General features: G+C 40.4%; 1 protein-coding gene, 1 long non-coding RNA gene, 2 other non-coding genes and 1 pseudogene across 4 annotated transcripts; 3 read left to right on the top strand and 2 right to left on the bottom strand.

The window, feature by feature from the left end:
* Positions 1 to 28625: 28625 nt before the first annotated feature.
* Positions 28626 to 29009, bottom strand: LOC147944473 (uncharacterized). Its single transcript, XM_087452787.1, has one exon. It carries the CDS (start codon positions 29007 to 29009, stop codon positions 28626 to 28628), a length of 384 nt encoding a protein of 127 aa, XP_087308913.1.
* Positions 29010 to 32710: 3701 nt separating this feature from the next.
* LOC147944471 (GPCR-type G protein 1-like) lies at positions 32711 to 75703 on the top strand (annotated as a pseudogene).
* On the bottom strand, positions 36083 to 36189 carry LOC147944472 (small nucleolar RNA R71). Its single transcript, XR_015558688.1, has one exon. It is a non-coding gene; the product is annotated as a small nucleolar RNA R71 (small nucleolar RNA).
* A 23662-nt stretch (positions 75704 to 99365) lies between the features above and the next one.
* Positions 99366 to 99472, top strand: LOC147944470 (small nucleolar RNA R71). The gene has a single exon (XR_015558606.1). It is a non-coding gene; the product is annotated as a small nucleolar RNA R71 (small nucleolar RNA).
* Positions 99473 to 102568: 3096 nt separating this feature from the next.
* Positions 102569 to 103489, top strand: LOC147944469 (uncharacterized). Its single transcript, XR_015598077.1, has 3 exons — positions 102569 to 102715; positions 102980 to 103042; positions 103128 to 103489. It is a non-coding gene; the product is annotated as an uncharacterized LOC147944469 (long non-coding RNA).
* Positions 103490 to 120944: the final 17455 nt, after the last annotated feature.

The following is a 120944-nucleotide window of genomic DNA, read 5'->3' as shown; positions in this document are numbered from 1 at the left end:
TCAAACCAAGTCTTACTAACTGGTTTTCAAGATGTTGTGGTTGAAAGGTTTATAGGCGCTATGGGAGCACTATCGGAGTTGATCCGCAAAATTGATAGTCGATTCCTGGACAATTCGAGAATCGTGGAGGGCCGGATAACGGAGATGACGTACAACACACCCTGCGACAAGAATCATGGCGATACGCGACTGGCGAGTTTGTTCTCCAAGTCAAGCAACTGGGTTAAGACACGCTTAAGGCCTGAGTGGTTCCAACCGAGGAAAGGAGGCCTAGTCATTCGGCGCGAAGACGATCCACTTCAAGTCGTCAAGGAGTTCAGCGATCATGCTTATCAATCTGAACCCCTAGGTGAAGTCGGCAACATTTTGAGGACAAAACCTTTTCAAGGGGGAAGGAATGATGTGATCGTGGGAACGGAGCCTAGCCAAGACCACCGAGACGCGCGAAGCAGCCCTGAGACGCCGAACAAGGACACACCAGCCACGGACAAAATGCCTAATACAAACGCGGCCAAAGTTTCAAAGGAACTCAGCGGAGTCACAGCGAGCCCAAAGAGCACCGGCCACAACGCCAAAGACGACTTAGAACCGCCAACCCTGAACAAAGCTTGGAGCCAACACGCGTTAGAGGAAGCCACGGCGCAAGTCTACGAAGCGGCCAAAACATCATCAACCCCGGAACAGCTCCTCGCACGATTAGTTGCTCCTCGAACAACGTCCCAAGAAGAACTGGAAGACTCGGTCCGATCGGTCTTCACTCTTACCCAAGAGTGAAGACACCAAAGTCGCAAAAGCAAGGAAGTGTACTCTTTTCCCTACTCCGGGTTTTTCCCAATGGGTTTACCGGAGAGATTTTAACGAGGCATGGAGCTTGGTGCACAACGCCTAAAGGCTAAGTTGCTTCACGCGCAAGGCCAAGGCGGTTATCTCTTTTCCCTCTTATCTTTTTGGTTTAAATTTGAACATTGGGGAATATACCTCTCGTGATGCTTTTACTTATGAGCGTTGAGAGAGTTTGTGGCTAGCGTGTTAGTCAAAAGGTGGCGACGTGTTCTCATTGAAAATGGAATACGTCAAAGGACGATGTGCGGATCAAGATGAATCCGCGTGTCCTTAAGCCCCTACCTAAACCTAACTGTTTAAACTCCTCTTAGCCCTTGTTCCTCCTTTAGACTTGAATGAAAATAAAAACTTTTCTCAAGAGAGATTCTTGACTTGTCTCTGATAGGATCTCCCTAGGAAAGAAACTCTGATGAAGGCTGATGGTAGGTGACAGGCGATGTGGATTCGGTGGTGATGATGATCGAGTGAGATTGGTGAATGAATATAAGTAATGATCGAACAAAGTAACAATGAATCAATGGTGAGAAGTGTTTGAATGATGAGATGGATTCGAACAGGTAGAAGAGTTTCTTAATTCACAACGTGTATAGAAACTCAGAAATCAAGAACGCATTCAAGATATCGGATTGAGAGAAGAAAGTTCACAAACGTGTTTACAACATACTTCTTCGCTAAAGAACAAGGAGGCGTGGCTATGGGGCTTTATAATCAACCCTAGGCTCGACACTCCAAACAACAGGAAGTTCAAAATAAAACAACAAGACGTTTTAAGGAAAACAAGAAAAACAGCAAAACATCAGGTACTGAAGTCTGGCGACTTAATACTGAAGTCTGGTGACTTAATTCTGAAGTCTGGTGACTAAAGTCTGAAGTCTGGTGACTAAAGTCTGAAGTCTAAAGTCTGAAGTCTGGTGACTAAAGTCTGAAGTCTGGTGACACAATACTGAAGTCTGGGGACTTGTACTTTATTTCCCATTGGCAATGACTTCTAGATAACTCGACGTAGTGATCCATTTGCCTCATTAAAAACCATGCCAAGAAAACCCAGTGGGACAAAACTCAGCTATGGGAAAAAGAGTACAAACTTCACACCTAAGTTATCTAGTTATCATTACCGGGTGAAGTCTTCAAGGTGGAGATGTTAAAGATCTGGATCCTCGGTAGGTTGAATGACCCGTCAGCTATGAGTGAATGAGCTTCCTTAGCCATCTCCTTAGCTCTTGAGCGAGTGATCCTTCCCACAATCTCCGGTCCCTCTGCAGCTTCTGACTCCTTGCTAGCCATGATCATATCATCCTCCCCCTCTTCAAAAGGATTTGTCCTCAAATCGGAATCTGCATAATAAGGAAGCAAGTCAGAAACATTGAATGTGGAAGATATCTTATACTTACCTTGAAGATCAATCTCGTAGGCATTGTTGTTGATCTTCTTGATGACTTCAAATGGTCCATCAGCTCGCGGTAGAAGCTTGCTTTTCCTCTCTTCTGGGAACCTATCCTTGCGTAAATGAATCCACACCAAGTCTCCTTCTTCGAAAATGAGCTCCTTTCTGCCCTTGTTCGCATGTTTCTCATACTGCTTGGTTCTTTTCTCTATGTTCTCCTTAGCTTTAGCATGTATCCTCCTCACCTGTTCAGCCTTTTCTTTGCCATCAAAGCTACACTTCACACTTAAAGGTAAAGGAATCAAGTCTAGAGGTGATTGTGGATTAAACCCATAAACAATTTCAAAAGGAGAAAATAGGGTAGCAGAATGCTTAGCGTGATTGTATGCGAACTCAACATGTGGTAGACACTCTTCCCATGATTTGAGATTGCTTCTCACTAAGGTCCTAAGCAGTGTAGATAGCGTCCTGTTCACCACTTCGGTTTGTCCATCTGTTTGCGGGTGACATGTGGTTGAGAATGAAAGCTTGGTTCCTAGTTTAGCCCATAACGTCCTCCAGAAGTGCCCTAGAAACTTGGTATCTCGGTCTGAAACAATTACTTGAGGCATTCCATGTAGGCGTACTACTTCCCTGAAAAACAAGTTAGCTACAATAACATCATCATCCGTCTGGTGACTTGCAATGAAGTGAGTCATCTTGCTAAACCTGTCAACCACAACAAAAATAGAATCTCTACCATTTCTGGTTCGAGGTAAGCCAAGAACAAAATCCATAGAAATATGAGTCCAAGGTTGAGAAGGAATCGGTAGAGGAGTGTACAAGCCGTGAGGCTGTACCTTACCCTTCGCCATTTTGCATATATGGCACCTAGAACAAACCTTCTCAACGTCTTTCTTCATTTGAGGCCAATAGAAGTGTTCTTGCAGTCCAAGTAGAGTCTTTGACACTCCGAAATGTCCAGCTAGTCCACCTCCGTGAGCTTCTCTGATCAGCAGCTCCCTCATGGATCCTCTTGGTATGCACAATCGGTCTTTAAAGAACAGATATCCATCCTGCCTATAATAGTTCTCAAAAGCAAACTTATGGCATTTGCCATAGCTCTCAGCAAAATCGATGTCAGTCTCATACATTTCTACTATTTCATCAAAACCTTCAAGCTTAGAAGACAAAGTAGAAATGAGAGTGTACCTCCTGGATAATGCATCTGCAACTACATTATCTTTACCTTTCTTGTACTTAACCGTGTAGGGAAAAGTCTCTATGAACTCCATCCATCTGGCATGTCTCTTGTTGAGCTTCTGTTGTCCCTTGAGATGCTTCAGGGACTCATGATCAGTGTGAATAACGAATTCTTTAGGCCACAGGTAATGCTGCCACGTTTGAAGAGCTCTAACCAAAGCATACAGCTCCTTGTCATATGTAGGATAGTTCAATATCGATCCTCCTAGCTTCTCACTGAAGTAAGCTATTGGCTTCCTATCCTGCATCAAAACAGCACCTATACCCACTCCGGAAGCATCACATTCAATCTCAAAAGTTTTCATAAAATCAGGAAGTAAGAGAATAGGGGCAGAGATAAGCTTCTCTTTTAAGGTGGAAAACGCCTTCTCTTGTGCTTCCTCCCATCTGAATCCTACATCCTTCTTGACAACTTCTGTAAGTGGCGCGGCAATAGTACTGAAGTCTTGCACAAATCGCCTGTAGAAGCCTGCTAGTCCATGAAAGCTCCTGACTTCTGCCACGTTTTTGGGTGTTGGCCACTCCTTGATAGCCTTGACCTTCTCATCGTCCACTCTAACTCCTTCTGCACTGACAACAAAACCTAGAAAAACAACCTCAGTAGTACAAAATGAACATTTAGAAAAATTAGCAAAGAGGGATTGAGAACGAAGAACATTTAGAACTTGGCGGATGTGTTCTAAGTGTTCTTCTAGACCTTTACTGTAGATGAGTATGTCGTCGAAATACACAACCACAAAGATGCCTATGAACGGTCTGAGAGCATGATTCATTAGTCGCATGAAGGTGCTAGGAGCATTGGTGAGACCAAACGGCATGACTAGCCATTCGTAGAGCCCTTGCTTGGTCTTGAAAGCTGTTTTCCATTCATCTCCTTCCTTCATTCTGATCTGATGATACCCACTCTTCAAATCTATCTTTGAGAATACTGTTGATCCACATAACTCATCCAACATGTCATCTAATCTCGGAATTGGGTGTCTGTACTTCACTGTAATGTTGTTAATAGCTCGGCAGTCAACACACATCCTCCATGAACCATCTTTCTTAGGTACAAGCAAAACTGGTACTGCACATGGACTAAGACTCTCTCTGATGTGTCCCTTGCTCATCAGCTCCTCTACTTGCTTCTGAAGCTCTTTAGTTTCTACTGGATTAGTTATGTAAGCTGGTCTGTTCGGTAGAGCTGAACCTGGTACCAAATCAATCTGATGCTCTATCCCACGGATTGGAGGTAAGCCTGGAGGTATTTCTTCTGGAAACACATCCTTGTACTCCTCTATAATCTCTGTCATCTCGCGTGGAAGCTCTTCTACTGACTTAGTACTGGTGAGTGTCTCCTTATACACAAACATGAATGTGGTCATCTCTGGATCAAATAGCTTGTTGAACTCGCTATGATTGATGTACAAGCTGTGAGACACTTTCTCTGTATCTTTGCGGTTCATGTGAAGCTGATCCTTGTAAATCTCGCTGGGTGTAAGTGGTAGAAGAGTGACCTTGCGTCCTTTGAACTCAAATAACTGCTTGTTGGTGTAACCATCATGAAACACTTTTCTGTCGAACTGCCATGGTCTTCCCAAAAGAATATGACTTGATTTCATTGGAATCACATCACATAGCAGCTCATCCTCATACTTCCCAATTGTTAGTTTCACCATCACTTGCTGCGAAACTGTCAAAGCTCCCTTGTTGTTCAACCACTGCAGCTGGTAAGGTCTCAGATGTGAAGTGGTCTTGAGATTAAGCTTATGTACCATCTCTTCACTAGCTGCATTAGTACAGCTCCCACCATCAACGATCAAGGTGCAGACCTTGTCTTGAACCATACACCGTGTGTGAAATAGGTTCTCACGCTGTCCTCTATCATCTGGATGAATCTGAACACTTAAAGCTCTGCGCGCTACCAACATCTCTCCCATTACTGCTGGTTCACCTTCTTCACCGAAATCTGACTCTGGTTCACTCTCTGAACTGTCTACTGGCACAATCTCTCCTCTTTCTTGAAGAAGAAACATCTTCTTGTTAGGACAGTCTCTAGAATAATGTCCCATTCCTTGGCATTTGAAACACCTGATATGACTTGTAGAAGTGCTACTCTTGGGCTTGAAATCAATCTTAACCTCCTCTTTGACTGTAGCTGTCGCAGGTTTGCTGTCCTTGGTGAAGGCGGGTTTACTGAACTCTCTTGGCTTGGAGATGTTAGGCGTAAAAGTAGACCTTACTCCCTTTCTCTTGATCTGCGATTCAATCAGCTCTGCCTTATGTACCATTTCTTGCACATCCTCATAGTCCTGCAACTCTACCTTGTCTTGAATCTCTCTGTTTAAACCCCCAAGAAACCTTGACATAACCATGTCTTCACTTTCTCTTAGATCAGCTCTGATCATAAGTGTTTCCAGCTCTTGATAGTAGTCTCTAACAGACTTGGTACCTTGAATGAGACGCCTAAGCTTGTTAAGGATCTCCCGCTGGTAGTGTGTAGGAACAAACTTCTTTCTCATCTGCGTGACTAACTGTTCCCATGTCGTGATAGCAAGCTCTCTCTGTCGATGTCTAGTAAGTCCCAACTGCTCCCACCACAACAAAGCATAGCCATTGAATTCGGATATGGCTATCTTCACCTTGTTCAACTCAAAAGTACCTTGAACCTGAAAGTTGGACTCCATCTTCCTTTCCCAGTCTAGATAAGTTTCTGGATCATTGGTTCCATGGAAAGAAGGATACTGAATTTTAGGGTGCTTCAGCTGCTGCCTCAATGGATCATAATCCCTGCCATGATCTCTGTTTCGGTTTCTCCTCATTGTCTCTTGACTATGATCTGAAACTTCTTCTTCTTCAGAATACTCTCTATCTGACTCAATGTAGATTCGATGCCCAGCTACTTGTTCAGCTCGTCGTGGGCGTATATGTTCCCTGCCGGTTCTGCGTTGCTCTCTCTCTGTACCCTGAGTGCTTCTCCTCTGATTGAAACAAGTCTCTCTTCCCCCAGTAGGTGACTTAGCTGTTCTAATCCGTGTATGCTTGGAAGAGGTTCCTAAGTGAGCCTTTCCTTTAGCTAAACGAAGGGCTTCATTAGGACTAGGCGGTTCTGTAGAACTCTGTTCTGAAGCACTAGATGCGTGAGCTATGTCCTTGAACTGTTTCTCAAACTTGTTACTGAGCTGCTCCATCTGTTGCTGAAACTGAGTAGACATTAACTTGTTTGCTTCTGCTATTTGCTTAGACATGGCTTGGTTCAAAGCTTCCATAGCTTCTGGAGAAAGCTCCATTGTACCTGCAAATTAAAGAGGAAACTCGCAGTAAACTTGTTCTTTGAATGAGAAAAACGAAAATAAACTCTAAGACTCTGAATTTTAAACAAGAAAACACGATTTGCAGACCTAATGTCGAACAATACCACAAGAAAATTTAACCATAACAAACCCTATACGAAAAGGACTCGACAGAAACTAAATCCTAGTGCAATCAAATTTCAAAACAACACTGAAACTAAATCCTAGAACTCGTTCTAGACTCTAACGAACCAACAAAAACAAACCCTAAAACTAAACAAACGAATTTTAAGCAACAAAAACGAGATTAGGGTTTTAGAATCGCTTAGCCTTGGCACAGAGTTGGCTCTGATACCACATGATAGGATCTCCCTAGGAAAGAAACTCTGATGAAGGCTGATGGTAGGTGACAGGCGATGTGGATTCGGTGGTGATGATGATCGAGTGAGATTGGTGAATGAATATAAGTAATGATCGAACAAAGTAACAATGAATCAATGGTGAGAAGTGTTTGAATGATGAGATGGATTCGAACAGGTAGAAGAGTTTCTTAATTCACAACGTGTATAGAAACTCAGAAATCAAGAACGCATTCAAGATATCGGATTGAGAGAAGAAAGTTCACAAACGTGTTTACAACATACTTCTTCGCTAAAGAACAAGGAGGCGTGGCTATGGGGCTTTATAATCAACCCTAGGCTCGACACTCCAAACAACAGGAAGTTCAAAATAAAACAACAAGACGTTTTAAGGAAAACAAGAAAAACAGCAAAACATCAGGTACTGAAGTCTGGCGACTTAATACTGAAGTCTGGTGACTTAATTCTGAAGTCTGGTGACTAAAGTCTGAAGTCTGGTGACTAAAGTCTGAAGTCTAAAGTCTGAAGTCTGGTGACTAAAGTCTGAAGTCTGGTGACACAATACTGAAGTCTGGGGACTTGTACTTTATTTCCCATTGGCAATGACTTCTAGATAACTCGACGTAGTGATCCATTTGCCTCATTAAAAACCATGCCAAGAAAACCCAGTGGGACAAAACTCAGCTATGGGAAAAAGAGTACAAACTTCACACCTAAGTTATCTAGTTATCATTACCGGGTGAAGTCTTCAAGGTGGAGATGTTAAAGACCTGGATCCTCGGTAGGTTGAATGACCCGTCAGCTATGAGTGAATGAGCTTCCTTAGCCATCTCCTTAGCTCTTGAGCGAGTGATCCTTCCCACAATCTCCGGTCCCTCTGCAGCTTCTGACTCCTTGCTAGCCATGATTATATCAGTCTCCATCCTCTCATTAGCTCAATCCGGGATTGTCTAAGTGAGAGAACCCTAGCAAGACTCGAACCGGATTTGATCTTGTTAGCGACCGTATCAAGAGAAGAACCAGCTCTCTTGTGTCGTCACTCGATCCAATCACGTTTCCCCTCGCTTCGTTTCCATCATTTCCCCTTCGCAACCTTGAGTTCCTTCCACAAGTTCTCGATTTCTCCATCGAACCATTTCAACATGTCCCCATTGTCGCTTCCATCGCAACCGACCGTTTTTCGATTCCGCATCCGTTCCACCCGATCGACCGTATTCCCAAACGGCTCGTTTGAATCGCTTCAAACTCTGTTTCCCTTGTTTGATTCTCGCATAGATCCGAAGCCAAAAGCCTTTGTGAAGGAAAGTTCCATCGTTCGAGACCGAGAGCTCCAGCCGCATCCGTGCCGCGACCGTACCGTGACCGCGTCTCTAGGTCACATCACCGATGGTGAGTCATCTGATGACGAGTAGTTTTCTGTATTGGGCGAGCCTCAAAGTAAAGTGGAAGACCCACCTACTCCGCCTCCTCAGAAGAAAGCTCATAAAGATGACAACTTTGCCGGATCGAAGATGAATCCGGAGGCTATTAGGTTAGAGGTGTCAACGCTAAAAATTGCTGTAGGACAACGATACAGTAGCAAAAAGCAGTTCAGGAATCACGTGAAACTTATTTCGGTTAGGGATGGATTTGATTTTAATGTACCAACCTCAAATCGGAGACAAGTGGTTTTTAGGTGTTCGTGTATACGATTCGGAGAGTCTTTGGAGAGTTCGTGCATCTGTACAAGGGGATGACCCGGATTTTCATGTTCGTGTCTATGATTCGGAACACACATGTTCTGTGACGGAACGTTCTACTAGATGCCGCCAATCAACAACGGATGTATTGGCAGGTCTTGACAGGGACTATTTTGGTGATCTTGGTCCGGATGTTAAACCTAAAAGTGTCGGAGTCATTTTCCATAAGCAATTTAGTCTAAAGGTAATTACTATGTTTCGACTGACTTATTGATAATAATGGCTGAGTTATAGTTATGTATAGGCTGAGTTATTTACATTTTACGGCTCATTTATTGATTATTTACGGCTGACTTATTCAAATGTATCGGCTGAGTTATATATATATTTTGGCTGATTTATTAATTTTTTGGTGTCAACAGATGGGTTATTGGAAGGCATATCGAACGCTGCTGAATGCAAGGCAGATCGATCAGGGAACTCCTGAGGAAAGTTTTAGCTAGTTGCCTTCTTACATATACAAGTTAAGAAGGGAAAATCTGGGTACAGTCACGCGTCTTCAAATAGGTGATGAAGATAGATTCAAATATGTTTTTATTGCTTTTGGTGCGAGTATTGCTGGGTTTGCTTTCATGCGCAAAGTTGTTGTTGTCGACGGAACGTTTCTCCATGGTAGTTACAAATGGACGCTTCTAACAGCCCTAGCTCAGGATGGTAACTTTCAAATTTTCCCATTTGCTTTCGCTGTTGTTGACACTGAAAATGATGAGTCTTGGCATTGGTTCTTTACACAACTCAAAGTTGCCATTCCAGACGAAAAGGATCTTGCGATAATCTCTGAAAGACATAAGTCAATAGGGAAAGCGATTGGTCAAGTGTATCCGTTGGCTTCGCGTGGAATTTGCACTTACCATTTGTATAAGAACATCTTGGTGAAGTTCAAAGGAAAACATTTGTTCCCTCTGGTGAAAAAAGCGGCAAAGAGTTTTAGGCTAACTGATTTTAATGAGGCTTTCAATGAGATTGAAGCACGTCATCCCGAACTACATGGATACCTCCAACGAGCTGGTGTCCGAATGTGGGCGCGTGTTCATTTCCCGGGTGAAAGGTACAAATTAATGACAACGAATATTGCAGAATCAATGAACAATACACTGTTGAATGCTAGAAGTCTTCCCATAGTTCGACTTCTAGAATCGATACGGGATATGATGACCAGATGGTTTTCTGAACGGAGAGAGGATGCAAAATCGCAGCTAACAACGCTCACTCGAGGTGTTGAGAAACTGTTACATGTAAGTTTACATAAGTCAGTCTTCAATGTTGATAACTCAGTCATAACAGTTACAATATCTCAGCCGTTATTGTTTCCTTATCTCAGCCATTACCATTATAGTTTTCATAACTAAGCCATTGTTGTTTCAATAACTCAGCCGTAATTGTTTTCATAACTCAGCCTAAAACGTTTTTTCTTAATAGGACCGTGTCACCGCAGCAAGACTTATGGAGGTACAAACGATTGATGCTGTACACGTGCAAGTGAAATATTGATCATCTTTGCATGTTGTAAATTTAGAAATAAAAAGTTGCACATGCCGTCGTTTCGACCACGAGAAAATACCATGCATCCATGCAATCGCAGCTGCAGAGCATATGGATGTGTCTCGTATATCCATGTGCGATCCGAAATTTAGGAGTGTAGATTTGGTTAACGGATGGGCTGGTTCAATCATGCCTCCAGATGTTACATTCCCTGCTCCTGAAGTTGTGGATATCAGAAGTGCTTGCCTCCGATTGTTGTGAACCAGCCAGGAAGGCCAAAGAAGCGTAGGATTAAACGCCCTAGGAAGCAACACGCATGTTCGCGATGTAAGCAAGTTGGGCACAAGTTTTCGCATCGAATCGACGAGACATTTCGTCCTGTATCACGATAACTCAGCCGTCATAAAATATAACTCAGCCATATAATCAGTCGTATAAATATCAGTCGTTTGTTTTCATATTGTTTCTTTCGATAACTCAGTCATAACTCACTATAACTCAGCCATGACATGAATCGACTATATCTTTCGTTTTCCCGTAAAACTATAACTCAGCCGTTAAGCAATATTTTGGCAAGTTAACCTAATAATAGACGCAACCTCTCTTTTGATAACTCAGCCATATATATTGTTCATTTTGATAACTCATCCGTTATTCACTATAACTCAGCCGTCATATGAATCGACGTGACCTTTCGTGTTCCCGTAAAACTATAACTCAGCCTCAAAGTGAGAGTATATACTAAAATGTGGAAGCATGAAAGGTGGATACATAGAATTAGCCGAAGAAAAAAGGGACGTTTAATACATGAGAAAGATGGGAAACTAGACGAATAAATGGAAAATAAATATTTTAAAATAAACAGAAATTAGAGACACGAATTGATAAGGTAAAACTAGAAATCACTGCTGGAAACCCTAAAGGATCTCAGAGACTTTGAGGGACAACCACAGAAGGTAACAGTTTTTGCACATGGTTTCTTAGTCTCCATAGCGGAGAGAATGGAAACCATAATCCAAACAACACATCACATCACAAGCGGGTGAAGGGAGTGGCGGGCTGTCAGGATAGCGATGGGAGGCTGAGTATGAGTTTTTCTGGGCCGTATTAAAAAGAGATAAATCATCCAGAAAATAATTACCGGTTACAATGGCATCCGAAGACATCAGAGGATAATGATTTGCATCAAACAACTGGAGGTAATGGACGACCATAACCTCATTCCCTTGACAAATACTTAGTACCCCATATGCTAAGGTGGCATAAACATCGGCCGGTACAATACGACTGAGAATATCAATCCACGCTGGATATCTCTATCCTCAGCCACAACCGTTAGCCATTCGAAGTAAATGGCAATGGGGTTGCCGGCCTCAAAGCATCTGACGAAGAAAGGCCTGTGCCGCCCTTCAATTTGGAGGCCACCATCAGGGGCATTGGATGTGTTGATTTCTGATGAGGGATCAGTACAAAGGCAATAGATAGCAGTTGTCTTTAGAACTTCTTTACTGTATACTGCATTTTCCCCCCTACGACCAGCCCTTAAAATAGAACCAAGTGAGGACCATCCACCATAATCTGCAGCATATTCTGCAACAAGGGAAACGATTTTTATGAAAACGTCGTCGGGGAGATCCGGCATCTTGGGTGCTAGAGCGGACATAGTGTTGTAAAAAATAATTTTATTCTAGTTTGTAGTTGAGAGGTAATAGACTAAAGTAACAGGAATACTTGTATATATACAGAGATGGAATAATAGTATATTATTTGGTTGGACCAGAGTACAAGAAAGTTATTTGGAAGATGAATTTCGTTTTCCCGTAAATATTTGTAGTTGAGAGGTAATAAATAGACTAATGATTTTATTGTTAAGCAATATTTTGGCGGGAAACCATGTTTTAATAGACGCATCGACGACACCTTTACGGATCTATAAATCACTATAACTCAGCCGTCACATGAATAAACGAGACCTTTCGTTTTCCTATAAATACTATAACTCGGCCGTCTAGTCATATATATATATTTCAGCTACCTACTTTCAGATTATTCCTAGTGATAACTCAGCCATCACTTACTATAACTCAGCCATACGAGACCTTTCGTTTTCCCGTAAAACTATAACTCAGCCGTTAAGCAATATTTTGGTGGGAAACCGTAAGTTAACCTAATAATAGACGCAACCTTTCTTTTGATAACTATAACTCAGCCATCACATGAATCGACGTGACCTTTCGCTTTCCCGTAAAACTATAACTCAGCCGTAAAGCAATATTTTGGCGGGAAACCATAAGTTAACCTAATAATCGACGTGACCTTTCGTTTTCCTATTGTTTTTCCTTTATATTCTCTTAATTCATCGTATCGTTTCGGTTTCTTACTCATTGTATCGTTTCGGTTTCCTACAAATCTCCTCTACAACCAATATCAATATATTGCATTTCCTTCGATCAATGCATATGTAAGTCTCCTCTCTCCATATATATCAGCCATGCATATTGTTTCTTTTGATAACTCAGTCATAACTCATTATAACTTAGTCGTAACATGACCTTTCGTTTTCTCGTAAATAATATAACTCAGCCGTCAAATCATATATATCATTCATTTACCTTCAAAATTTTTCTTGTGATAACCCAGCCATTACTCTATATAACTGAGCCATAATATGGCCTTTCGTTTTTCCGTAAATATTATAACTCAGCCGTCAAGGATATTTTGGCAGGAAACCATAAGTTAACCTAATAATAGACGCGACCTTTTGTTTTTCCTATTGTTTGTCCTTTATATTCTCCTCATTCATATGTCTGACTCTCTTTCATCTCTTTCATCTCATTCTTCGTTTCTAATGTTTCTCTTTATCTTCTCCTAAATCACAGATCTGTCTATCTGTTACATCTTCCTATCGACATGGAAGTTGTTCCTCACATCGATGGACAGTTTTTTAGAGATGTCGAAGCGATCATTTGTGCCACTGGTCGGGAGAATATTCCGGTTCTAAATCCTGGTGTGGGTTCCTTGGTTGACAAAACCACTGTTACGTGGTTAAAGTTCCTTCACGTTCTCTCTATCGCGATTGGAGGAATACTTCAACACAACTGGCACCATGCGTGGCCGACATACCGCTTGATTCCCTTCCACTTTAAGAGATGGTGGTTTCTCCTCCTCGCGGTAAGATCAATAAAACAAACCATAGTGATATTATTTTATACTCTTATCGTTTCTTTCCTTTAATTGTAGCGTAAATCCACGTGGGATCCAAAGCATACTTTAACGGTCTGGACGCAGTTTAATTTGGTGGCTAGAACGTTATTCAGATCCCAGATACGTGCTCTCAAGAGGATATTGGCGAGTGGTGGCAATAAACCCGAGATGCTGACTAGCATAGTTTGGAATGATTTGGTCGATATGTTTGAAGAATTTGGCCCAGATGACGTCGGTTTCAAAAAGTGATTTTCACTGTACTTTTGTGTTGTATTCTATATGAACTAATTAACTATGAACTACAAACTATGATTTTCTGTTTTTTTTTTTTTTTTTCGTTTATGTTATACTTTCATATTAATATAAATCAGTCGTTATTACGATATCTCAGCCATCACGGAATGATAACTCAACCATAAAGTTCAATAAGTCAACCACAATATAGGATAACTCAGTCATAACTTTATCGTAACACTTTGAATAATAATTTTAAATTTAAATTTGAGTTATAAAAATTTTAATTTTCAATTATCGGACAAATACTTTTACAAAAAATAATAATTCGTGAAAAATCTCACTTTATGAATTTATTATGAATTCATAATAAATTATGAATTCATAATATAAAAAAGCTCACTTTATGAATTTATTATGCGTGCGGATTTGAGCAGGCACATAATTAGTGATTTTTCCCGTTTCCCTAACAACACTTTTTGTGATATGGAGATTTTTTTAGTTAGATAATTTATCAGGAATCTGACAGAACGAAAGACCCAGGAAAGAAAGAAGAATACGTTTTCATATTATTGTGATGACCCTAAACGATAACTCAGCCATCATAAACTATAACTCAGCCATTACTACAATTATAAGACTAAATAACCGACCAAACCAAACCAAACCGAAAACTAATTTTACCCCTTTTGGTATTTTTGTATTGGTATTTTCGGTTAATTACAGTTATATTCGGCTTGCTACGGTAATTCGCATAACATTTGGGTTATTTATGGTTATATATTCGTCTAACCGACATATAACCGGAAATAACCGAAAATTAATTTCATAAAATTTTAAAATTTGAAAAATGGCTATCATATCAGTATATCCAAATTACCACCTGGAACCAAACACAATATAACCAAAACCAAACTGTTATATTAAAACCCATAATGTTGGAAATATGAAACATACACCTCTAACCCTAACCCTAACCCCTAAATGTCATGTTTTGAATGTTTTACACATTTTGTTCAGAATGTGTAAAAATCAATTTTTGTCTATAATTATTCATTTTTATTGCTTATTATGATTGTAATATTCATTTTTTCATTCTATATTTTAATTTTGAGTTATAATAATTTTAATTTACAAATATTTCATAAGTCAGCCGTGTGAAGTATGTAAATCAGCCGTAACTTAACCGTAAACCAGCCATAATTTTGAAAATAGACAAATCAAAGTTTTACAAATCCAAGTACAATTCCTACCAAAAGAAATCCAAATGTTTTACATATCATAGTACATAATTCATATACTAACAAAAGAAACGAAACGAAGGACATAATGCATTATTTAATCTGAACTCATAAAATCAGGTGCCTCATCGTAGATTTCTGCTGCCATTTTAACCTGTATAGCCTGGATATTTTGATCACAGATTCCATCGAAAGACACACCAAGCGCTAGACATTCTATAAACTTTAAAGCATACACGCCACAGTCACCAACCTATACGTTTTGAGGGACCTTGGAGGCACTCTTCCTCCTAAAACCGAACTGACTGGTAGTAGGTGTACAAATTTCATGAGGAACGTTCTCGTTCATCATTGCTGGAAACATCCGCTTAAACGCCCTACAAGCATTCAACATTTTTCTATCAGTGTCTTCGGTTACTTGTCCCACGATGCTATCATAGCAATCAATATGCCTTCTAATGAGATCCACCTGCAGCGCCACCCAGTGATTGCCTCCAGTTTGTGGAGCAATATACAAGTGATCTACATCTTCAATCCACTTCAAATTAGTCGGTTCATCTAGTGGTAACAAACCTTTAACTAAACCTTTATAATTATTGCCAGTAATTTTAAAAAACTTGGGTTTCATATCGAACATGTTATAATCACGAATCATCGTTCTGGTGAACCACAGGTCTATAAACGCATGCATTTGGTGTGGAATGGGAAGGGATCTCGTTTGTACCTAATACTGAGGAGTCTCATAAACGCGCCCATGTGCTGTAAAACAGAAAACTGATTAGTAAACAACAACTCAGCCATAATGTAATATAAGTCACTCATAAACAATAACAAATCATACCACTGCCACCTACTGTCATTATGTATTATAACACAGCCGTAAACATAATAACTCAGCCACTATGTATTATATCTCAGCCAAAAATATAATAACTCAGCCATTATGTATTATATCTCAGCCGTAAATATAATAACTTAGACATCAAGTTAAACTTACTTTATCAGACAGCCACCCAAATGTATGAGACAGCTAGTTCTTTCTTTCGGTGATGAGAGTCCTATAGAATTCAATATTTGGTGTTGACTTGCCTAATGGTGTATCCCTAAGAAAAAAATAAGAACAGGTTAATATAATTTTAACAAGATGTGATTAACAAGAGTGTAAAGGGTCATACTAGGCTGTCTTTAGGTACTCCAAAAGTTTCTGCAACTTGACCTGATCAACCGGTGCCAGAGGATCATATATTCCAGCTCCAGGTACACAGTTCTTCCTCATGCACGTCAGTCCGTTGTCCCCAATATAAGGAAAAATCCTTGCTTGTGTAGCTTGTTGTTTATTCAATGAACTTCCATCAGAGGACAACTTAACATTCTCCAGCCTTAAAGCTTTAATTCTATCAAGCCTAATCTTTTCCTCCTCATCATCATCAGATTCAGGTTCAAGGATATTGTTTTCAGCCATAATCTCGGTTGTCATATTGCATATACTGCTATCAGCAGCGTCGGCATCAGCGTTTGCACCCGCTTCGGATACTCCCTCATTCAAATCAGGTTCTACATATTGCAATTGAATGACGTGATTAGGCTTAGTAGTCTTTCTACCTCTTCTCTTTGGCGGATTATTTCCAACCTTCTTTTCCGCCAACTCTTTGACCTTCTTTGCAGCCGCTGCCTCATCTTTTGCCTTCTTTTCGGGAAACTCTTTGACCTTCTTTGCAGCCACCGCCTCATCCTTTGCCTTCTTTTCCGCCAACTCTTTGACCTTCTTTGCAGCCGCCGCCTCATCTTTGGCCTTCTTTGCAGCCGCCGCCTCATCTTTGGCCTTCTTTGCCGCCAACTCTTTGATCTTCTTCACAGCGGTCGCCTCATCTTTGGCCTTCTTTGCATCTAATCTTTATCCTTCTTTTCATATATGGAATTTTTCCTCGTGTTAGGCCGTTGAATTGGTTTTGTAGCAGCTGGAAACAACTCCATGAAATTAAGAGGATCATCTTTATCAAACTCTTTATTCAGATTCCTACTGATCCCAGCCAAACCAATGCCAACTACCTGTATAAAATAGCAAAGCCAATTAAAGATAATGATAACTCAACCTACACATTCTGGAAACTCAGCCATAACATTAACATAATTCAGACATTACAGGAGGACAGTTGACAGAGTAGTTTTGGTGCATTTTTCCTGGAACTTTTGGTACTGGTGGACTTTTTGGTGACAACAGTTAATCCCGAAGGTCTTCTGGTAACAGGTTCTTTATTTTGAAATTTTTATAAGTGTTTTGTGACAACAGTTCATCCTGAAGGTCTTCAACAGTGTTTTGGCCAGTTTGCCCAACACCCAAGAAAAGCACGTGCTCTTTCATCTGCTTGAGATCACTCTCAACAGATACAAAACTGGTTTCAAACCTTTCATTCATCCTCTCTTCTATTCTATCTCCAATGTTTTTTTCCAAGGTGTCAAACCTTGAGGTTAAATTAGACACCAACTCAATGAGAGTTCCAACCGGTCCACCACCCTGACTGTTGGAAACTACCACCTTCTATTCAGCTCCTTCACCAGATCCACCACCCTGACTGTTGGAAACTACCACCTTCTTGACTTTCTGCTTCTTTGCGGGAGGAGAGTCAGAATCAACTTTCTGCTTCTTTGCGGGAGGAGAGTCAGAATCAACAGCTGCTTTAACATCCCAAAAACCTTTAACAAACTTATCCTCATGTATGTCTTGGATAAGGCGATCAACTGCTGGGTCGTCTTTTTGATCTGGCCACGTATGAAATAGCTCGCGTACATCATCCTTCATAACCATTTTAGTCACACGCACCTGTAACATAAGAGAATATGAGACCCATAAGTAAATAATAACTCAGCCATCACGAAACATAAATCAGGCAATACTAAAACATAACACAGCCATCACTAAACCATACCTCAGCCATAACTAAATCATAACTCATCCATTACTAAACAATCACTCAACCTGATATAAACCTTACCTCACCAAACGCTTTGATATCTTCAGCAATTACCGATACCATCATAGAACGTGTACTCCACCCCATTGAAGCATCGGTATGCCACCATCTTCAGCTGATGCATTCCCAAACCGTTCTCCAAAGCATTTGATGGACTCATACGCCCAAGCCTGTAACACGGGTGTAAACCCACTAAGGGTGTACGACTTTCCCGTAGGGTTCAACATCTTTACGGAATCAACAAGAGCTTCAAATGCTGACCGACCCCATGGATACGTCTTCATTCCTTCATCATCAAAAACTGTTTTGGCACTTTCATATGGAATTCTAGAGTTATGATGCAAACCATAAAGTCCAATGTGTTGAAGAAGCAACAGCCCCAACCATTTACGATGATCAGGGTTAACCTATCCCCGGCACACTTTTAATGCTTCCCTGAGTTCAAGTAGCGTTGGACCTGCCCCACCAGGCACTTTCAAAAGTCTGAAGAACTCTTTGTGTTCCTCTTCAAGTTCAAACCATTCAGTAGGCATTGGATCTATGTTTTACCCCGTCAGATAATGAAATTCATTCAACCCAAACCTGATAGGTTGACCGCCGACCACAAACCAAAGCTCCTTCTTATGTACCCTTAACTGGTTACATAGTAGGAAATGAACAACCTTGCCAGACCAAACGAATTGGCTATCAACTAGCTTAGAGATTATTCCAATAGGTACATCCTTCGTTTTTTCCCACGCATCCAGTCCTATTGATTCCCTAATCTGAGGTAATTCTAACATCGTGAAATTGGTGTTAATTTGTTTAGTATGTAGAATAGACTTCATTTCTGGCCAAAGTCTTGGTGGGTAATCCCTTGCTTGTTCTTCAGAAATATCCTTAGCCATATGATAGTAAAGCATAAAATAAATCAGCCATAACATATGACAAACACAATGCATATAATAACTCCACCACAAATACATAACTCAGCCGTAAAGCATAAGATAACTCAGTCCAAACTCAACCATCAACGACGGCGATAATCACCCGTAACTCAAAAATAAGGAGGAAGACACATACCGAAACTCAAAGACGAGACGGCTTAGACGGAAACGAACAAGACTGCGACGACCGAATGAGGATATCGAGCGAGGACGGTGAGAGAAGACGGCGAGAGAGTAGAAAAAGACAGATTATCGCCGGCGGAATTAGGGTTCGTTGAGAGAGAGAGAGATTTCGCCGACGATAGGGACAGAGAGTTTTTTTTTGCAGTTTAAAAACCGTTCACTTTCCCTCTCATTGAAAACTGTCGATTCTGGAAAGAAAACTCAGCAGTCATAAATGGTATCTCAGCCAACCCTCAAATTAGAATGACTAAATAACCGACTAAACTGAACCGAACCGAAAAAATAATTTTTCCCAATTTGGTATTTTTGTATTGATATGTTTGCCTAGTTTTCGGTTATATTCGGCTTATTTCGGTTATATTAGGCTAGTCTACTTAATTACAATATATTTTGGGTTATTTATGGTTATATATTCATCTAACCGACCCATAACCGGAAATAACAAAAAATTAATTTTAATTTTTTTAAAAAATATTCAAATGGTACTCATATTAGTATATCCATATTACCACCTTAATCCAAACACATTAAATCCAAAACCAAACTGTTATATTAAAAACAAATAATGTTACCTCATCTAAACCCTAAACCCTAAACCATAAACTCTAACCCTAACCCTAACCCCTAAACGTCATGTTTTGGTATGTTTGACACATTTTGATCAGAATGTGTAAAAATCACTCTTTGTCTATAATTATTACTTTTACTGGTTATAATAATTGTAATATTAATTTTTCCATTCTAAATTTTAATTTTGAGTTATAATAACCTTATTTTATAAATATCTCATAACTCAGCCGTTTAAGTCAATAACTCAGCCACTACCTAGTCAAATTACTGGCTCCTTTTTTTAATAATAAATAAAAATAAATTCAAAAATTTGATTTCAAATTTTTGAATTCCTTTTTAATTATAAATCGTTTAAAATATATTTATTACGCGTATGGATGATAACAAGAAACATAATTATTGTTTGCGTCTCCCCAACAACCCTTTTTGCATTCCCGAGCGGGTATATAGTAAATTAATATGGCCGTCGGATAACTCAGCCGTAACACCATTATTATGGCTGTTGCATAAGTCAGCCGTAACATAGTTGTTAATTTAACTGACTATCCTAAGTCAGCCGTAACATATTATTGTCAAACAACGTCGTTCGATATATTATTTTAGTATAAATTATGGGATCGAGTCAAGATGATGGTAAATAGAGATATCTACGGCAGAAATCCAGGGCTGATGCGAAAACTGCTTCTAAAGCACTAGCTGAGGTAGATCTCTGGACTATCTGAAATCTCAAAGCATTATCTTAATATTGTGTTTGTGGAACTGTAGGAGCTGAATCGTAATGAAATAAATATGAAAATGAGGTACAGCGAAATCCGGAGGCGTGACAAGGGCGTTCCAATCGGGTGTAATTGCGGTGCGGTTCTTCTTGTTGCCACTTCTAATGATCCTACCACGAGAGGAGAACGTTATTTCAGTTGTTCGTATGACATCACAAATGTAAAGATTTTTGTACTCTTATTTTTGAGTTTTGTGTTCTGCTTCTGACTTTTTTTAGTCTAATATGAATTATGTACTATTTGTAAGGGTCCCGGTCAAGGCTGCGGTTTCAGAAAGTGGTGGACTGATGCAGTGCGTGAAGAGTTTAGGGTTATTCAGGAGGAGAAGAATGAGATGAAGCAGGACTTGGATGCATCCAAGAAGCGCATCGAGATTCAAGAATAAATGATCTTGTATTTGGAAAAGAAATATGACGCGCTGGAGAAGAAGTTTGAGAGCTTGAACAAGTATCTATGAGATTAGTCAAGCTCCGTTGTTTTATTTTTTATTTGGAATTGATATGAACTTTCTATGTTGTGGTGTTTTATCAATCTATTTTAATAACTCAGTCATGATTAATTATAACTCAGCCATCATAAACGATATCTCAGCCAACCCTCAAATTAGAATGACTAAATAACTGACTAAACCGAACCAAACCGATAAAATAAATTTTCCAATTTGATATTTTTGAATTGGTATGTTTGGTTAATTTTGGATATATTCAGCTTAATTTCGGTTATATTAGGCTAATCTACTTAATTACAATATATTTTGGGTTATTTATTGTTAGATATTAATATAACCGACCCATAACAGGAAATAACCAAAAATTTTTTGATTTTTTAAAAAAATATTCAAATGGTAATAATATTAGTATATCCATATTATCAACTTAAACCATACACATTAAAACACATTAGAACCAAAACTAAAAATCAAATAATGTTACTCATCTGAACCCTACATCTCAAACCCTAAACCCCAACCCTAACCCTAACCCTAACCCCTAAACATCATGTGTTGTATGTTTTACACATTTTTGGTGAGAATGTGTAAAAATCAATCTTTCTCTATAATTATTACTTTTTATTGGTTATAATAATTGTAATATTCATAATTCAACAGTACATTTAAATGTTGAGTTATAATAATGTAAATTTACGAATATTTCATAAGTCAACCGTCTAAGTCAATAACTCAGCCATCACTTAGTCACTTTGTCGGAATTTTTAGATTTTTTATTCGAATTTTGAATTCAATATTTTAATTATTTTGTATAATATATTGTGAAAAGCTAACTTTATAAATTTATTACGCGTGTGGATCTGAGCAGGCACAAAATTATGGTTTTGGCTTCCCTAACAACACTTTTTGTAATATCGAGGCACGGCATGAAAGACTAAACGAAGCCGTACCAAGTACATAACTCAGCCATAACTCACACAGCCGTACGAAGTAGATAACTCAGCCGTTCGAAATAGATAACTCAGCCGTTCGAAATAGATAACTCAGCCATAACATATATGTTTATTTAATATTTAATTATAACTCAGTCGTGTGAAGTACATAACTCAGCCGTAACATTGAAAAGATACTAAATAAAGGACTTTCTTATCCAAGTAAAATTCCTACCAAAAAAGAAATCCAAATTTTTTCAATATCCAAGTACAATTCCTACCAAAAGAAATCGAAATGTTTTTTTACATATCCAAGTGCAAGTCCTACCAAAAGAAATACAAATATTTTTTACGAGAACTGATTCATAAAATCAGGTGACTCATCATAGATTTCTGCTGCCATTTTAACAAGTATACCCTAGATGTTTTGATCACAGACTCCATCGAAAGATACACCAAGCGCTAGACATTCTATAAACTTTAAAGTGTACACGCCACAGTCACCAACCTGTACGTTTTGCGGGACCTTGGAGACTGTCCTTCTCCTAAAGGTAAACTGTTTGAAAGTAGGTGTACGAATTTCGTGAGGAACGTTCTCGTTCATCATTCCTGGAATCATCCGCGTAAACGCCCTACAAGCATTCAGCATTCTAAGCTCACTGTCTTCGGTTACTTGTCCCACGATGCTATCATAGCAATCAATATGCCTTCTGATGAGATCTACGTGCAGCGCCACCCAGTGATCGCCTCCAGTTTGTGGAGCAATATACAGGTGATCCACATCTTCTATCCACTTCAAATTAGGCGGTTCATCTTGTGGAATCAAACCTTTAACTAAACTTTCATAACTATTGCCAGTCATTGTAAAAAACTTGGGTTTAATCTGGAACATCTTATAATGATCACGAATCATATCACTGGTGAACCACGGGTCTATAAACGCAATGCGTTTGTTGTGGAATGGGAAGGGATCTCGTTTGTACCTACACCTAAGGACTCTCATAAACGCGCCAATGTGCTGTACAACAGAAAACTGAGTAGTAAACAACAACGCAGCCACAATGTAATATAAGTCAGACAACGACAACAATAACTAAGACATTAAGATAAACTTACTTCATGAGTAAGCCACCCATATTTACCATATTCTTCTAGCCTCACTGGCCAGTCCTTTCGTTCGGTGATTAGCACCCTATAGAATTCAATTTCGATTTCGCCTTTACCTAACGGAATATTCCTAACAAACATATAAACATAAGTTAATATAATGTTAACAAGTTGTTATTAACTTGTTAAGCAAAAGGGTCTAAAGGGTCATACTCGGCGCTCTTTAGGAACTCCAAAAGTTTCTGCAACTTGACAGGATCAACAGGTGCCAGAGGATCATATATTCCAGGTCTAGGTGAACAGTTCTTCCTCATGCACGTCAGTCCGTTGTCTCCAATATAAGGGAAAATCTAGCTTGGATGATCTTCTTGTGTATTCAATGCACTCCCATCCGCTGACAGCTTAACACTCTGCAGCCTTAAAGCTTTAATTTTATTAAGCCTAATCTTTTCCTCCTCATCATCCTCAGATTCAGGTTCAAGTGAGTTGGCTTCAACAATAAACACGTCTGTAATATCATAAACACCAGCACCTTCTGCACCAGCTTCTCCCTTATTCAAACCTCCAGGTAGTACAAATTTCAACGGCTTAACAACAACAACAGTAGGATTTTTAGGCGGCCTACCACCTCTACCTCTACCTCTACCTCTACCTCCAGCCGCAGCTACTTCTTTGGCCTTCTTTGCCGCAACTACTTCTTTGGGCTTCTTTGACGCATCTACTTCTTTGGCCTTCTTTGCCGCCTCTAACTCTTTGGCCTTCTCTACCGCCTCTAACTCTTTGGCAATTCTCCTCGTGGAAGGCCGTGTTTTCGTATCAACTGGAGACTTCTTAGCAGCTGGAGAAGTCAAAGAGTTCTTTTCCTGTATATCATAGCGCGAAGACAATTCAAATTATATAACTCAGCCTAAACATTCTGAAAAATTAGCCATAAAACAAAGATAAATCAGACATTATGATAACTCAGCCTAAACATTCTGAAAAATAAGTCATAAAACAAAGATAAATCAGACATTACCTTCTCTGCCGCCTCTAACTCTTTGGCCTTCTCTGACGCCTCTAACTCTTTGGCATTTCTCCTCGTGGAAGGCCGTGTTTTCGTATCAGCTGGTTTCCTAGCTGGAGAAGTCAAAGAGTTCTTTTCCTGTATATCATAGTGAAGACAATTAAAATTATAATACCTCAGCCTAAACATTCTGAAAAATCAGCCATAAAACAAAGATAAATCTGGCATTACTTTTGATGTCTGAAGTTCCTGTCCATGTCTCAAATGTAAAATCTGGTCAGTCGTGTTTTGACCAGTTTGCCCTAAATCCATTGAAAGCACGTGCTCTTTCATCTCTTTGAGCTCCGTCTCAAAAGATCCAAGCCTGGTTTCAATCCTTTCATCCATCTTCTTCTCCAGATTTGCTGATACATTTTCAATGTTTCTATCAACGGTGTCAAACCTTGTGTTTAACTTAGAGATCAATTCGTAGATAGTTCTAACCGACCCATCTTCCCCAGCATCTTCCTCCTCACTTGCCTTTTTTCCTTTCTTCTTCCTCTCATGTGCAACTCCTTCACTAGTTTCACCACCCTAACTGTTGGAAACTTTCATCTTTTGGACTTTCCGCTTCTTTGCGGGAGGAGATTCAGACTCAACAACTGCTTCAGCTTTCTTTTTCTTTTTCTTCTTAACACTCCCCTTAACATCCCAAAAACCTTTAACAAACGTATTCATATGTATGTCTTCGATCAGGCGATCAATTGTTGGGTCGTCTTCTTGTTCTGGCCACGAATGAAATAGCTTGCAGCCATTTTCCTTCATAACCATTTTAATCACACGCAGCCGTAATATAAGAGATTATGAAACCCATCAGTAAGTTTTAACTCAGCCAACACTAAAGCATAAATCAACCATTACTAAACCATAACTCAGTCGTCACTAAACCATAACTCAGCCATAACTAAATCATAACTCATCCATTACTAAACAATCACTCAACAAGATATAAGCCTTACCTCACCAAGCGCTTTGATCTCTTCAGCAATTACGGTTTCCAGCGATGAACGTGTACGGTTTCCACCCCATTGAAGCATCGGTATGCCACCATCTTCAGCTGATGCATTCCCAAACCGTTCTCCAAAGCATTTGATGGACTCATACGCCCAAGCCTGTAACACAGGTGTAAACCCACTAAGGGTGTACGACTTTCCCGTAGGGTTCAACATCTTTATGGAATCAACAAGAGCTTCAAATGCTGACCGAACCCACGGATACGTCTTCATTGCTTCATCATCAAAAACTCTTTTGGCACTTTCATATGGAATTCTAGAGTTATGATGCAAACCATAAAGTCCAATGTGTTGAAGAAGCAACAGCCCCAACCATTTACGATGATCAGGGTTAACCCTTCCCCGGCACACTTTTAATGCTTCCCTGAGTTCAAGTAATGTTGGACCTGCCCCACCAAACACTTTCAAAAGTCTGAAGAACTCTTTGTGTTCCTCTTCGAGTTCAAACCGTTCAGTAGGCGTTGGGTCTATGTTTAACCCCGTCACATAATGGAAATTCATTCAACACAAACCTGATAGGTTGACCGCCGACCACAAACCAAAGCTCCTTCTTATGTACCCTTAACAGGTTACATAGTAGGAAATGTACAACCTTACCAGACCAGACGAATTGGCTATCAACTAGCTTAGAGATTATTCCAATAGGTACATCCTTCGTTTTTTCCCACGCATCCAGTCCTATTGATTCCCTAATCTGAGGGAATTCTCTCATCCTGAAATTGGTGTTAATATCTCTACACTCTATATTAGAGTTTCCTTTAGCGTATAGTCTTGGGGGGGGGGGGTAATCCCTTGCTTGTTCTTCAGAAATAATCACCATCGACATCAATTATAGTTCATAAGTAAATCAGCCATAACATAAAACAAACTCATACACAAAGCATAACATAACTCAGCCACAAACACATAACTCAGATCTAAAGCACAAAATATCTCAGTCACAACTCAGCCGTAACTCAGCCGCAAAATAAAACAAACAGTAAATCAGCCATCGAATCGAATAAATCTAACAAATCAGCCATAAACCCTAAAATAACTGAGCCGCAACATAAAACAAAAAGTAAATCAGCCATCGAATCGAATAGATCTAACAAATCAGCCGTCATTAACAATGGCGACAATCAGCCGTAAATCATCGAAAAAACCCACATTCAGCCGGAAAACTCAAAACTAAACAGTCGACACATACCGGATAGACGAAGACGAAGAAGACGAATAGAGAGAGAGAGAGAGCGACGACGAAGAAAGAGAGTGCGACGACGAATATAGAGAGAACGAGTAAAGACGGCGAGAGATGACGGCGGGAGATTGACGGCAAGAGAGTGGACAATGACAGAGTATCGCCGGCGACGAAAGACGACGAGAGTTTCGATATATATTTTTTTTTCGCGGTTTGTGAACAGTTAAAACTATTCAATTTCCTTCTCTTCGATATAAACAAGGGAAAACAAAACTGTGGATCTAAAAAAAACTGCTTAATGACGTGTTAAATCATATCTGATGTGTATTTTAATTTGCTGATGTGTATTTTTTTAAAAAAAAATTTACTCAAATTCGAGAAACAAAACCCAAGGGGTAAATTGTAATTACACCCAGGGCACTAAACATTCTAGTAATTTTCAAAAGATTTATAGATATGAGTAATAAACCAACTTTTGGATAACATTTGAGTAATTCTTTCAAAATAAAAACATACATCTTAAGCAGAAGAGATCAACAACAATCAACTGTTAAATAAACAGAAGAGATCAACAATCTTCTGTTAAATAATCAGTGATACAGAGAGATCAACAATCTCCTTCTTGTATGGATTCGCAGAAAGTTTTGCTCACTTGCCTTTTGTATTATGTCGAAAAGTGAAATCAAGTCAATCAAACAAAGAAAAAACCATTTTGTAAATAGATTGATTCTTGCACTGCTTGAGAATTCATTAGTGTATGTGTAGTTTTATCTACGATAGAAACTCTATAGCATCTCCTCTTGTTCATTATCATATGAAAAACTTGGTACAGTACTACATGGTATGTGTGACACATTTGTTGCCATGGTATGTGAATTGTATATATGGTTATCAATTTAGTTTTCAGCTGTGGGCCAATATTTCTGTTTGTGTTGCACGGCAAGGATGATATACTGGAAGGTGGATCTCTTTTGTTTGATACTTCTCCTTTTTTTCATGTTGTCGTATTACCATTGCTATTTGATGATTTGTAATAGTAGTAAGCCTTATTTCATCTGTGGATTTCTTTGTTTATTCTTTTATCTCATATTTCTTGTTTAGAAGGTAGTCGTTATAATTGGTCAATGTGTCGTTGCAACTTTCTTAGGAGTTCTTGAAACCATTTTCATTATAGAAATGCTACCCAACTGGTATTTCTCTATACAAAACTTGTTTACAACTATGTAATAACAGTCTTTCGCTCCATACGATAATCGTGAGCGACAAACAGTCGAGATTTCAATTAGATGGAGATAGATAGACTTGAGAAAGCATTACTTTATTGCCGCCTTAACAACTGTTGTATTCATGGCTCTATTCTTGATTAAATCCTAGATTACCATTTTGCTGCCACATGTTACAGCATTTTGTGTGGACTGTCTGTAATTTATCAACTTAAAATAATATTTCAGGTGTAAGAAGAGAGTGTGCCTCTGCTGGGGCTTTCTTATTCTTGTCTGCATTCCTTTATGCATTCTGGCGTATGGGAGTTCATTTTCCTATGCCTTCAATAGATAAAGGTATCTATTTTAAACTACCTGTAATCTTTCCTCTTGTTCCAGAACTGCATGTTATGTGGCTAGTTGCTACTCATTTTTTTGTTGCTAAGATCATTTATACCTTGCTTTTGAACTTCTGAATGCTTACTTATAACCAATGTTATTATAATAAACTCTTAGAACTAAGCTTGGTACCAGTGTTATACCTAATTTGTTATAGATGAATATGACATTATATATGACCATGTTATTGTTATTTGTCAGTCTTGTTGGCCATGAGATAATCCTTGTAGATGGTATATACTAATGTGCTTCTATTTTGATATCTTTGAGACAGAATTTATAACATCCATTAGTTGACATCAAACCGATTTAGATGGCTGATTGTCTGTGTTATTGTAATTAGTGCCAGTAGCAATTATGTGGCATATTTATCTATAATACGCCCCAAATGTTATAGATAATACTGAAATCTAAATGTCTACATTAGAGGATATGTTGTCTGCCATGAAACGATAGTGAGAGCTAGAGGCTATAGCGTTACTTGACTTCAAATTACCTTTAGAAAAAAAATGCTTAAAATGATCGACTCATTATTCTTTTTTTTGTCTACTTCTGATTGATACTAGTTTTTGCATCCAAAAATTCTCGTTTATGTGGTTGACGCAGTCGGAAACTCTAGGATTAACAAGCACTAAACCTAGTTAGAAATCAAGTTCTCAAGCGTGAACTTGATTAAGAAAAACTCTGGAAATCCACCACATTAGAGAAGAAAACTCTCTGCTTTTTATTAATTAGAATCAAAAACTATTTTCCCAATAACGTAAACTCTCTCTATATATAGAGAAGAATCCCAAAACACAAAATAGAAAACTCTAAACAGAAATAGAAAACTATCATAAGTAAATATATCAAAAGAAAAGTTAAATTCACTAAATCCTTCCTACGTCAGTCTCCTCCACCTCCGAAGAACTTGTCCTCAAGTTCTCTTCTGGATATAGAACCCCATCTTCATGATACTCATAAATGTCAGCGCCATTAAAAGTACTTGAAATGTTCATCGATTCTGGGAGATCCACAACATAAGCATTATCATTGATCCTTCGTAACACCTTGAATGGACCATACTTGCGAGGCTTCAGCTTGCTGTAGGCACCAACTGGAAATCTCTCTTTACGCAGGAACACCATCACTTCATCACCTTCTTTGAAAACTTTGAGTCTTCGACGTTTATCAGCAGCAACCTTGTTCTTCTGCCCAGTAGCTTCTAACTTAGCCTTAACAGCTTCTTTAACAGCCAAAACTTCTTCAGCCATGGTTTCAGCTGATGCACTAACTCTACGAGTCATAGGCAACTTAACCAAATCAACCACATGTTTAGGAACAGAAGTATACACTAGAGAAAAAGGTGATTTCCCTGTTGCAGAATGTACAGCGTTGTTGTCAGCAAACTCCACTTGAGGCAAAGCTAAATCCCACTGTTTTGGTTTATCCCCACAAATACTTCGAACCATATTTCCCAAAGTTCTATTACTTACTTCAGTTTGTCCATCTGTTTGAGGATGAGCTGTAGAACTTTGATTTAGAGCTGTTCCAAACATCCTCCAAAGAGTAATCCAAAAATGACTTAGAAACTTTGTGTCTCTATCTGAAGTAATCGACTTAGGAACTCCGTGAAGGCGCACCACTTCCCTGAAAAACAATTTGGCTATGTTGGATGCATCTGCAGTCTTCTTGCAAGCAATGAAATGTGTCATCTTGGAAAATCTGTCAACTACCACAAACATAGAATCCACTCCCCGTTGTGTACGAGGCAATCCCAACACAAAATCCATAGCCAAGTCTTGCTAAATATCATCAGGAACAAGTAAAGGCATGTAAAGACCAGTGTTTTGCGATTGGCCTTTTGACACGACAAATATAAAACCTATTGACAATGGCTCCAGCATCTCTCCCTAAGTGTGGCCAAAAGTATCGCTCCTCTGGGCTAGCGATAGTCTTATCTCTTCCCAAATGCCCACTAAGACCACTCCCATGCAAATCACGGATCAACTTCTCTCTTAGCGATGAGCAAGGGATGCACAATCGATCTCCTTTAAAAAAAATAGCCTTCTCGAATATGAAAATCTACAGAAGGATGCTTCTCGTTGCATTTGACCCATAGTTCCTTGAATTCAACATCATTCTCATACAACTCCTTCATAAACTCAAATCCCACAATCTCTTGTGTTAAAGTAGCTAACAATGACGCTCTCTTACTCAAAGCATCAGCCACTTTATTAAGTGCACCTGACTTATGCTGGATTATAAAAGGGAATTTCTGCAGGAAGCTAACCCAACGAGCATGCATTTTGTTAATCACCTTTTGGCTGTGAAGGAACTTCAAAGCTTGGTGGTCAGTGAACAAAATGAACTCTCTCTGAATCAAATAATGCTCCCACTGCCTTAAGGCTCTAAATACTGCATAGCACTCTTGATCATAGGTGCTCCACTTCTGTCGAGCTTCACTCAATTTCTCGCTGAAGAAAGCTACTGGTTGTTTTTCTTGAGACAAAACAACACCTATTCCCACTCCACTATCATCACATTCAGCTTGGAACACTTTATCAAAATTAGGCAATGCTAGAACTGGTGCAGTACATAGCTTTTCTTTGATTAACTCAAAACTTTTCTCTTGCTCGAGACCCCAGTGAAACTTTCCTTTCTTCAAGCGCTCGGTAATAGGAGAAGTAATAGTACTGAAATCTCTTATAAATCTCCTATAGAATGTAGCAAGACCATGAAAGCTGCGTATATCACTTTCTGATTTTGGGACAGGCCAATCCCTAATAGCTTTCACTTTATCTTTGTCAACATGAATTCCTTCTTCTCCAACAACAAAACCTAAGAAGAGCAACTTATTGGTGCTGAAAGTACATTTTTCAGATTAATGTACAACTTATTCTCTTTTAAGACCTGCAACACTTGTCTCACATGCTCCAAATGATCTTCTTTTGTTTTACTATAGATCAGAATATCATAAAAATAAACCACCATAGAATAACCTGTAAACAGACAAAGAACTTGGTTCATCAGCCGCATGAAGGTACTAGGGGCGTTTGACAGCCCAAATGGCATCACCAACCACTCATACAATCCATCTTTGCTCTTAAATGCTGTCTTCCATTCATCTCGAGGCCTAATTCGAATCTGATGGTATCCACTGCGAAGATCTATCTTAGAAATGAACTTAGAACCAATTAACTCGTCAAGCATGTCGTCCAATCTAGGAATAGGGAAACGATACTTGATAGTTATCTTGTTGATAGCTCTGCTATCTACACACATCCACCATTGATTTCCTTTCTTAGGAACAAAGAGGACTGGCACTGCACAAGGACTCATACTTTCACGAATGAACCCTTTCCTTAACAGATCTTCAATTTGTTCCCTCAAAATCTCATTTTCTTTAGGACTCATACGGTAATGGGGAAGGTTTGGTAAGCTTGATCATGGAATAAGGTCAATCTGATGCTGAATGTTGCGCATAGGAGGTAATTCTTGTGGTAACTCATCTGCAATTAGCTCCTTAAAATCTTGCAGAGTCTCTAGTATTTCTTTTGGAGTTGTTACTTCTTCTGTTATAACACTCATCAGCCCTTTAATAACCACCGGACAGATACATTTAGATTCTTTTATTGCTTCACCTAGCTCTCTTTCACTATATGTCAATACCAAGAAATTAGTATTTTTCCTCCCTGAATTATGATCAAGGTGTGAAACAGGAGCCATAGCAATCTTGTGCCCATTCCATGAAAACATTAACACATTATCTCTTCCTCGATATGTAACGTCATTATCGTACTGCCAAAGACGACCAAGTATGATATGACAAACATCCATGTCGAGAACATCACACAATACCTCTTCTTTGTAATATTTTCCAATGGAGATCGGAACCTTACAAGACAGTGTTACTCGATATCGAGAGCCTTTACTCACCCATCCTAAAGCATATGGCTTCTCAAGTGGCGTTGTGGGTAACTTCAGATATTCAACCAGTTTATGAGAAACTAGGTTTTCTGTGCTACCATTATCCACAATCAAGTTGCAGACTTTGTCGTTAATTAAACACCTTGTTCTGAACACTTTTTTTCGCTGTCCTTCTTCCTTAGATGATAACAAGACCCTTTCAAGTACAATTTTTATCATCTCATTCGATTCTTCTTCAGCAAAATCAACACCTGCATATTCATCCTCTTCTTCATGTTCTTCTTCCTCCTCTAGCAAAACTGTAGTTCTCCTACTCCGACAAACATTTGATTTGTGACCTTGTCCTTGACAACAGAAACACTTGTCGATGGATGGTCTCGCATAAGTGTTACTTTGCTTCCGGATTGGTGGTTTATTCGGCTGAGCATTATTAGAACCATTATTAGAACTTCCAGCTCTTTTGTTCCCAAGGTTAGTATCCTTTGTTACTGCACTCTTCTCCTTATCGCCTATTAATTCAAAATTATTCTGAGGTGAATATCTTCTTAAAGAAGTGAAATTGCGAGGAGATTTCTCAATTCACTCAGCTTTCAAAGCTAGGCTAGAAGCCTCTTGCACAGTCCATACAGTTTGTAAACCCATCTTCTCTTGAATAGAGCTCTTTAACCCACTTATATATCTTGCCACTTTCTGATTTTCTGTCTCTCCAAGATCATTACTCTCAGAAACTCTATTGTATACTCTGTCACAGTCCTTTTTCCTTGAACACATTCAATATACATCTTATAGAGAATCTGTTCATAGTCCTCTCGTAAGAACCTATCCATCATGAACTGTTTCATCCGCCTCCATGTCTTGACTGGCCCCTTTCTTTGTTTTTGCCTCTGAATAACAAGTTTATCCCACCACACAGCAGCAGTACTCTTCAGCCTAATTGCCACCATCTTAACTTGCTTGTTTTCAGGGACACCCATGACTTCAAAGAACCTATCGACGCTTATTTGCCAATCTAGAAACTCTTCAACACTCATAGTTCCATAGAACAATGGAATGTCAGCCTTTACACGGTAATCATGATTATTCTGTTGATTTCTTCGCTCAACTTCATCCTCCACAGCTTCCTCTTCATCAGAACTTGAGCTTTCATTAATAATAGCACGATTGTTGTCTACCCTTGGGATTCCTCTTCCTCTGTGTTTGTGCTGATTTTCGTTAAGCCCTTGTCCTCCTTCTATTCCTCTTTGCTGATTTGCGTTGTTGTTGTTTCTGATCTCAGTTGTCAAATTTGTCATCAAATTTGTCATCTGATCGGTCAAAGCAGTTAGAGCCGAGGTAATAGCCTCGGTAAAACCCTCAAAGTCTGCTTTGGTCACAGATTGATCTCCCATAGCTGATCAAGCCTTGAAAAAGAAACAGGAAAAAGCCTGCTTTGATACCACTTGACGCAGTCGGAAACTCTAGGATTAGCAAGCACGAAACCTAGTTAGAAATCAAGTTCTCAAGCGTGAACTTGATTAAGAAAAACTTTAGAAATCCACCAGATTAGAGATGAAAACTCTCTGCTTTTTATTAATTAGAATCAAAAACTGTTTTCCCAATAACCTAGACTCTCTCTATATATAGAGAAGAATCCCAAAACACAAAAATAGAAAACTCTAAACAGATTTTGGGAGCTAATCATCTAATGCTTTTTTCTCCTAGAATCAGAAACGTAGCTCTTTCTTCAGAAGAATTGTTGGGACTGTTGTACGGTCGGTTCAAGATTACCAAAATGAGCAAGGTCAGTTTATTTGTTCTGGTTGTAGCTGTGTGATGTTCATATATTTTACCATGTTTTCCCTTAGTTTATTCACATCTTTTGCATCTTTTGCTATCCATTTAGGCCATTATTGTATAGCTTTAGCACTAATCATGCATTAGAGTTTAGTTGCATTGCATTTGCATCTTTTCATGTATATTCAGGTGATTTTGGAGCTTAAGGAGCATGGAAGCTATGCTGTGGAGAAGTGAGCCAATCATGAAGGAAAAGCAATAGAGTTAAGGCTGAGGAACCAAGGTCCAGAGTCCAACTCGACCGCACACTCGACCAGACACTCGACCGTGTGCTGAGGAGGACTCGACCGAGTGGAGAATGCACGAGAGAAGCCAGCTCGACCTGCCACTCGACCGAGCACAGGTCGAGTTGACCGAGCCGTTGACTATTTTGTCTTTTATTGTTTTTAGGGCTTCCACCTCCTCTCCTATATAAAGCCTTGTACCTGCAGCCACCAAAGTGTGCAACTTTTTAGAGAGTCAGAAACCTAGTTTTTACCTTTTAAGGAATTATTCCCTTTGCCTTTTCATTTTCTTAGATTTTGTACCCTTTTTAAGAAAACTCTTAGATTCTTCAATATTGTTGGTTCCATAACTTTCAATATATTAAGAATTTGGGTTTGATTCCTTTTGCAACATTGTAGATCTTGTTCTTATCTTCATTTAATGCAAGTTTCGAGATTTTCTGGGTTTATGACTTTGATGTTCATCATGTGTTCATGTGTGTAGTACTTAGGATCTTGAGGATTGGTTAGGCTAGGCTATGTTTGAGGTTTGTTTGCTTTGGTCAAGCTTGATTGTGGTAGAATCTCTTCTAGGCTAGATGTTCTTAATGCTAATCCTGAACTGAGAGGTTAGGGTTTGATTTCAAGCATCTTAGCATCACACCAATGTTTAAGGAGCATAGATAAGACTAGATCTAGAGCTTACCATTAGGCTTGCTAAGAGATTAGAGGTCTTGTTTGGTATGAGATGTATTGCTTAATGCCTACTTGTGTAGATTCTTTACTTTGTGAGAACAAGTCTAGAGATGCATAGGTTTGATTGATTCTTGCCATGAGAGTGGAAGAGACTTGTCTTAGATTTATATGTCTAGAGATTAGCTCAAAGCTTTGCTTGAGATTCTTTGGCCAAAGTGTGATAACCTCATTCATTAGTCTAGCCCATGAATCCCTCCTCAAGGCCTTCTTTGTTTATTGATTTTTAAGTCTTAATCTTGTTGCTTGCTTGTTGTTTGATTCGTTTTTGCATTGCTCTGTTTTTATTGTGTTGCTCTGTTTCCCGGATTTATCTAGCTCGACCCTGCACTCGATCTACACTCGATCGAGTGCTTGCTCTTGTTCATCCCCAGAACTCTTGTTTATGTTTTGTAGTTGTTCTGTCTTATCTCTAGTATCATTCTATTTGCATTTCTGTTTCATTTACTCATGGTCCTATTCATTATTGTATTGCATTAGTTCATTAGCATAGTTTCTTTTCTGTTCTTGGTTCATAACTACTGCAATCATTCTGTTATATTTGCATTTAGCTCTTAGTTCTTGTAGTTTACTTTCTGCATTTTACTTTTTCATCTTAGGATTGTTAGTGACAAACAATCTTTACATTTGGCTTAACTTAGATTCATATACATATCTTAATTGTTCACAAACACTCATTTAGGATTGACACCTCTTATACTGCAACTGCATAAGGGGAATTGAAACACCTTACCATCCATCCATTCATATCTCATTGCATACATTCATCATCATTCATCACCCACACCAAAAAGATCTTGTTTCAATTTGGCGCCAGTGCCCATCTGAGTGTGTTTTTGTGACATTTAGGATCCATATTAGTCTAACATTAAGATCGTTTATACACTTCTGAAGTTGCTGGACTCGAATCTTCTGTTGCTGGGTTGTCTTGAATTTCAGGTACCCATTCGACCAACCACTCGACCACCACTCGACCGAGTAGTGATCGAGCACTTGATCGAGTCAGAAGCCGTGTACATTTGGACACCACTTCCCAGTCGACTCAACCACCCACACGAGCCTGAGCTCAATTGTGAACTTGTTCGAGTCTGTACTCGCGTTTGTTGATGCACACAAGGTGTAAGGGGAAAGACAATCTTCAAAGGCCTATTGACAACATCCATAGGAAGCAAAAGGGTTTGGGAAATCAGAGAAGAAGAGTAGTTCAAGTTCAGCAAGAGGATCCAATGATCATGGAGCAACAAGCTAACCATGAGCAGAGACCTAGGCACATTAGTGCTGGAGATGCACCCAACACCCACAACCAAAGGGCTGGTATTGTGCCTCCAACAGTGCCAAACAACAACTTTGAGATCAAAAGTGGATTGATCTCCATGATTCAAGCCAACAAGTTCCATGGGTTGCCAATGGAGGATCCACTAGATCACCTTGATGAGTTTGACAGAATCTGTGGTCTTACAAAGATCAATGGAGTGAGTGAAGATGGATTCAAGTTGAGGCTCTTCCCATTCTCACTTGGAGATAAGGCACACCTTTGGGAGAAGACTCTTCCTACTGGAGCAATAACCACATGGGATGCTTGCAAGAAGGCTTTCTTGGCAAAATTTTTCTCAAATGCAAGGACTGCTAGATTGAGGAATGAAATTTCTGGGTTTGCTCAAAGAAACAATGAAAGCTTTTGTGAAGCTTGGGAGAGGTTTAAAGGATTCCAGACTCAATGCCCTCATTATGGCTTCAGCAATGAGTCACTCTTAAGTACATTGTATAGAGGAGTGCTTCCCAAGATCAGGATGCTTCTTGACACAGCTTCTAATGGCAACTTCCTCAACAGGAATGTGGAAGAAGGCTGGGAGTTAGTTGAGAATCTTGCTCAGTCAGATGGCAACTATAATGAGGACTATGACAGAACCATAAGGTCATCATCAATTGATCAAGAGGACAAGTACAAGAAGGACTTGAAGATGGTCAATAAGAAGCTTGACAAGATCCTTCTTAGCCAACAAAAGTCTATTCACTTCATTGGTGAAGAAGAGGTTCCAGTTCAAGAGGGGGAGACTGAATTTGCTGAGTTGTGCTACATGCAAAACCAGGGAGGTTTCAAAGGCTACAACCAAGGGGGTTTCAAGAACAACAACCTCTCTTATAGGAGTACCAATGTGGCTAACCCTCAAGACCAAGTGTATCCACCTCAACAGCCTCAACAACAACAAAACTATGTCCCCAAACAACAACATCAAGTGTTCCAGCCTCAGTTGTGTCCCCCACCAGGGTTTCAGACTAACCAAGGCCAAGAACAAGACTTAAGAGCCATGATGCAGCAGTTGTTGATTGGGCAAACACAAGGAAAGATTGAGGAAGCCAAGCAGTTTGCTGAATTGAATCAAAGGCTCACATCCCAGTATAATGACCTTAACATGAAGTTTGAAGGTCTTAACTCTAGAGTGAAGTATATGGAGAGCAACATTGCCTCTACTTCTGCTCCTAAACCCAACCAACTCCCTGGAAAAGCTGTTCAAAATCCAAGGGAGTTCACTGCAAAAGCCATCCATATCTCTGATGAAGAAGTCACTAAGGACAGTGATGTTCAAGATGGGGAGGATTGGTCAGTTATTGAAGCTTTGAGTGAAGTTTGTGCAGAGAAATCTGAATCCGTCATTGCACTCGACTAGGTACTCGAGCCAGCACTCGACCGAGTGCCTGATCGAGTGGTCGATCGAGCTGAAAGATCAGGAGCTGTTAAACCTGCTAAGTACATTCCTCCTGCCTACAAACCACCTCTACCATTCCCAGGGCGTTTCAAAGCACAGAGGATCAAGGAATTAAGGGAAATAATTGAGAAAAAGGAGATGTTGGCTAAGCAACAAGAGGATGAGAAAGCTTTGAAGGAAGAGGTTGTGGTTGAGAAACAAGAGGAAGTGATGGCTATTCAAGAGATCATCAATGCTTACCAAGAAGAGGAGAGAGGACCTCCCTTGGAACAGTATGAACCTTATCCTCTCTATAGAGATTTTTTGCTTGATTTGTCAAAGAAAAAGGCTCAAGCTCAAGATGAGAAGGATCTTGAGAACCTTGGAGGAGTGATCATCCCAATTAAGCTTAAGGATCCAGGACCATTCTATCTGCCTTGCACAATCAGTTACCTCCACTACAACCAATGCCTTTGTGATTTGGGAGCTTCAACTAGTGTGATGCCATACTCCATAGCTCAAAATCTAGGGAGAACTGATTTCAAATCCACCAACCTCCATGTATGCCTAGCTGATGGGTCAAACAGAGAAGTAGTTGGAAGGTTGGAGAATGTCCCACTTAAGATAGGGAAGGCAAGGGTTCATACAGATTTTGTGGTATTGGAGATGGACAAGGAACCTGAAGATCCTATCATCCTTGGAAGGCCATTCTTATCCACTGTTGGAGCAGTCATTGATGTCAAGGAAGGTCTTGTGACCTTGAATATTGCTGAGGGTATAGTTATGAAGTTCAATATCTATAACCCAACCAACCTTCCTACCATTGATGATCAGCCTTTTACTATCAAAGACAAAGGTGGTCAAGAGGTCTTAAGTGATAAGGCAACTCCAAAGGCTGAGCTCTCTCTTCAAGAAGATTCTGTGGAAAAGCTTAAGAAGTCAGTTCAAGAGCTGTCTAGTATGGTTGAGGATCTCCAAGTTAAGCTGAACAAGAGGTCTTTGAGGAAAGCAAGACCAAGGCTCAAAATCAAGAAAAAGTATGGTTTGTGTGCTAAGGGTGAGGTGATCAAGGATCAACTTCACAGTGACCAAGAGGTTCCAGGGAGGATTTCATCACCTCCTTGGTATCTAGACCAAGTTTAAGAAGGAAACCAAAAGTCAAGCTTAGTGACTCTAAACAAGCTCACTAGGGAGGAAGTCTCTAAGGTATCCTTTGTAAATATGGTTTAATTTCTTAGTAGTTTTGATGTGTTTTCTTTTATGTTTGTGTTGGACAGGCCTTTTAGTGAGAACGGAGTTGGGTATGGAGAAATTTGGACTTGGGCAAGGAGATTCGCAGGCCCACTCGACCACCCCACAAGAGGTACTCGACCGAGTTGGAGAAGGAGTGAGGCCCATTCGATTCCCATTCTTCTAGAATGATCGAGTGGAGGGAGAAAAGGAAGCAAAATTTTGAATTTTCAAACTTGGGTAAAGGAGCTCGACCACGTGTTGGTCGAGTGTGGGGTCGAGTGGCAGCCAAAAGCAAGTCAAAGATTCCCAATTCAAATTTGAATGGTATGGACGCTCCACCCTTGTCTCCTTGTCCCCTTAGCTTCTTTAAATAGGACTTGCACGATCCTATACCTCTCACACTCTCTCATTTGCTAAAAACAACTAAATTCAAGTTTTAAAATCTCTTTCAAAGTTCATCTTTTGCTCAAGCTTTGTTCTTTCAAGTTTTTGGGTCACTAACCTATTAACTTTGAGCTTTGAGTCTATTCCTTTCAGTTCCTTTTGAAAATGTCTTCTAAGATCACTAGGAAGTCTCAACAAACCGCTGCAACATCCATGGAACGTCGTGATGCTGGCCTTGAAAGAAGGAGAGAAGCTGGAAAGACAACTCGACGCCCCACTCGATCATGCACTCGACCGAGTGGTGGTTCGAGCAGCCGGTCGAGCCAGATACCGAGTCTAAGGAGAGAATCAATTGAGGAAGATCCTGAGAGGACTGAAAGTGAGGAGGAAAGGGAGCTAACTCTCAATGAGTTTATGAGGAGACACAAGGCCAAAGGGAAGAGGCCAACAGTTGAGGTTGAGCAAGAGGAGAGTGAAAATGAGAGTGAGGAAGAAAGTGAAGAAGAAGAGTTAGAGGATGATGGGGAAGCAGAATCTTGTGGGTTGTCAAAGAGGCAGCTTTATGATGCTTTCATGAGAATGGAGTTCTTGGGGACTAGATATCCTCACAAGGAAACCATGGAGAAGCTTGCCATTGATGAAGATGTGGAGTTTCTTTTTGAGAAAAGTAACTTAACCAAGTTCATGGGGCTTTGCATGGAGGGCTACAAAGAAGAAAGTTGTGAGTTCCTAGCCACTGTAAAGTTGCATACATATGCAAGGAAGGATGCTGAGGCTGGAGCTGGTCACATTTCATTAACAATCAAGGGGAAGAAGCATGAGCTTTCAATGAGAAAGATAGCCAATGTGTTTGGTTTTGAAGTTGGGAGCAATAGGAGCTTGATGATACCAAGAGAGGAGCTCTATTCAGTTTGGGAAACCATTGGGGACAACAAACTCTACTCATCCTCCAATTCTAAGAGCTCAAGGATAAGGATCCGAGTCCTAAGGTACTTCCACAAAGCTCTTGCCAACACCTTCTTTGCAAGGAAGGAGACTGGGAATATCAATGAGGGGGAGCTAAAGATGATTGATATGGCTCTCAATGAGATCATCCTCAAAGCCAGAGATGGGACCATCATCCTTGGGAGCACTGTAGAGACTGATCTTGCAATGGTGCTCATATACCATAAGATACATTTGAGAAATTGGGTAGGCAAGTTGGAGAACAAAGGCTCAAGAGGAGCACTAACCATTGGAGGCATCATTACTCCAATTCTACAAGCTGCCAAGGTCCCACTTAGAGGAGAAAGGGTCTCACCAAGATGGATTGACTCAAGCTACCTCACCTCTACTCTCATCCTAGCCAAGGAGATGCATCAAGGAAATCACATCTTCAATTTTGAGCTTCCTACACTTGGAAGGAAACAATTGATCTTGCCTAACCAAGAGCTCACCACCATTCAAGAAGGAGCCAACATTGACTTTTGGCCAGCTGAGGAGCACTTATTTGATGGAGTAGTTCAAGCTAGAGTTGAGGAAGCTGGGAATGCACAAGTGGCTGATGGGGAGGAGCAGTTTTATTTTGAGGATTATGAGCCCAACCCAAGGGATAGTAGAGGAGTGAGGGAGAATAGCAAGAGGTTGACACTTTTGCAAAAGTGGAACAAGTGGCATGGGAAGAGGTTTGATAAGCTGAAGAAGAAGATGACCAACATGGCTAAGTCTATCAAGGGCTTAAAGAAGGAGGTTGCTGACTTGAAGAGTGGGAATTCTTCACCTTCACCAGTAAGCCCTTTGAGGAGAAGTAGCTCAACTAGAGCACTTTCAAGAGTTGCAAACCCTTTGGAACCAGCTAGGGCTTCAATGTATGAGCCAAATCAGAGGAAGAGGAGCTCAAGTACCCGAGAACATCAGTCTTCGAGGCACTCGACTGGGTCACTCAAGCACCCACTCGGCCGAGCACCACCGACGTACTCAACCAAGCACCTTCCCAGATCACCCTATGGCTTCCCACCTCCAGCTGCTTATCCAGGTTATCCAAGTTACCGTCCAATCCCACCTCAATACTACATGGATCCAGCTCTCTACCAGCAGTTCTGCCAGCAGCAAGGTCAACATTTTGACACTCGCGGTCCAGCTCGACCCCCCAACTCGGACACGCACTCGACCGAGTCACGGTCGATCGCCATCGTCGAGCTGCCCCAAACTCCATCTCCAGGTCACCAACAAGACCCCAACTACTCCTATGATAGCATGCAGATGGATGTGGACAACTTCTTCCACAATCCCTAAGGTACCACCATCACCTTCACTTGTAAATATCATTGCATTTCATATTTTGTTTAGTTCTCTTAGTCTTGAATCCTCAATCAAATTTCTTTCACACAAGGGACTGTGTGATTTAAGTTTGGGGGAGGGTTTGAGATAGAATTTGACATTGTGTTTGGTGTTCTTATTTCAAATTTTTAGCATCTTCATATTAGTATTTGCATAAGCATCTAAGGAATAGAAAAACCCTAAAAATTTGAAATTTTTTAAAAAAAATCTTTATAAAAAAGAGTGTTCATGTAGTTTGCATTGCATATTAGGATCTTGTTTAGCATGTTTCATTTAGGATTGTATAATATTTGCATTAGGGATCTATGATGAGTATTTCCTTGTTAGCTTGTTTATTCACTAGACTAGGATCAATGCCCAAGTTAATAGTACTTTGATGCTAGTTGAGTAGTTAGAAGCATAAAATTGAACCAAGCCTTGAATTCCTAAATTGCATTTGGTCTAAATTGAAGCATGTTGTGATTTGATGCCATTTCCTATTTATTAGAACCTAATATTGATTTTTAATTATCAACTTGTGCATTGCTTAAAACTCATGGATACCATATACATATTTGGATCATCTTTTTCCTTTTACCACTCTTGTTGATCCAAGTAGCTGATTTCCTCATTAAGAATCAGTTTCCCTACCCTTAACCTATCCTTCTTTCAAGCCAAATTTATTCTTGAGTGTGTAAGGCCTATTTTGGGATTGAGCTTGGTAGAAAGTGTTAGGTTTGAACTGACAAGAGTAAGATCTTGTGTAGTTCTAGTTTGTATTTTTCAAACTAGATAGGACTAGGTGGTTCACTTGTTGGGTTTGGGACTTGGCTGTTTTGAAAAGAAAAGAGGAAAAAGAAAAACAAAAAGGGTAGAGTCTTTAAAGAGGAGAATGTGCTTAAGCAAAATCTAGTGAAAGGATGGGAAGTAAACATTATTGAAATTGGTTCTAGTTAAAGAAAAGAAAGAAAGAAAAAAAAAAAAAAAGTCTAGCAAAAAGCTTGTATGTCTTAAGAATAAGAAGAAAAGAGAACCATAGCAAATAAGTGAGAATCCCCCATCCCACTAGAAAGATCAAATAAGAAACCTCTCCTAAGACTTGAAAACCAAAAGAGAAAAGGGTGAAAGAGAAAAGAAGAAGTTAAAGGGTAGCACTAGGATCATTTGGGTTTAGATTGATAGGATAAACACTTTTGGTGCCTTTGGGTAGACAAGGTTTTATTCTTGTATGTGTCTAGGTGTTCTTACCTTTAGCATTCTTCTAAAGCTCAATCCATTTTTTATGAGAGAACCTTGATATTGACAAGCCCCACTCTAAGAGACCATCATTGTCTCAAAACCCTTTATTACCAAGCCAAATGAATTTAAGCTTTGCATAGAATTGATTCATGTTCTTGATTAATGAATGTTAGGAAATGGTTGATTTGAATGCATGCGGATAACTAAGGCTCAAATCAATAAAGGTTGTGATATGCTTGTCTAAAATCATTAAGTACAGCTCATTCACCTTGCATCATAGTACTAGTAACTTGGACATTGATTCTAGATGGTCTATTTGCAAGCTTTAGGAGCTGAGATCCCACTTTCAAACCTCACTTACCTTCTTATGTCTTGCTTATTTGTTTGAGGGCAAGCAAAGACTAAGTTTGGGGGTGTTGATGTTCATATATTTTACCATGTTTTCCCTTAGTTTATTCACATCTTTTGCATCTTTTGCTATCCATTTAGGCCATTATTGTGTAGCTTTAGCACTAATCATGCATTAGAGTTTAGTTGCATTGCATTTGCATCTTTTCATGCATATTCAGGTGATTTTGGAGCTTAAGGAGCATGGAAGCAATGCTGTGGAGAAGTGAGCCAATCATGAAGGGAAAGCAAGAGAGTTAAGGCTGAAGAACCAAGGTCTAGAGTCCAACTCGACCGCACACTCGACCGTGTGCTGAGGAGGACTCGACCGAGTGGAGAATGCACGAGAGAAGCCAGCTCGACCTGCCACTCGACCGAGCACATGTCGAGTTGACCGAGCGGTTGACTATTTTGTCTTTTAGTGTTTTTAGGGCTTCCACCTCCTCTCCTATATAAAGCCTTGTACCTGCAGCCACCAAAGTGTGCAACTTTTTAGAGAGTCAGAAACCTAGTTTTGACTTTTTAAGGAATTATTCCCTTTGCCTTTTTATTTTCTTAGATTTTGTACCCTTTTTAAGAAAATTCTTAGATTCTTCAATATTGTTGGTTCCATAACTTTCAATATATATTAAGAATTTGGGTTTGATTCCTTTTGCAACATTGTAGATCTTGTTCTTATCTTTCATTTAATGCAAGTTTCGAGATTTTCTGGGTTTATGACTTTGATGTTCATCATGTGTTCATGTGAGTAGTGATTATGATCTTGAGGATGGGTTAGGCTAGGCTGTGTTTGAGGTTTGTTTGCTTTGGTCAAGCTTGATTGTGGTAGAATCTCTTCTAGGCTAGATGTTCTTAATGCTAATCCTGAACTGAGAGGATAGGGTTTGATTTCAAGCATCTTAGCATCACACCAATGTTTAAGGAGCATAGATAAAGCTAGATCTAGAGCTTACTGTACAATCCGCAAACCAAAAATTGGTTTTTGGGGATGGGTGTCGATCGACACCAAGGGGGTGTCGGTCGACACCACTTATTTTTCGGTTCGATCAGAATGAGTTTTTAATCGATTTGGTTCGGTTTGGTTTAAGGAAACCATTGAACCGGGTCTTTAAAGGAAGGAAACGACCTAGGTCGTGTTCCAGAGGTTGTGGTCGCCGTTTTTGTTTGAAAAAGAGGAAAAGAGAGAAAACAAGTGTTCTTGAGATTGTGAGTGAGATTGGGAGATTTCTTGGCTGTTCTTGAGAGATTGGAGGCTGGGAAGGTGCTAGAAGCTTGCTAGGAGTGAGGGATTCGTCCTTATTGGTCAGAAACTTCCTGCAAAGAGGTGATTGCATGACCATGGCTTATCTAAGCTAAGATCTCTAGATTCTATGTGATTTGGTGCTTATGTGGTTGTTTCTTTGAGTTCTCTATGATATTTCGTTGCTGTCTGGGCTGGGTTTGGCTTCTGGGGGTGCAAGGAGCGGATTGGAGAAGCTTGGAGGCGAGATTCGGAGTTTCTGATCGAGGGAAATCGCTGCTCGGCATCGGTGTCGGTCGACACCAGTTGGGGTGTCGGTCGACACCAACGCGAGGACGGCTCGGGACTTTAGCGAGTGTCGAACGATGCCATGTGGAGGTGTCGGTCGATGCAAACTAGGGTTTTCGGGAGTGTCGGGCAGGGTGTCGGTCGACACCAGTTTGGTGTCGGTCGACACCAGATATTCAGTATCGATCGACACCGTCTGGTGTCGGTCGACACCCCTTGTTCAGTTACGATGGACGTCGCATGCTTTGTATATTGCCTGGTTTGTTTTATTGATTGTTGTTTGTGGCATGTAGAGATCTTATTGCTTGTGTGTATAGCCCGGTAGATGGGAGGATTGCCTCACTGAGTGTTTATCAAATACTCATGCATCTCAATTTGTGTTTGTGGTGCAGGTAAAGGCAAAGTGTGATCGTGGAATCAAAGGCAATGAAGAGGAGGATGTTCTAGGGACTCGATTGGATGTTGTCTGGCATTTGCTAGGGTGCTAGAGTTGAGTCATTAGAAACATTGCTAGGTTGCTGGTTTCATGTTTCTTGTTGTTTGGTATTGAGATATTGCTTTGCTATAATATTGGTTTATTATTAGTTTATTATTGGATATTGATTATGTTATTCCGCTGTTGATTGTGTTGTGGTTAGATGGCTAGTGGGTATGGGACCACTAGCTGTAGTTTATTTTAATATATTATATTTATTATTTATTATTAAAAAAAAAAAAAAAGGAAGGTTGTTTCATTTTGGTATCAGAGCCCTTACGGTTCTAGGTTTGGGGTCACTAGGTTTCTGTTGTAGATGTTTGGGATTGCATGTCGTGATTGATTATGTGAGTTAGTCAATTGTGTGTGGCATGAAGTCCTAGAACATCCTCTTCGAGCCGAGTGTGTGATTCCACGGTGAGTTTATGTTTCTGTGTTATAATAGAAATTGTTTGCTTAGCCTTCTGTTCATGGTAGTGCAGATGGTTAGAGAGGATGCTGTGACTGGTCGAGGTCGTGGACGCGGACGTGGTCGCGGACGTGGTCGTGGTAGGGGTAGAGCCCCAGTGGTTAGTGAGACCGAGGACAAGAGTGTGACAGCTGAGGGTGCTGGCGAGTCGCAGGATGTTCCGGGGGATTCCGTGAGTGTGGCAGGAGGGGGCGGTATTGATGCTCCAGTGGCCGGTGATGCTAGGGTCCCGGGTGTGGGGGTCCCAGCGGGTGGAGTCCCTGGTGTTGACATTTCGGCTTTGCTAGCACAGTTGTTAGAGCGGTTACCACCTGTGGTACCGGCTTGGGCTCAGGTAGTGCCACCAGTGGTGGCGGAGGAGCGGCAGCCAGTGGTTGCGGATGTGGGAGAGCATGGACGTTATTTGGCTATGCTCAAGGAGATGAAGGGTCTGTTCACTGAGAGGTTTTTGGGTGGTACAGATCCTACAGCTGCGGATGCTTGGAGGACGAGTGTGGAACGTAACTTCCATACTCTGAGATGTCCTGTGGAGTTTTGGGTGGACATAGGGGTCTACTTTTTGGGTGGTGATGCTGAGTTGTGGTGGAGATCCGTGGTTGCTAGGAGGGTGCAGAAGGAGATGACTTGGGCTGACTTCGTCTTGGAGTTCAACCGCAAGTATTTTCCTAGGGAGGCATTGGACCGGTTGGAGGTGCAGTTCCTTCAGATATCTCAGGGGACGCGGTCAGTGCGGGAGCTGGACTTGGAGTTCAGTCGACTTCTATGTTATGGGGGTCGGGCCATGGAGTCTGAGGAGGCTCAGGTCAGGAGGTTCATGAGAGCTCTACGGGATGATTTGAGAGTTCATTGTAGAGGGAGGTACTATGCTACGCGTGCAGAGCTGGTGGAGACTGCAGCAGAGATTGAGGAGGATATCCGGGCACAGTCAGTGTTGGTTACTCCAGCAGTTCAGCCTAGTAAGGCTCAGCAGCAGGGTGGTTCTAGCAGGGGCGGTAGGCATGCTCAGGGAACCAAGAGGAAATGGGAGGCTACGCAGAAGCCGAGTGGTGCAGGTTGCTTCGGTTGTGGGAGCAGAGATCACAGGGTTGCTAGTTGTCCCAAGAGGAGTGTTCCGTCGACAGGACCTCGGGTATGTTATCACTGTAGGGAGACAGGGCACATCAGGCCTTTTTGTCCCAAGTTGCAGCCGGCAGCCGTGGCAGCGTTGCAGCAGGTGCAGCCTGGTGGACAGCAGGTGGCACGGATTGAGCAGGGGCCTCGGGTTTACACGACAGCTGAGACTGGTGGAACCAGTGCCGGGGCGATCACAGGGACCTTGTTGGTGGGCGGGTTTAAGTCCCATGTTATGTTTGATTCTGGAGCTTCGCATAGCTTCATTACTCCAGAGTGTGCAGAGTGTGCGGGGATCAGCGGGGATCCTGGAGAGCGTGCAGGAGTTGTCAGGGTTGCGGGAGGCGAGTTCCTGAGAGTGATTGGACGAGCTAGAGGAATTGATATTCAGATCGCAGGAGAGTCGTGGCCAGCAGATTTGCTTATCAGTCCAGTGGAGCTGTATGATGTTATTCTCGGGATGGATTGGTTGCATCGGCATAGGGTGCATTTGGATTGCCATCGGGGTAGAGTGGAGTTTGAGCGTTCAGGAGGGAAGTTGGTCTTTCAGGGTATTAGACCGACTTTGGGGAGTCTCGTGATCTCAGCCATTCAGGCTGGGAAGATGATCGAGAAGGGCTGTGAGGCCTATCTGGTTACTATATCTATGCCAGAGTCAGTGGGGAAGTCTACGGTTAGCGGTATTCCAGTAGTGGAAGAGTTTGAGGATGTGTTTCAGTCTTTGCAGGGATTACCACCATCTCGGTCGGATCCCTTTATCATTGAACTGGAACCGGGGACGACACCGTTATCCAAGGCTCCTTACAGAATGGCTCCAGCAGAGTTGGCAGAGCTGAAGAAGCAGCTAGAAGATTTGTTGAGTAAGGGATTCATCCGTCCTAGTGTATCACCGTGGGGAGCGCCGGTGTTGTTTGTGAAGAAGAAGGATGGGAGTTTCAGGTTGTGTATTGATTATCGGGGTTTGAACCGGGTCACTGTGAAGAACAAGTATCCTCTTCCTAGGATCGATGAGTTGTTGGATCAGTTGAGGGGTGCTACTTGGTTCTCCAAGGTAGATCTGGCGTCGGGTTATCATCAGATACCGATAGATGAGGCAGATGTGAGGAAGACTGCTTTCAGGACGAGATATGGGCACTATGAGTTTGTGGTGATGCCCTTCGGATTGACTAACGCGCCAGCAGCGTTTATGAGATTGATGAACAGTGTGTTTCAGGAGTTTCTGGATGTATCTGTCATCATTTTCATCGACGATATCCTGGTCTATTCTAAGAGTCCTGAGGAACATGCAGTGTATTTGAGGGCAGTTATGGAGAAGCTGCGGGAGCAGAAGTTGTTTGCCAAGTTGAGCAAGTGTAGTTTTTGGCAGCGTGAGATGGGCTTTCTGGGTCACATTGTTTCTGCAGAGGGGGTTTCTGTAGATCCAGAGAAGATTCAGGCTATCAGAGATTGGCTTAGACCGCAGAATGCCACAGAGATCAGGAGTTTCCTTGGATTGGCAGGGTACTACAGGAGATTTGTGCAGGGGTTTGCAAGCAGAGCACGTCCTATGACTAAATTGACAGGGAAGGATGTTCCTTTTGTCTGGTCAGAAGAGTGTGAGGAAGGCTTTGCAAGCCTGAAGGAGATGTTGACTACTGCGCCAGTGTTGGCTTTGCCTGAGCAGGGAGAACCCTATGTGGTTTATACAGATGCATCTAGAGTTGGGTTAGGTTGTGTTCTGATGCAACATGGGAAGGTGATTGCCTATGCTTCGCGGCAGTTGCGGGTGCATGAAGGCAACTATCCTACCCATGATTTGGAGATGGGTGTTGTAGTTTTTGCCCTGAAGATTTGGAGGTCTTATCTTTACGGTGCAAAGGTACAGGTGTTTACAGATCATAAGAGCCTGAAGTATATATTCACTCAGCCTGAGCTGAATTTGAGACAGAGGCGGTGGATGGAGCTTGTGGCAGATTATGATTTGGAGATAGCCTATCATCCTGGAAAGGCTAACACGGTTGCAGATGCTCTGAGTCGGAAGAGGGTAGCTTCGGCTCAGGAGCAGGAGATGGAGTCACTGGTAGGGGAGATCAGTGCTTTGAGCTTGTGTGCTGTTTCACAGGAACCGTTGGGTTTGGAAGCAGTAGATAGAGCAGATCTTCTGAGTAGGGTGCGGTTGGCACAGGAGAAGGATTTGGGGCTAGTGAATGCCTCTAAGGATGTGGGTTCAGAGTATCAGGTCTCAGATAATGGTACTATCTTGGTGCACGGTCGGGTTTGTGTGCCCAAGGATGAGGAGTTGAGACAGGAGATTCTGAGAGAGGCTCATGCGAGCAAGTTGTCCATTCATCCAGGAGCGACTACGATGTACCGTGATCTCAAGAGGTACTATCATTGGGTCGGGATGAAGAAGGATGTAGCTAGTTGGGTTTCGAGGTGTGATGTGTGTCAGCTAGTGAAGGCTGAGCATCAGGTTCCTGGCGGGTTACTGAAGAGTTTACCCATTCCTGAGTGGAAGTGGGATATGATCACTATGGATTTTGTGGTGGGATTGCCAGTGTCACGGACCTTTGATGCTATTTGGGTCATTGTGGACCGGTTGACCAAGTCAGCACATTTTCTGGCCATTAAGAAGACTGATGGAGCAGCGGTCTTGGCTAAGAAGTATGTGAGGGAGATAGTCAGGTTGCATGGGGTGCCAGCGAGCATTGTCTCTGATAGGGATTCCAAGTTCACTTCGGTGTTCTGGAAGGCGTTTCAGGCAGAGATGGGCACTAAGGTGCATATGAGTACAACTTATCATCCCCAGACTGATGGACAGTCAGAGAGGACGATCCAGACGCTGGAGGATTTGCTGAGGATGTGTGTGTTGGATTGGGGTGGCCATTGGGCAGATCACCTGAACCTGGTAGAGTTTGCTTACAAGAACAGCTATCAGGCGAGTATTAAGATGGCTCCTTATGAGGCTTTATATGGGAGGCCATGTCGTACACCATTATGCTGGACTCAGATGGGGGAGAGGAGCATGTTTGGTGCTAGTTTTGTTCAGGAGACCTCAGAGAAGATTCGGGTTCTCAAGCTGAACATGAAGGAGGCTCAGGATAGGCAGAGGAGTTATGCAGATAGGAGGAGGAGAGATCTTGAGTTTCAGGTGGGAGACAGAGTGTACCTCAAGATGGCCATGTTGCGGGGTCCGAACAGGTCATTGTCAGAGACTAAGTTGAGTCCGAGGTATATGGGTCCATTCAGGGTGATTGAGCGGGTTGGACCAGTGGCATATAGATTGGAGTTACCTGAGGTGATGCGTGCATTCCATAAGGTTTTCCATGTGTCTATGTTGCGGAAGTGTCTCCGTGAGGGAGAGGAGGTGTTGGCTAAGATTCCTGAGGATCTTCAGCCTAACATGACTTTGGAGGCGAGACCAGTGAGGGTTCTCGAGAGGAGGATCAAGGAACTTCGGAAGAAGAAGATTCCTTTGATGAGAGTCCTGTGGGACTGCGATGGTGTTGAGGAACAGACTTGGGAGCCTGAGGCAAAGATGAAGGCAAGGTTCAAGAAGTGGTATGAGAAGCAAGCCGCGACTTGAGCTTGTTTAGCCTGGTCCCATCTGTAATCCGTGGCTGGAGCGGGAATGGAGTATTCCAGCCCATCTCTCTTGTTACTCGGTCGCTTGGGGTGGTTGGTTGTGCGACTCAGTAACAAGATGAGGTGGTGTTTGGGGTACAAAGTTTCCGTGAGGCAGGGTTGTGAAGAGGAGTTTCCAAAAATGGAAAGTGTTAAATATGGAAAGTTTTGCGGGAGTCAGAATTTTGTCCATTTTAGCGGTGGGAAGCCTTGGGAGGGGCTTTTGTGCCTTTGTGGCGGACTTTTGAGTCAGAGTGCCTGTGTGTGGCGGTATTGTTAGACATTGTATGGCCTTTGTGGCGGGCTTTTAGCCAATTGTGTGGCCTTTGTGGCGGGCTTTTAGCCAATTGTTGGCCTTTGTGGCGGGCTGTTTAGCCAGAGTGTCTTTGTGACGGTCCTTCGGGACAGATGGTCTTTGTGACGGTCCTTCGGGACAGATGGTCTTTGTGACGGTCCTTCGGGACAGATGGTCTTTGTGACGGTCCTTCGGGACAGATGGTCTTTGTGACGGTCCTTCGGGACAGACGGTCTTTGTGACGGTCCTTTGGGGACGAGTGGCCTTGGTGGCGGTCCTTTTTAGGACATTTTGTTTGGCCTTGGTGGCGGTCCTCGTGAGGACATTTTTGTTGGCCTTTGTGGCGGCCCTTGTGGCGTATATATGATCCTTGTGCGGTCATGGGGTATCCCGGTGTGGGAATATGTGGTTGGTAAGACATTGAGATGTTTTACGCGAGCCACGGGAAGGAAACCTGGATAGGGATAGGACTCAGACGTGTTCAGAATTGTTTGCTCGCGACTCTTGGGGGACTTAGGTTCTCCTAGTACTGCCATTTTCAGAGACTTTGTGGCTCGGGAGTATGGTTGGTATATCGACTCCGGATGACGATCCGGGGGCGCGCTGTAGGGTGGCAACCCGAGATACGAGTTTGGACTTTTCCTTATATATTATGGCATGCGGGCTTTGGCCTGATGAGGAGCCAACATTTGGCATGCAGACTTAGGTCTGATGAGGAGCCAATAAAACTCAAGGTTTAGGCCTATGAGTAAAGGGAAGTCCAAAAAGTCAAGAGCAAATGACGCCTGGAGCGTGAGTCTATCGCCTAGAGGTGACCTTCTGTAGATCGGTCGGAGGAGTGCAGGCCGTGGAGACGGTTGCACGGGAGTCCTTGACTGATGGTTGTTCGAGATTCGAGGACGAATCTAGATTAATGGGGGAGAATTGTAACATCCGCAAACCAAAAATTGGTTTTTGGGGATGGGTGTCGATCGACACCAAGGGGGTGTCGGTCGACACCACTTATTTTTCGGTTCGATCAGAATGAGTTTTTAATCGATTTGGTTCGGTTTGGTTTAAGGAAATCATTGAACTGGGTCTTTAAAGGAAGGAAACGACCTAGGTCGTGTTCCAGAGGTTGTGGTCGCCGTTTTTGTTTGAAAAAGAGGAAAAGAGAGAAAACAAGTGTTCTTGAGATTGTGAGTGAGATTGGGAGATTTCTTGGCTGTTCTTGAGAGATTGGAGGCTGGGAAGGTGCTAGAAGCTTGCTAGGAGTGAGGGATTCGTCCTTATTGGTCAGAAACTTCCTGCAAAGAGGTGAGTGCATGACCATGGCTTATCTAAGCTAAGATCTCTAGATTCTATGTGATTTGGTGCTTATGTGGTTGTTTCTTTGAGTTCTCTATGATATTTCGTTGCTGTCTGGGCTGGGTTTGGCTTCTGGGAGTGCAAGGAGCGGATTGGAGAAGCTTGGAGGCGAGATTCGGAGTTTCTGATCGAGGGAAATCGCTGCTCGGCATCGGTGTCGGTCGACACCAGTTGGGGTGTCGGTCGACACCAACGCGAGGACGGCTCGGGACTTTAGCGAGTGTCGAACGATGCCATGTGGAGGTGTCGGTCGATGCAAACTAGGGTTTTCGGGAGTGTCGGGCAGGGTGTCGGTCGACACCAGTTTGGTGTCGGTCGACACCAGATATTCAGTATCGATCGACACCGTCTGGTGTCGGTCGACACCCCTTGTTCAGTTACGATGGACGTCGCATGCTTTGTATATTGCCTGGTTTGTTTTATTGATTGTTGTTTGTGGCATGTAGAGATCTTATTGCTTGTGTGTATAGCCCGGTAGATGGGAGAATTGCCTCACTGAGTGTTTATCAAATACTCATGCATCTCAATTTGTGTTTGTGGTGCAGGTAAAGGCAAAGTGTGATCGTGGAATCAAAGGCAATGAAGAGGAGGATGTTCTAGGGACTCGATTGGATGTTGTCTGGCATTTGCTAGGGTGCTAGAGTTGAGTCATTAGAAACATTGCTAGGTTGCTGGTTTCATGTTTCTTGTTGTTTGGTATTGAGATATTGCTTTGCTATAATATTGGTTTATTATTGGTTTATTATTGGATATTGATTATGTTATTCCGCTGTTGATTGTGTTGTGATTAGATGGCTAGTGGGTATGGGACCACTAGCTGTAGTTTATTTTAATATATTATATTTATTATTTATTATTAAAAAAAAAAAAAAGGAAGGTTGTTTCACTTACCAATAGGCTTGCTAAGAGATTAGAGGTCTTGTTTGGTATGAGATGTATTGCTTAATGCCTGCTTGTGTAGATTCTTTACTTTGTGAGAACAAGTCTAGAGATGCATAGGTTTGATTGATTCTTGCCATGAGAGTGGAAGAAACTTGTCTTAGATTTATATGTCTAGAGATTAGCTCAAAGCTTTGCTTGAGATTTGTTGGCCAAAGTGTGATAACCTCATTCATTAGTCTAGCCCATGAATCCCTCCTCAAGGCCTTCTTTGTTTATTGATTTTTAAGTATTAATCATGTTGCTTGCTTGTTGTTTGATTCGTTTTTGCATTGCTCTGTTTTTATTGTGTTGCTCTGTTTCCCGGATTTATCTAGCTCGACCCTGCACTCGATCTACACTCGATCGAGTGCTTGCTCGAGTTCATCCCCAGAACTCTTGTTTATGTTTTGTAGTTGTTCTGTCTTATCTCTAGTATCATTCTATTTGCATTTCTGTTTCATTTACTCATTGTCCTGTTCATTATTGTATTGCATTAGTTCATTAGCATAGTTTCTATTTCTGTCCTTGGTTCATAACTATTGCAATCATTCTGTTCTATTTGTATTTAGCTCTTAGTTCTTGTAGTTTACTTTCTGCATTTTACTTTTTTATCTTAGGATTGGTAGTGACACTACAGGAAATAAAGGTATTCGTAGCGTCCAAAAACCGCTATCTAAAGCTACTATAGCGTTATTGTAAACGCTGTATCTCCGCCCGTTATAATAGGTCTGACACTTTACATAGCGTTTTCCTCTTTGGCTATGGTATCTTTTTAATACATAGCGGTTTTAAATATGCAATCGTTAAGTTTACAATAGCGGCTGTTGTTTGCTAATATATAGAGTTAATTATTCTATTATGAATTACAATAGCAGTTAATATATGGTTATAGATAGCGTTTTCTTACGTATAGTTTTATATAGATAGCATTTGTATGAAACTATAAAATACGTATAATTTTGTATAGATAGCGTATTTTTACGTATAGTTTATAGCGTTCTTGTAGAAGTATATATACGTAAATTTTTATACGTGACAGTATTTTGTACTATTAAATTATACATTTTATAAAAATAATGTATTGTACAAAGGAGTATTTTTATAATCAATTTTTTACAAAAAATAAAATAAGAAAATTTGTTTGTTTACAAAAAATAAAATAAATAAAATACAAAAAAAATTGTTTCTTTACTACTTCCTAAATATTGGCCCTCATCACTTGTTTTAGCCCATAAAAAAGCTTCGATACAAAACGTGAGCCTCTTTAGCAAATTTGTAAACCAGAGCCTCTACACCTTTCCACTTCCATTATAGTTTTCCTCCACTTGTATACGAAGTCAACCCAGAAACAATCTATACACAAAACCATGAATTAAGGGTATTATTAGCAAACAATTGTGCAGCAATAGGCAAAATCATAAATTCAATACAAAATTACTCTGAAATTCGTGGCTAGCTGAAGCAATAGGCAAAATCATAAATTCAACAAATCTGGATTCCAAATAAGAATCAAGCTCAAACTATTCCAAATGAGAAGCATATAACTCTATCGAGAAGAGAAGGTGATGTTTGACTCAGGAAGAGAAGGTGAGAAAGCGTAAACACCACCGAGAGACCAAAACACAACAAAACTGCGAGTGGGGTTTACTGTCAAACAAATAAAAAGTATTAGATTCAGTTGAACAAAACTCTTATAAACAATTTTCTGTCAATTTTTGGTTATAAGAACCCATGTAAATTATAGTACCTTCGACAGAACATTCTTCGTCTTCGTCTTCTTCGTTGGTTCTCTCAGATTCGAGTCGGAGATGGAAATGAATTTTATGTTTGAAGAAGTAGGTTGCGAGAATTTTTTCTGAATCAGCCAAGAATTAATTTTGTTCTGAATTTTGTTCTCAGTCGATGTCGAGGAGATGAAAGGATGAAGAGAATGTAGAGGCGATGAACGGATGAGATTTCATTAAACAAGATTTCATCACAGCCTTTGGTTGGGCGATGAAAGGATGAGATTTCGCCACGTCATGTATCCGAGTATTACTCAATTATTGGATTGAGTAAATTGATCATGTATTAAATCCGATGAATGGCTGAGATCTCGCCACATCAGCAATCCGAGTGAAACATTATGAATGGCTTATTTAGTTTATAGGCATAAAAATGTGTTTTTACTATTAATATTAGTTACTATATAAAACACTAAACCCTAAACCCTAAAACTAAACCCTAAACCCTAAACCCCAAACCCTAAACCCTAAATTATTTTTAAAAATGAATTTTATTTATGTTATTATTTTTATAATTAATATTATTACTATTTCAAACAAATATAATCCTAAAACCTAATCCATACATTTCATACCCTTAATTCTATACCCTAAACTCTTTAAAATTATAACTTTGTTATTATTTTGTAATTATTATATTATAATTATCTATTTATGTCTTTTTGACTTTTCTTTTAGAAAATTCGAAAATCATTTAAAATATTATGTAATTATAATATTTATTATTTTGTTATCTATTTTTTAACTTTTCTTTTAGAAAATTCGAAAATCATTTAAAAATTTTAAAAATCTTTAAAATCATTTAACTTGAAACCTATAGTACATGCCTAAAAATAATTAATTCAATTTTTTCCAATTAAAATGTTTTAAGTATTAAAACATTATTGCCAAGATACAACATATAAATAGTAACATGAGAAAACAAAGTCAAGTACATGTAATAAAAGAAAACACAAAGTGTTCGACACTTAAAACAACAAATTGTTCGACATAAAGGAAAAAAACTTAGTACTTAAGAAGTTTCAGAGATAGACTATCTTGTTTAGGCCAAGCAACAGTTGTGCCTTGTGCATCTACGATGAATTGCACTTCTGAATCTGGCCTCCACACTTTAGCATTATCAATCATTGAAACATCAACCCAGACCTTGCAAGCATTTGGTCCTAAGGGTCTGTTACGGACTGTCTCTGCAGGATCAGTTGAACACACTCGGCCCTCTGCAACTGTTTTTTCAGAATTTTTGCAATCCAACAGGAAGCACTTCTTGTTTTTCCCTTTGCTGGAACCAGAGTTTGAACTTGCATTCTACCACATCAATAACACAATCATAACACAATCATCACACAATCATCAGAAAGTCATCTTTAAAATGAAATACACATCATAGCAACATCAATACTTACCCCAGGCGAGCTTCTCACTGAAGGCACCTCTGCATTTTGACTGATGCGTTTTATCTTATTAAGTGGCCATTGGATTTCTTTATACTGTGCATCAGCCATCAGATGGATGTTCATCACCAACTTCAGACTCAAAATAAGCTGTCCTTATCAAGTCATAAGCCTCTTCCTCTGAAGTTAGAACATCTCCAGATGTGCTCTCTCTCCTGTCCCCATGATTAAACCAACATGTATTCCTCTTGTACTTCAAATCCATACCTCTCATCACAAGATGATCCACTACAGTATCTAGCAGCTGATGGCAAACATTCCGACAATCGACACATGGACAGAGAATCTCTGCAGGATTACCAATACTACTTGATGCTCCATACACAAAATTCTTTGCTCCAATCTCATACTCAAGGCTATTCCTAAGATAATAATTTAAGAAAAAAAACCAAAGTTCAGAATCACTATAAATGAAACCATCTATGAAAATAACAGAGAGATGCATACCTTGGAAGCCAAACCCATGCCTTGTCCATATTAGACCAATACGACCCAATCTCCACCACCAATTTATACATACATTATCATAATAACTTTAATGATCAAACACTCACATTAGACACAAAATGTATAACAAAAAGGTAGAGAAATAATATCTTACACAATTCAAAGAACAAGGTAGGAACGGACAAAAAGTTTGAAGATTATGAATCAAAAATCTGCAAACAAAAAAACGACATGGATTATCAGAATCATTACAACACAACTAATCTTTAATTGAACAGCTACAAAGCCGTAAATACCTTATAGTTATTGTACTGAACAGCTACAAAGCCGCAACTACAGATCCGAAAATCCAACTACAATTCACAATTACAAGCCAACAAAATATCATCAGCAACTGGTAATGACCAGAGAGCAGCAGGAAAAATCGAAATAAGCGTAGAAAACTAGAGACACAAGAATTGATTTCTATGTTCTTTACATGTATAAACTTTTCTGAATCTATGCATCACAGAAACAAGACAGTAAATAAGAACTTATATAAACTCGATTCTCTAGCATTATTTACTAGAGTCTTTGACCTCTCAACAACAATCAGACAAAACTGTGTCAATTCAAATTAGCTTCATATAGAATCTAAACGCAGACAAAAATTATGCAAAAACACAGATTGAAAGTCGAACACCAAAATCACATAAGAAGAAATCGATTCCAATCATACAAACATCAATCCAAAACCCAATTACTTCAGAAACAACTGAAACAGACCAAACCCAACACGAAATAAAAACTAAATCGTTTAGAAAAACGAAAACCCATACATATTGTTTACCTTATGTATCAAATTCGGCGATCGATATGAGAAGGATTAGACTGAGCAGGATCGATAGTGGAAGAATCAAGCAAATTGGGATCTATGGTGTTTCAGATTTCGATCTATGGAATCAAGCTAATTGGGATCTATGGGATCAAGAGAGACGAGAGAATAGAGACGAGATCGAGAAAAGAAAAACCTAATTAGAAAACCTTTTGTTTTCTTTTTTTTACCCATGCTTTTTTTTTTTTTTTTTTTTGTCTTTTTCTTCCAATTTTCGAGCCAATGACAAATTTGGTTCCCGGGTTAACCTACAATAACGTTTTAAGTTTACCGATGCTATAATAGAACCAATACTAAGCGCCACTCTGAAATAATTTTTCGCGCTCCGCCTACCATAGCGTTTACCTTTTGGAAAATGCTATCTATAGTTTCTCTATACTCAGTTATAGCGGAAAAATAAAAAACGCTATAATGTTATGCTATTAATACCATTAATTCCTGTAGTGTGACAAACAATCTTTACATTTGGCTTAACTTAGATTCATATACATATCTTAATTGTTCACAAACACTCATTTAGGATTGACACCTCTTATACTGCAACTGCATAAGGGGAATTGAAACACCTTACCATCCATCCATTCATATCTCATTGCATACATTCATCATCATTCATCACCCACACCAAAAAGATCTTGTTTCACTATGCAAAAACTGAAATGAGTATACTCTGGATGCATTACCTCGACACAATTTAGCGTGAAAACTGTTTATCTTTAATCATTAGCGGCTTTGGCTTGAGGAGAATGAGCCTGGTCAGAGGGATTAATTTAGTTGAACACGGAATTTTGGTAATAACTAGATATTTATTTGTGCATGTGTTCTGTGCTTTGATGGTGCTGTTAGTAAGTAGTAACTAGATCAACTACAAGATCAAATGGAAAACATACTGTCCTTTATTCCAAAATAGTCTAAACCAAAAAGTAATGTTGATACTTACTACAGGGGGGAGACTTACGTCTATTTTTGCCCATAAATATGTTGAGTTGACCATGAATCTTGTACAGAAGAAATGTATTCACGTAGACCAACTTGAGATCAGTTTTTTCCTTGTTTGTTTGAATTAGTATTTTGTTGAGTAGTTATCACCTTAGCATTGCTATATTGAACCTTTAACAGAGGATGATTCAATTAGGTAAAAAAATTCAAGTGTACATGGGGAGATATTAGTCTATTTTATGAAAAGATTGTCTGGTCAAGTCCCTCCAATTAATTGATAACTTTTCTTTATGAAGACATTAAAATATTGGAGGCGGAGGTGGAAGCCCTAGAGGAGCTTTCAAAACAGATATTTTTGGAAATATATGAGCTGCACCAAGCAAAGGTTAGCTTTCAGCTGCTTTGGTTTTTGATTCACTAAAGATTTTTCTACTCATTGACTTGGTGGTGACATCTTAGTACTTTGGCTGAATTTTCTATTCTTGAGATTAGTGCTTCTGAGTGCCTTCCTTGGTTCTGATATTTTAAAAGCATTTGCTCTGGCTTCACTCATTTGCAGGATGCTGCTGCTTATTCTAGAACTTGGAAGGGTCATGTGCAGAACTTACTTGGTTATGCATGTTCCATTTATTGTGTGTATAAAATGTTGACGGTAAGTTTCTTTATTCTTCTAATGATGATCTAGCTTTTAATTTTTAAGTTATACCCTATTCCTAGATCAATTGCAAAAGAATTTTAAAACTATTTTTAATGGATGTGAAAACAGCTCTTCTTGCTATCAATGCTGGTTTTGTTAGTAGATATTTGAGGCATATATAACTTCAACAAGTTGTCTAATTTTTCTTTGAGTTCTTTACTCTCCTTAAAAAGAGTGTGTCAGACACCGTATGGGTAACTTTTAGGTTTGAATGGTAATATTTTTAGAAGATTGAAAAGTAGATGAATAATGATGCTCCAGTTTCCTTTCGGTTGGAATAAGTCTTTTTATAGAAAAATTTTTTCGTTTCTAATCATCCCCTTTTGTAACTATGTAAGAACACCTCTTTTATAGTTAAAGAACATTCCTAGTTACAGAATATATTCATACGACCAAAATGTTTTATCCAACTTTTGAATGATTCCTCTTATTCCTCTTTAAGTTACCATTCAAAGCCTTAGGTTTTTGGGTAATCAGTTGATGAATAGATTTGGGAATTTTGTTCCTGTTTGTTTATCTAGTTCTCTCTCTCTGAAACCCTTTATCTTGTTCGGTTTGTACAGTTATTCTCAGGACATGTATGCGAGAAAAATTGTTCTCGATGTCCCTTATTAAAAGTCTTCACCCTAGTGCCATTCTTTAACTCTAGTTTCTCCATTTTTGTGCTCTATTTTTGCAGTCTCTACAAAGTGTCGTCTTCAAAGAGGTACCCACATGCACTAATTTGTTTTCATTCAATTATACACCATCACTTCTGTTCTCTAATGAATCATTATGTGCACCTCTGAGTACTTGAAATTGCTAATAATCAGCTTGTATACAGGCCGTTACAAAAGACCCTATCACGACGATGATCAGCATATTCTTGTGGTTGTTTGATATTGGAGTAGATGCTACACTGCTTTCACAGGTTTGCGTTACTTTTGCGTTGCTATCTCTGATAATGGAGTAGTGGACGGTTTTTCTTCTTTACAACAAATTGAAAGCCTAAAGCAACCTACTTTCTTTGATGATGCAAAGTTAGTTGGTTGAAGAGACAAGAGTGTTCTTATGTCCTAGTTGTAATCCTGACTATTTGTTATAAAATGTAAAATATATGCTGACTTCTCAAGTTCTCTGCGTCTTGTTTATTGGATTGTGCAACTTTTCTCTAATTCTGTTTCTGTCTTTCTTGTTTGCAGTATATTTCCCTTTTGTTTATTGGGATCCTGATTGTGATTTCTGTGAGGGGATTCTTGACGAACCTGATGAAGGTGAATTATGATTCTAGTTTTTCTTTATTTATTTATTTTTTTTTTTTTTTTATAATTGTGTGCATGTTGACTGTCCTTCAATTATTTGGTAAGGATTTCTTATACAATCCTTGATGTAGTTTCACTCTTATTTCCGCACCATATAATCAAACTACTACTTCTTAGAGGTAATCATGTTCAAATAGAATTTTTCCACTTCTTAAGGTGGTGATAATTGTTAGTAGGTACTAGTCACATATTACTACTGTGATTGTAGTGGAAACATAACTATGGGCGTGCTGAAGTCTCTGATACGTGATTACGGTTAGAGAAGTGTCTTAAACTAGGTGCTGGCCCATGCAACGCGTGGGCTGTGGTGTAGTCAATTTTTTTTTTATTCTCGTCTTCCTCTTCTCTCTTTTGTATTATTTTATTTTAAGTAGGCATATATGGGCGTCACTTGTATATATATACTATATTTTTATACCATTTGTTTAGATGTACAATTGTGGGAGTTATATTTTATTTAATATTTTATTTTTAATGTGGACAATAGTTGTTGTTGTGTCTGAATTTAAATTATGTTTCAAGTATTGTTGTCCGAAGAATAACGAGGATGTTGTTTTTTGCTACTGAGGATCCAATCATTTCATTGACTGATATCCTTCCCAATACATTTATTGTATTTTATATTTTCTCATTAACTGCTTATGTAATATATGGTTTTGAGTTAAGGAAATGATGGAGCGAAGTATGGGTGTAAAACTTTAAGTAATATAATTTCATATGTATATATTATATATATATGTGACTATAAGTTTAGCTAACTACTATTTTATAATATTTAAATATAACCTTCAACATTTTAAAAAAAAACAAAATTTGTAGGAGGAATGAATGTAGAATTATTGGACAGAAGTTATATTTGAGTTAAATAGTGATAAAACATTGTGTTGTTTTTTCCCCCTCAATTGCCAATATTTGACATCAAAATATGTAAACATGCTATAAAAATACAATTAAACCACTATAAATCAATACTCTATAAATTATTAAATCCAATAAATTAATAATTTTTGCAAATGATGATGATAAGATAATAAGATAATAGTTTTTCTGGAATTCTATGTATATATGGTCCAATAATATCATAAATTAATAGTTATGTTATTTTTTATATATATGATGATATAATAATATATGCTTCTCCTAAAACTCATATCTATTAAACAATTTTTGTTTTGTATTTTCAAACTATAATAATATAAAATATTTTAGAACATGTCATAAAAATAGCTAAAACTTTTTAAAAGTTTTCAATTTTTAGATGTGAATCATTTTGATAGACTATTAAAATACAATAATTAATATTGACAATTTTTTTTTTAAATGTATTCCATCTGTATAAGTAAAATAGAAATATTTATAACTTTTTGTCAAGAAGGTTTACTACATATTTCAATTACCATTCTAAAACCATAAAATGTGATTGTTCTAACATGTAACATTAGGCACGTCCAATAGAATATTTGGTTTTTTTTTGTGTTGGCCAATTTTGGAAAAACCTAAACTATTTGAGAAATACCCTAAAATAGCACATATTTGGGTTTTTGTTCCAAAACTAGCACACACGCTAGAATGTTCCAAAACTAGCATTTCTTAATACTGAGTAATTAATAGAGAGAAATATTATTATTTCTGGGCCTTTACTTCGCCTTCATCCTCAACAATTTTACAGTCATAGCTCCGACCAAGCTTGCGATGAAGATTCTGATATGAGATCTTCATTTCTGATCTCATATCTTTTCAATTAAGTGCCAAAACAATCGACTAAAGCTTCAATTACTTGCCAAATCGATCGACGACTGAAGCTTCTCCAGCTCCATTAGATCCACGTTGAGATCTCATCTTCCAACCTCATCGTCAAACCTCCTCTTTTTTCCTCTACCACCGCCACCGTTGTTTCAGTCCTGCGAATTCCCACCGCCACGACCGTGAAAATGGACTCAGCGAAGGTGACCTTCATTGCTATAGTGGGACTGTACGAACCACCAAACCCTCTAATCTATGATTCTGGGATTCATAATTTATGTGTATTAAGCTCTCTGTTTTGTTGGATTGTTATATCTATATGTGTATTAAGCTCTCTGTTTTGTTGGAAATTGTTATGGTTTAAAGTTTCAGAATTGAGTGGGATAAATTTAATTACGTTTTCAATCTTTGTGACCCTTACGATGGAGCATCGAGGAACTGATTATTGGAAGTGACGCTCTGTTCCATTGCAAAACACAATCACGATTATTGGAAGTGACGCTTCATGAAGGCTTTCATGAAATTCATATTGGCTTTCTAGAAATTCATATTGGTACATAATTCATATTCGTGAAGGCTTTCCTGAAAAGATTTGAGCGCCTATGAGGTTTGTATGAGCGCCTATGAGGTTTGCATGAGCGCCTATGAGGCTCTCTGATATGAGCGCCTATGAGGTTTGTATTTGATAATTATGATGGAACATTGAGTAAGACACTATTCTGTTGACTTTGATCATACTTGTGAAAACTGATACATCTCTCTCTCTCTGTCTCTCTTTTTTTCTTCAGGTTGATTTTGGAACAGATGCTAAGCATTGCTCAACTGTGTTTATTGTGCATAAAAATCAGGTTGATTCTTGATTTATGTGACAGATAAGGAACTCAAATTTCATGTTGCACTAAGAAAAAGGTAAGTGCGTCCACTTTCAAGGAGCTGCATTGTATGTACCTATATTTGATTTGTGACAACCCGTCCCGTGGACCCCACTAGCCTCACTGCTAGCCCGCTAGCCTCACTGCTAGCCGCCCAAACGGACCCCAAGCTGGCCCTGCAGGGCATCGATCCTAACCCCTCACTGGGCAAATGGAACTATTCATCCAAATCCACAGTAGGTTATTAGTGTACCAGGCGTTCCTCAAACCCTTGTCCCCACCCTTTAACAACCTTCCCACAGGACAAGCTGTCACCAATTGACCTTCAGATCAATTGGTGACAGCTTGTCCTGTGGGAAGGTTGTTAAAGGGTGAGGACCAGGGTTCGAGGAACGCCTGGCGCACCAATAACCTACTGGGGGATTGGGATATCCACAGTGATGGGTTAGGATAGATGCCCTGCAGGGCCAGCTTGGAGTCTGTTGGGCCGGCTAGCAGTGGGCTAGCAGGGTCCACAGACGGTCTGTTGGGGCAGCTAGCGGTGGGCTAGTGGGGTCCGCGGGACGGGTTGTCACATGATTTTCTCATATGCTTGTCGATATGTCTTGATATGCTTGTCATTTGTTGTGTGAGTGCAGGCAGGTACTTTAATACACTTGACAACAAGAAAATTGAACATTTTGATATTTTACAGTGGTGAACCCACACCTGAAGAAAATGTTCAAATAGATGTTGGTTTCAGACAATTAGGAAGACCTTCATAAAAGTTAAGGTCATTATGGAATGCCTTCCTAAATTTCAAGAATGCCTTCCTAAAAGCTATTGAATCCTTCCTAAATATTTTAAAAATGTGTTCTTAAATTTCTTTATATGTGTTTTGTGCCTTATTGTATCACATTCACATATTACTCCATTAATGATGTATAATAATTTGATTTGGTGCACATATTGGTGTTTTACAACAAAGGTAGAAAATAAGAATATCTAGCATGATGTTTTATTTTATTTTTATGAAGGTCTTACTAAAATACGAGATATCCTTCCTAAATATTTTATTGTGCATAAAAATAGGTTCCATAGTGTAATATAACTGGGTTATCAACAAAAGTTTAAACGTTCTGTAGTAATGATAGATGTTGTTGGTTTCCCAAGTTACAAGAACATGAGAAGGTAACTACAATCTATCAAGGAACCATCTATAAATAATGATTTTATGAAAATAAATTTGAATTCATGAAACAAAGAAAAGTTCAACAAAAAAACTCAGCATTACTAAAAAAATGTGAAACATAGAAAGAAAACTCCATTAGTAAAGGGTAATGGTATCATTTATGTGTTACCCTAGTGTTTACCAATATCCAGAATTTTTATGTAAGTCATCCTGAAACCTAAATTTGTTATGAAGGTCATCATGAAGTTCTAAGAATCCTTCCTGAATTTCGTGTAATCCTTCCTGAATTTCACCAGTATCACGACCAAGTGACATCGTACATTTTTTTACTGCAACAGTTGCTGATCCTCCTAATGAACCTCCCCGTAAGAGTTAAATCCCACAGATTCGCAGTTACCTTTGAACACAATCTAAGCACTCCCTTAACTGAACACAATCTAAATCACAATAGTCTATGAGATTGTAAGTGTTAAATAAGCTGTAACCAAGAAAATTTTTGTAAGAAATCAGAAGTCAAACCTTCTCTTCCTTCTTCTTCTTCTCCCGCTCAAGTTCCTCAACTATAAGGATCTTCTTCTCTGCTTTGGACTGCAAACTAAGAAAACAAATAAAATTCCATTCTTAGAAGAATTTCACAATTCAGTGATAATCAATGACAGTGTAAACAGAGAGAAAAATCGTAGTTGATGATTCATAAAAGCCAAGACTAAGATGCTGCACATGATACAAGACGATAAGCAAGTCTAACCAGTTCAAAAAAGTGAATTCAACAATTTGAGAGAGAGAGAGAGAGAGAGAGAGAGAGAGAGAGAGAGAGAGAGAGAGAGAAGCTAACGCCCAGCTGCTCAAACGCGGAGACGTCTCGATTCAAACGCGGAGACGTCTCGATTCAAACACGGAGACGTCTCGATTCAAACGCGGAGCCCTCTCGATTCGATTGTGCCTGAGAATAACACATATATTTTCGCTCTTCGTGTCTAGTTACCGATTCGTGGGTGGTGTTCATATTGAAATCTGGGTAAGGGATGAATCGTGTCGGTGTAAGCAGAGAGGAAACGACATAAACTTTAATTTATTGATAATTTAATTGTTTCCAAAATTGATGATATATAAATGTGTGCTAGTTTTGGAACATTTAAAAACATATGCTAATTATGGAAGAAAAACTTAAAAATGTGCTATTTTTGTCAATTGCCCAAACTATTTCATGGGCCACTTATAATACAATCCAAAACTAATTTCGTGTGCCTCTTTTTTTTTTTGTTTGGTAAGCTGAAACTATACATACATATGTATATCTTCTTCTTCGTCTAGAATCTACTTTCCAGACAAAGAATTTGTGAGAGAAAATCAAACGGGTCGAAGAAATTAGGTCGAGATTGGAAACAATAAAGACAATTTTAGACAGTGTTAAGATGGAGGCTGCAGAGCGGAGATATTTTTGGAGATGATTAAATGGTGTAACATCCGCGAACCAATTTTTAAGTTTTTGGTGTGGGTGTCGATCCACACCCTTGGTGTATCGATCGACACCATGTTTTCTGGTTTGGTCTGGTTCGTTTTAATTGCTGTTTGGTTTGGTTTGATTCAAGGAAAATCCCTAAATCGTGTTATAAGTGGAGAAGCGACAAATTAAGGGTTTTAGGGTGTCTTGTCGCCGTTTTCAGAGATAGAGAGAGAGGAGAGAGCCTATTGTGGTGTGAAGGAGATTAAAGGAGAAAGATCAGAATCGTTAGGGTTTGGGAGGAAACAGTTTCGGCATATCAAATCGTTCTCAAAGGTAATGAAATTTGGTAGGTTTTTTACCAAGTCTTTCATTGTCATTCGCCTTTTTATAGAAGTAGATTTGGATTTAAACTCGATGCGTTATTGGCAGTTTTGTGAGCCACGTTTTCTCAGACGCGAGTTGGGACCATCGGAGATTGTAACTGAGATCGTGGTCTCGTGTGGTGCCTGATCGTGCTGAAATTTTGTGGGAAGCTTCGTGACGTCTAGGGGTAGCATTTCACTGGAGCGATTTGATAGTTAACGGTTGGTTTTTATTTTAGGGTTTCGTCTTTGAGACTGTTCTTTTCTGATGTTTCTGTCCAGTTTTGCTATAAGTCGTTTTTGGTTGTGTGGCTTGTTGTAGGGCGTCTCTGGGCTGTTTCAGACGTAAGGAGGGTCTCAACTGGTTGTATTGGTTGTTATAATCAGTTGATAAGGTGAGTGCTTGACCATGGTTGATCTAAGCATGAGATTTCTCTTGTTTGGGTGTTTTCTTTGCTGTTTGTGTTGTTTTGTTGCTTGGGTTCGTTGCTTTTGTGATTCCCAGTGATTTCCGAGGTAATTGGGTGAGTTTGAGACGGATTCGAGATGATTTGGAAGGGGAGTTCGATGTTCGTGTTTGCGCAGATCGTGTCTGCAGAAGAGGCATCGGTCGACACTGTTTAGCATCGGTTGACACCATTGTTTGTAGTATCGATCGACACCGTGAGGCATCGGTCGACACTGGTCTCAGCCGAGACTTGTTTTCCTGGTTTGATGTATTGTTGTGTGTTGTTTGTTTTGCTTAAACATGAGGGTCTCATATGCTTGTGTGTATAACCTAGTAGATGGGAGGACGGCCTCACTAAGTATTTATGATAATACTTACGCATCTCAATTGTTGTTTGTGGTGTGCAGGTAAAGGCAAAAGTGTGATCGTGGAATCATGGCGATGAGGAGGAGGATGATCTAGGGTCTCGTTTGTGTGTTATTGGATTTGTTGGTTATGTTGTTGGAACCTTGGTTAGTGTTCTGGTAGGTTGCCGGATAGAATGGTTAGGAATGTTATTGTATTGATGATTTGTTGGTTTTGTATTATTGGTATGTTTCCGCTGTGCTTAATGTTATTGCTGGTTTAATGTTGAGTTGTGGTTTGGGTTGGTTAATTAAGTAGTATGGGATGCTTAATTATATATTGTTTTTAATTATTAAAAAAAAAAGGGTCGGGTTGTTTCATTTTGGTATCAGAGCCCTTACGGTTCTAGGTTTGGGTTCACTAGGCTTTGTGCTGTAGATGTTTGGGATTTGCATGCTTGAATTGATTATGTGAGTTAGTCAATTGTGTGTGGCATGGAGTCTTAGAACATCCTCTTCGAGCCTTCAATGAGATTCCACGGTGAGTTATTGCTATGTTTCTTTGTGTGGTATTGATTTGTTTTCTGCTTGTTAGCCTCTGCTCTTGGAAGATCAGTGGTTAAGGTGTTTGAGTAGTTGGTCGTGGACGGGGACGTGGTCATGGTCATTGTCGGGCGGGTCCCGAGGCCAGCGAGTGTGTGGTCCAGAGTTCCACGAGGAGGTATGTCAGAGGGTTGCAAGCGTATCAGGAGGGACCAGAGGGGATTAGCCGGTGAGCGTGTCGGGGGTGCTGGGAACCCAGGTGTGGGGTTGCAGCAGGTGGAGCCCAGGGTCGAGATGATCGCTTGGCGGATCTGTTGGCGTGCTGTTGGAGCGGTTACCGAGAGGGGTACCAGTGTAGGCTCCAGTTGTGCCGCATGTGGCGGGGTGAAGTCGAGGGCTACGGATGTTGAGGACTTTCCACCTTATGTTAAGAGGATGGAGCGGTTGTAGATGACCGGTATGAGATTATTCTCAAGAGGCATCGGGCCTATAGAGGCGGATAGGTGGACATATGCAGTTGGAGCAGATACTTCTCTGCTTGGTGGTTAATCCAGTTGGATATAAGTTGAGTGGGCAGGTGTAACATTGCAATGTTATACTCGGACCACAGGAGGTAGTTGTGTCGAGAGATGTTTATAGTCGTTAAGGATTGTTGCTCCTGAGGGGATGGTGATTCCCCTGAATACCGATAGCTCGAGGGGCTGAGGGCTCCGAGAGTGGCAGAGGGAATGTTGTTCTCCTGAGGGGATGAGTAGTTCCCCTGATACCGAGATCTTGAGGATTGTGGTCCAAGATTGAGACAGTATAACTCGAAGACGCTGGTCTGAGAGTGAGATCGGTATGACTTGAAGGTTGCGACCTAAGAGTGGAAGAGTTGGGAGCAAGAAATTCCTAGGACGTGAGTATAAACATAACGATTGAATGTAGACCTTGAGAGATTGACGGTGGTTTAATCTCGGGTTTTGAATGTGTTGACTTTTGGGACAAGGTTTTATGACCATAGCGTTTATGAATGTTTGGCTGTGTGCCAGGATTGTGAGGCCGGTGGTGCCGGAGTCCCGGGAAGGGGAGTTACAGCAGGATTGAGCCGGGAGAGGCATGTTTGCCAGATACACAAGTTCACGAAAAGCCTTCATGGCAGGATAAACTAATCGTTGTAACGATGCTGGATGAAGTTCATTGGAGTTGGACAGGGTTGCTAGATCCAAGGTTTTGGTAAACTTGTTGGAGGGAATAAGTCAAGTTGTTTGAGTTAGCTGCCTGCAAAGCATTTGACGCGGTGAATCAGAATATGCGAACGTATGGTACTTGTTTGTTTTATTACGCTCGTATTGTTGATTTACTGTGGAGAATTGCCAAGTGGAAAAGCTATTTCTGGAATAAGTTATCTTGGGAAGTTTCCCTAAGTGGCAAGTTACTAGAGGTTCTTGGACGAACAAGAGGGTTGATATTTAGGTGGCGGCGAGTTGATGTCGGCATACTTGAGTATTTGTTTAGTTGAGCTGAGGAAGCAACTAGAGGATTTATGGAGCAAGGGATTTATACGTTCTAGTGTATCACAGTGGAGAGCACTGGTGTTATTTATTAAGAAGAAGGATGGGAGTTTCCGCTTGTGCATTGACTAATGGGGTTTGAACCGGGTCACTGTCAAGAAAAGTACCCTCTTCCCAGGATTGATGAGTTGTTGAATCAGCTGGGAGGTGCTACTCGATTCTCTAAGGTGGATCTGGCGTCGGGTTATCATCAGATACCGATAGATGAGGCAGATGTGAGGAAGACTGCTTTCAGGACGAGGTATGGGCACTATGAGTTTGTGGTGATGCTTTTCGGATTGACTAACGCGCCAGCATCGTTTATGAGATTGATGAACAATGTGTTTCAGGAGTTTCTGGATGTATCTGTCATCATTTTCATCGACGATATCCTGGTTTATTCTAAGAGTCCTGAGGTGCATGCAGTGCATTTGAGGATAGTTATGGAGAAGCTGCGGGAGCAGAAGTTGTTTGCTAAGTGGAGCAAGTACAGTTTTTAGCAGCGTGAGATGGGCTTTATGGGTCACATTGTTTCTCCATAGTGAGTTTCTGTAGATCCGGAGAAGATTCAGGCTATCAGGGATTGGCCTAGACAACAGAATGTCACTAAGATCAGGAGTTTCCTTGGTTTGATAGGTTACTACAGGACCATGAGATGAAGTCTCTGGTAGGAGAGGTCAGTGTGTTGAGCTTGTGTGTGGTTCCTCGAGAACCATTGGGTTAGGAGGCGGCTTATGGAGCGGATCTTCTGAGCAGGGTGTGGTTGGCTCAGGAGAAGGATTTGGGGCTGGTGAATGTCTCTAAGGATGTTGATTCAGAGTATCAGGTCTCAACTAATGGTACTATCTTGGTGCACGGTCGGATTTGTGTGCCCAAGGATGAGGATTTGAGATAGGAGATCTTGAGGGAGGCTCATGCGAGCATGTTTTTCTATTCATCCAGGAGCGACTAGGATGTACCGTGATCTCAAGAGGTACTATCATTAGGTTGGGATGAAGAAGGTTGTAGCTAGTTGGGTCGCGAGGTGCGACGTGTGTCAGCTGGTGAAGGCTGAGCATCAGGTTCCAAGCGGATTACTAAAGAGTCTACCCATTTCAGAGTGGAAGTGGGATATGATCACGATGGATTTTGTGGTAGGATTGCCAGTGTCACGAACTTTTGATGTTATTTGGGTCATTGTGGACCGGTTGACTAAGTCAGCATATTTTCTATCCATTAAGAAGATTGATGGAGCAGCGGTCTTGGCTAAGAAGTATGTGAGAGAGATAGTCAGATTGCATGGGGTGCCAGCGAGCATTGTGTTTGACAGGGATTTTAAGTTCACTTCGCTGTTCTGGAAGGTATTTCAGGCAGAGATGGGCACTAAGGTGCATATGAGTACAGCTTATCATCCCCAGACAGATAGACAGTCTGAGAGGACGATCCAGACGCTGGAGGATTTGTGTGTTGGATTGGGGTGGCCATTGGGCAGATCACCTGAACCTGGTAGAGTTTGCTTACAACAACAGTTATCAGGCAAGTATTAAGGTGGCTCCTTATAAGGCTTTGTATGGGAGACCATGTCGTACACCGTTATGTTGGACTCAGGTGGGGGAGAGGAGCATATATGGTGCGGATTTTGTTCAGGAGACCTCAGAGAAGATTCGGGTTCTGAGGCTGAACATGAGGGAGGCTCAGGATCGGCAGAAGAGCTATGCTGATAAGAGGAGAAAGGATCTTGAGTTTCAGGTTGACGATAGAGTGTACCTCAAGATGGCTATGTTGCGGGGTCCGAACAGGTCATTGTCAGAGACTAAGTTGAGTCTGAGGTACATGGGTCCGTGCAGAGTAGTTGAGCGGGTGGGACCAGTGGCATATCGGCTGGAGTTGCCTGAGGTTATGCGTGCGTTCCACAAGGTATTTCATGTGTCGATGCTGAGGAAGTGTCTTCACGAGGGTGACCGGCTGTTGCCTAAGATTCCTGAGGATCTTCAGCCCAACATGACGTTGGAGGCGAGACCGTTGAGGGTACTCGGGAGGAGAGTCAAGGAACTTCGGAAGAAGAAGATTCCTTTGATGAGAGTCCTGTAGGACTGTGATGGAGTAGAGGAGCAGACTTGGGAGCCTGAGGCGAGGATGAAGGCAAGGTTTAAGAAGTGGTTTGAGAAGCAAGCCGCGACTTGAGCTTGTCTAGCCGGGTCTGAGTTGTAGTCCGTGGCTGGAGCGGGTACGGAGTATTCCAGCCCATCTCTCTTGATACTTAGTCGCTTAGGGGTGGTTGGTTGGGCGACTCAGTACTAAGATGAGGTGGTGCTCGGAATGCGGGTTGATGGATTGGATTGTTGTATCTTATTGTTTCTGTTGTATTTTCGTTGAGGTTGTAATGATTATGACATTTTGAGATTAATAAGATGAGTATTTTCCTTTATGTTTGACTGTTGTCGTCATGGGAAAAAAGAGAAATAGCTCGGGTTTCTATTTTTGGAAGTTTCCATAAATAGAAAGTTTCCACAAAAGAAAAGTTTCCAGAATTAGAAAGTTTCTAAAAGGGGAATTTTTGTGGGAAGTGTTGAGGTAGATCTAGCCGGGAGATACTCGATGGCATCAGGTTTGTTTTGCTCAAGGCCGTGTGGGCCCAACTCATGTGATACCGATAGCTCGATGGACTTTGTGGCCAGAGAGTGGGAGTGGTATGAGGCTTCGGATGACGATCCGAGAGCGTGCTTGAGGGTGACGACCCAAGAGCGGGATATTTGAGACTCCCTAGATACCGTAGCTGTGAGCCGCGGCTTGGCAGTGAGCCGGTATGTCTCAAGGGTTGCGACCCGAGAGCGGGGAAAGTGTGTGTGAGTGACTTCCCGGATGCCGTAGTTTAAGGCGGTTGGCCTGATAGCGAGCCGGCATGATTCGTTGGTTGCGACCACGGACGGAGGAAGCACTGAGTTGTGAGCAAATAGTGTCTTTGATGCGAGTATATTGGCTAGAGGGAGACCTCGTGGTTCAGTCGGAGGTGTGCGGGCTGTTGCGACAGTGCAAGGGAAACCTTGGCTGACGGTATTTAGTCCGGTCGGGGACGTGCGCGCCGTGTTGACGGTGGCACGGAGGTCCTACAGTTGGACGGTTTTGGGGGATTCGAGGACTTATCCTTGTTGGTGGGGGAGAATTGTAACATCCGCGAACCAATTTTTAAGGTTTTGGTGTGGGTGTCGATCGACACCCTTGGTGTATCGATCGACACCATGTTTTCTGGTTTGGTCCGGTTCGTTTTAATTGCTGTTTGGTTCGGTTTGATTCAAGGAAAATCCATAAATCGTGTTATAAGTGGAGAAGCGACAAATTAAGGGTTTTAGGGTGTCTTGTCACCGTTTTCAGAGATAGAGAGAGAGGAGAGAGCCTATTGTGGTATGAAGGAGATTAAAGGAGAAAGGTCAGAATCGTTAGGGTTTGGGAGGAAATAGTTTCGGCATATCAAATCGTTCTCAAAGGTAATGAAATATGGTAGGTTTATTTCCAAGTCTTTCATCGTCATTCGCCTTTTTACAGAAGTAGATTTGGATTTAAACTCGATGAGTTATTGGCAGTTTCGTGAGACACGTTTTCTCAGACGCGAGTTGGGACCATCGGAGATTGTAACTGAGATCATGGTCTCGTGTGGTGCCTGATCGTGATGAAATTTTGTGGGAAGCTTCGTGACGTCTAGGGGTAGCTTTTCACCGCAGCGATTTGATAGTTAACGGTTGGGTTTTAGTTTAGGGTTTCGTCTTTGAGACTGTTCTTTTATGATGTTTCTGTCCAGTTTTGCTATAAGTCGTTTTTGGTTGTATGGCTTGTTGTAGGGTGTTTCTCGGCTGTTTCAGACGTTAGGAGGGTCTCAACTGGTTGTTATAATCAGTTGATAAGGTGAGTGCTTGACCATGGTTGATCTAAGCATGAGATCTCTCTTGTTTGGGTGTTTTCTTTGCTGTTTGTGTTGTTTTGTTGCTTGGGTTCGTTGCTTTTGTGATTCCCAGTGATTTCCGAGGTAATTGGGTGAGTTTGAGATGATTCGAGATGATTTGGAAGGGGAGTTCGACGTTCGTGTTTGCGCAGATCGTGTCTGCAGAAGAGGCATCGGTCCACACTGTTTAGCATCGGTCGACACCATTGTTTGTAGTATCGATCGACACCGTGAGGCATCGGTCGACACTGGTCTCAGCCGAGACTTGTTTTCCTGGTTTGATGTATTGTTGTGTGTTGTTTGTTTTGCTTAAACATGAGGGTCTCATATGCTTGTGTGTATAACCTAGTAGATGGGAGGACGGCCTCACTAAGTATTTATGATAATACTTACGCATCTCAATTGTTGTTTGTGGTGTGCAGGTAAAGGCAAAAGTGTGATCGTGGAATCATGGCGATGAGGACGAGGATGATCTAGGGTCTCGTTTGTGTGTTATTGGATTTGTTGGTTATGTTGTTGGAATCTTGGTTAGTGTTATGGTAGGTTGCCGGATAGAATGGTTAGGAATGTTATTGTATTGATGATTTGTTGGTTTTGTATTATTGGTATGTTTCCGCTGTGCTTAATGTTATTGCTGGTTTAATGTTGAGTTGTGGTTTGGGTTGATTAATTAAGTAGTATGGGATGCTTAATTATATATTGTTTTTAATTATTAAAAAAAAAAGGGGTCGGGTTGTTTCAAATGGTGAAGTTGACAATCAGGGACCGACGTTTCCAGTTGATGGAGGCTGTTTGTGTGTTTCTTGTAAGTTTGGTTGATTTGCTTTTAAAGCTGTGATTCTAGATCTATCTTCTTTATAGACCAATTTAATCAACCAAAGTTTTTTTTTTGCTTTTTCTCCTCTTGAAGTAGTGTAAAGACTTATCTTTTGTCAATTAAATCCAAAGAATAATAATAGGTTTATACTTGGAATCAGATCTCAATTATTTGGGGAGAATTGAGACAAATCATATATCAATCGAGACTTTGTTCTTGGGAGCAGAGACTGTTGTGTTTCCTTTTGTTTTTTTTTGTTGGTACTTCTTTTGAAGATTCTTCATTTTGAATTGTCAGTTTCTGTCTTTCAATTTTGAAAATTTTTATGTTCTCTTTTGCCTCTGGTGGTTCCTGCTTTTGGTCCATTGATGAGAATCTTATTTTCTGTCATTGCTTTGTTATTAAGTATCATTCAGAATTTGAATCAAAGTCTGCTTTTGTTGTCTTTCAGAACCTTGAGAGAAAGAGAGAGAGAGAGAGAGAGAGAGAGAGGTAGAGAGAAATTTCGTTCCACAGCATAGTTCGTGATGTGAGAGACATTATTGGAAGTCTGTCCAGGCGTAGTTTTGACTTTAAGTTAAGCAGCTTGAACAAAGAAGGTGAGAAATCTCGTGGTTCGGTTCAAGATTCTCACGAGGAAATTTTTGGTAACGGTTCAAGAAACCCCTTGGGCGAATCTGCCTCCAGAGCTATTGCGAGATGTGATCAAAAGGCTTGAAGAGAGCGAAAGCGTGTGGCCTGCTCGAAGACAAGTCTTGGAGAGATATGTGCAAAGACATTGGTCAAAGTCTTGAGCTCTCTGGCAAAATCACATTCCCTGTTTCACTAAAACATGTTAGTTTTCTATTCTTTCTAATGTTTGTGATCACATATGTTTTGGTTAGTATTAAGATGATTTCGAGTAATTGTTGTTTTCTTTTCGGTGTTTATAGCCAGGACCTAGAGATGCGACAATGCAAAGCTTTATCAAAACGGGATAAATCTAACCTGACATACAATTTAAAGAAAAGGTGAAACGGTGAGGATGACAATCGGTTATGCTAATTTCTTTAAAGGTTCTCATTTTGTAAAACATGTGACTGACTGAGTTCTAGTAGGTGGGGGAAAACTTGTAAAAGTTAGATGGGATTGAAACTTGAATCAAGGTAGACTGCAGATAGAACTAAAAATATATAAAAATAAAGAAGATGGAATGATGTATATAAATATATGGAAGTTGTATACCTGTTCATTAAGTAGGAGGAAATCTAGGCTGATAATCTTGCCATTTTGATGGAAAGCTTTTGCATGCTATTTACGTAGAAGCCGGCCAGAGACAATTTGAGGAACACGTAGAATCATATCTGAATGAGCCGATTTTGGATTTTAGGAATCTAAGATTTAATTTATAATTTATAGTGCTGATTTCGTTTATATGGAAATTAATGACTTACGGTTTTTTAAGGTTTAAGAGAGACAATAAATTTATAGGATTTTGTGTTAATTTCGTTTATATGGGAATTAATGAGAGTTGTTGACCGTGTAATTAAGAGGATCGTGGAGCAATTTAAGAGAGACAATAAATTGTTGACCGTGTAATTAAGGAGATCGTGGAGCAAAGCGTTTTTTGAATATAGGATATTGTGTTAATTTCGTTTATATGGGAATATAAGAGATCGTAGAACTATTTAAGGGGTGTAATAAAGAGAAATGTTGACCCATTTAAGGGAAACAATTAAGACGAAGATGTGGTGTAACTAAGAGGATCATGGAGCAATTTAAAAGAGGCAATAAATTTAGAAAACCATTTAATATCAATCGACCAATAAGGAGAGATCAGAACTCTAATTATATATATATGATTAGGGTTTTGGAATCTCTACTTATTTGTTTTATAAGATAAGTCGGTTGTAATGGGTCTATATAAGGATCCTCACATCATCAATAATAAAGAAGCCCCAAGAGTTAACCTTAATCTCTAAGAGAGAACTAGGGTTAAGAGGGAGCTAAGCATTCATGTCTTTGTTAATTTCCAAGAACTAAAAGAGGTTCATAAGAGTCTCCTGAATTTGAAATATGTAGTTTTGGTTAATCAATTGGAGTTTGTGGATGGTGCAGTTTTTCTTTGCAGTCTCAAGAGTGGGAAGTGGGTCTTCAAGGAATGTTGTGCTTTTCCTATCTGAAATCATGGGAATGTACTTTTGGTCTTCCATTCTTCTAATCAGAAAAAGCTTGAGAAATGAGTACAGGCACCCAAAATTCTCTGGTCATGATGAAGATAATAATACTTTATATTCTTAATACAAGTACTTACTGGCTTGCCTTGGTTAGAGTTATAGTCATTATTGCTTCTATGTTCCGAGTCTAATTATCTGCTTTTTGTCCACAATTTTCCTATGTATGAAAGATCTGAGACTGGGATCTAAAGCTTTAGTGATGTTTTATTTGGCAGGGGAATTGTAACGGATGTGTTAGGTTGAGATATTCAGTTTGATTTCTATCATCGATGGTTTGATGCAATTTTTGTGGCGAGCGCTTTTCTTTCTCTCCTTTTGCTTTCTGCATATTACACGTCTCGTCAATCTGATAAGCACGCCATCGAGTAACTTTCTTAGTCAATTATGGTGTCTGAGAGAATTCTATTGTTATTTTGTGGGCTTACACAAACTAAAGGAATGGTTGCTTTAGTGTATAGCTTATCGTTGGCTATTTGTATACTTTTGACGTTTATGTGAATGATTAAATTATTCATTTCAAAGATTCATACTTGTTTGTACCATTAACATTGAAGTATGTCTATTTGTACATTGCACCTGCTAAAGGAGTGATGATACGATTAAGTCAAGAAGGTTTTCGATCTCTGTATGTTTGGTCTCGCTAGAAGTACTCTTGATGTAAGCTTTTGAACCTCTCTTCAGAATTAATCAATGCCTTTAAAATTTGATTCCGGCTTTTAAGCTACCAACACAGGCCTGGGCATTCGCTTTAATCAATGCCTTTAGTTTATTCGGTACTCGGTTTATTCGGATCGGTTATTGGATTTATAAACTGTCCCGAAATTAACCAAATTATTTTTTATTTTGGTTTATTCGAACTGAAGTAGCCTATAATTTTTATTTTAACTACATTATAAACCAAGAATAATGGACCTAAGATAAGATACTCAAAACCATCTAATAACATAATGGGCCTAATACAATAATAACTTACTGATTTAGAGAAATGCCCTGAAATACCATCCAAATAATTTTTCTTCCTCAAATGCCACACATTCCTTATTTTCCCATTAATACCATTCATTAATAAACACAATGACTCTTTTACCCTTGCATATTCTAAACTCAAATTGTGTGAAGATTTTATCAACTCGAATTATTTTCCCTAACGAGATATGAAGGCACAAAATTTTCTGACGAGATCTTCCGGTTACAATTAGCTCCGTCGTTGTTGTCCTCTGACGTCTCCTTGAATTCTACTCCCTCCGTTTCATAATATAGGATGTTTAGAGAAGTATATCTGTTTCATAATATAGGATGTTTACAACATTCTATGCAACTTTTTGATTAATTTTATATTTTATATTATGCAGTCTTGTTTATGATTGGTTAAACTTTAAAAAAGTAACTATTTCTTAATATGCGTGTTTTAACTAAAACATCCTATATTTTGAAACAGAGGGAGTATAATTGTTTCTCTCGCATTTCAGTCAATTGATTATGCTCAATTTGTGAAGAGATGTTTGCTTTGTTGAGGCCTCATCGTTGTGTTCCATCATCTACAGTGATATCTGTTAACTTTTTCTAGCTCAGATATTAGTTTAGTGAATTGATCCTGCTCAATTTGGAAGTAGTTCCTCTAGATTCGCAAGCTCAATTTGGTAGCGGTTCCTCTCAATTCGCAAGCTCAATTTGGTAGTGGTCGATCGCAATGTGTTTTCTAACTTGATTAGTTTTTCGAATTTTAGAGATTTGGATTAGGTCGTGACTATGATTGAGTTATACTCAGTTTGTGGGAGTGGAAACAAAACAATAGAGGAGTCTGGGATTTTGCAATTGATTTTAAAAAAGGAGGATCTCTTAGTGAACACTAGTAAAAACTTGTCATATAGTTACTAATAATTCCGTAGTTATCTCATGATTTTTGTAGCAAGAAAAGATTAGTTACAAATTTGCGACCAAAAAATTTAATAACTATTTGGTCGTAGCAAATTTTTCCATCGTCACTAAGTGTCGCAAAGTGCTACCAATTAGAGACTACACAATTTGTGGGAAAATGCTACCATTTGCTACGAATTACTGTGTTTGTTTGATACACAAAGCAACTGAAAGCTGCATAACTAGTAGCTTCTAATGGCCACCAAATACTTTTCGTTAATTTGCAACGAGAACACTACAAGAAAACCTGCGTTTAGCGACTCCGAAATTCGTCGCTAATCTGTTGCAAAAACCTATTTTGCGACTACTATGCGACTATTTCAGATAGTCGTTAAAAAATGGTCGCAAAATTTAGGTGTCTCAAAATGGTCGCAATTTTACGACGGAATTATGACTGCTCTAATATAGTCGTTAAAAAGCGACTCTTTACAGACTCTTTATATTAGGAAGCTTCGATCATAAAGGTAGTTACAGTTCAGTCGCAAGTTAGTGAGTAAAATATGTGACCTTTTTCAGAATCCTTTCTATCGTCGCAAAATAGTCCTCGTTTATTAGTAACCATTTTGCCACTAGTCTGATAATTTCATAGAAATAAATTTGGTCACAAATTGGTGAGATTTTAGCATATAATATACCTGTTTTATCTATCAAATTTTGTATGAATCAAAATACATTAAAATTGAAAACCAAATTACCACAAAAGATATCAAAATCATTCATTAAACATAAAGATTAGCATAATCATTGTATTAACCAAAAAGATCATCCTAAAGCAAAAACAAATAAATGTCTCAAACAAGCAATTCATGTTTTTTTAGATAAAAAGACAATGTTTATAACTTGGAGTAAGTGGAGAAAGGGGATGTGGTGGCTGGTGTTGTGTCTAACTTGGTGGCTGGTGAGTACCTGACACGGTGGCTGGTGGTATGTTGTCTTCAGGTGTGGTTGCTGGTGTTGTTGTTGGTACTCTTGGTCGCAAGGAAGCAATAATAGTATCATATGCTGGATCTTTCTCTTTCACGTAGATGAGAAGCTCTTGATGCTCCTTCTCACGTCGGGCATTCTCAGCATCTAGATGAGCTATCTTCTTGCGAAGTTCTTCATGAAGCTCGAGAAGTGATGGTTGAGAAGATTCTGCATAGCTTTCCTTCCTTTTCCCTTTCCTTACTGTCTCAACAAGAGATCCAAGACCAAAAAGGTTTCCCTTCTCATCTGTTTGAGTACACTAAAACAAAGAAAAACATCAAGGTTAGAAACATCAAGGTTAGAAAGTTATCATGAAGAATAATCATACACACTCATCAAAATAAAGAAACTAAGGAGTTACCTTAAGAAAGATATCATTCTTTTCATCAATGCTGAGAGTACGATGAGTTGAACATTCAGAAGAATTCACTGAATTTTCTGGACCATCATCGTCCACTTCACACAGTCTCTCCTCTAATGTTTTCTCATAAGTCTCAGCTACTTGTTTAGCTTTTTGATCAACAAACGATCCGTCAGCTCGAGTATGTGTCTTCATGAACACTTCAGCAAATGATACCGGACGGCCCAACTCTTCTTCCTACAAAGAAATTGTTAAATGTTAAAATCATGGAAACAAGGTGTTTAGAGTGTTATAATCATGGAAGCAAGGTGTTTAGGGTGTTATATCATGGAAGCAATGTTAAATTACCATTTCTTGATGAACTTGCACATATGATTTCTGACCGGCAAGGTGTTTGTGGACTCCAAGACCACCACGATCGGAGTTTCTGCACTGCGAGGCATTTGAGCTCCTCTCCATTACATCAGGTTCGTTCAATGATCACACATCTCAGCCCACAGTTCTGCACTGGTGATCCAAACAGGTTGTTTACCACTGCTTTTAGCTTGACTAACAATGCCTTTCATTCGCTTCTTGGCTATCTTTAAGAACCCCTCTCTGACAAGCTCAGTAATCCCAGTATCCCAATAGAACTTCCGCTACATATTACAATTGAGTTAATGGTTAGTGATAATACTAAGTCAGTTATGAGAGATAATAAAACTTTGAAAGCTATAAGACATTACCGCAAATGTCCTGAAATATCTCTCTTGAATGTGTCTAGGAGTAACCTTCCAGCTGTAGTAAGGACCATCGAATTTCCTTCTAAATATTCCAGAGATCACCCGAGAAATTTTTCCTTTTTGTCTGTTAAACCTGTCACAAAACAAACACAATCAGTCTTAACCAATACAAAGTAACACAATCAGTATTATCGAAACAATCAAACACAACCTCTAACTTAATGAACAAAACGAAATTTACAATATCAATCTTAATCTCAAAACAAAACAAACAATATCAATCTTAATCTCAACTTAATCAACAAAACAAACAATCTAACAAACAATCTAACAAAGCGAAACCTGTGAATGTGATCGACAGACAGAACTGGGAGATTCTCACAAGGATTAAATTTACTAAGAGATCTAAACACAACCTCTAATTTACTCACAGTGTGGTTTCGCTTTGATTCTTTAACTAATCTTAATAAAACACAACCTCTAACTTAATCAAACAAAAACAGAGTCTCAACCTAACTCTAAAAGCAAAAAAAAATTACCATAGAGTCTCAACGTCGGGGATGGGATCGACAGATAAAACTGGGAGATGTTGTCGGCCTGGAAGAGCTAGCATTGCATCTAACAAACCTTGGTAGTCTTGTTCAGCAGGATTAGGAATAGGGTTTTCTTCTTCGGCAGGATTGGGATTAGGGTTTACTTCTTCGTAATCCTCTTCTTGTTCTTGTATGAGTGGAGGAAGAGGAGGCGGTGGTTGAGGAGCAAGAACCGGTGCTTGCAAACAAACCCGCGGTGGTTGAGAACCAACCCGCGGTGGTTGGGAACCAACCCACAGTGGGGGAGAAGCAACCCGCGGTGGTGGAGAAGCAACCCGCGGTGGTTGAGAAGCAGGAGGCGTTTGTTGTGTCCTCGGCGGAAACTGGGACGGCATAGTTCTATACGAATTACTCACGGACTGAGAGCCTGATGGATTCGAGGAGTGAGACGACGTTCCGACACCACTTCGACCTCCGCGTGAAGTCGCACCATTGGAGGCCTGATTAACTGCGGCTCCAATGGGTTCCCTCGCACCAATGGAGGTCTGATTATCGGCGGCAGAACTGGGATCCCTCGCACCATTATAAACCCTAACACCTCCAGCGGATATGGCTCCGCGACCCCTACCACCTCCAGCTGATTTGCCTCCGCGACCCCTACCAGCCATTAGAGAGAGTTGAGAAAGAGGATAGATTTGAGAGAAGAAGAGGCGAGATTGAGAGGAAGAAGAGAGATTCGAGAGGAGAAAGAAGAGAAAGTTGAAAGGTTTTCGAGAGAAATAGAAAGAGAGAAACAAGAGAATATGTTGTGTTCTTTGCCTAGTAATTAACGAAGAGGGGTCGCAAACTGGTCGCAAAAGAGACACATACTAAAAATTTGCCTAGTAATTAACGAAGAGGAGTCGCAAAGTGGTCGCAAAAGAGACACATACTAAAAAAAAAGGGGGAATATTACGCGCCTAAACCTTGGCAAAAATAATAAAATGGTTAAAATTAGTAACACAATGGTCACAGAAGAGTAGCGAAATAGTCGCAAGTTCAGTAGCAAGATAGTCGCAAAAAACAAGAGTCCCAAAGCTAGTAACAAGTTAGTCGCAATTTGTTACCCTTTTGTGACTCTCCGAATTTGGTCACAATACAAATTTTTGGAATCTATAATTTTTGCACAATTCTATTGATATCAATCAACAATATGGACTCATGATTGTCTTATAGTGTATATAGAATAGTTTATGACCTTTAAATATTGTTTTTATATCTTTGTTTTGCAATTTTCATAGAATCCTAAACCTTCTTATAAAATAACATGTATACTCTTTACAATGATTTAGATATTATGAAATTTTTGTGTCTAAATACTAAAATGGAAAGCTTTGACAAAGTTTATATGACTGATATTGATCAATTCAAAGTGGAAATGTGTATAGAAACATGTTAACATTTAACTAATGTGAAATTTCAAATTCAACAAATCGAGAGTTGCTAAGGAGTCGCAAACCAGTAGCGAATTCAGGTGTTAGTCGCTAAACAGTCGCAAAAGAGTCTCTAGCTCAGGTGTTAGACGCTAAACAGTCGCAAAAGTAGTTGCACAGTGGTCGCAAGTTCAGTAGCAAGATAGTCGCAAAAAAGAAGAGTCCCAAAGTTAGTAACAAGTTAGTCGCAATTTGTTACCCTTTTGTAACTCTCCGAATTTGGTCACAATACAAATTTTTGGAATCTATAATTTTTGCACAATTCTATTGATATCAATCAACAATATGGACTCATGATTGTCTTATAGTGTATATGGAATAGTTTATGACCTTAAAATATTGTTTTCATATCTTTGTTTTGCAATTTTCATAGAATCCTAAACCTTCTTATGAAATAACGTGTATACTCTTTACAATGATTTAGATATTATGAAATTTTTGTGTCTAAATACTAAAATGGAAAGCTTTGACAAAGTTTATATGACTGATATTGATCAATTCAAAGTGGAAATGTGTATAGAAACTTGTTAAAATTTAACTAATGTGAAATTTCAAATTCAACAAATCGAGAGTTGCTAAGGTGTCGCAAACCAGTAGCTAATTCAGGTGTTAGTCGTTAAACAGTTGCAATAGTAGTTGCAAATAAGTCGCACATGTCGTAGCAAGTTCGTCGCAAAAAATAGGAGTTAGCAAGTTATCGATAAATAAAACTTGTGACACGAGTATACGTTGCAAAATCGTTGCTAATTTGTGACTCTTTGTGTTTTATAAATTACTGTCACTGAACAGTCTCAAAATGCGATTGTTTTGCGACTATATTTTTTGCGTCATAAATTTGCGACTGTTTTGCTTCTTCTTTACATTTAGTCGGGAAACAGTCGTAATTCAATTACTAAGTGGTCGCTATTTTTTGCGACTGAACAAAGAGTCACAACTCGTAGTCGCTAAATGCAGGTTTTCTTGTAGTGGAAGCTTCAAAGTTCGTGGTCATAAACTTGTAATAAATTGCGACGATAATCTTGTTCCTAATAAGTGACAGTTTGTTTCGTCTTTCTCGTAACAGATTAGCTTCAACTAGCTACAAATTTTTGAAACAGAGTGGCTTCGAATAGCTACATTGTATATTGTATTAGATTTCTTCAAAATGGGACTCCCTATTTTTAACTAAATAGCAATAATTAGTGTCCAAAAAAACGTTGGTAATAGCGACAAATTGCAACGAAGCATTGAAGAGCGTTGGCTACATCTTTCAGTAGCAAATTCAAAAATATAGAATAGCTTGGTAGCATAAAAACAGAGTCTTATATTGGTAGAGGGATTAAAGACAGAGATGTTAAACTTTCAGTAGCACAAAAAACAGAGTCTTATATTGGTAGAGGGATTAAAGAAAGGTGTGAGAATAAGTTGATCTCCTTATCGTCATTGTCTTCTTGCTCATGAGACTCATCAGCCACATTAGTGGGATGACTGTGATGGACGTCATCAGCAGCTTCGGTAGGGAGCCTTGAACTACTCATTGTTAATATCTGTCGGATTTACTGGCCAGGAGGTGAACATGATGTCTTGAACCACCCGAATATTTATGTAAACCGAGACAACAAGTATAACCCAGCTTCTTTTTCTCGAAGAACCAAGTTCTCTATTGTGTTCGTTTTGGCCATGAACATGCCTTGATTTCATGAGTGAAATTGGAGAATATAGCCTTACATTTTATTCTCCTAGAAACGGCCTCATTTCACACTCACTAGGTGATTCGCCATTAGCGTTTGTTTTAAGAAGTTTTCCTTTAGGAAATGTTCCACTGATATATTAAAGCTTATGGACTTGATCATTAAAAGCATTGCTTAACCTTTAAAGACACATGAAGTACTGTTTTTCATCTTGGGAACTGGGCTGTGACTATTAGTCATACAGTACTCCAAATTGATTTTGTTTGATTTAGTTTTCCCTTTGAACCTAATTCTTGGGATCTCCAGTCATTTAGGTGGGGTTTCCATCAAACATCCTCTTAGATTGTAGGCTTTAGACCCATTCCTCTTGATGATTTTACAACTTTATCTCTAGCTAGCCCTTTAGTAAAGGGGTCCGCAAGATTAAAAACTGTATTTATGTAGTCTACTGTAATTACACCAGTAGTGATCAAGTTTCTAATGGTCTTATGATGTCTTCTAATATGACGGTTCTTGCCATGGTAGTGAGTATTGTGTGCTCGGGCAATAGCCGATTGGCTATCGCAGTGTACACGTAATGCCAGTACAGGTTTTTCCCACATCGGAATATCTTGCAAAAAATTTCGAAGCCAGTCTGCTTCTTCTGCGGCTTTATCTAAAGCTATAAACTCCGACTCCATGGTTGATCCAGCCGTTAGAGTCTGTTTTGCAGATTTCCATGATACTGCTGCACCTCCTAAAGTAAAGACATATCCACTTGTGGATTTTGAGTTTTGGAATCAGCTATCCAATTGGCGTCACTGTATCCTTCTAAAACTGTTGGTTCTTTACCATAGTGCAGCCCATAAGTTTTTGTGTATCTTATGTAATTTAATACTCTTCTTATTGTTTGCCAGTGTTTATGACCTGGATTACTGGTGTAGCGACTTAGAACGTTGATTGCGTGCGCGAGATCGGGTCTTGTACAATTGGATAAGTACATAAGACTTTCGATCACCCTAGCATACTCTATCTCTGACACCGCTTCACCCAAGTTTTTGGTCAAGTGAAGTTCATGATCTACAAGAGCTTTTGCTTTTCCTTTTGAGTAGTTTTTAAACCGCTCAAGTATCATTTCAGCATAATGTGCCTGTGACAGAATAATTCAGTCAGCGGTTCTAGTGATTTTAATCCCTAGAATGACATCCGCTAAACCCATATCTTTCATGTCAAATTGACCATGAAGCATATTTTTTGTTTGTTGGATTATGTTTTTATTGCTACCAATGATGAGCATGTCATCAACGTACAAACATAACAAAACATACCCACTAGGAGTAGTTTTAATGTATATGCATTTATCTTAAAACCATTTGACATCATTACATTGTCAAATTTTTCATGCCATTGTTTTGGAGCTTGTTTAAGTCCATACAACGACTTCACCAGTCTACAGACTTTATTTTCTTGTCTTGGAGCAACAAACCCTTCGGGTTGTTTCATATAAATTCCTCTTCTAAATCACCATTTAGAAAGGCGGTTTCTACATCCATTTGATGGATTTCCAGGTCTCTTAACGCTGCAATCCCGATTAGCATCTGATTGATGTTATTCTCGTTACAGAAGAATAGGTGTCAAAGAAATCCAGACCTTCTTTTTGTCGGAATCCTTGCACCACAAGTCTAGCTTTGTACTTATCAATAGAGCCATCGGTTTTTATTTTTGTTCTGAAGATCCATTTACACCCTAGTGGTTTAAACCCTTCAGGTAGTTCAACTATCTCCCATGTATGATTTTGCATAATGGAGTTGATCTCACTATTAACGGCTTCCTTCCATAAAGGAGCGTCGGGTGTAGTCATGGCTTCATTATATGTTCTTGGTTCGTTCTCTGCAAGAAGAACCATCAAGAAATCTTCACCGTAAGTTTTTCCCTGGCGAGCTCGTTTGCTACGTCTAGGTTCTTTTTCTACTTGTTTTACCGAGGTACCACAGGTACTGGCCTCAGTAGTAGTGGTGATTGCATCTCTCTCTTCCTAAGTACGTTTCCGATTTTGTTTATCCTTACAAGGGAAAATATTTTCAAAGAAAGACGCATTTCGTGATTCCATTATTGTATTATCATGAATATTCAGAATATCTGATTTGTGAACCAGAAACCGATAAGCACTACTGTTGTGTGCATATCCCATAAAAATACAATCAACGGATTTAGGTCCGACAGTAACCTTCTTTGGAGGTGGCACTGCGACTTTAGCAAGGCACCCCCACACTTTTAGGTATTTGTACGATGGTACATTTCATTTCCAAAGTTGATAAGGCGTATCGCCGGTTGTTTTGTGCGGTATTTTATTCAGGATGAGGTTTGTGGTAAGCAAAGCTTCCCCCCACAGGTTCTGTGGTAACCCCGATTCCTGCAATATTGCATTAATCATTTCTTTCAGAGTTCGGTTTTTTGCGTTCCGCAACTCCGTTAGATTCAGGTGAATAGGGAGCAGTAGTTTGATGTATAATACCATTTTCTTGAAAAAAGTCATTAAAAGGTTCATCATACTCGCCTCCTCTATCACTTCTTACTATCTTGATAGTTTTTGAGAGTTGATTTTCAACTTCCGTTTTATATTCTTTGAATTTCTCCAAGACTTCGTCTTTACTACGTAACAAATAAACGTAGCAATATTTTGTACAATCATCTATGAAAGTAACAAAATACTTTTTAGCGCCTCTAGATTGTACGTATTTTAAATCGCATAAATCTGTGTGTATTAATTCTACAGGTTTGGTTGCTCTTTCAACACGAGGTGATGGTGTCTTTGTGAGTTTCGCTTGAACGCATACTTCACATTTTTCTTTGCTTATTTTGCATTTTGGGATTAGGTTCAAATTAATTAATCTTTGCATAGATTTATAATTCACATGTCTAACCGTTCATGCCATAAAGTAGAAGACTCAACCAAATAAGCAACTGAATTTTTATTCTTGGAATTGTTTGAAACAGAAGTAGAAGCTACATCATTTTTCTTAAGGATTGTTGCAACGCAAAGCTTAAGAAGTCCTCCCTTAACAAAACCTTTGCCAATAAAGACACCATTCTTCCTCAAAGTCATCTAATCGGACGCAAGGTTAGCAGCAAAGCCATGCTTGCTCAACAGGGTCCCAGAGACCAGATTCTTCCTCATGTCTAGAACATGCTTCACGTTGTGGAGCGTTACGGCCATTCCGGAAGTCATCTTGAAGACCACCTTTCCGGTGCCAACGATCTTGGAGTGAGACACATTGCCCATCATCAGATTCTCACCAGACTTGGATTTCTGATAAGTGCTGAACATGTCTCTGTGAATGCAGATGTGGGTAGTGGCTCCAGTGTCGTACCACCACTCCCTTGGGTTTTCATTGTTCATCACCACATGTGCTTCCGGGACGACCGCACACAAGTCCTCTTCAATCAAATTGGTTTGATTTTTACCCTTGTCTTTGCTGCGACCTTCAGCGGTTTTGTGACCTTTCTTGCCACAGTAGCTGCACTTTCCAACAAACTTCTTAGCCGCGCCTTACTTCTTGAAGAACATGGAGGACTGAGGTGCCGTCTTGCCTGGTACAGCCTTTTTTGGTGAAGCTCCTTTGTTGCCGTAGACAACCTTGGCTTTCCCTTTTCTCCTATACTCGGCCATATTTGCATTCTCATCAATGACGGACAAAGCGTTGTCACGTTCAGTTGATTGGTTTTGCAGCCTTGAAATTAGGTTGAGCAAGGTGATTGGCTTCTGCTTGTGATCCAGATAGTGCTTGAAGTCGCTCCAACTTGGAGGTAGCTTTTCGATGAAGCAATTCACGGTGAATGTCTCACATATGTTCATTCTTTCATCAGCTAACTGTTGTGCAAGAACTTGAAGCTCATGTACTTGGTCCATTATGGGCCTGGAATCCACCATCTGGTAGTTGAGAAACTCCCTTGTGGCATGTTTCCCTGAGCCCACATTGTAGACTTTGTACTTGGTTTCTAGAAGATTCCAGAGAACCTTGGAGGTTAGTGCTTTGTTAAACACCTTGAACAGCTTTTCCTCCATGTGCACAAGGATGGCATTTTTGCACAAGTAGTCCGAGAGTGATGCCATGCATTGACACTTGCATACGCATGCACGTCGTTGTTATCAACAAGCAGTGCCGGAGCATCCTCGGTGAGAAACTTCTGCAGGTTGAGTGTACAAAGAAGAAGTGTATCTTTTGTTGCCACGATTCAAAGTTTGTGCCATCAAACTTGTTGGGCGTCACTGTAGAGCTCGGGATGCTCGGTTTCAGCTCGGTCGGAAGGAGAGGAGCAGGTGGTGGACCGTACCCAGGTTGGGTTGTCGACTCACGAGGTTCCTCGAAAGCACCTCCGTTGTTGTTGTTGTTTTCAACACCGTTAATCATCTGTTCATAAAAGACAAAAGATATGTCAATATTTTTGAACAAGTATAATTCTTAGTTAAGAGTTAGCAATTATATAATTAAATTAATTGAATTTGCTAAAAATTAAAATTTTCTGTAGATAGCTTTTTTAGTACGTATACAACGCCACACTAAAGCTATCGTAGAAAAAAAAATTGATTGCTCGAAGAACTGTTTCACGAAACTACCACATGCATGGTCTTCATGGAAACTGTTTTAAAATCTCGAGAATCTTGTAGTGAAGTTTTGCGAAACACAACCCAAAGGCCTTCACATAAACATTCACAAATCGATTACACTATAGCATTAATTGTTATCAACTGTTCGGGTTGTAAGATACGTTTTAAACTATATGTAGAAAACGAATCTTTACTTTGGGTTAAAACTGTAGGACAGCGAAAATCCAAATATGAGATAACGATTATAACACCTATGTAAATCGATAAAAGAAAGGAGTAGAAGTAGATTCTCGGAGGCGAGATATGATCTCTTTCCTTAACCCAAAGTAGCTCCCGCAGTGTGGCGGATTAGTGAGTACATGGATCCCAGGATACAACCGAGACGAGACCGAATCCCAACACTTGATTTCGGACTCAAACGAACGTTGGCTCAATGATACACTTTTGATAACACTTACGTTTCTAGTGAGAGAAAGAGGAGTGAGAGAGAGTTGGACTTTTGCTGTTTCAGAGTTTTTGTTTTGTCGCAAGTGAGAAACAATGAACGAGAGAGACTTGTATTAATATGGAGAGAACGAGAAGATGCTCTCCACAAAATCTGGGCTCGTGGACTGAGATATCGGGGAGTTGAGGTGAGCTGAAGACGTGGCCGAGTATCCCACGGTGGCGAGATATGCGGAACGACTTACTCTTTCGTTTGGAGTTGATAAGATCAATTCTCGACTTATTATGCAAAACCGACATATCTTGCTGGACCTAAAGCCCATTAACCAAGACCCAAACTCAAACCCAGTTTGGTACGACACAAAGGCATGTGTGGTTTGTGTAACGGTCACTCATCTCAAGCTAACCACTTCTCATTCATTATAACAATGATTTTGACAAGTAACTACAATATGTTATAGTGCTCATTACAAGGAATTCAAAGAGTCCTTAATCCGGTCATTCCGATGATAGACATCACCGGAAAAGTCACCGGAAAGTTGGCTAAAGCCATGTTGTCAAAAATGTAGTTCCAACAGGTCCCACATACATAAAAAGTATTGTTAGTATATATTCTCATAAACACAAATGTAATTGCAACCTATTTTCTAATATCTTCCATGAATGCCTGTTAAAGTGTTAAGCCGATATGTTAAGTTTAACCATCATGCAATCAAGTGTGTATACAATATCAATTACTGCAGACAACAAAAGCAGTTAATTATAATGTGAGAATGATATTACCTTGTAGAATCAACTTACGACAGCACCGAATGTTCCATATTCTAATGGTTGAAGACAACATAATCAATTTATGTCCATAATAATAGAGAATCCTAGTCCATATGCACAACATGTGTATCTTGAATTAAACAGCACATTGGGACATATATACATACCACATAGCTCTGTTTTCTCTCTCCGGTTGAAGAACTGGCATCAATCTCCTTGATTCTTGTGCTAGCAATGCATCAATGGTAATTTGTGCATTGTTCATTCCCCTTCCACCAAGGCCACCACCTACGCCATCACCACGACCTTCACCGCGACCGTCACTTCGCCCACCACCACCACCACGACGACTACCAAATCCACGACATGGAGCAGCAGAGCCACCGGAACCTTGGGATCCACTTGTATTCATCTACCAGGAAACATCATTAATACAGTAGGGTAGTCAGTAATATAAAGCATGAGAGTTCATATGTTAGATAAAAGTAGAACATCTTTCACTTTTATCAAATAAAACACAATGATGTTCTGATATATTAGAGATAGCGAAACAACCTGAAACAAGTTATTTTCTTATGGTGGTGAATGATGAATGTATGCAATGGTGAGATATGAATGGAATGATGGATGGGTGTTTCAATTCCCCTTATGCTGTTGCAGTATAAGAGGTATCAATCCTAAATGAGTGTTTGTGAACAATTAAGATATGCATATAAATCTAAGTTAAGACAAATGTGAAGATTGTTTGTCACTAACAATCCTAAGATGGAAATGTAAAATGCAGAAAATAAACTACAAGAACTAAGAACTAGATGCAAATGAAACTGAATGATTGTAACAGTAATGAAGCAAGATTAGAAGTAGGAACTACTACTAATGAACTAATGCAAGACAGGTAATGAACTGAAAACTAAATGAATGCAACTAAAATGAAACAGGAATGAAACAGGACAATCACAAATCATGAACAAGAACTCTGGGGATGAACTCGAGCAAGCACTCGACCGAGTGTAGGTCGAGTTCAGGGTCGAGCTAGAATAATCCGGAAAACAGAGCAATGCTAGAAAAACAGAGCAACACAAGAACTAATCAAACAACAAGCAAGCAACAGGATTAAGACTAAGATATCAATAAACAAAGAAGGCCTTGAGGAGGGATTCATGGGCTAGACTAATGAATGAGGCTATCACACTTTGGCCAACAAATCTCAAGCAAAGCTTTGAGCTAATCTCTAGACACATTAATCTAAGACAAGCTTCTTCCACTCTCATGGCAAGAATCAATCAAACCTATGCATCTCTAGACTTGTTCTCACAAAGTAAAGAATCTACACAAGCAGGCATTAAGCAATATGTCTCATACCAAGCAAAACCTCTAATCTCTTAACAATCAAGATGGTAAGCTCTAAATCTAGCCTTATCTATGCCTCTTAAACATTGGTGTGATGCTAAGAAGCTTAAGATTAGATACTACCCTCTCAGATATAGGATCAGCATTAAGAACATCTACCCTAGAAGAGATCTACAACAATCAAGCTTGACCAAAGCAAACAAACCTCAAACAAAGCCTAGCCTAACCCATCCTCAAGATCCTAAGGAAACTACTCACAACAATACATGATGAACAAAGTCAAACACCCAGAAAATATTGAAACTTGCATTATCAGAAAGATGAAACAAAGATCTTCAATATTAATGAAATGATCAAACTCAAATTCTCAATATTAAGAAAGTTATGAAACTAACAATATTGAGGAATTTAGTCTTTTTCAAGTACAAAATCTAAGAAAAATAAAAGTGCAAAAGGAATAATTCCCAAAAAGGGTAAAACTAGGTTTAGAGAATATCTAAAAAGCTGGACTCTTTTGGTGGCTGCAGGTACAAGGCTTTATATAGGAGAGGAGGTGGAAGCCCTAAAAATACAAAAAGTCAAAGTAGTCAACGGCTCGGTCAACTCGACCAGTGCTCGGTCGAGTGGCTTGGTCGAGCTGGCTTCTCTCGTGCAATCTCCACTCGGTCGAGTCCTCCTCAGCACACGGTCGAGTGTCTGGTCGAGTGTGCGGTCGAGTTGGACTCTGGACCTTGGTTCTTCAGCCTTAACTCCCTTGTTTCCTCCTCATGATTGCTTCACATCTCTTCTCCATTGCTTCCATGCTCCTTAAGCTCCAAAATCACCTGTTTATGCATGAAAAGATGCAAATGCAATGCAACGAAACTCTAATGCATGATTAGTGCTAAAGCTACACAATAATGGCCTAAATGGATAGCAAAAGATGCAGAAGATGTGAATAAACTAAGGGAAAAACAAGATAAAATATATGAACATCAACACCCCCAAACTTAGTCTTTGCTTGCCCTCAAGCAAATAAGCAAGACATAAGAAGGTAAGTGAGGTTTAAAAATGGGATCTCAGCTCTTAAAGCTTGCAAAAAGACCATCTAGAATCAATGTCCAAGTTACTAATACTATGATGCAAGTTCAATGAGCTGGAATTAAAGACTTTAGACAAGCATTTCACAACCTTTATTGATTTGAGCCTTAGATATCCACATGCATTCAAATCAACCATTTCCTTTAACATTCATTAAACAAGAACATGAATCAATTCTATGCAACGCTTAAACTCATTTGGCTTGGTAATAAAGGGTTTTGAGACAATGATGGTCTCTTTTTAGAGTGGGGCTTGTCAATATCAAGATTCTCTCATGAAAATGGATTGAGCTTTAGAAGAATGCTAAAGGTAAGAACACCTAGACACATACAAGAATAAAACCTTGTCTACCCAAAGGCACCCAAAGTGTTTATCCTAGCAATCTAAACCCAAATGATCCTAGTGCTACCCTTTACTTCTTCTTTTCTCTTTAACCCTTTTTCTCTTTTGGTTTTCAAGTCTTAGGAGATGTTTTCTTATTTGATCTTTCTAGTGGGATGGGGGATTCTTACTTATTTGCTATGGTTCTCTTTTCTTCTTATTCTTAAGACATATAAGCATTTTGCTAAACTTTTATTTTCTTTCTTTTCTTTTCCTTAACTAGAACCATCTTAAACACCATTTTACTTCCCATCCTCTCACTAGACTTTTGCTTAAACACAATCTCCTCTTAAAGACTCTACCCTTTTTTTCTTTCTCTTTTCTTTCATTTCTTTTTATAACAGCCAAGTCCCAAACCCAACAAGTGAACCACCTAGTCCTATCTAGTTTGAAAAATGCAAACTAGAACTACACAAGGTCTTACTCTTGTCAGTTCAAACCTAACACTTTCTACCAAGCTCAATCCCAAAAATAGGCCACACACACTCAAGAATCAACAAGGCTTGAAAGAAGGTTTGGTTTAGGAGTAGGGGAACTGATCTTAATGATTTAATCAGCTACTTGGATCAACAAGAGTGGTAAAAAGGAGAAAGATGATCCAAGTATGTATATGGTATCCATGAGTTTAAAACAATGCACACATTGATAATTAAAAGTCAATATTAGGTTCTTATAAATAGGAAATGGTTTCAAATCTCAACATGCTTCAATTTAGACCAAATGCAATGCAAGAATTCAAGGCTTGGTTCAATCTTATGCTTCTAACTACTCAACTAGCATCAAAGTACTAATAACTTGGACATTGATCCTAGTCTAGTGAATAAGCTAGCTAACAAGGAAATACTCATCATAGATCCCTAATGCAAATATTATACAATTCTACATGAAACAAGATCCTAATATGCAATGCAAACTATATGAACACTCTTTTTTTTTTAAGATTTGTTTCAAAATTTTTCAAATTTTTATGGTTTTTCTATGCCTTAGATGCTTATGCAAGTGCTAACATGATGATGATAAAAATTTGAAATAAGAACACAAAACACAATGTCAAATGCTATCTCAAACCCTCCCCCAAACTTAAATCACACAGTCCTCTGTGTGAAAGAAATTTGTAAGAGGATTCAAGACTAAAAACAAAACAAAACACAATATGAAATGCATTGATATTTACAAGTGAAGGTGATAGTGGTACCTTTGGGATTGTGGAAGAAGTTGTCCACATCCATCTGCATGCTGTCATAGGAGTAGTTGGGGTCTTGTTGGTGACTTGGAGATGGGCTTTGGGGCAGCTCGACGATGGAGATCGACCGGCACTCGGTCGAGTACGTGTCCGAGTGGGTCGAGCTAGACCGCGAGTGTCAAATTGTTGACCTTGCTGCTGGCAAAACTGCTGGTAGAGAGCTGGATCCATATAGTACTGAGGTGGGATGGGAAGGTAACTTGGATAACCTGGATAAGCAGCTGGAGGTGGGAAACCATAGGGTGATCTGGGCTGGTACTCGGCCGAGTGCATTGGAGGTGCTCGGTCGAGTGCCTCGAAAATTGTTGTTCTCGGTTACTTGAGCTCCTCTTCCTCTGATTTGGCTCATACATTGAAGCCATAGCTGGTTCCACAGGATTCGCAACCCTTGAAAGTGCTCTAGTTGAGCTACTTCTCCTCAAAGGGCTTGAATGGCTAGGAGATGAGTTTCCACTCTTCAGCTCAGCAATCTCCTTCTTTAAGCCTTTGATAGACTTAGCCATGTTGGTCACCTTCTTCTTCAGCTTATCAAACCTCTTCCCATGCCACTTGCCCCACTTTTGCAAAAGAGTTAACCTCTTGGCATTCTCCCTCACTCCTCTACTATCTCTTGGGTTGGGCTCATAGTCTTCAAAGTAGAACTGCTCCTCTCCATCAGCTACTTGTGCATTCCCAGCTTCCTCAACTCTAGGTTGAACCACTCCATCAAACCAATGCTCCTCAGCTGGCCAAAAATCAATGTTGGCTCCTTCTTGAATGGTGGTGAGCTCTTGGTTAGGCAATATGAATTGCTTTTTCCCAAGTGTTGGAAGCTCAAAGTTGAAGATGTGGTTCCCTTGATGCATCTCCTTGGCTAGGATGAGAGTAGAAGTGAGGTAGCTTGAGTCAATCCATCTTGGTGAAACACTTTCTCCTCTAAGTGGAACTTTAGCAGCTTGAAGGATTGGAGTGATGATGCCTCCAATGGTAAGTGCTCCTCTTGACCCTTTGTTCTCCAACTTTCCTACCCAACTTCTCAATTGAATCATGTGGTCAATGAGCACCATTCCTAGATCAGTCTTCACTGTGCTCCCAAGAATGATGGCACCATTCCTTAGGACTGGGCTCCTTATCCTTGAGCTCTTGGAGTTGGAGGATGAGTAGAGCTTGTTGTCTCCAATGGTTTCCCACACAGCATACAACTCTTCTCTTCGAACCATCAAACTCCTATTGCTCCCAACCTCAAAACCAAACACATTGGCTATCTTTTTCATTGAAAGCTCATGCTTCTTTCCTTTGATAGTGAAGGAAATGTGGCCAGCTCCAACCTCAGGGTCTTTCCTTGCATATGTGTGCAGCTTGACAGTGGCAAGGAACCAGTGGCAAGGAACTCACAACTCTCCTCTTTGTAGCCCTCCATGCAAAGCCCCATAAACTTGCTGAGATTGCTCTTCTCAAAGAGATATTCCACATCCTCATCAATAGCAAGCTTCTCCATGGTCTCCTTGTGAGGATATCTAGTTCCCAGGAACTCCATCCTCATGAAAGCATCATAAAGCTGCCTCTTTGACAGCCCACAAGACTCAGCTTCTCCATCATCCATCAATTCTTCTTCTTCACTTTCTTCCTCACTCTCATCACTCTCCTCTTGCTGAACTTCAACAGCTAGCCTCTTCCCCTTGGCCTTGTGTCTCCTCATAAACTCATTGAGAGTAGGCTCTCTTTCCTCCTCACTTTCGGTCCTCTCAGGATCTTCCTCAACTAGCTCTCTCCTTGGACGCGGCACCTGGCTCGACCGGCTGCTCGAACCGGCACTCGGTCGAGTGGTCGCTCGAGTGGTCCGTCGAGTGACTCTCCCAGCTTCACCTCTTGATTCAAGGTCATCATCACGACGTTCCATGGAGCTGGCAGCGGTTCGGTGAGACTTCTTGGTTATCTTGGAAGACATTTTCAGAAGAAACTGAAGGAAATAGACTCAAAGCTCAAAGTTAATAGGTTAGTGACCCAAAAACTTGAAAGAACAAAGCAAAAGCAAGAGATGAACTTTGAGAGAGATCTTAAAGCTTGAATTTAAATGTTTTGAGCAAATGAGAGAATGTGAGAAGTATAGGATCGTGCAAGGACTATATAAAGAAGCTAAGGGGACAAGGAGACAAGGGTGGAGCGTCCATACCATTCAAATTTGAATTGGGAATCTTTGACTTGCTTTTGGCTGCCACTCGACCCCACACTAGACCAGCACGTGGTCGAGCTCTTTGACAAATTTTGAAATTTCAAAAATTTTCTCCTTGTTCTTCCCTCCACTCGATCATTCTAGAAAAAAATGGGAATCGAATGGGCCTCAATTAGTATTCAGCTCGGCCGAGTACCTCTCGTGGCCTGGTCGAGTGGGCCTGCGAGTCTTCTTCTCCAAGTCCACATCTCTCCTTAACCAACTACATTCTCACTAAAAGGCCTATCCAACAAAAACATAAAAGAAAACACATCAAAACTACTAAGAAATTAAAGCATATTTACAAAGGATATCTTAGGGACTTCCTCCCTAGTGAGCTTGTTTAAAGTCACTAAGCTTGACTTTGGTTTCTTTTTAGACTTGATCTAGATACCAAGGAGGTGATGAAATCCTTCCTGGAACATCTTGGTCACTGTGAAGTTGATCCTTGATCACCTCACCCTTAGCACACAAACCATACTTCTTCTTGATTTTGAGCCTAGGTCTTGCTTTCCTCAAAGACCTCTTGTTCAGCTTAACTTGGAGATGTTGAACTGACCTCTTAAGCTTCTCCACAGAATCCTCTTGAAGTGGGAGCTCAGCCTTAGGATCTCCTTCATCCTTGAAAACCTCATGATCAACTCTCTCCTTGATAGTGAAGGGTTGATCATCAATGGTAGGAAGGTTGGTTGGGTTATAGATGTTGAACTTCATGACTGTATCCTCAGCAATGTTCAAGGTCACAAGACCTTCCTTGACATCAATAACTTCTCCAACAGTGGCTAAGAATGGTCTCCCTAATAAGATTGGATCTTCAGGCTCCTTGTCCATCTCTATGACCACAAAATCAGTGTGAACCCTTGCCTTCCCTATCTTGAGTGGGACATTCTCCAACCTTCCAACTACCTCTCTATTTGTCCCATCAGCTAGGCACACATGGAGGTTAGTGGATTTGAAATCAGTTCTCCCAAGCTTTTGAGCTATGGAGTATGGCATCACACTTGTTGAAGCTCCCAAATCACAAAGGCATTGATTATAGTGAAGGTAACTGATGGTGCAAGGCAGATAGAATGGCCCTGGATCCTTAAGCTTAAGTGGGATGATCACTCCTCCAAGGTTCTCAAGATCTTTCTCATCTTGAGCTTGAGCCTTCTTCCTTGACAAATCAAGCAAAAAATTTCTATAGAGAGGATATGGTTCATACTGTTCCAAGACAGGTCCTCTCTCCTCTTCTTGGTAAGCTATGATGATCTCTTGAATGGCTGATACTTGTTCCTTTTTCTCAACCAAAGCTTCTTCCTTCAAAACTCTTTCTTCCTCTTGTTGCTTAGCTAACATCTCCTTTTTCTCAATGATTTCCCTAAGCTCCTTAATTTTCTGTGCTTTGAAACGCCCAGGGAATGGTAATGGAGGCTTGTAGGCAGGAGGAATGTACTTAGCAAGCTTGACAGCTTCGGAGTCTCCAGCTCGATCGACCACTCGAGCATGCACTCGGTCGAGTGGCTGCTCGAGTTCCTGGTCGAGTTCGTATGCGAGCTCCTGTTGCTTTGCACAAACGTCACTTGGGGCTTCAGTAACTAATGAATTCCCCCAAACTTGGACTTCACTGTCCTCAGTGACTTCTTCCTCTTGAAATTGAATGGCTTTGGCTGTGAACTCCCTTGGATTTTGGACAGCTTTTCCAGGGAGTTGGTTGGGTTTTGGAGCTGAAGTAGAGGCTATGTTACTCTCCATATACTTCACTCTTGAATTGAGACCCTCAAACTTCATATTCAGATCATTGTACTGTGATGTTAACCTTTGGTTCAACTCAGCAAACTGTTTGGTTTCCTCAATCTTTCCTTGTGTTTGCCCAATCAACAATTGTTGCATCATTGCTCTTAAGTCTTGTTCTTGGCCTTGGTTAGTCTGAAACCCTGGTGGGGGACACAACTGAAGCTGGAACACTTGATGTTGTTGTTTGGGGATGTAGTTTTGTTGCTGTTGAGGCTGTTGAGGTGGATAGACTTGCTCTTGAGTGTAACACCCCAATTTTTATAATTGGGCCAGTTTTGTTGTAATTAAGTCGCAGCCCATTAGGCCCAACAACTTGCAAAACGACAAGGGTTTACGTTTGGTGTGTGTGCTTGCGTATAATGTATGTACGCATACATACCGCCGTCTTTGTTAACAAGACTACAAGAGAGGAGAGTTTGTGAAGCCTAAGAGAAGTCGACCATGTATATACTTGAGACTTGAGTCTCTTGTTGTTGATCCCATTCGTTCGTAAAAGTAGCAAAAGAGGTCGTGACGTTGTTGTGGTGGTGATAAGTCGTGGAGGAGAAGCGTACCGTACGGACCCGTGGTTCTCGCTGGTCACCGTCGATCACGGCCATTGGTCAAACAGCCACCGTGTGTCACCGGAGATGTCACCCGCTGACACCGGAGCAGCCGTAGCCCATCGTTGAGGTCATTATAGGTAAGGAAACCTAGATTTGTTTTATAACTTGGGCTGGAAGTCACCGACTGTTGTAGACCTAATCCTTGATCTGTTGCTTGCTTGTGATGTATGTTGCTGAGCCATGGGGAAGTATCCACCGTGTGGCTAAACCGCCACGTTGAGCCGCCGAGAAAAGTTGTAGAGAAAGGTAAACGGCGAAGCCTACTTTCGTGTTTGTTGCGGATGTTTTATGTTGTGTTATTAAACCGGATATTAACCATAGTAAACAAAGAATTCTAAGTTGCGTAATTGATGTCTTGAACCGAAGTTGGAATCGTGAGTTGGTCTGTGACGTTGAGTGGGCAAGGTTCTGATTATTATATATGGTTGGTTTAATATCTTAACCGGAAGGATTTAATCAGCCATAATTAATGGTGCATGTGACCGAGAGTTGAGATTGTTCATTAAACCAAATGTTGTGAGCGTGAGGATTAAATTGTGATGTATTAAATTATTAGATTTTGGTCTAATTAATTTAATTAAAGGAAACACCATAAGTATAAGTTATGAGACTTTGGTTTGGATTGTTATATTGGATTAATATCATGGATATGGTCTTTGATCGGCTATTTTAAATCATTGCAGACTGAGATTGTTGTTGAAGTGAGTCTTCTGTTGATGCTAGTTCTAAGGATTCAATCCAATGGCTAAGGTGAGGGTGGTATTTGCGGATAACAGTAACCTCTTTCCTTATGTACTCTTCGATAGTTGCTGAGTATAGACTCAAGAATTGTTTGTTATTTGAATGTGTTTGCGTGGATTTGTGTGCAAAATAAAATAGTTTGTTAGTAACATGTTATATGTGAAGCACATTTAGCTACATGATATGATGTTATGAATTAACTTATATATTATATTATAAATATAATTATGAACATACAAGAGAATGAGAATGAGAAATGATAAGATACTTGAGGATGTTGGACTGTAATGAACCGACGGGTTCATTGCAAGTCATAAACCGCTGACGAGCAGGGGAAGAATCGAGCTATGGGCCGTGGTCTTCTAAGAAAAGGGGGTTTGGGAGCCATAAAAAGTGTTAATGGACAAACCTATAAGTAATGTAAAGAAACAGAAATATTTGTGTGTGGTAGTCGCCACAAAAGTGCATAAAATAAGATGAGAATTATTAAGGAGAAATAAGATGTTTGTTTGTTTGTTTGCTTGATAGACATTCTGAATCTATGCTAAGTAATGGTTGTTGATTATATTTGGAACGTGATTATTGTATGTCCAGTGGGCAGAGTTTGATCTCCTCATTGAGTAAACTTGTTTACTCACCCCCTTTTCCCTTTTTCCTAGGTTAGTAAGTCTAAGAGTTGCAGTTTGAAGTTTGTTCGTTGGTGAATCTTAAAGAAAGAAACGTTTTTGGCCAGAACGGATGGATTACATGTTGTTCCGTCTTTTGCGACGGTACGGGTGTTACATTGAGGATTGGCCACATTGGTACTCCTATAAGAGAGATTGTTGTTCTTGAAACCTCCTTGGTTGTAGCCTTTGAATCCTCCTTGATTTTGCATGTAGCATAACTCAGCAAACTCAGTCTCCCCCTCTTGAGCTGGAACCTATTCTTCACCAATGAAGTGAATAGATTTTTGTTGGCTAAGAAGGATCTTGTCAAGCTTCTCATTGACCATCTTCAAGTCCTTCTTGTACTTTTCCTCTTGATCAGTTGAGCAACTCCTTATGGTTCTTTCATAGTCCTCATTATAGTTGCCATCTGACTGAGCAAGATTCTCAACTAATTCCCAGCCTTCTTCCACATTCTTGTTGAGGAAGTTGTCATTAGAAGCTGTGTCAAGCAACATCCTTATCTTGGGAAGTACTCCTCTATACAATGTACTCAAGAGTGACTCATTACTGAAGCCATGATGAGGACATTGAGTCTGAAATCCTTTGAACCTCTCCCATGCTTCACAAAAGCTTTCATTGTTTCTTTGAGCAAACCCAGAAATCTCATTCCTCAACCTAGCAGTACTTGCATTGGAGAAGAATTTGGCTAAGAAAGCCTTCTTGCAAGCATCCCATGTGGTTATTGCTCCAGTAGGAAGAGTCTTCTCCCAAAGGTGTGCCTTATCTCCAAGTGAGAATGGGAAGAGCCTCAACTTGAATCCATCTTCACTCACTCCATTGATCTTTGTAAGACCACAGATTCTGTCAAACTCATCAAGGTGATCTAGTGGATCCTCCATTGGCAACCCATGGAACTTGTTAGCTTGAATCATGGAGATCAATCCACTCTTGATCTCAAAGTTGTTGTTTGCTACAGTTGGAGGCACAATACCAGCCCTTTGGTTGTGGGTGTTGGGTGCATCTCCAGCACCAATGTGCCTAGGTCTCTGCTCATGGTTAGCTTGTTGCTCCATGATCACTGAATCCTCTTGCTGAACTTGAACTACCCTTCTTCTCTGATTTCCCAAACCTTTTGGCTTCCTATGTATGTTGTCAATAGGCCTTTGAAGATTATATTTCCCCTTAGACCTTGTGTGCATCAACAAACGCGAGTACAGACTCGAACAGGTTCACAATTGAGCTCAGGCTCGTCTGGGGGGTCAAGTCGACTGGGAAGTGGTGTCCAAATGTACACGGCTTCTGGCTCGATCAAGTGCTCGATCACTGCTCGGTCGAGTGGTGGTCGAGTGACTGGTCGAGTGATACCTGAAATGGAACTGCAACCCAACAACAGAAGATTCAATTGTATAAACGAACTTAATCTTAGACTAATATGGATCCTAAATGTCACAAAAACACACTCAAATGGGCAACGGCGCCAAATTGAAACAAGTTATTTTTATTTGGTGGTGAATGATGAATGTATGCAATGGTGAGATATGAATGGAATGATGGATGGGTGTTTCAATTCCCCTTATGCTGTTGCAGTCTAAGAGGTATCAATCCTAAATGAGTGTTTGTGAATAATTAAGATATGCATATAAATCTAAGTTAAGACAAATGTGAAGATTGTTTGTCACTAACAATCCTAAGATGGAAATGTAAAATGCAGAAAATAAACTACAAGAACTAAGAACTAGATGCAAATGAAACTGAATGATTGTAACAGTAATGAAGCAAGAACAGAAGTAGGAACTACTACTAATGAACTAATGCAAGACAGGTAATGAACTGAAAACTAAATGAATGCAACTAAAACGAAACAGGAATGAAACAGGACAATCACAAATCATAAACAAGAACTCTGGGGATGAACTCGAGCAAGCACTCGACCGAGTGTAGGTCGAGTTCAGGGTCGAGCTAGAATAATTCGGAAAACAGAGCAATGCTAGAAAAACAGAGCAACACAAGAACTAATCAAACAACAAGCAAGCAACAGGATTAAGACTAAGATATCAATAAACAAAGAAGGCCTTCAGGAGGGATTCATGGACTAGACTAATGAATGAGGCTATCACACTTTGGCCAACAAATCTCAAGCAAAGCTTTGAGCTAATCTCTAGACACATTAATCTAAGACAAGCTTCTTCCACTCTCATGGCAAGAATCAATCAAACCTATGCATCTCTAGATTTGTTCTCACAAAGTAAAGAATCTACACAAGCAGGCATTAAGCAATATGTCTCATACCAAGCAAAACCTCTAATCTCTTAGCAAGCAAGATGGTAAGCTCTAGATCTAGCCTTATCTATGCCTCTTAAACATTGGTGTGATGCTAAGAAGCTTAAGATCAGATCCTACCCTCTCAGATATAGGATCAGCATTAAGAACATCTACCCTAGAAGAGATCTACAACAATCAAGCTTGACCAAAGCAAACAAACCTCAAACAAAGCCTAGCCTAACCCATCCTCAAGATCCTAAGGAAACTACTCACAACAATACATGATGAACAAAGTCAAAAACCCAGAAAATATTGAAACTTGCATTATCAGAAAGATGAAATAAAGATCTTCAATATTAATGAAAGGATCAAACTCAAATTCTCAATATTAAGAAAGTTATGAAACTAACAATATTGAGGAATTTAGTCTTTTTCAAGTACAAAATCTAAGAAAAATAAAAGTGCAAAAGGAATAATTCCCAAAAAGGGTAAAACTAGGTTTAGAGAATATCTAAAAAGCTGGACTCTTTTGGTGGCTGCAGGTACAAGGCTTTATATAGGAGAGGAGGTGGAAGCCCTAAAAATACAAAAAGTCAAAGTAGTCAACGGCTCGGTCAACTCGACCAGTGCTCAGTCGAGTGGCTTGGTCGAGCTGGCTTCTCTCGTGCAATCTCCACTCGGTCGATTTCTCAGCACGCGGTCGAGTGTCTGGTCGAGTGTGCGGTCGAGTTGGACTCTGGACCTTGGTTCTTCAGCCTTAACTCCCTTGTTTCCTCCTCATGATTGCTTCACATCTCTTCTCCATTGCTTCCATGCTCCTTAAGCTCCAAAATCACCTGTTTATGTATGAAAAGATGCAAATGCAATGCAACTAAACTCTAATGCATGATTAGTGCTAAAGCTACACAATAATGGCCTAAATGGATAGCAAAAGATGCAGAAGATGTGAATAAACTAAGGGAAAAACAAGGTAAAATATATGAACATCACAACCTATTTTGAGAAACTATTTTCTACCTTAGGTAAACATGTGTGTGAAGTTAACCCTACATACCATACCTTAAATGTGAAATTACCAGAGATTTAGAAGCTTTTTCGATCTGGAGTTAGATGTATAAGGTTGAGTGTTTATTTAATCTCAATGGTACAAAGCATAAAGAGAAGTTATATAGGCAGAGAAAGAAATCTTGAAGAAAGTAAAATATCAAAGTCTTCGAAACCCATCAGTAATTAAGGACTGAGTTTACTTTGTTACAAAAGTGAGAATTACTTACCCACTTGGTAAGTATTGAATGTGAATAGACGTGAGAAAAGTGCAGATGCAAGCTAGTTGGGATTTGTTATTCGTATTGGGCTTGCTATGTTTTTTTGGTTTGAACATTATATGAAAGGAACTTGGGCTTCCTGGTCTGTTGGACTGTATGCCTTATATTGATGATACTCAATACTGTATCTTTTAGAGTAATATTTGGCTTCCCCTATTTAGGGTATCTTTGCCTAGATCGCACAACCTTCTTCTTCCTCCACTGCCGTCCCATTCCCAGGACATTACCATCAGAAGCTCACACAAGCCGTTTAACACTATAACCGACCCGCTTGTTTGTCGTGCCAGCCGCCGCCAAGCAGAAATTCTATTTGAAAAGTAATCGACATCACAGGTATGCCACTTATGAGCAGAACATCCTCGAATTCAAGTGTGTTTTTGACTCTATCGTTTAGAGTGAATATTCCAACATTAGGGGAAGCCAATTTATTTTATAGTACGAACAATTTGGTTTGGATAAAAATCCCCTTGTGGTGAAATATTGTTTTATCAACCTCTTCATCTTATTGAAAACAAGAAATTTTACCATACTTGTTTGTTATCTGGATATAAAATATTATTGTAGAAGGCCCTATTTGTTTTGTTGTGTAAGCTGCAGGATAGTATGAAAGATTTATTGCTCATGTGAAAGATATTTACCAGTTATATGTCGAGAATGCTGGTGAGAAAATTCAGTTCTATGTGTATTTATCTATTATGTTTTTCGTCAATGGAGGTTAATGTAATGATATTTCATGTTTTGACAGACCTTATGGATGAAGGTGATGATGACATTGAGTTTGACGAAGGAAAAACAGTGTGTAACAATTATCGACAAGGTTTAATACAGAAAGAGCCTTCGACAACAAGTTCTGAAAAGGAAGTCATAGCATTGAAGAAGAGAGTCAAATATCTCGAATGTGTAGTGTGGAATTTGCATGCTCATATTGATCGGTTGGTTAGATCCACTGGGAAGATTGCTATGTAATGGTATCTAACTTAATCATTTGTAACTTCTTGTACATGTGTTTAATGTGTTAAGAATTGATTAAGTCAGCTTCGATCTTAAATTTGTAAGTTAACATTTTTTCTTCACTTTGGTGTAATAAAGAGCCATATAGTGAACAAATTCGTTGTCCTTACATTTTTTCTTCACTTTGGTGTAATAAAGAGCCACATATTCGTTGTCCTTACATTGCTACAAGTTTTTGTAGATATTTTCCCTACAACTTATGCTACACGAATTGTAGATTTTGTTACAACTCATTCGTAGGACCATAATTTTGAATTTTTTAAAATATTATACTACAAATCCCTACAATCGCCCATGTGCTACAAAATATTATGTCCCAAATCTTGTGGCAAATTTGTTTCAACTTTACCTTGTAGCTTTTTGTCTTAATCTTCCTACGAAAAGTAACAAATTAGTCACAAAATCAGCTTTCTAAAAATTAGTCACTATTTAGTAACTAATTGTAGATATATTTTGTTACAAATTTTAACGTATCTATATTATGTAACTATATAACCGATTTTTACTAGTGGAAGTAGATGAGAATATCACATATAAGGTTTTAGCTGAGATGGTAATTGAAGATTTTGGACTTGATTGTTTAGTGAATGATATAAAACTTAGCTGTAGGATTTCTTCAAGGATGAATTTGACGGTAGAAGATTCTCCACCAATGTATTTGCGGAATGATCGTCAAGTACATACGTGATGTTCATATATTTTACCTTGTTTTCCCTTAGTTTATTCACATCTTTTGCATTTTTTGCTATCCATTTAGGCCATTATTGTGTAGCTTTAGCACTAATCATGCATTATAGTTTAGATGCATTGCATTTGCATCTTTTCATGCATATTCAGGTGATTTTGGAGCTTAAGGAGCTTGGAAGCAATGCTGAAGAGAAGTGAAGCAACCATGAAGGGAAAGCAAGAGAGTTAAGGCTGAAACAACAAGGTCCAGAGTCCAACTCGACCGCACACTCGACCAGACACTCGACCGTGTGCTGAGGAGGACTCGACCGAGTGGAGAATGCATGAAAGAAGCCAGCTCGACCTGCCACTCGACCGAGCACAGGTCGAGTTGACCGAGCCGTTGACTATTTTGTCTTTTAGTATTTTTAGGGCTTCCACCCCCTCTCCTATATAAAGCCTTGTACCTGCAGCCACCAAAAGAGTCCAGCTTTGGATATTCTCTAAACCTAGTTTTTACCCTTTTGGGAATTATTCTTTTTACACTTTTTATTCTCCTTAGATTTTGTACTTGTTTTAGAGAGAAAAGACTAGATTCTTGTATTTTGTTGGTTTCATAACTTTCAAGATATAAAGATTTCGAGTTTTATTTCTTCATGAATATTGTAGATCTCTGTGTTATCTTTCATTTGATGCAAGTTTCAATATTTTCTGGGTTTTTGACTTTGTTCATCATGTGTTCTTGTGAGTAGTTCTTTAGGATCTTGAGGATGGATTAGGCTGGATTGATCTTGTGGTTTGTGTGATTTGGTCAAGCTTGATTGTTGTAGATCTCTTCTAGGCTAGATGGTCTTAATGCTGATCCTGAACTGAGAGGTTAGGGTTTGATTTCAAGCATCTTAGCATCACACCAATGTTTAAGGAGCATAGATAAGGCTAGATCAAGAGCTTACCATTAGGCTTGCTAAGAGATTAGAGGTCTTGTTTGGTTTGAGATGTATTGCTTAATGCCTGCTTGTGTAGATTCTTTACTGTGTGAGAACAAGTCTAGAATAGCATAGGTTTGATTGTTTCTTGCCATGAGAGTGGAAGAAACTTGTCTTAGATTTATATGTCTAGAGATTAGCTCAAAGTTTGCTTGAGATTTGTTGACCAAGTTAGATAACCACAATGATTAGTTCAGCCCATGAATCCCTCCTCAAGACCTTCTTTGTTTATTAATTTTTAAGTCTTAATCCTGTTGCTTGCTTGTTGTTTGATTCGTATTTGCATTGCTCTGTTTTTATTGTGTTGCTCTGTTTCCCGGATTTATCCAGCTCGACCCTGTACTTGACCTACACTCGTTCGAGTGCTTGCTCGAGTTCATCCCCAGAACTCTTGTTTATGATTTGTGATTGTTCTGTTTCATTCCTATTTGCATTTTTGTTTCATTTACTCATTGTCCTGTTCATTATTGTCTTGCATTAGTTCATCATAGTAGTTTCTATTTCTGTTCTAGCTTCATATAGTCATAATCATTCTGTTCCATTCACATTTAGTTCTTAGTTCTTGTAGTTTTACTTTCTGCATCTTTACACTTTCATCTTAGGATTGTTAGTGACAAACAATCTTTGCATTTGGCTTAACTTAGATTCATATACATATCTTAATTGTTCACAAACACTCATTTAGGATTGATACCTCTTATACTGCAACAACATAAGGGGAATTGAAACACCCATCCATCTATCCATTCATATCTCACCATTGCATACATTCATCATCATTCATTCATCACCCACATAAACAAAAAGCTTGTTTCAATTTGGCGCCGTTGCCCATTTGAGTGTGTTTTTGTGACATTTAGGATCCATATTAGTCTAAGATTAAGTTCGTATAACCACTTGTTCACTACTGCTCTTGTTTCTTCTCCTGCTTGTCTTTGATTGAGTTTCAGGTGCCAGCTCGACCATCAACTCGACCACCACTCAACCGAGTTGTGATCAAGCACCTGATCGAGTCAGACGCCGGATCTAAATAGACAGCACTTCCCAGTCGACTCGACCATAAACTCGAGCCTGTGCTCGACCGAGTGTCTGTTCGAGTCAGTAACCATGTTTCAAGGCAGTCAGTTCTATTATGCACCCATGCACCAGCAACAAGGTTTCCAGACTCAATGGTGTCACCCTCCAGCGTTTCAGACCTACCAAGCCCAAGAACCTGACTTAAGAGCCATGATGCAACAACTATTGCTTGGGCAAGCCAATCAGCAGATTGAGGAGGCAAGGCAGTTTGAAGAGCTGAACCAAAAATTGAATTCCTATTCTCATGACCTGAGTCACCAGCTTGAGAGTCTGACCTCTTCATTCCAGTACATGGAGAGCTCCATTGCTTCTACTTTACCTCCTAAGCCACACCAACATCCTCAACAAGCTATTCAAAACCAAAGGGAGTTCACTGCTAAAGCTATCCATCTCCATGAGGAATATGTCACTGAGGGCAGTGAGGTTCAAGGTGGGGAGGATTTATCACTAATTGAAGCCCAGAGTGAAGGTTTTACTGAGCAGACTGAAGCAGAGAAACAACTTGACCAGGTGCTCGACCACACACACGATCGAGTACCTGATCGAGTGACTGATCGAGTTGAAGACACAGAAGCTGTTAAGCCTGCTAGATACATTCCTCCTGCTTACAAACCACCTCTACCATTCCCAGGGCGTTTCAAGGCACAAAAGATAAGACAACTCAGGGAGATCATTGAGAAAAAGGAGAAGATAGCTTTGCAACAAGAGAAAGAGAAAGCCTTGAAAGAAGAGGGTGTAATTGAGAAGAAGGAAGTGACGGCCATACAAGAGGTCATCATTGCTTACCAAGAAGAAGAGAGAGGACCTGCTTTGGAACAGTATGCTCCATACCCTCTCTATCAGGATTTTTTACTTGAGATGTCAAAGAAGAGGGCTCATGACCAAGATATGAAGGATTTGAAAGAGATTGGGAAAGCTATTGTCCCAACAAAGCTTGAAGATCCAGGCTCATTCAACTTACCCTGTTCCATCAGCTACATGCACTTCAATAAGTGCCTTTGTGATTTAGGAGCTTCAGTGAGCTTGATGCCATACTCAGTGGCTGAGAAGTTGGGGTATGAGGACTTCAAGGACAGCAACTACTATGTCAGTCTAGCAGATGGATCCAAGAGGGATGTGGTTGGAGTGATTGAAAACCTCCCTATCAAAATAGGAGAAGCAAGGATCCCAACTGATTTTGCAATCATGAGCATGGAACAAGAGCCTGAAGACCCTCTTATCTTGGGAAGGTGAAACAACCCTTCCCGTTTTTTTTTTTAAATACCTTTATTTACTAGTGGTCCCATACCCACTAACATCCTAACATCAGTCAATAACCGCGGATAATCAAATAAAACAAATTTCATTAAACCAACAGAATTCCAACATTCAAATCCAATAACCAATAACATCAATCAAATAAAGAGATAACCAACAACTAACATCCTACAATGTTCCTTTGACTTAATCTAGCAACCTAACAACAGCTAGACCACAATCAATCAAGTCTCTAGAACATCCTCCTCCTCATAGCCCTTGATTCCACGATCACACTTTTCCTTTACCTGCACACCACAAACAACAATTGAGATGCGTAAGTATTATCATAAATACTTAGTGAGGCCATCCTCCCATCTACTGGGTTATACACACAAGCAGATGAGACCCTCAAGTTCAAGCAAAACAAACAACACACAACAATACATCAAACCAGAAAAACAAGTCTCGGATAAGACTAGTGTCGACCGATGCCAAACGGTGTCGATCGATGCTACAACAAGGTGTCGACCGATGCCAAACAGTGTCGACCGATGCCCATCAAATTGGTGTCGACCGATGCTCCTGAGTGTCGATCGATGCCTCCTCTGCAGACACGATCTGCGCGAAACCCAGCGACGAACTCCGACTCCAATCAACCCAAAATCGACTCCAATCAAGTCTAACCATCTCGGAATTCACTAGAAATCACACAAATAACGAACCCAAGCAACAAGACAACACAAACCACAAAGAGAACACACAAACAAGAGAGATCTCATGCTTAGATCAACCATGGTCAAGCACTCACCTCAAGAACAAGAAGTTTGGATTGAGAAACGTGGAAAACAACACCTCCAGAAGCTTCCCCTTCGATTCCAGCAACAGCTAACCCTCCTACAGCCTCAGATCTCTCCAAAATCACCAAGAACAAGCCCAGAAATCTCAGAAAACGTTTTTCTCTCTTTTCTCTCTTTCTTTTCACTCAACGGCGACAAAATGAGACTCTGAAACCCTAAAATTCGTCCTAAGACACTTATAACTCGATTTAGGGATTTAATTGAACCAAACCGAACCAATTCGGCAATTAAATCAAACCGGTCGAACCCAGAAATTAGTGGTGTCGATCGATGCCACTAGGGTGTCGATCGACACTCCTTCCAAAATCCCAAATTCTGGTTCGCGGATGTTACAATTCTCCCCCACCAATACGGATTCGTCCCCAAATCCCGCAATACCGTCCATCTGCCAAGGACCTCCGTGCCACCGTCATCACGGCCCGCACGTCCCCAGACCGGACTAAACACCATCAGTCAAGGTTTCCCGTGCCACTGTCGCAACAGCCCGCACACCTCCGACTGACCCTCGAGGTCTCCCTCTAGCCAATATACTCGCATCATAACACTATCTGCTCACAACTCAGTGCTTCCCCCGTCCGTGGTCGCAACCAACGAATCATGCCGGCTCGCTATCAGGCCAACCGCCTTAAGCTACGGCATCCAGGAAGTCACACGCACACACTCCCCCGCTCTCGGCTCGCAACCCTCGAGACATACCGGCTCACTGCCGAGCCTCGGCTCACAGCTACGGTATCCAGGGAGCCTCACATATCCCGCTCTTGGGTCGTCACCCTCAAGCGCGCTCTCGGATCGTCATCCGAAGCAACATACCACTCCCACTCTCTGGCCACAAAGTCCATCGAGCTATCGTTATCATGTGAGTTAGGCCCACACGGCCTAGAGCAAAACAAATACTGATGCTAACGAGTATCTCCCGGCTAGATCTACCTCACATTTCCACAAAACATTCCCATTTTAGAAACTTCCTATTTATGGAAACCTTCCTTTTGTGGAAACTTTCTATTTATGGAAACTTTCCAAAAATAGAAACCCGAGCTATTTCTCTTTTTCCCATGACAACAACAGTCAAACATAAAGAAAAATACTCATCTTATTAATTTCAAAATGTCATAATCGTTACAATCTCAACGAAATTACATCAGAAAAACCAAAAATACAACAACCGGAGCCAACAACCCGCATCCCGAGCACCACCTCATCTTGATACTTAGTCGCACAACCAACCACCCCTAAGCGACCAAAAATCAAGAGAGATGGGCTGGAATACTCCGTACCCGCTCCAGCCACGGACTACAACTCGGACCCGGCTAGACAAGCTCAAGCGGTCTGCTTCTCAAACCACTTCTTAAACCTTGCCTTCATCCTCGCCTCGGGCTCCCAAGTCTGCTCCTCTACTCCGTCACAGTCCCACAGGACTCTCATCAAAGGAATCTTCTTCTTCCGAAGTTCCTTGACTCTCCTCTCGAGCACCCTCACTGGTCTCGCCTCTAAAGTCATGTTAGGCTGAAGATCCTCAGGAATCTTAGCCAACAACTGATCACCCTCGTGAAGACACTTCCTCAGCATCGACACATGAAATACCTTGTGGAACGCACGCATAACCTCAGGCAACTCCAGCCGGTATGCCACTGGTCCCACCCGCTCAACCACTCTGAACGGTCCCATGTACCTCGGACTCAACTTAGTCTCTGTCAATGACCTGTTCGGACCCCGCAACATAGCCATCTTGAGGTACACTCTATCACCAACCTGAAACTCAAGATCCTTTCTCCTCCTATCAGCATAACTCTTCTGCCGATCCTGAGCCTCCTTCATGTTCAGCCTCAAAACCCGAATCTTCTCCGAGGTCTCCTGAACAAAATCTGCACCAAATATGCTCCTCTCCCCCACCTGAGTCCAACATAATGGTGTACGACACGGCCTCCCATACAAGGCCTCATAAGGAGCCATCCCAATACTAGCCTGGTAGCTGTTGTTATAAGCAAACTCCACCAAACTCAAGTGATCTGCCCAATGACCACCCCAATCCAGCACACACATCCTCAATAAATCCTCCAAAATCTGGATCGTCCTCTCTGACTGACCGTCCGTCTGAGGATGGTAGGCTGTACTCATATGCACTTTCGTGCCCATCTCTGCCTGAAATGCCCTCCAGAACACCGAAGTGAACTTGGAATCTCTATCAGACACAATACTAGCAGGTACACCATGCAATCTGACTATCTCCCTCACATACTTCTTGGCCAAAACCGCTGCTCCATCGGTTTTCTTGATGGCCAGAAAATGTGCAGACTTAGTCAAACGGTCCACAATGACCCAAATAGCATCAAACGTCCTCGACACAGGTAAACCTACCACGAAGTCCATCGTGATCAAATCCCACTTCCACTCTGGAATGGGTAAACTCTGTAACAAACCACCAGGAACCTGATGCTCCGCCTTCACCAGCTGGCAAGTATCACACTTCGCCACCCAGTCAGCTACGTCCTTCTTCATCCCGACCCAGTGATAATACCGCTTGAGATCACGGTACATCTTGGTCGCCCCTGGATGAATAGAGAACTTGCTCGAATGAGCCTCTCTCAGTATCTCCTGCCTCAAATCCTCACCCTTGGGCACACAGATCCGACCATGCACAAGGATAGTACCATTAGCAGAAACCTGATACTCTGCACCCGCAGCCTTAGAGGCATTCACCAGCCCCTCATCACTCTCCTGAGCTAACCTCACTCTGCTCAACAAATCTGCTCTATCAACTGCCTCCAAACCCAAAGGTTCTTGTGAGATAGCACACAAACTCAATGCACTAATCTCACCTACCAACACCTCCATATCCTGCTCCTGAGCCGAAGCCACCCGCTTCCGACTCAAGGCATCTGCAACCAGATTAGCTTTACCAGGATGGTAAGCTATGTCCAAATCATAATCCGCTACTAACTCCATCCAACGCCTCTGCCTCAACTTCAGCTCAGGCTGAGTAAAAATATACTTCAGACTCTTGTGATCTGTAAATACCTGTACCTTCCCACCATACAGATAGGATCTCCAAATCTTAAGAGCAAAGATCACTGCTGCCATCTCCAAATCATGAGTAGGATAATTAGCTTCATGCTTCCGCAACTGCCGCGAAGCATAAGCTATAACCTTCCCCTGCTGCATAAGTACACAACCCAACCCCACTCTAGAAGCATCTGTATACACAACATAAGGCTCGTCCTGCTCAGGCAATGCTAACACCGGCGTGGTAGTCAACATCTGCTTGAGACTTGCAAAACTTGCCTCACACTCTGGTGACCACACAAACGGGACATCCTTCCCTGTAAGCTTAGTCATCGGCTGAGCCATACTCGCAAAACCCCGAACAAACCTCCTGTAGTAACCTGCTAACCCCAGGAAACTCCGAATCTCAGTGGCACTCTGCGGCCTCGGCCACTCCCTGATGGACTGAATCTTCTCTGGATCCACTGAAACTCCCTCAGCTGAAACAATATGACCCAAGAACCCCATCTCACGCTGCCAGAAACTGCACTTACTCAGCTTAGCAAACAACTTCTGCTCCCGCAGCTTCTCCAACACTGCTCTCAGATGTACTGCATGCTCCTCAGGACTCTTAGAATATACCAGGATGTCGTCGATGAAAATGATGACTGACACGTCCAGAAACTCCTGGAACACGCTGTTCATCAATCTCATAAACGCAGCTGGCGCGTTTGTCAACCCAAACGGCATCACCACAAACTCATAGTGCCCATATCTCGTCCTGAAGGCTGTCTTCCTCACATCTGCCTCATGAATAGGGATCTGATGATAACCTGAAGCCAAGTCGATCTTGGAGAACCAAGTAGCACCCCTCAACTGATCCAACAACTCATCAATCCTCGGGAGAGGGTACTTGTTCTTCACAGTAACTCGGTTCAAACCCCGGTAGTCAATACACAACCGAAAACTCCCGTCCTTCTTCTTAACAAACAACACCGGAGCTCCCCACGGTGAACAACTAGGACGGACAAAACCCTTGCCCAGCAAATCCTCCAGCTGCTTCTTCAGCTCTGCCATCTCTGCTGGAGCCATCCTGTAAGGAGCCTTGGATAACGGCATCGTCCCCGGTTCCAGCTCAATAGTAAAAGGATCCGACCGAGATGGTGGTAATCCCTGCAATGACTGGAACACATCCTCAAAGTCCTCCACAACCGGAATACCGCTAACCGTAGACTTCCCCACTGACTCTGGCATAGATATAGTAACCAGATAAGCCTCACGGCCCTTCTCGATCATCTTCCCTGCCTGAACGGCTGAGATCACGAGACTCCCCGAAGTCGGTCTGATACCCTGAAAAACCAACTTCCCTCCTGGACGCTCAAACTCCACTCTACCCCGATAGCAGTCCAAATGCACCTTATACCGATGCAACCAATCCATACCAAGAATGACATCATACAACTCCACTGGACTGATAAGCAAATCCGCTGGCCACGACTCTCCTGCGATCTGAATATCAACTCCTCCAGCTCGTCCAATAACCCTCAGAAACTTGCCTCCAGCAACTCTGACAACTCCTGAACGCTCTCCGGAATCCCCTCTGATCCCCGCACTCACGGCACACTCCGGAGTAATGAAGCTATGAGAAGCTCCAGAATCAAACATAACATGGGACTTAAACCCGCCCACCAACAAGGTCCCTACACAAATCTCATGTGTTGAGAACCTAACACTTGACCACAAGCAAAACAAATATAATCTGAACTATTGAATTGACTAAGTTCGAATCTCAGAAGTTGTACCTGTGATCGCTCCTGCACTAGTGCCACCGGGCTCCTGGGTCGAGTACACCTGAGTCGTCGGCTCAATCCAACCCACCGGCTGCACACCGTGCTGCACACCGTGCTGCACCCCTGGCTGAGCTCCAGCCTGCAACACTGCTACTGCCCTCTGCTGCAACTTGGGACAACGAGGCTTGATATGCCCCGTCTCTCTGCAGTAGTAACACACTCGAGTATCGGTCCGCGGCTCCGTCACCGCCCGCTGCTCTGTCACTGCCCGCTGCTCACCTCTCTGTGGACAGCTAGTCACCTTGTGGTCCCTACTACCACACCCAAAGCATCTCGCACCCCCGTGCCTCGACCTCTGCATAGCATCAAACTTCCGCTTCTGCCCTTGCGCAGGCTTGCCGCCCTTGCTAGGAACAGAAGACGGCTGAGACTGCTGTGGCTGCACTGAAGAACCGACCACAACCACCTGTGACCTCAAGTCATCCTCTATCCCAGCTGCAACCTCAACCAACTCCGCTCTCGTAGCATAACTCCTCACTCTACACCGAGTCCTCAAATCATCCTGCAGAGCCAACAAAAACCTCCGCACCTGAGCCGCCTCTGGCTCCCATGCCCTGCCTGCATACCCTACAAGCCGACTGAACTCTGTATTCAGCTCCCGCACTGTACGGTTCCCCTGAGTCAGACCCAAGAACCGTGCCTCCATACGATCAAGTGCCTCCTGAGGAAAATACTTGGAGTTAAACTCCCCCACAAAATCTCCCCAAGACATACCCCTCTGCACCCTCCGTGCTGTCACCGACCTCCACCACACACGAGCATCTCCTGACAAGTAAAACACTGCCAGATCCACCCTGTACCGGTCGGGACACCTAAGCGAAAGAAAAATATCCTCCATCCGCTCTCTCCACTCATCCGCTACACTCGGATCGGTACTTCCTGAGAAATACCCTGCTCCCACATGCCGCAGCTGCTCCATCATCCGAACATACTGAGCATCCACTACCTCGGCCCCCGGCTGCACACCTGCCTGCAAACCCGCTGCAGGCTGCACCACTGGAACCTGTCCACCACCCACTGGCGGCACTACTGGATCCTGCCCACCAACCGCTGGCGGCACAACTGCTGGAAGTCGCTGCAAAGCCTGAGCTAGCTGAGCTAGCAAGTCCATCAAGACATCCTCCCTGCCTGGAGCACCTCCCGCTGCAACCCCCACACCCGGGGCAACACCGTGACCGACACCGGGCCCATCCGCCCTGCCGTCACCCAAACCAGCCTGGTCTCCAGACACACTAGGATGAACCTGTGACTCCGCCACCTCCTCACTGGCCATGCTCTGGGCTACACTCACACTGGCCTCAGGAACCTGACCTCGTCCCCGACCACGACCACGACCACGCCCACGACCACGACCGCGACCAACAGCATCCTCACCCCTAACCATCTGTATCATCCAAGAACAGAAGGCTAAGCAAACAATAATTCTAATACACAAGAAACACAACTCACCGTGGAATCACAATCAGGCTCGAAGAGGATGTTCTAGGACTTCATGCCACACACAATTGCCAATCACACAATCAATTATAGCATGTAATCCTAAACATCAACAGCAAAAGCACAATGAACCGTAGACCTAGAACCGTAAGGGCTCTGATACCAAATTGAAACAACCCTTCCCGTTTTTTTTTTTAAATACCTTTATTTACTAGTGGTCCCATACCCACTAACATCCTAACATCAGTCAATAACCGCGGATAATCAAATAAAACAAATTTCATTAAACCAACAGAATTCCAACATTCAAATCCAATAACCAATAACATCAATCAAATAAAGAGATAACCAACAACTAACATCCTACAATGTTCCTTTGACTTAATCTAGCAACCTAACAACAGCTAGACCACAATCAATCAAGTCTCTAGAACATCCTCCTCCTCATAGCCCTTGATTCCACGATCACACTTTTCCTTTACCTGCACACCACAAACAACAATTGAGATGCGTAAGTATTATCATAAATACTTAGTGAGGCCATCCTCCCATCTACTGGGTTATACACACAAGCAGATGAGACCCTCAAGTTCAAGCAAAACAAACAACACACAACAATACATCAAACCAGAAAAACAAGTCTCGGATAAGACTAGTGTCGACCGATGCCAAACGGTGTCGATCGATGCTACAACAAGGTGTCGACCGATGCCAAACAGTGTCGACCGATGCCCATCAAATTGGTGTCGACCGATGCTCCTGAGTGTCGATCGATGCCTCCTCTGCAGACACGATCTGCGCGAAACCCAGCGACGAACTCCGACTCCAATCAACCCAAAATCGACTCCAATCAAGTCTAACCATCTCGGAATTCACTAGAAATCACACAAATAACGAACCCAAGCAACAAGACAACACAAACCACAAAGAGAACACACAAACAAGAGAGATCTCATGCTTAGATCAACCATGGTCAAGCACTCACCTCAAGAACAAGAAGTTTGGATTGAGAAACGTGGAAAACAACACCTCCAGAAGCTTCCCCTTCGATTCCAGCAACAGCTAACCCTCCTACAGCCTCAGATCTCTCCAAAATCACCAAGAACAAGCCCAGAAATCTCAGAAAACGTTTTTCTCTCTTTTCTCTCTTTCTTTTCACTCAACGGCGACAAAATGAGACTCTGAAACCCTAAAATTCGTCCTAAGACACTTATAACTCGATTTAGGGATTTAATTGAACCAAACCGAACCAATTCGGCAATTAAATCAAACCGGTCGAACCCAGAAATTAGTGGTGTCGATCGATGCCACTAGGGTGTCGATCGACACTCCTTCCAAAATCCCAAATTCTGGTTCGCGGATGTTACAGAAGGCCATTCTTAGCTACAGCTGGGGCTGTTATTGATGTGAAGATGGGGACTATCAAGCTCCACCTGACTGAAGACTTCACTATGAAGTTTGACATCAACAATCCCACTAATCTGCCTTCAAAATATGATCCACCTTACACTATCAAAAGAAAGGAGGATCATGAGGTCTCAAGTGAGGAAACTGCTTCAAGGGGTAAGCTAACCTTTCAAGAAGATTCAGTGGAGAAGCTTAAGAATTCTGTTCAAGAACTGACTGCTTTAGTCAAGGATCTCCAAGTCAAGCTGAACAAAAGGACTTTGAAGAGAGCAAGGTCAAAGCTCAAGGTTAAAAAGAAACATGATTCAAGTGCTAAGGAGGTAGTGATCAAAAAGGAACACAAAGGTTATCAAGTAGAACCAGGGGGATTTCATCACCTCCTTGGTCTCTAACTCAAGCCTGAAAAGGCAATCAAAAGTCAAGATTAGTGACTTTAAACAAGCTCACTAGGGAGGAAGTCCCTAAGGTATCCCTGTATATATTGCTTTGGAATTTTGGTATTTTGATTTTTGCTTTAGTGTTTTCATGGTCAGGGAAGCAAGGGAGTCTGAATAGAAGAGGAAGGGATAGCCATTTGAGATTTGCAGTCCAGCTCGACCCCCCCCCCCCACTCGGACACGTACTCGACCGAGTCAAGGTCGGTTGCCATAGTCGAGCTGCCCCAAACTCCATCTCCAAGTCACCAACAAGACCCCAACTACTCCTATGACAGCATGCAGATGGATGTGGACAACTTCTTCCACAATCCCTAAGGTACCAACCATCACCTTCACTTGTAAATATCATTGCATTTCATAGTTGTGTTTTGTTTAAATCTTGAATCCTCTTACAAATTTCTTTCACACAGAGGACTGTTTTATTTAAGTTTGGGTGAGGGTTTGAGATAGCATTTGATGTTGTGTTTTGTGTTCTTATTTCAAATTTTTAGCATCTTCATATTAGTATTTGCATAGCATCTAAGGCATAGAAAAACCCTAAAAATTTGAAAAATTTTGAAAAAATCTTTATAAAAAAAAGAGTGTTCATGTAGTTTGCATTGCATATTAGGATCTTGTTTAGCATGTTTCATGTAGGATTGTATAATATATTCATTAGGGATCTATGATGAGTATTTCCTTGTTAGCTTGCTTAATTCACTAGACTAGGATCAATGCCCAAGTTAATAGTACTTTGATGCTAGTTGAGTAGTTGGAAGCATAAGATTGAACCAAGCCTTGAATTCTTGCATTGCATTTGGTCTATATTGAAGCATGTTGTGATTTGAAACCATTTTCTACTTATAAGAGCCTAATATTGACTTATAATTATCAATGTGTGCATTGCTTTAAAGTCATGGATACCATATACATACTTGGATCATCTTTCTCCTTTTTACCACTCTTGTTGATCCAAGTAGCTGATTTCCTCATTAAGAATCAGTTCCCCTACCCTTAACCAACCCTTCTTTCAAGCCATGTTTATTCTTGTGTGTGTGAGGCCTATTTTTGGGATTGAGCTTGGTAGAAAGTGTTAGGTTTGAACTGACAAGAGTAAGACCTTGTGTAGTTCTAGTTTGCATTTTTCAAACTAGATAGGACTAGGTGGTTCACTTGTTGGGTTTGGGACTTGGCTGTTATGAAAAGAAAAGAAAAGAAAGAAAAAGAGAAAGAGAACAAGGGGTAGAGTCTTTAAGAGGAGATTGTGTTTAAACAAAGTCTAGTGAAAGGATGGGAAGTAAAGTATTGTTGAAAATGGTTCTAGCTTAAGAAAGAAAAAGAAAGAAAAGGAAAGTCTAGCAAAAAGCTTATATGTCTTAAGAATAAGAAGAAAAGAGAACCATAGCAAATAAGTAAGAATCCCCCATCCGACTAGATAGATCAAATATGAAACCTCTCCTAAGACTTGAAAACCAAAAAGAGAAAAGGGTGAAAGAGAAAAGAAGAAGTAAATGGTAGCACTAGGATCATTTGGGTTTAGATTGCTAGGATAAACACTTTGGGTAACCTTTGGGGTAGACAAGGTTTTGTTCTTGTATGTGTCTAAGTGTTCTTACTTTTAGCATTCTTCTAAAGCTCAATCCATTTTCATGAGAGAACCTTGATATTAACAAGCCCCACTCTAAAAAGAGACCATCATTGTCTCAAAACCTTTATCTCCAAGCCAAATGAGTTTAAGCATTGCATAGAATTGATTCATGTTCTTGATTAATGAATGTTAAAGGAAATGGTTGATTTGAATGCATGTGGACATCTAAAGCTCAAATCAGTAAAGGTTGTGATATGCTTGTCTAAAGTCTTTAAGTACAGCTCATTCAACTTGCATCATAGTATTAGTAACTTGGACATTGATTCTAGATGGTCTATTCGCAAGCTTTAGGAGCTGAGATCCCACTTTCAAACTTCACTTACCTTCTTATGTCTTGATTATTTGCTTGAGGGCAAGCAAAGACTAAGTTTGGGGGTGTTGATGTTCATATATTTTACCTTGTTTTCCCTTAGTTTATCCACATCTTTTGCATTTTTTGCTATCCATTTAGGCCATTATTGTGTAGCTTTAGCACTAATCATGCATTATAGTTTAGATGCATTGCATTTGCATCTTTTCATGCATATTCAGGTGATTTTGGAGCTTAAGGATCTTGGAAGCAATGCTGAGGAGAAGTGAAGCAACCATGAAGGAAAAGCAAGAGAGTTAAGGCTGAAACAACAAGGTCCATAGTCCAACTCGACCGCACACTCGACCTGACACTCGACCGTGTGCTGAGGAGGACTCGACCGAGTGGAGAATGCACGAGAGAAGCCAGCTCGACCTGCCACTCAACCGAGCACAAGTCAAGTTGACCGAGCCGTTGACTATTTTGTCTTTTAGTATTTTTAGGGCTTCCACCCCCTCTCCTATATAAAGCCTTGTACCTGCAGCCACCAAAAGAGTCCAGCTTTGAGATATTCTCTAAACCTAGTTTTTACCCTTTTGGGAATTATTCTTTTTGCACTTTTTATTCTCCTTAGATTTTGTACTTGTTTTAGAGAGAAAAGACTAGATTCTTGTATTTTGTTGGTTTCATAACTTTCAAGATATAAAGATTTCGAGTTTTATTTCTTCATCAATATTGTAGATCTCTGTGTTATCTTTCATTTGATGCAAGTTTCAATATTTTCTGGGTTTTTGACTTTGTTCATCATGTGTTCTTGTGAGTAGTTCTTTAGGATCTTGAGGATGGATTAGGCTGGATTGATCTTGTGGTTTGTGTGATTTGGTCAAGCTTGATTGTTGTAGATCTCTACTAGGCTAGATGTTCTTAATGTTGATCCTGAACTGAGAGGCTAGGGTTTGATTTCAAGCATCTTAGCATCACACCAATGTTTAAGGAGCATAGATAAGGTTAGATCTAGAGCTTACCATTAGGCTTGCTAAGAGATTAGAGGTCTTGTTTGGTTTGAGATGTATTGCTTAATGCCTGCTTGTGTAGATTCTTTACTGTGTGAGAACAAGTCTAGAATAGCATAGGTTTGATTGTTTCTTGCCATGAGAGTGGAAGAAACTTGTCTTAGATTTATATGTCTAGAGATTAGTTCAAAGTTTGCTTGAGATTTGTTGACCAAGTTAGATAACCACAACGATTAGTTCAGCCCATGAATCCCTCCTCAAGGCCTTCTTTGTTTATTGATTTTTAAGTCTTAATCCTGTTGCTTGCTTGTTGTTTGATTCGTATTTGCATTGCTCTGTTTTTATTGTGTTGCTCTGTTTCCCGGATTTATCCAGCTTGACCCTGTACTCGACCTACACTCGGTCGAGTGCTTGCTCGAGTTCATCCCCAGAACTCTTGTTTATGATTTTTGATTGTTCTGTTTCATTCCTATTTGCATTTCTATTTCATTTACTCATTGTCCTGTTCATTGTTGTCTTGCATTAGTTCATCATAGTAGTTTCTATTTCTGTTCTAGCTTCATATAGTCATAATCATTCTGTTCCATTCACATTTAGTTCTTAGTTCTTGTAGTTTTACTTTCTACATCTTTACATTTTCATCTTAGGATTGTTAGTGACAAACAATCTTTGCATTTGGCTTAACTTAGATTCATATACATATCTTAATTGTTCACAAACACTCATTTAGGATTGATACCTCTTATACTGCAACAGCATAAGGGGAATTGAAACACCCATCCATCTATCCATTCACATCTCACCATTGCATACATTCATCATCATTCATTCATCACCCACATAAACAAAAAGCTTGTTTCAATACGTTTATCAGGAAGTTTCAAGATGATCTTGAGTTGAATCGTTTATGTGTAACAGTGAGTGAATACACTGTAGTTTTCTTATTGCATTAGTATGTCTTTCCCATATTTGATGTTTCATTTTTTTTATGTAGCTGCCTATTGATTCTGGGAATCTTGAAAGTAATATTCAGTCAGATACTTAAGATAACAACCAATGCATTCAAGGTTTACAGTTTGCGAATAGTGATATATCCGTTGCATCAGTTCGAGATCTAACCAAGGTAAAGTAGTCTCTATTTTTTTACTCAAAAAACAATGTCTTACAAATCATAGAATACACAAGTGCTTTTTGTAATAGGTGTTTGCTGTGAGTATAGATAATAGAGTCATATATATAGTTAGAATCTTTCTTTGTGCATTTAGTGCTAAGGCTCTTAATGTTATTAATTTAGAAGGATATTGTCTGGTCGAGTAGAAATGAAATGACGGGCATAGGAGAAAGAAATGAACTGAAATGATTAAGAAGGATATGTTGAAATGAAGTCTAATATATGTATGTCGGGAAATTCATCCTAAAGACTTTATCAGATATGAAGGCATTCCCTAATTGTTACATTTTATATGTGATTTTGTTTTTAGAAGTTTCATGAACCAAGTGGAAGTGGCGCCACAGTTTATGAATCACATACTGATACCTATTCAACTGATGAAAATATGATTTATGATAGTATTTCTATAGGTTTTTCACATCACACTCAAGCAATTGATTATATACTTGGGAAATATTTCAAAAACAAAGCTGAATTGATGATGAAGATGCGGCTGTTTGCACTTGACTTCAGATA

The sequence above is a fragment of the Camelina sativa genome, chromosome 5 (assembly GCF_030686135.1).
Source record: "Camelina sativa cultivar CO46 ecotype springtype chromosome 5, ASM3068613v1".
Taxonomy (NCBI): Eukaryota; Viridiplantae; Streptophyta; class Magnoliopsida; order Brassicales; family Brassicaceae; genus Camelina; species Camelina sativa.
Note: the sequence above shows the minus strand (reverse complement) of the source record. Positions and strands in the feature narration are given on the sequence as shown.

Bases quoted from the DNA above. Each gene is read 5' to 3' on its own strand.
- LOC147944473 (XM_087452787.1), bottom strand. From the start codon at position 29,009: ATGGCTGAAGAAGTTTTGGCTGTTAAAGAAGCTGTTAAGGCTAAGTTA.